Raw genomic sequence first — 123851 nt, 5'->3', positions numbered from 1 at the left:
ACACAGCAAAGTGTTCCTGGTGGGAAGGACAGAAATAGGGCAGGGCAGCAGCTGGAAGGCAGATGAGAAAGAAGAAAGAAAGCACACAGGGAGGATAAGAAAGAAAAGCAGAAAGGCAGAAGCCGCAAGGCTCAGAACTAAAGTTGGGAAGTCTTGGCCAGAGGCTGGGTTGTGCCCTGCAGTTACGAGTGGCTGCAGGCCCACCCTTGCTCATGGTGGCCCAGGGGTGATGTTTGCCACTGGCACAGCAAGCACCTTTACACAGACTACCTGACTTGTGTCTACTGAGCCTGACAGCAAACCTTTCAGCAAAGAGTGGATATATATTTGGTATTCATGCAGTGACACTAAGGCGCAAAGAAGTTTTGTGCTGTTTCATCCCCCATGCTGATTGTACAGACAAAAGGAAGGCACCATCCCTGCCAACCCTTCTTCAGAAGGTTAGTTCAGCTCTGCAGGTGACAGAGGTTAAGATGATTCTAGGGAAGGGTAGGACGTTTTGTCCCTCTGAAGCTCCCTAACCTTTTAGACAAAGCCACTGAAAAGGACCCTTCACCTCCTGGTGACACCTCTGCAACCTGGCCTGCAGCCGGAGAGAGGAGATGTAGCTGAAAGCAGCTAGAACAGGGTTGGGATGTTAGAGAACATGAGAAGGAGCAGATGGAGTCCAACCTCACTTGGAGCCTCACCTTTACTTCCTCCTCCAGGGTAAGGTTCCTCTCCAGACTGCATTCTACCATATCCATAGTCACTGGCAACTTCTTGGGTATCTCTGTGCATCTCCGGATCAGCACAGGATTGCACCCATTCAGGAACTGGTAGCCAAACATAAAATCTTCCTTCCAGTGCTGCATCACATATTCTAAAGGAAAATGAGTCTGCAGCATCAATATCAGTGCATTTTGGATTTCTCCCTTCCTCCCCACCTTTTGTTATACTCCACTGCAACTTTGACTAAAGAAAGTTGCAAGAAAGGAATTCCAAAAGTGGATTTTTTTTAAAATCACTTAAACGGACAATGCAATCTTTGCTTTTCTCTTTGAGAAGAACGGAATTGATAATAATTTGTTTCTTCATATACAGCAGCTATGAAGAGTAAAATATTCCATTCCAAGGAAAAATACTCTCTCCATCTGCAGACCACCTTTTCAGGTCTTCCACAGCATTTTTAAATCTCACTCTTCAAATTCTCAGGGTATGCTGTACAGACAGATAAGCCCCAAAATGACGGCACTGGCAGGGGAAGGGAAATATTCAACATGGGAAGGGAAAGAACAACAGCAGATGGAGCAGTTCACTTGGCTGGAGCTGGGTGGGTGCTTCCTGGGGAAGGGTTTTGGCTGTGGGCTTCTCACTAAGGGTCCTCATTGGCTGTTTTAATGTTTTTTTTTTCCTGTTTATTTTTCAATTGTTAATATAAACCTAGATTAACAACTCTTCTGAATAAAATGGTAGTTTTAGGTACTCCATCTTCTTACTATTACATGTGTAGTAATACTGCATGTTTCCAAACTTGCAGTTCTCAGTTTCCTAATATATTGCCACTTCAGCCTACAACTTCAAAGTCAGAAAAAACATGATTAATATAAAAAATTCCATCGGTATCTTCAAGGGAAAAACAAACGACTTAACCAAGTAACATTTCCCACTATGGCCTATTTTCAGGAAAAAAAAAATCATTTTTCATTCAAAAAAATTTTAAGAAAAAAAATCAGAAAACCTTTTTCTGAACTCAATTTGTTTTTCCAGGAAAGGTGAAAGGATTAAAAAGAGAGACCTGGAGGAATGCAGTGATAATTAAAAAAAAAAAAAAAAACAACTCACATTTTTTTCTAACAGAGGAGGAAAAGTTGAGTTTACTTAAAGTTTATATTTACATCATCTCTGTCAACTGCACAGTGAGTTTGGAGCTGTATCTGAAGTCTATAGGGAGTAAAAAATGACTCATCTCCTTGGACAGAAACAGCATGACTGAAAAACATCTTGAACCTGTTTCTGCCGGGGTAGGGCTTGCAAATAATCATATTTGGTTACATTAAGAATCAGTCTCAATTATATTAAAAATTTAAAACTCGCAAAGTTGGAGTATTCCTCACGGACATGGAAATATTATCAATTAAATTAAATGTAAATTATATCTAAGCCTTGTGTTAAAAGTAGGAAGCAATCTTATTAAATGTAACAAATTGCTGTAATTAGCTTTTAATAGCTCTGGACTCCTTGTGTGCTTTATTTTATACCTGAGACTGTAGAAATTCCTCCTATTTTTGTTAACTGGTCCTTAGCCAGCCTGAAGAGAGGAAATACTTCAGAGCAGGAGGGAAAAGTATATTCTTTTACAGAGTCAGAACAGGCCATTTACATGCACTTGAGGAGCCACACAGTAACTACTGAATAGTATCTATGTATCTATTATAGCCAGTAACACAGTAAAATAAAACCAAGTAATATAACTGCCAGCCATAGTATCAGGTTGGGTTTGGCTCACAAATCAAAGGCTTCCAAGCCCTGCTTTGCAGAAGTGACACCACCAGCTCATTCTGTCTGCAATACCTTTACTCAGCTTTCAAATAACTAAGATTTCATACTGAGAAAGATTAAAGAAAAGAAGAATTTTCTCTTTGTATCTGAATACTGCATCAGTGGACGTTTTAGCAGTACCAAAGATACTCCAGAAACCAAATAAGCATGAACACAAAAGTGAAACTCAGGCTCTTACAGTGTTATTTTTTTTTTCTAGTAAGAAGATGCGAACATGAAATTGTAAATGCAGCACCACATTTAATGCAGTATGCACCAGTAATTCTGACACATTTTTGAAAAGAGGTAACATTTTGGGTAGATGCCGCAAGCCTTTTTAAGCACTAACTTGCACTAATTTCCAGTCAGAATTATGGTTCCTCTGGTTGTGGTCTGATGGCCTATTTTGTCTGCAGCAGAACCAGGTAAAGAAGCTACAGCTCCCAGGTCATTCTCAGCTCTGTGCAACCTCTCCCCTGACCTGCTGGACTGATGGCATGCATTTTCATGCTTGAAACAAGTTCTGTCAAAATGACCCCTGTTAGGAACAAATTACCACCAAAAGCATTTGAGTTGCACCTCACAATTGGCACAGATGGCCCACAAGAACTGACAGAGGGGAGCTACAGCAGAATTGAGGCACGGTTACCTCCCCATGTTGGCACAGGAATGAGGAGCCGGGAGCTTTAGCAGCAGTGTAACCAGGACCAGGCACATGGCTGGGATGTTAGGCAACAGACTTTAATTTGGACTATGCAAGAGGCCAGAGGGCTGATCCTAGCACTAACTTTTAGTGGAGAACATTTCCAAACAGAGCTCTTAGCAGATTGTTCATGTATTTAGATGACTGAAGCGGGAGATATGTGAGCAAACTTTCAAAAAGGCCTTAACAGTTAATATGCTCTGAAAACCCCACTGAACTATCTTTAGGTTTAAATGGTAAACACAACTGAAAATTAGTTCAATGGTACTTGCACATATCTGAAAAATAGGTTTCTAAAAGCCAAAAGAGATTATGATGCCCAACTGGCTTGATGTCCAGTATAACTCAGGACAGAGAACATCACTGAGCAATCCCCAGCAGTTTTAGCTTGTATGACATTGTAAATTAGAGAAGTTGTGGATGCCCCATCCCTGGAAGTGTTCAAGGCCAGGTTGGATGGGGCTTTGGGCAACCTGATCTAGCAGGAGGTGTCTCTGCCCATGGCGGGGGGGGGCGGGGGTGAAACTGGATGACCTTTAAGGTCCCTTCCAATCCAAACAGTTCCATGATTCTATGATAACTTCATCTTTTGGTCTTGCGGGCTGTTACTATGATCAGCAGTCTAACATTAGAGGCTGTTTACGATAAATAATGTGAGAGCAGAAGTGTAGATCAGCCACTTCCATCCTAATCAGATATATTCACAACAACAAATTAGTCATTTGACAACGCAAACACAAGCAAATGCTGATAAACCCACCAGAGATTGTGTTGCTGATTCTCACGAAGATCTTCTCAAAATCCGCGAAGTCACTCCAGGAGGACTGGAACATGTGCATAAACCGGTTGATATAAAGATTCTCCATTCTAAAACCAAAACAAAGTCCTGAACTGTTACATAAATGCTAAACTTGTTGTTATTAAATGCAAAGGACTTATTTTGATTAGATGACAGTGGATATAGAATAAGGTTGGCTTTCCACTAACACTTCAAATGTGCAAAGAAAAGAACATTCACTGCACAAAGATGGGTGGGGAACATAACAGAGCAAAGGAAGACCACAGTGTCACAGGAAATCCTCCCAAACAGAATTTGAGGGATGAACAACTCCAGAAGTCTGGAGTTATAAACAGCAAACTAAGACTGAAGGACATTAAAATGAACTGCATTAGAAATGGCCGAAGAGGGCAAAAAGCCTGGGTGAGGGTTTCTGCTTGCTGATAGTGTAGGTCACATAAGCACCTGAAGTCTTCAGGATTATCCCCACCTACACATGATTAATCCTGCAAATCTAAGGAATTATACATTGCCAACAGCATCTTAAGATCCAGCGCTGCAACAGACAAAGGAATCTCCCAGCCATATCTTCTTTCTAAGTTCAGTTTTGCATGTCTCAAGAAACAGAACTTTCCCTCCTTTCTTCCACTATTCCCAAGTCCCATATAACTCTCACAACTCTCATATTTTTCCTTAAGTTTGTACCCTGTCCACTGTTACACTGTGCCTGCCTTTGGGTTTTCAAACACGCCTCAGGTGTCTTCCTTCCTATTGCATCCAACCTAAAGGAAGACCTCATACCTTCACCTCAGTTGTGCAGATAGCTATCCCAAGTTCCCAGAACACAACAGGGTAGCTAGATAGGAGCTATCAAACTAATTCCCCAGAGCTTTTCAGTCTAACCAGCCAAAAATGTAAGCGTAGATTTTCAACCCAACATGCCAGGCAAGTACATTGCTGTTCCTTGGGACAATGTCTTTTGTGTCACACCAGTGCTCCAGAACAGCTGGCTATCTGCAATAAAGCTTCAGTTTCCTATTTCACAGCGATGTGCCCTTACAGCCAAAGACAACAACAACAAAAGTCCCTGCACTCTGTTAAACATTTTGCAAGTTTTACTTGGCTGTGAGTCAGGATCTCTGACAATATATTGCAGACTGGTAGGAAAGGATGGCTAGATGGGCTGCTAAGCTCCCTACTTCTCTTATCGAACTACGCTTGATGACAAAACCTCCATCTGATCTCCTGGGAGGCACATCTTTCCAAAATATGGAGGGACCAGCATGTTATCAGAATCACAGATGTAGAAATAGTGGGTGATCTTAGAGCAGCCTGTTCCCATCTCAGACTACCTCACCATTTGATACAGCACGATGCAGCTTGGCCTTGTGAGACAGCTCTGAAGTGGACTCACAGGCCAGAGGGTTCCTATTTTCCTCATTAACCCTGTATTATTTCAAAGAACTCAGCAGGATTTTTCAGGCTCACCCAACAGCTCGGACTCTGTTTTTTCAATGACATGAGAAGTGCAAGTGGGTTGGCAGTGACTTTATTGCCACAGACAGAACGCACTCCAATGTGGCTAACCACACCTATCATCACTTCAGTGAGGAGCTGCTGGGAACAGCTTTTCTTCAGCAGGGTGTCAAGGGCACCCTGATACCATCTTTTGCTATCTGACTGAAAGGCCTAATTTTTCCAAATAGCCAGAGGAGAGAGTATCTTCAGTGGGTGACACTGAGGACTAAGTCAGATGCCTAAGGTAGCACATGACAATAATTCTCCTTCCTGTGCCTTTCATCAGAGCCTCCTGTCTACAGCCAAAACAGTCTAGCAAGGATGCAGAGGCGTAGCCAGTTTAAGTGTGAAAAGCTTAAAATATTGATTTAAAACAAGAAATTTTTTCTTCATTTTTTTCCTATTTTGTTTGACTGCAGGTCCAGCTGGGAGAAAAGAATAAAATTTTGAGATTCAATGAAACATAAAAGGTGAACACGTCCTTACCCTGCACTAAAAAAAAAATTTTTTTGCAAAATTCCACAAACACTTACGCTTTAGAGTAGTTCAGGACGAAGTCAATTCCTTTCTCATTGTCAAACTGGATGTCACGGGGCAGTTCACTGTGAGAATGGGCATCAATGCTCAGTGGAAAGCCAGGATGCCACTCCTTCCAGCTGAGAAAACAAGAGAGATTGAATTAACTACTTAACGTTACCAGCACAAGAGCTGTATCATTCATTCACCTGCACTGCTTCTGTGACTCAACTATAAAGAAAACTTGCAGCAGACTCATTTGGGACAAAAATAGTGACTTACACTATATTAATACCTACCAGTAACCTACAGAAACCTACTAGTAACCTACAGAAACCTGAAGTACAATAGAAGCCATCTACTTGGCCACCTACCTTCACAAAACCTGAAGTATCTTATTATCTGTGATATTTCCAAACACCTGTCACATTTGGTTGAAATTGGCAGTAGCTACAAATTTACTGGGAGGGGAGGGGGTAGAGAGAAAGATGGCTGTGTAATGCCCACCGTTTGATCACATTATCCTAATCCTTGGTGCTACAGTTTTGCAGAACTGAAATACAGCTGGAACAGGGTGAAACAACCTGAGATTTGGAGTAAGCAGTGACTTGATAATGTTTTGTTAATTGTATCTGCATAGTGGAAAGACACAGAAAGACAGACACAGAAACACACAGGAGTTGTAACTAACTTGCGCCACAAGTCTCCCGTGACCAAATGCATGCTCAGACAGCTACCTCCATAAGATAAAAATAATGCTTTACCCAACTGGCATTGCAGAAGTCACTGAGCAGGAATATTATCTGCCCTAAATTTGCAAAAAATACTGTGAAATGACTAGCAGCTAAAAGTACTCAGACATGTATTTAGTTTCCTCCAAAAGGCAACTGTGCCAGAGACACACAGTCTTGTCTCAACTCCTCAGAAGAGCCTCACCTTCACAGCACTCATTTTCTGCAATGTAGGATCTTGCACTGTGCCCCATTTTTACTTCAAAAGAAAGTGGGCAATTTGTAAAGGTTTCAATGGTATTTCCAAATTTCCTGCTGCACATAGATTGCTTTGGGCACTGTCAGTTAATGCACATGAACTGCAAATTGCTATTTTCCTGGAACTAAAAGTGGTTTTGCCTTCCTTTTTGCATATATAAATAAATTTTTGTGCCCCTCATCTTTTGATCTAGCTTTTCCTCTGCTCTGTTTCCCATCATTTGTGTTCAAGATCTTTTCTTAGTCAAATGATATCAACAACACATATGCCAAACCTCAATCCAGCAGTTCTGAATGGACCCACTGTTATTCTTCTCTACTGATAAGGAGGGGCAAGTGAGAGAAACTTTTGTTCTTTTAACAGAGAGTATGTTTCTACAGAAAGGAAATGCATGTCTTCTGGAATTACCCACTGATAAAAGACAGCATTTTCCTGTTGTGACCTTCTCTTGATTAGGAACAAAGGTCCATGACAGTATAGAGGTGGATCATACAACTGTGTTTTGATAGCACATTCCAGACCACTCAAACAGGGCCAGATCTTCCACTGCACCATGTGCAAGAAGCAATTAAAACTAATTTGCTAGAGCAGCCAAGGAAGTTCTGCTAAGAGATGACAGGCTTAGATGACGTTCCAAAACTGGAGTACTGCTTGCAAAATGCAAATTAAATCTGTCTTTGACCATTCTTGAAAGAACAACTGTGGGTCAGAGGCTGTACACATGCAGAGACTGTACCTCCGAATTCCACCTTAAATCTTCCAGACAGGCTTATCTGGGATTCAAGTATCTCGTAATGCCACTTGCAGCAGCACGGCCATCATTTACATGAATTCCATCTAAAGTAAGAGCATAAATGGCCAACATGCAAACTTACTTTTTTTTTTTTTTTTTTTACCCAGCAATTCAGTATTTAGAGGAATATGATGATCTGAATATATTCTGCCAACCCCTGGCACCTGATGAGAACAGGCCCTGGACTTTCTGGGGAGCTATGAGAGACTCACCGATATGTTTTTTGACGGTTCTCGAGCTCTTTGCGTCTGTGCTGCTTGAGAATCTGGGTCTTGTCATCCCGGGGGAGCTTTGCTGTGAACCAGGGAAAAAAGACAGGGTTATGAGGTTTCTCTATCCCCACACAGGTCTTGAGGAGGACAGCAATGTTTCCAAACCTTCAAACTTCTGACCTATACCTTTACAAAGTTTCTGTGGGAAATGCTCACATGATCCAATTGAGTACCTCAAGTAGAAATGCAGGTCCCTAGACAGTCTGTGGAAGGAGATAATCTCCTAACTTGGTGCCTCCCATAGGCAGGAAATTTGGATAAGCTAAGAACATCTGTCTTAACTCTGTATAAAACCTAGATTCCTAACATAGACACTTGCTGCACTTATCTGGTGTTAAATGGTCTGAATAGGATCATGGGAATTAATTTTATATTTCAGCATCTAAGGGTGTTTTCGCTGATCAAAGAAATCACAACCACAATTATTCTAGCAAATCTTCTAAGTTAAAATACAACACTGGGAAACATGTCCTACCCTCTCTCCTTACACTGCACTCTCCTTGCGCAATGAGCACATTTTTGTATCATGAAAACAGAAAGAAAACCAGGGAGGCTTCATTCCTTGACAGCTTGCTCTTCTGGCCACATATTCACTATACCACTAAACAACACAGAGACTTCCTTAGTGATCAGGAGAAAGGGCAAGGTATATGGCTTACTTTACATATGCAAATGGAAAGGCAGATAAAGCCCATAGGAGTTCCATGGAAATACCTATTTGGGGTTGGACACTTCAAAGGTAATACAACTGTTAACATATATGGCTAACAATTTCCAGCTGGTTGTGTTTAAGTTACCAACAGGGTTTCACTTGATTTTGTCCTCTACCTCACCATACTCTGAATTCCATGAAAAGCTGCTTTTTTATGGAATGGTTGCAGTTGTTACAAATCAAACTATGAAGTATGAAAAGTCCCCTCTGAAGACCAAAACTAAGGAAACTGACACATAGTTGTCATGACATGACAAAAGGCTTTAAACACACAGTTCTTCAGCATGCAGCATGTCTAACCAGGCAGCCAACACATTAATGGGGAGACAAGCATCTATTTCCATCATTTCGTATATTGTCATCTGTTTTCAGGCGTTCATGCTGCAGACCTCTACAACAACCAATACTAGGAAAACACAGAGGGGAACAAGGAAACACTGGTGAAAAACACCTGCCCCAACCCTGATCACAGTAAGTGGGTAATTGAAGACTGTTAAAACACAAATTTTGGGACCAGTAGGCTACTTTGAACAGAGCGCAGAAGTGCCGTAATGCTTCTCTCAGTTGGTCTCTGCTACTCACAGCAGCCATATCTATCTCACCCTGCTTTCTCCTGGACTTGATAACATGCAAAGAGAAGGGGCCAAAAGTGGAGCTGTTGTTTCATGTTGTTTCACCTGCTGAGGTTAACCTACTTTGGGATTTTATTTTACTCTCAAGAAAATGAGGCAATTTCCAATCAATTAATCATGGGCCATTTACGGGCTTAGCATGAAACAAAGATGGGACATTAATTATATTAGCTCAAGAGGGCTATGGAGATGTGGAACAGACAAAAATTTGGCATTAGGGTCAGCCTTCAATTTCAAGACCAGCATACTGAGCAAGGGAAAGAGCACTCCCTTGCATGTGTTTCCCAAAACATCCAACTCAACCGCCAGTGTCCAGCCTGACAAAGAAAGTGGTCCTAGTCAGCAGGGACAGCCCATTCCCTTGGATACAGAAGGGTTCTGGCAATGGTTCTCCACATGATAGAGAAGACTGGGATGTACATCAGGAAAAAGGAAGGAGAGGTGGGAGAATTCTGGGAACTCCACAGGAAATCTGGTTTCTTAAGGTGCTCACCTCTTCCATCTCGAAGGACAATCTCTTTTTCATCTGTAATCCAACGGTAACATGGAAATTCCAGATAATCACCCACTGGTGTTTTTACAGTGACATACTTAAGGTACCAATCATCTTGGTACCAATATTTTCGTTTCTCAATTTTTATTAGCTGAATTTCTCCAAGGTCTTCTTCCACTGTCACATCATAGGAGTCAACCTACAGAGCAGAAATACAGTCAATGGTCCGCTGCATACACAGGGAGCACAACCAGCACTACACCAGCATACCTGGCCTTCCTGGTGGCCTGGTATGGCATGGGTACAGCAAAACTTTCTCGCTTCCACTGGTTGAGAAAAGGAAGGGCCATTATGGGATTGCAATGCAATAGAAAGATGAATAAAAGAACAAATAAGAACATGCAGAGCACTTGAGAAATGAAGAAACATTTTGTATGCAAAGCAAAAATGGTATTACTCCTTGAAATGTTTGCAAGTCTGAGAAAAATCTACAGACCATGAAAGCTTTTGCTACTGCCCTAGCAATAGCCAAAAGAGAGATTGGTTGGGCAAGTCTATTCACGCAACTGGACTGGAAAGATGACCATGAGATCAACACACTGGATTAAGAATCAAAAGATCAGTGTGTATTATTCAGATAGTCTTCAGACTCAGGACAGCATCCAGATCACCTGAATTCCCCTTGCCTCATGCTTCTTGTGGCTGATCTGCTTCAGTTCTCCATTTTAAAAATGAGGACAATGATGCATTTTTTGTCTTTATCACTCAGATTCACAAAGGAATGTAAGCAGCTAACTGAAAGCAAGGTTCACAAGAACCCCATCTAGCTCTGTAGGTACTTCAGCATCTTCAGGCACTCAGCCTTTCACAGAAAACAAGTCAGCATGTGGAAACATGGCTTAGTTCCTTCCTTAGTTTAGAGTTAGCTCAAAGGCTCAACTCCCACAATGAGGAGAGACCTCAGAGTGGCACAGTAGCTAGTCTGGTTAGTCCTTTCCCATGCTAAGGGTCACAGGAGCTTTCCACCGAGCGGGTACTGATGGCTTGGGCCACACACACCTCCCCCTTCAGCTGTGTCCTCACCAGCCGCCTACGGGGACAGGCCCCAGAAACCTTGGGCCTGTCCCTGTAGGCCTTGCCAGGAAAGGCAAGAAACCTTGCTCGGCCTTGCTAGGAAGTGTGTATTTCTGGCCATGTGCAATAGCAAACCTAAGCAGCCAAGTGCTCTAGCTACTGAGGTGTGATGAGTGGCTGAACTGAGGACCACGTAGAAGTAGTCACCCAGACAGAACAAGATACCTCTGGCCACCAAGGTCAGGCACCGGTTTACTGTGAAAATCCTCTTTCCCACAACGCTGCTTTCAGTGCTGCAGCATGGCCAGGCCTGGGAGAAAGCTGGCTGTGAACATGCTGCTCCCCTCAGCACTTCTTGCCCGTGCTAAGCACCACCAACCCAGAGCAATGGCTGTGATGAATGAGGATTAAGCACCTCACTAAATGGGCTAGTGTATTTAGGATGGTGAACTCTTATCCCAAAGACAGCTGCTTCAGTCCACTCATGAGATGCATGCAGTCTCTTACTGCATGCCAGCACAGCACCGAGCAAACTGTAGTTTTGGTGGCACTTGAACTACCAGAACAGAAAGAAATGAGTAATCATTTCCAGTATGACCAGTAAGGAACCACATGGTGCTAGGCAGTTCTGGAGAATGAAAACTCACTTTCCAACAGCATAAACAGCTCAGGGCAAATAGGAGCAGCCAAGTGCTCACTGTAGCAAAGCTGAATTGGCTACAGCAGTCAGGACAGCAGCAGCCAAACCCCGCTCTGAGCAGATCATCTGCTAAGCACAATGTGGTTACAAGTAGAGACTGCATTCTGTCATGTTTTTTCTAAATGCGGACAATAATCTTAGAAACAAATCAGTTGCTGATATTGAAAGGGTGAAGCACTCTTCCTCTATAAGCTGCAGGGTCTGTAGGCACTCACCTCCTTGCATGTGCTTTGTCATTTGGCTCCTTGCCTAGACACCATGCTCTGCTTGTTCCTTTCAGGAGGACTTTCTAAGCCCTCTCCAGGCAGGCATTTGATATATACCCACTATTACTTTCTTATTTGCTTAAAAAAAAAAAAAAAAAGGCAGCTATTTCACATAAGGACCAAAACTGAAATGTGAAGCAAGATTAAATTCCAGACAGGGAAAAAAAAATGTAATTTATAAATGTCTCCGGCACCTGTTATTTCAACTCTTACAAAAATAAGATTCATAGCACCCATACAGTTAGAAGAACACACATGCTAAGAAGGACCCCTCAGTATCCTTCTCTTTCTCATTTTAACCCAAGTTTCCCACATTACTGATGCCAAATACCCTTTTCTGTGAGCTGTGCATGAATTACTATCTGTGATAATCACTTCAGGATGAAGACATCTACCTATCCGCCAAAAATTTGGGATGACAGACTTTAGTTCTCTCACAACTTGCTACATGAAACTACCAGCTTTCATAAAGTTCATCACATCTAATTGACTCACAAAAGTGAGAGAAAAATAAACAACCAAACCCTTTAGGCTTTGAAGTCCAAGCTGCAGACAATGAAAGATTGTCTGTCTGTCTTCCCCAAAAGATGTTCTTCAATAAGCTTCGAAACTGTTCAAGCCAGATTGCTACACTACAACTCTTACGAAGTTGTTTCACACCAACAAAGATATTGGAGTTTCTTCTAACAAGCAGCCTAATTTCACTTTAAACTCCAATATTTAAAATCAGTATTGGCATCACGTATTTTGATATGCTGAGACTTAACAGACTAATATCAGTTTGAGCTATATTCCCCCTTTCCTACTAAAGCTAAAGACATCAAACAGTTTCTTTTAAAAGCAGGCTTATCATGTCTTACATCAGAATTTGCAATGTTTTTGTTAACAGCCCACCCATACAAACAAGGTGATAGCAAATGGGGGAACTGTGCTTCACAAACAGCATGGCAGTCCTTGGCAAGCTTGGAATGACAGCATCTGCCTGTCAGAACTGGAGCTGAGAGATGAAAATCACAGAGCTAAGATTTCAGCGGGCATATTAAAATGATGCCTCTCTTTCTTCGTGCATATCCAAGCAGAACAGAAACAGTTCTTTTGGTAGAGCTAATAAATACACTAGTTGTAAACATTTTGAAAGCTTACGTTGCTGGATCTTGAGCCCTTTCACCCCTCTCACACACACTGTCCCAGACCAGCTAGAAGCACAATGTGTACAGGTAAATCCGTTCCCTTGATGATTCAAGATTTTGAACCAGATGTGGAGACTGAAAAAAGTTAAGCAGCTTTTCTCAGAAATCACCATAACAGTGATTTGAGCCACCACTATGGTGATCTGTGACTGCAGGACCTGTGCTCCTGACTAAATGGATGGATATGCCTTCCTCCCACAAATGCAGATTGCAAATACCACCCTGATCTTTGCCTATCCCCCCCGTCCAACATCCTCAGCTTCACTTGTCAATCAGCACAAGCAATTCTGGATGATGCCTAGAAAACATAGGTAATAGGCTCAGATTATTTCCCATTCTTCAAATCTTCTTTCCAGAATGCAGTACTCAAACTGTTTCTAATTCAGGTTAATTTCCCTGCAACTTCTCATTTTCTCAATAAGAGGAGTGACCGTAAGCTTGTAACAACAAACTCTTCACCAGGCTCAGGTTTCGCATTGAGTCAGTATTTCTGCAATTCCGTATGTCTTTTCTAAGACCAGACAGCACCTTGCAAAAGAGCCGCTAGTCTCAGGCTATCATACCATTTATCTCAAACTTGGTCACTTCCTGCTCATGTACCTCTTTACGCAATTACAACACAATTAATTCTCTTTTCAATTTCAACATGATCTTGTTGCATTTTGCAGTCCAGAGCTGGAAGTAACCACCTTTCAGAGACACAGACCCAATGAAACCACAAAGCTATGTGAATAGCTTGTGTTCATCACTGCAAAAGGAATTTAAACACATCAAGACTAATGCAATAACCTATAGAGCAATAGTAAACTACATCTGGATCAGAATTGCTTTGTATTTTGCTATTTGGGATTTTTTTTCTCCAACTTTTCACTCATTTCCAGTTCCAGAGCTAGTCATGTACAGAGGAAACACAGGCTGAACAAAGACAGTGTCTGGACAGGGGAAACATACTGGACTATTTTTAGCTCAAGTCCTCATGAAAACCTCTTGCTGTCGAGTGTTTAGTATAGCACAGAAAGTCTGAATGTTTCCCCAAATCCTTGTTGCTCAAGGCTCAGCTACTCTTTTTAAAATTTCTCTTCTTTAAATGTTTAGCTAACTTACATTAATAAAGAATCCTCATATATTTATGACTATAGTTCCTATAATTTCACACTTATATAAATACATCTAGGATTAAAAATGAAACAACGTGAACCAGACCCAATCTGTTGATAGAAATGTCAATTTGACAGCCAAGACTTTGGCATAAACCCATTCCTCTGGTAAAAATTTCTTTGAGAATATTACAAGAGCCCTAAAATAGTTGCATAAGTCATTGTCAGTGTAATGCAGAAAGGACATTCAATTAGCCTAAATGTTGCTGAGGGTTTTTAGCCATCTTATGACCATCATGGTTCTATGTCAATGGCAATTCTGGAAGCAACGATTCCCTCCTCGCACAGCTTCCTCTACCTCCGAGCCAGGGAGGCTAAGGAATAACTGAGATTAACTAATGCAATTTTGCTAACGTAGTAAAAGTACATCAGGCGACAGAAATGGTGCAAGGCCCTGATAAATGCTGAAGGTTAGTTGTTCAAGGTTTTTATTGTATCCATTACATGGGGTCTCCTGGTAAACACATGGTGCCCTTGATGTCTGTGCAGTGAGCCAGTGGTAACTGGAGCTTTTATACAGCTGACCTCAGAGTGAAAGAACAGAATTAGTGACGGCTGCTGGACTCTCCAAACTGCCGTAGCATCCTGTCCAGCAATTTACTCTCTGTAAAACCTGAGCTCTTTCTGATTAAGGGGAGCCTCCTGCTGACCAGCCTAATACTGCAGCAGGGATGACACAGACCAGCACCCTTTCTGTAAGCTCAAAGCGGACAGAGCTGTATTTCCCTTCTGGAAATAGTTGAGTTTCAGCAAAAAGCAGATGAAGGGGTAACAGGAAGAAAACAGAACTGAGGGACACGATGACATGCTGAAATTGCTCTGCACCAACAGGAACTTACTCAAAAAACAGTGAGTGAAGAAGAGCAGCTATGGCTTTCTAAATTGCCCGCGTCCAGCACTTGGAATAAGTCAGACTAAAACTAAAACTGAGCTGCCTTTGTGCAAGCCCCCTCAGTTTTCTCCTCACCCCTCTCCCTCTATCAACATTTGGCACACAAATCTTCTGTTCAGGAGTGGTTGGAGCCCCTCATCCACTGTATCTAGTAAAACTCACAATTTGCATTAATTTAAATGAAGCCATTACCAGAATAACGGAACTACTGAGACTGGCCCAACATTTAGCAATGAAACTGTAAAGTGGACAAAGCCTTACAAGATAGTACTGTAGAACTGTGGTTATCCACAGGAAAAGTGCCTTTTCTTTTTTTTTTTTGTGATCACATTTAAATTGCTTGCCAGAAAAAGAAAGTTATAGGGATACTAGTGAAACACCAAGCCGGGACTGGTTTCAATTGCTGCATTTTACAAACCAATCAACATGAAACTTTTTTTGCCTTGTGTTTTTGTTTGTTTGTTTGGTGGTGGTGGTTGTTTTGTGTTTTTTTTTGGGGGGGGAGGGGTTTTCTGTTGTTGTGTATCTGTATTTTTTCTTTTCTTCTTTCTTTGCACAATGTATTAGTAAGACTCACAGTGTTTTGGGCACAACGTTACCTGAACAGGTGCCTGGAGAACTCCACAGTGCTTTCCAAGAAAATGCCTGCAGCAACAAAACTTAGCAAACATCCTGCAAACATCCCATAAGCCAGGCATATTACAGATCACATTAAGAAAGGACTGCATATTTCTCATATCAGACAAACATATAACAATGAACGGAAATAATTAATTTGGATACTAGGAAAAGTAAAGGTTTCTGTCAAGGACCTTTGCAAGTTGGAAACAAGTTCAGAAAAACAAAAGATGGACCCTGTCTCAGAAAGCTTACTTAGCTAACAAAATATTTTGTATAAAATGCTAGGTAAACACTTTACCCAGACAAAACCTTTCAAATCTACCTAAAAGCTACATTCCTGAGGTGAATGTAAGTGCTTCTTCTAGGTGCACACATCTGCTCTAGAGCTACCAAACTCCACCAACCTCCGCTCCTCGCCCTGCAGATCCCAGTGCTCACACATCTCTGCCCCTGCCGGACCTGGTCCCAAAGCAGTTCCCAGGCAGCTGCCAGGCAGACACTTGATGCTCACATCATGGCATTTTCTCCCTGTGACAGGATCCAGTCCCCCCTAGATGTTCAAAGCACTGTCAGCCACTTCTCAAAGATCCTGAAGCCCTCCTTTGGAGCCTAGGGATAAGAGCAGACTGCCTGGTGGCAGGAGTCCCTCAGTGCTCATCTCCTCAGCCAGGAAGGTCTCACTCCTGGGCAAAGCACACTAACCCTGAGTCTGCAGGATACTCTGAGGTCTTCTTCAACCTCTCTCACTAATGCTAAGCTTTGCTTAACGTTACTTACTTTGTTAAGTACGTGACTATTCACTGGATAAAGGAAGAAGAATGAGAGGATACCCATTTGGGAGATTAAGATAACAGGACCTCTATGCAAATGAATGTTTAATCATCAAGGAAATTAATTGAAAGAGCAGCAGCTGGTAAGTGCCCACACCTCTGAACCTTCTAGACCACTTACCTCAGAACTTTTAACTAAAAACATTCGGGGACCGTATCTACATACACCATCAACCCTTCCTCAAAATGCTGATTTCTGTTAACCATATCTGAGGTGTCTAACGCAGAAGAGGCCGGATAGCTGACTTAGGCTGTGAACCTCATGGGTAGAAATAAGCCTCAATGCAAGGCAGCACCGTGACAGCAAAGTCCCACTTGTATATGCATCTGTAGCTCTCATTTCCAAAGTGAGTTATGCTAAAACTTTCAAAGCCACTTAAATCTTGTTAGATCTTTTGGAAGCTGTGAGTTAGGTTTACAAATAAAAGACACGTTAAAAAAAAAAAGGAAAAGAGACGTCTATTATTTTGACAGCAGACAATAAACAAATAGATAGCATGCTAAAACGGTGAGGATAAACTAAAGCATATGAGGTTGCAGACGGATAGCTGGGACGCTGTGACAAGGTGCCAAGACCCCTGAGAGGACAGGACACACACTGCAGTAGCCAAGGGCAGCAAGAGCAGCCCAGCCACCCATCCAGCCCCAGCCCACCTCACACCTGCACGTCCTCGCTGTTTTCCAGCTTTCCCTGGAGTCGGGGGGACATGTCTCCTGGCAGGCATCCTGCCTCCCCCCAGAAGCTCCCGCCAGGAGGTACCTCGGAGGCAGCACTGCCCTGACTGCCGCCCCGGAGCATCACCCGCTAGCAGGCAGCGTGAAAGCAGCTTTCACAAGGAAGCACCGGAGCCCCCCGACAAGCCACCCCCGAGGGGCTCCACCTGCCCCGGGCAGCGTGTCCGGGGCCGCGCACCCACCGCGCCGCGCTCGAAGTCGTTGTAGAAGGGCTTGTCCAGGAGGTGCCTCTCGCTGCAGCCCGCCGTGCCCTCCAGGCTCAGGTACACGTAGTCGTCCGTGCCCGCGAACCACTGGCTGCCCGTGGCCACCGTGACGGTGTAGGACGGCATGGTCCCGCCGAGCCCCGCCGAGCCCCGCCGAGCCGAGCCGAGCCGCCTCCTGCCCGCTCCCCGCTCAGCGCCGCCTCCTCCCCGCAGCCCGGCCCGGCTCTGCCCTGCCCGCCCCCCCGGCCCCGCTCCGGGAGGGGACACGGGGACATGTTCCTCGCCCTCTCGCCGCTCCGGGTACAGCCGCCCCGCGCTGCGCCCTCGCTCTGCGCACCCAAAAGCCGCAGGTCCCCGCAGGGCACCCTGCTCTCGGCTCCTGCTGGTAGGCGTTGTGCAAGGAACTCCTCTGTCTTGTCAAAAATCCCTCTTGTCCCGGCACAGCTGCCTGTCAGCGCATCAGAGCTGTACATACACGCACCCCCACACCACTTCCACGGTAAAAATCCCATAATTCCACAGTCTGCACCCTGCCTATAGCACGCACCGAATTTCTGCTACAATTAAGATGCTAACATTAGGACAAGTGGAGCTGGCTGATGCTGTACACTTGGCCCTTAGGCACCAAAACCTTCGAAGCTATTCTCCTGTATTTTCACCCAAAGCCGCATGCTGTAACCCAGCCGCCCGATGCCCTGCTGAAAGGAGCCAGGCTGGGCTTTGCAAATCCCAGTGTCCTGCCTCCGTTGCTCTGCGGCCAAACCAAGCACCTTGTTTCATCGCTGCCAGCCAGGTTTCTCTGCTGCTGTGAATTTCTGTGGCAGGCAAGCAGAGCAAGATCAATTAAAATCAGCTGAGGAGTGATAAATTAAAATCAGCTTTGCTCATGGCACACTTGCACCTCAGCTGCTGTGCTCACACGCATTAACCCACTCCTCACAGCCTGAGGCTCTCATTATCAGCCCCCAGCCGTCACATACAGATGACGGAAGTGACAGACATCAGCAGTTTGAAGTTAGCCCTGGCTCTGCCTGCTTCTGGTCTGGCAAGTCTGGCTGCAAAGTGCCTCGTGCCCCCCTCCAGCAAGGACAGGGAGCTGCAGCAGCTTGGGCTGCTGGGCACCACTGCAGATACACTTACTGAGACTCTGCTTCAGCTTCTAAAATTGGAGCTATCCACGTGGGTCGTGGCTTGCTTGCTTGCTTACCCACTGTAGTCAGTGGTGGCCACACAGCATTGTGGACAGCCTGCAATGCCCTGTTCTTCCATCTAGAAGGTGTGACGGCACTGGGCTAAGCTCCAAACAAGTTGGAGGTCTCCTACATCTCTTCTGTACAGAGAGACTCAGCCACTTGCTATACTGTGACGCCATCAGATATCAAGGCTCTCCCACACTGAGAGTGTGTATTTACATGTAGGCACAAAAAAAATCACTGTGCCTTCCTTGGCTATATGGAATTGCTCAGCGTGAGTCTCTCGTCTGCTGCTGCTTTTTAAATAGCACCCAGAAGTGCAACATTGGCAATGGTCACATCGCACACCCAAGGTAGTTGCAGAACCCCAGCCCAGAGCTCTGATCTCTCCTCCTGAGGTTTAATCAGCAAGGGATCCTTCCCGCTACACCGTGATCCCTTCCAAGGACACTGTGACCCCATGAAAGTGCACCACAAACTCCTAAGTCTTTCCTTGCTTTTGATTTTCCCTTTATAACAGATTTCAAAGAAATCACACATCATTTTTTGCACAGGTGCTAACAGTACTGAAGTTCTTAAATTTAGGCTGACAGTCAGCTTTCACTCACAGTTACCTGAAAATCTTCTCACACGTCGGTGCCTCAGAACCCGCTTTTGTCAGACACGAGGCCACCTTCTGGGCACCTTTGGTTTTGCTGCAAATACGGAGCAAAGCGTTGTCCAAACCTTGTTTGGTGGGTTTCCACGTTTCTTTGCATTTCAGTTCCCAAGCGGCGTTTGAACCCATCCCATTCCCCTGGGTGTTAGGTTTTGTTTTCAGACTGTTCTGGCTTCTTCTGCACAGATATGCCTGGGGAGTCTCCCTACAGTGCTGCAACTTCCCTTATCAACACAGTAAAGAAAATATTTGATAAGCTTGGTCCTGTACCTGAAATCCATAGGAGCGCGTTGTTCTCTCCCTCCAGCCCCTTCACAACTCTTTTTGGTCTGTTCTTTTAGAACCTTTCAATTTTATCTCGATTTCTACCTGCAATGATTTCTTGATGATAGTGTTTACTATTGGTAGAATTGCACATGCTTCATATCAAGATCCTGCCAAACAAACTAGATCATTATTCTGTGTGCAAAAAGCAAACCAGCCCTTTTATCAAGAGGCTACCTTATTTCACCCCTGAGGAGACCACACCATATGAGACCCCTGCATGGTTCTCTTTTGCGTTTTATCTGATGGTTGCTTGACATTGGACAAGGAAACCATACTTGGAAAAGGCAGTTGGATCACCTGGCTGCATCCAAGGCGAGTGTCCTAAAGACGAGGACAAGGGACGAGCAAGCCTGCTGCTCAGGCACGCAGACAGAGGCAGCCTGCTTTCCTCCGGCCAGGCCTGGGAAGGATGCGCTGCCTCTGCCTGGTAGCCTTGTTCCTGCAGTAGGGGAAAACACCCAGAATGGTGAAATAAAACTCCCTGCCCCTTTTTGGAAGCAGGGCACGAGCCCGCTGCAGGGACAGGAGGGTTATTCATGGGTCCTGTTCCTCTAAGTACTGCTCAGATTCACTGTGTCAAACTTTCCAGCAGAAGGCAGTTGCTGTCCCTCTCAATCTCCTTGCAATGCCAATGAGAAACAGGGTTGTACTGTGAAGATGTCACATCTCTTATAGCTCCCCTGAGGCTACAGATAATTTGGATCAGCAGATGGCTCCTGAAGTATGCTAATAAAGGACTGGGGATGGGGAGGAATGATGCAACATGGTAATTACCAAATGATGGAGGTGATCAGCAGAGCCTGCAGAAATTTACAAGCTACGTAAGTAATCTAGGGGGCATTGGCTTAGCAGCTGAGAACACACGGGTGCTAAATCTGCACTGCTCCACCAGACCAGAAAGCAGCAGCTCCTTGTTCACAGGCCTGCTTCTGTCCCAGCTCAGAGGGGCCAGAAATCAACTCTAAGAGAGCAAGGCTCAGCACAGGGTGTCCTTGCTCTGCTATCCAGGTGGTGGCGACGCTGACACCAGCTGAGCCCATCACAAACCCGAAGCAGGGTTGCTATACCAACGCTTACCACAATATCCTTAAACAGTCTGTGTATCCTTAAACACTTACCCAAAATCTGCAAATCCTCTCGCTGCCCCTGCAGATGTAGCCGTGCTGCTCTGGCATTTTGCAAGAAGAGAGAGGAAAGGAGGCAGACAGACAAGGAATGCAGCAGCATTTGGGGCCACCCTTTTGGGATCTGAGAATCACAAAACTGGAATAGCAGTGGGGGACTGAAGTCTGGTGCAAATGTCCCAAGCCCTGGCGACAGTCCCAATAGAGGCACGTGCAATATCAGCTCTAATTTGAAGGCAGGCAGGCCCAAATTCATCCCTCAAATAATACCTTTGACTTCTGCCTCCACTTACTTTGGCCCAGTGCTACCAGAAAGCTCAACAGTTGGATTTAATTTTCATGAGAAAGTGCTCTGTTGGGATAAAATTAACCATCATCTTGCTGGCAGGAGAATGACTTAGGTAATTCTGTGGTCCTGGAAAAAAAATCAATCCTCCTGTAACAGCACTTTCAAGACGAAGAAGTAAAGCATGAGAACAAGACAAGTGGCAAGACAGACTCCAGAAAGACCTCTGTTCATCCTCAGGAAGGGAGCAATGGTACTTCATGAGTTAATTTAGGATGCAGAGGGGTAAAAAGCCCATATGAAGTACTACATATGTTGCCTAAGACAGCTGTTTTCTTAGTTGGAATCAAGTCTTCAGTCAGAGACATTTCCTATTCTCTCCAAACCACAAGGATAACCATTTCTCTCGACAAAGGAACACACTGTCCCCAGTACCAGACCCTACAGCTCTAATAGTGATGAATTCTCCTAAGATGGCATGGTCTGCCCTATTTGCAGGTGGCCTTTGAGGAAGAGAGCATCAGAGCAAACCAGCACGCCAACAGGCTCCCAGCAAAAATGGTTGGGAGGTTAATTTTAGTGAAGTCTTAAAATGTCAGGAATTGCAAGCCAGATTCCTTGAAGTTTGGGGATTTAACAAGCACACCCTCAGTGGTGATCTCCCTCCTCTGCTCTGTGCAGCCTCGGGGTTGTTTTATTCAGTTACTTCAAACCCTCCTCTGATGTTAAAGCCTTTGAGACAACTTCATTCAGCCTCTTAACACTGCCAGCCAAGGTCTCCTCTCTATTTTCAGCTACCAATTCCTCTGTCACCAATCTTGCCTTTTCTCTAGAACACACTTTAAAAGAGTATTCTTAAAGTTTGCCATCACTTGACCCTTTCTGAGCAATATTACTTTTTCAATTATTCTATCCTGAGTAATACACTGAACCTGCTCCCTATTTCCTTTACTCAGGGCTCTATGATTTTATATATATATATATATTTTTTTTTTAATTTTTAAAACCTTCCCTGCCTCCCTTCTGAATTACTTTCTCCTCTCTGTGTGGCCAGGATGATTTTTTTTAAAACCTCTGTTTCTTATTCTATGAGATATTTTTGCCTGATTTTCTGATATCATTCATCCATCCTAAGGCTGTGAAAAAGCATCCTCTTCTCACTGTCTGGATTGTGGTAACACCATACCCCATCAATCCCAAAACATCAGAGAGCATCCTACACATCAGAGAAAGGAGCCAAATACATGATTTACAGGAAAAACTGGGAAGGCAGGCTGACATTGAGCTTCATATGCACAGTGCCAGTTTTGAGTACTTCCACAGTCATCTTTATGAATCACATGCTGATGTAATTTGGCTCTTCCTGACACAACCCTCTCTGCCCTACTTCGCCAAGAGGTGAGCTGAAGACTGAGAAAATAATGACAGCAGTGAAAGAGGAAGGGCTGGAGGGAAGACAAAGGAAATTTGGGTTGCATGAATAGAATGAATGGGAAGGGCAAACACACTATGATATGGGTAAACAGGCTGAGGATGGAGAAATCTGGACAGTGGCCCACATGGCAGCTGTGTGGAGACACGCTGGAGGACGTACAGCCCCTGCATGTTGGGCAGAACAGCAGTGCATGGCCCTTCTCCTGCTACTGGCTATATGTGTCCTGTGCCTGCAGCAGGCCTCAGCTCAGCCTCCCAGCCTGCTCTGCTGTGTTACCAGCCTCTCCAAGAGCCCACCTGCTTCCTCCTCAGACATTGTGGGCCCAAAACTCCTGGCCACGGCCACCACAGCTGTTTTCCCTCCCCTAGCTTCCTGACAAAACCCTTGCAGAGAGGTGACCTCCTCTCCAGCCAGGGCGTCCTGTGAACCTCATTTCTGCACCTCATCCCTCTGCTTCCCCCAGCCCTCTTTCCAAGGGGTCCCACCAGAGCAGGTTAGCAGGCACAAGTCTGGCTCTCAAGGTCCTTGGGACTTCTTTTTTTTGAGGAGCTGGGAGACAGCAGCTGCAGTCTCCATTTGACACCTCCACAGCCTCCAGAAGACACTCAGGTGGATCTTCCCAACCCCTGCTGCTGCCCTCCTGCCTCACATGGCCTCGCTCTGTCCTGGTGCAAGAGGCAGGTCACACCGATACTGCCCACCAGCTGACAGTAACTACTCACCACATGGCTTCAGCTCCCGAGGTCAGCTGAAAAATTCAGTACCTGGAGTCACAGCTGTGCCACTGCTCTGCTCTGCCTTGGAGATGGGCACGCTTCACACAGTGACAGCAAGAATCTCAGATCAAAGCAAGGTTTGCAAGAGGGAAGAAGTCATTTTGTAATTAATTTGAGATGTCTGACCCCAAGATGAAGAACACTTTTAAACCAGAGTCCAAACAGCTCTACAGGCTCTGCTCCTTAAAAAAGCCCATCAGTTTTTCAGCCCAGAGACTGTCAATCAAATGGCAGGCCCTGTGTCTTACTTACCATCTCTCCAGCAAGGTATTTTTGTATATAAGACTTGCTGGTGCATTTTAGTAAGCTTTATACAAATAGTTTCATGTACCATAACCCGACTTGCTTCACTAAGGAATACAGGACATAGACACTTTTGCTTTGCATGGAGAAAAAAAAACCAACAAAAAAACTCCTCTGCAGTATTAAGATGCCCTCCCATTTCTTACCTTAAATAAAATTCAAAATTTATCTTTCTTTTTAAGGGGTAATTAACTAAGAGTCTCTTTGAGACCCCCATGTCTGTTACTGACAATTTTCCAGATCTTATTTCCTCTTTGGCATTTACGCTTTTGTTACAAGCTGTCTCACAGTGGCACAGATAGCAGTTTTCCTTGATCTACCAGTGCTAGAAACCTATTCTAGAAAAACTGCTGAAGACTTTGTGTCTGAGGCATGGTCTTGCAATGAAAGGACATACAGCACTGCAGTTGTGCTTCATGCAATGAAAGGCTATTGCAGTTGTCCACCACTCCATGCTTATGCAAACTTATTTTCTTCTTAGACATGAATCAGTGTAATGAGCATCATCTGTTCAGCACCAATGCACGTGAGAATGCCGACATCAGACATCAAGCACTCATAGCAACACTCAGCGTTGACTCAAGAAGCTCCACAGATTTTACTGCCCACAGGAATCCTCTCTCCACCTCCTGCATGGCACAAGCCAGAAAACTCTTTCCACAATTCCTGCGCCTGACCCCAAAGCACCTATACAAAGTTTTATCTTCTCACTACAATGAAGGGGTCACCCACTTACTCTGACGATTAACTAACCTTTTATGATCCACAACATCATACAGTATATTGTCATGGATCCTAGTGCGTGTTGGCCTCCTACTCTGAAGAGCTATGAGGTCCTGGGTTCACTCTGGTGAAATTAACTCACTTTTTTTGATCATCTCACTACTGGGAAGCTCAACTTTTCTCCAGGCTGGGCCGCTAATGCTGTTTGAAACAAAACGGATACTACGCTGATTGTTTTGTTCTGTTTCTTTTTTTTTTATAGAAACACTTTATTGTTGCAGTCAATAACCCTGTGTATCACACAACAATAACCAATTACAGTTTAAGAAACTAAAAATAATTCTGCAAGTGTCAATACTGAGAAAATGAACATACATGAAAGGATACAAAACTATACATTTAAGTTACTAGAAATTTACTAACTAAAAAATTCTGCTGAACTGTGAAGTGTCTTGTATAAACTATACAACACATGCCAGTGTAAAGTTGTTTAATGTTATACTATTACCTATCTACAAATGTTTTACCTAAGTACAAGATCAGCTGCAATTTTTAAACAGTTATCTTCTATACAAAGACAAGTGCTTTCAGTACTTCATTGGAATATACAGACACTGCAATATCTCAAAACTAGAAAATAATCACAAAAAAGGTCCTGTTTAGAAGTTTTCTTTGCATATCTAATATAATGCTGTGAAAATCCAGCCAGCAATATCCTTGCTTTTGTATTTGCCCTGTTTCACCCATATTTGAGAGGGACCCAACCATAAACACAGACCTCCCTTTCATTGCTGGCCACAACCTCCACAGCAGACTACACTGGAAATCTGTATCTTAACACGCTTCAGCTTTAGGTGATCCGAGTCCCAGTTTGTAATAGATACTTACCCAGCCAAACACAGGGCAGAAGGAATCTGCTCCTGATACAGCACCAGCACAAGTAGGCTGGATGCCCTGATCAGTACAGGGGACACAGTAGAAGGGCTGGACAGGGAGTTACTATTGACTCCCAGGACTTCTCAGGCAGTGGGACAAAGGCCCAGCACTTGTCTAGCTCCTTGCAGGCTTGGTGTAACCTTTGTTGAATCCCTCCTGCTGAAGCAAAGCCAACCTCAATGACATTCACCAGGTAATGGTGGCAGGACTGGCCACATCTTCAGAGCCCAGGGAAACATTTTAAACACTGACCCCCTCCCCAAAATACTGGATTACGATTGAAGAAACTCCTGAGAAATCATAGGAATGAATTTAACATCTCATGATCTCACAAAGTGAAGCAACCTTCTGCAGCATATGCCTGTATTTCTAACATAATGCATGTTCATGACCTGGCAGATGCACCGAACACGATGTAGCAGGGAGATTTCCTTGGCATAGCCAGTGATTTTTTGGACAGGACTTAAGAGTCAATAGCATGGGAGTCTGGTCAGATGTCTAAGCCATATCAGTAAAGGCTCTGGCAATTTAGTGAAGGGGCTGTGGTAGATGGTATTAAACCTTTATTCCCTCCTATTTAAATCTCATCTCAGGGAAGTCACAGGTAATCTGAACTAATGTTGGAGAAAGGACAAGGACCAGAAAAGACTTTATTTGTCATTTCAAAAGCTGCCAAAAGGAAGTTTTGGAATGCCTGGTGTGATGGGGGTGTGATTGTTTCCCTTACCAACATCCGGGCAGAAAGGACGGTGCTCACCTGAGCTAGCATCAGTGCCTCACAGCTAGAAGCTGAAAACAAGTCAACAGAATCTCCTTAAGGAGAAAGAAAGAAAAAGCACCATTCAGCCTTCTTATACCACTTGATAGCACCATGCAGAAGCAGAGAACTGCAGCTCCAGAAGCCCCCTGTTAACATCAGGCAAGAATTAGCACAAGTGTGATTGGCATAAACAAAAAATCCTGACAGATGGATCTCTTCTGGTTCAAACCAGCTCAAACCAGCCCCTGCTGGTTTAAGCAATCCTCAGTAGCATAGAGAATTAAATACTATGCCTTTCTTTCAGAAAAAAGCTACTGTGGAAAGGGAACGGTAAGCAGCAACACTGGCTAAAACAATTTTATCTGCAATTATTTTTCTCCAGATGATTTTACTGGGGATGGTTTTTCTTCCCTAGTTGAAGATACATAGGGTTACAGCAAAAACAAACAAACAAAACAAAACAAAACTTCAGCATCCTGAATACACTGAACACCAACTGGCATATGTTGCATGGAGCTTCCAAAAAGCCAAATGAGATTTCACAATGCTTCACCAAGAATCATTTATGACAGTGATTGAAACAGGACCAGCATTTTACAGTATGCCATACTGGTGCTTGTCAGAACATCAGTCAGACACTTTTACCTCAGATGTGAGCTGGAGCACACACAGGTTTCATACCAGAACTTGTCCATTTTCATTTCCCCTACTGGCCACAGATCAGATGAGAACACACACAGCATCAGTCTGCAGCTGATTCTGTGCATCTTGCAGACATGAAAGCCATGTGCACTTGGGCATTTCAGAAGAAAATGATGAAGGTGTGTAAGACGTTATTAACCCACCTGAGTTTATCCAGTAAACCTTTTCACAGAACAAAAAACAAACCAAACCAAGACTGAATGTTATCTATCTGGGTTCTCAGAGCAGGATCATCCACAGCAGAGTTCGGGAAAGGGTCCAAGTAATTGCACTTTAAAATATGGCAGGTGTAGGCAACAAACTCTACATGCACATGGCCATGAAGATTGCTCCCCAGGTACTTGCAGGGCTTGTCTGCCTTTATCACATAAGCATGGGACATCCTGACACCTCGCACAGTATGCAAACCCATGCCAGTGCAGCTTTGCTAGAACTGTCTAGAAGTCTGTATATTTTAAAACATCAAGAACAAAGAACCGTGTTGTTCATGAAGATCACAGCCAGTAAGCTTCAAGCATGAGATCATACAGAGGTGCGCACACACACACACACACTTTTCTTCTAACAGCTCTTAGTGTGTGTTCTCTTACCATAGACCCCTCTCAGGCATTATTTTTTTAAAGATTAATTTAGAAATAAATTAATATTACATTTTAAGAAAAAAAAAATCACTGATCTCTTATTCTTTGGGATATGTTAATGCAACTAATTTTAATATGAAAAGATTATGCCCAATGAAAGTTGTACTTGAAAAGGACAAAGTAAAACCTGAACTGGACCTCAGGATTTAATTCAGTATCTCAATAAGTAAACAGAAGCTTTTACCTAACTGAGAAGTCCAGGCAACTCCTAATAATACCAGTCAGAAAATCATCATTGACTTTACAGAGATTTAGACTGGGCTCTGGTAGAGAAAGCTTTCAGATGTAGAAGCCTCATGTGCTGAGTTTTAGAGGGGCTTCGGGCCTGCCCCAGTCACACTGATGCGAGACTTCGGTTAAATGACTTGAAGATGGACAGTGGTTCAGTGAAGCAGAATGGTCAAGTAAGTGGGTAAGTCTGTCTAAAGCTCTGCAAACAGATTTTAACATTGTCCCTCTTTTCATTAAAGCTGACTGATTAAGAAGAAGTCCCAAATTCAAAGCAATAGCCAAAGCAATTCTCTGACCATGTAATTTATCACATCAGGACTAAAACCATTTTTAAACTCATACACTTAATGCAATATTTACTTCCTCAACTTTGAACTTAGTACCTCCTCTCACAATGCCAAATTCTCGGGTAATTCACACATGACACAGCACTAAAGAAGGAAAACCAATTTCAGCTGTATTGACTAAGTATCTTTTTTCCATAACAGCTCACATTTTTACCAATACACTAACAAAACCTTAACCAATGGTTTGGAATGAAAGTTACATCAGGTATATAAGTGCAGGTCCGTTGATGACCTGACCTGTTTAAAAAAAAAAAAAAAAAGCAAAACCAATCCCCAGAGCACTGAAACCATTACGCATTGAAAACAAACACTGTACACATCCACTACTCCCCAAACACAAGTCACAAGTGCAACATCCTTTGAAAAAAAAAAATTGTTCCTCAAAGGAAACCCAAAGAGGCAGTTTTTTAGTGTTATGTTTAGTAAGATAATGTGTGCATGTGTTGGAAATCACAGGTTGGAATTTTAATTTTTTTTTTTTAAATAAGGCAAGAGGTTTACGTTTCAGTAGAATGAGTGGGGTAGAGAATGAAGAAATGTTCTGAAAATGACACATTCTTTCAAGTTTCATTCTCATTGGACATACATATTACAAAATAAAGATTTTTAAAAGTGCTATATGCTTTATGAGTCTCATCACAATATGCAAAGCATAATTTTACACCTGCTGCCTAAGACAAAATGTTAGTGGCAGTGTTAGCAGTAGATTAGACTCTAGCTTTCTCATTTCCCTCAGTGTCTGGGACAGCCTCCTTCATCCTGCTGAGAAAAAAACCACAAGACAGGAAAAAAAAGACAACAACCAACACTCTACACATCTTCCAGAATCATTTAGAGTCATCTTCTAAAGTAACATACTCCATGAAGTTGATGACAGTTCACTAGTGGCTTGCTTAATACCACAACCAAGGCTCATTCTACTCAGTAACCTGTGGCTCTTTGATCAGCCCAGTACGTGAGACGAAATGTTGAGAGGTATGCAACCATGATAACATTGACGGATACGCCAAAGGGATTTTAAAAAATTCCCACAAAACGCAAATGTAAAAAACTTCATCTGCCAGCCCTCGGCTGTTAGCCAATTTTAAAAAGGTAGAGCAGTTTGCAGTAAACAATGATATTTTAAATCTTCAAGGACATACAGAAACACCCCTCCCACCCAGCAGTCAGACGTGAAGGATTTCTGCAGCACAGTCTTCTGGCTCTGTGTAATGTGAAGAGTTTGTATCTGAATGGTGAACCCCAAGCATTTCTTTACTTTCAAAGTTTGGCTCCATTAGTGCAGGTTTTTCAAAAATATTCTTTTTGCTAGTTTCTGGACAGTTTTGTACATATATTACTCGGTTATAAGCTTTAAGTCTCTTCCATAACTGTACGTACACTTTGCATTGTACATACATGAACAGAAGTCCTCCAGTGAAACCAATAGCCACAACCACCAACTTAGTCCAAAATGGCCATTCTAGAATCCCTGGAAGAAAGGAAAAAAAAAAAAAGGAATAAATAAAAAGGACCAGGTCAATATTGGGTAGACTACATTGCATCTCTCAAAAACATTCCTTAAGGAGACTGTCACAGAGTTCCTATTTTGCCTTTTTTGTTGTTGTTTTGTTTTGCCTTTTTTCTCCCTTTAAGTTAAAGGCATGCAGGCTTCTAAGCTTGTTGAGTTCACATAACATGTTTATTCTCACCCACCAGAGGAAAAAAAGAAAAACAACAACAGAACAATTGATCCTCTGTGACTGAGCTCTTGTACAGCACTATCAGGGCAACAGCCAGTAATAACTTCAGGTCCTTTTACACCTGTTTTTACAAGAAAATTGGAACAGATTATGAAAAGAATTCTATGACATGCTTTCCTCTTGATAGCAAGATACTCAGTGACTTAAGAAGTCTGTTCCACTGTCATCACATAGTATACAGAGTCATAGTTTTTGAACTCAAAATGGAACCACTGATACCATTTAGCTTGACGTGTTCTTTATGCAGAGCAGACAATTTTATCCTCATCAGACCCAGTAACTTCTAGTTGAACTAAAGCATCTCTTCTGGTGCAAAATGGGAAGTGTTGAAGATACTGAAGCGTTCTAGCAAGCTTATCTGCCATATTAAGAACAACCACCTGCACTTTTGCTGAATCTGTCTGGCTTGAACACTCAGCCATTGGATCTTGTTACATCTCCATCACCTACTTTTAAATAACAGATTACTTATTTTATACATCTTCTGCTTTTACAGGTCCTGCATCCACTCAGTCTCTCTCCTCTTGAAAGATAAGCAACACAAGATGGATATGAAACCATACTGAATCGCACACTTCCAGGTTTCTCACAGAATTAGCAGCAGCATAGCAAAATCACAGCCAAGCCTTCAAAGTTTTTAACTGAAATACAGGCCACTGTTCTTCTGGAAATGCATGGTAGTGTGGGAAGAAAGAAAATATTTTAGTCCCCAAACCCAAAGGGCACTGCAACATGACTACTGATGAAATCCCACCAGTGATTAATATCTGAACCTCTGACTCACAGGTGAGCTATCTGATGCTATCTGTGGGCAGCAATAGCCTACACCTGCCACTGTGCAGACATGAATTCATAAATGTATGCACACTCTCCACACGCACCCCAGCTCCTCTGAGCACTCCCCAGATTTAGAATCCAAATGAAGGGAGCAAAGAAAGCACTGTAACAAGTACTAAATACTCCACTATTCTTCCTAGTCATGTTCATCTAATATATTTTTTTTACTAAAATAACCTGGAGACTATAAATCTTTGACGGCGTATGCTTTTCATTATTATATGGAAACCTTACATTGAAAGAACAACAATTTTCACCATACACAGAAAAGAGTGTTGGATAGAACAAAATCTACAAGCTTTCATTCAAAGCAGCTTCCTGACTGAAGCTATGAACAATCAAACTACAGCTAAAATGAAAAATTACTGCAAAACAGTTCTGTTTGAAGTGTGATTCTGCTCTGAAGAGAATAACGGCTCTGTGGATTTGCAGGTTTATTGACGCTCAGCTACCTCCACAGGTGATGTTCTTCAACCACAAGCTAAACATTCTCCAGCTGCTTATCAAGTTGGCATCCAATGCTCTGCAAGCCAGTACAGCTTACTTCGAAACAGCCACAATGGCTCCCAGCCTTGTTACACACCCTGTCCCTCCTATCCCCGCCTTCAGGGGGAGCTCAGCTGCCTGAGAAACCGTTCTACAACAGATGGAAATCATAGCCCAGCACACCAAAGTAAATAGATTTCAATTTGGTAAGTTTACAGCTGGCATTCTGAAGAAAACCTTCTATTCAAGAAGTTAAGACATCCTTGCAGTGGGGTGGCAACCTCTAGATGAATTGCAGTGTGTCTCATCTCAGTTGCATGAATTGGAGTCCTAAGAATCAACCTGAATTTCTTCTGCTTCACGTACAACCACTAATTACAATTTCTCCAGCTGAACATGTCTCTCACAGGAAACCTGTGCTAACCCATCTCACAGATGGCTGAACAGAAAGAATAATCCTGTTAGTTTGGCTCAAAGATTTGGATTTAGGTTCCTCTTTCTTCTTCTCTTTTTTAAACTGTTCTCATTTTGCTCAGCTAAAGGTAGCCATAGCAGCAAACAAATGTTTACATCCCTATCTGCTCAGTAAGTGTTGCAGTTGAAAACTAAATCAGCTAAGCCAATGCAATTTTGTGTCTGCCACAGTGGATTGGTTCCCTTATCTGTGCATTTCATAAGTGCAAAATAAATTGCTATGAAATAGACTTAAAAGCACCCACAGACAAATTTACACCAATTTAACTAAATCATTTAAAAACTGCTTTTAACCCAACCCAACCTCAGGCTAAAGCTGCCTGGTCTAAGTAAAAGCAGTACCTGCACACTCATGTTCTGCACCCTCTCTGCATTCAGGATCAATAATTATTCCAAGGGAATAAGTGGGAAGATAATCAGGTAACATACCAGTAGTCTGTCCCTGTTTAATCTCTTCAGCAGTCCTGTCTATGAGGACATACAGAGACCACACAACGCAGGTGATGGCAATGATATGGAATGTTACAGAGCACATGATCTTCCTCCTCTCGCTGGCTGTCATCTGTAACTTCTCCCACTGTCAAGAAATCCAGAAGCAGAGCAAAAGATTAAGTGTTTATCACAGTTAACAGAGAGTATAAAAACCAAACACTGATAAGAACAAAAACCAGACAGCAGACCAGTTTTAGAAGTCACACAACGACTGCCCTGACCACAACACGCGCGTGATGCCTGGCAGCTTGCTCTGCTGTGACATGAACAATCGGTTCAGTACGGGAACATCAGGGCTCAGCTCTCACCTCGAGCCTCAGCACAAAGTCGTCGCACCCTGCTTACCCACACAGGCTCCAGCACAGAGGGATCCACAAGTAAGGCTGCTTCTTAGTGCGTTCATAACTGAGCAGCTGGCACCCACACTCAGAAATGAACATCTTGAAGGACAAAAGGGCTGCCTTGCTCAGGCAGGCATTCAATAACACACTGCAGTAAGAGTAGTACATGATCCAATCGTCCAGTACGTGTAAGATATCTCACTTTGTGCTGTTAGAGTCCCCCGGTGCACAGTCAAGGCTGTTTAGCTCTCAGCTCGAGGCTGTTTAGTTCTCACCTCCTACCTCTGGAGGCTTCATTCAATCTTCACATATATTTAACGCTACTTACAGTAGCAACACCCATATTTTATTTTCAGTGTTTCAAGTGCACTTAAACACGTGCCCTAAGAATATACAGCAGAACTGGGATAACAGCTTTAGAAAGTGAGATTATGTATTAAGTTAAACCCCCAGACCTGCATCTTTCAGCAATGTCTTTACAGCCACAATAGAAACCACAAAGTCAGGTCACTGACACTGAGGAAGGATAGAAAGAATGTAGACAATTATTATAGATGCTTCTAACATAAAATATACCGAAATTTTCAAAAACAGCTTTTATTTATTTATTAACCAATGGCACCTGGAAGTTTTTGTTTGTTTGTTTGTTTTTGTTTTTAAATGCATTTTCTCTATATGATGAAAGCTTTTGCAGGTTTATTATGCATCCGTCAGTGTATTTGCTTGGAACAAAGTGTTAAGGTGTTTTGGTTTTTTTCCCCTCACACTTCCATAAAATATATACCAGGGCACTTAAGCTTCTCATACATACCCATGTGTTATAGAGAGCTGCATTTGATGTGTCCTGAAATAACTCATAGAAAAAGTTGACTTTGAAAAAGAGGGAAAGTGTGGAAGATAATGAGGATGACCTTACTGGCATGACTGAAATGACCCATCATGTTGAATTATTGTTACCACTGCTTCAAATACAAGAATGGTTGAACCACAAAACAGAGACTTTGTGATCCTTTGTCTTACCAATAAATAATGTCTTTGGCCAGTTCAAGCCATATTTCTAGATCAGTGGGCATCCAAGTCTCATCGTGGCACAAGAACTGAAGACTTCTAGCAATGACATTAAAGATTTGGGTCATGCTAGGAAATTATATTCTTTCAACTTCCTTGAAAAAGACTAGAGAAAACATTCCCTTTGGATGCTATGTTTTAAATAAGAACTGGATTTTGTATCTAAACAAAGATGTTTAGTTTCTACAGACTCTTACAGAGTCACAAGGTCTTGCGTTTTGACTAGCTAATGCTCCTCTTTTCAGTTCTGCAGCTAGAGCTCCTCTGCTGGACTATATCTCCTGTGAACTGCTGCCATCAGAGCCACCAAACCAACCCACATCACTTCATCTCTTCCATCGATACAAGTCCACATCAGAGAAGCTGTTCTGCAAATTATTTATTCTGCCCCATCCCCAACTGAAAACTAGAATCTGGAGGCCCCTGGTGCACTGTTCTGATGACAGAGCAAATGGCATTTCACAATTACAACACTCAACATTTCTGACTTTTTTTTTTTTTTTTAAGTGTTGCTGGAACAAACAAACAAAAAATCCACAGAAAAATTAAGTCTAGTTGTCTTCTTTTTTCTTCATTTAAATTTAAAAATGAAGCTTCCCTCTCTCTCCCCTCACTTTCACTTGTACCATGACGTGGTTTGTTCCTCATTCTCTTCCCTTTGTAACTTGCTGTTTGAACACGTCACAGGTCAATATACAGTGATGCAATACAGCCTTAAGATGGTGAGGATGTTAGATTCCATTTCTACCCTACAAATAAGCACAAGCCCTATTATTTGTCCCATCCTGTTCATAATCACCTGTTCCAGACTGTTTTCTCCCCACTGATAGAATACCACAGAGGGTGAGTTGAAGATACAGAGGCAGCTTGTCTTCTGGCTGCAGCTGAACCTCTAAAGGACTCTTTAGACATATTTGAAAGGTAAATTCCTTCTTATCCTTCTACTTATCCTTCTGGCATCTGGTCTCCCTTCCATGGATGACCTGTTCAGATATAATTAATGATGCCAAATGACTCATTTCTGAAGGTGCCCAACAGATTTTTCTCACAAATACGCAGAAAATGCTTCCCCTGCCCACTCCAGGCAGAGTGAGCGTAGAAGAATGAGCAGCTAATTGGCACCTATAGCACCTCTTTTTACTTGGGCTTCTCTAGAATAATTTCTTTCACGTCCTATGAATGGGCAGCGCAAATAATCGTCTGTTGAAATAACAGAACCTATGGCAGCCAGTAGTGGCAGCTCAGAGCTACAATGCTCTGTGCTAAGGGGCTACCAAGGAAAAAGCTACAGTTCTTCAAAGGCAATGATTTGCTGCAGTCATAAGGAGAGGTTGTCCTATCAACAGGAGATGCTATGCTATATATATTGCAAACTGCACATCTCCATTTAAAAAACAACAAAGTGTTTGAATTATGCTCCATTTTCTGTTAGGAGTTAGTTGTGGAAACCAGACAAGTTCTCACAGTAGCTTTCAGTTGGCTGCAGTCTAGACTGCAGACCCTACATGATTTAAGATCATCATATTTGATTGTGATGTTTCTCATTTATTTGAGCTCCAGACTAAGGTTATTTCTATTAACCTCTTTCACTTTGGTAGATGTGGCAAGATTTGTCTGTGCTAATAATACCAGTGACTTCCACCTCAAAATCCCGATGGTAAGGATTAACTGAATTTGAAAGCTTGGCGGATGTGGGAGAACAAAAAGAATTCAAGCATAAAACTGGTCTTACAATACAAGTAGTGTTTAAGTACCTATACTTTAAATCACCGGATTTATTAAAGGTATTCCTATTTTATAAAACAAAAACAGAGGTTCTAGCAACCTGAAGTACTAAAACTTAGTCACACACAAAGAAAAGATAAAACATTTATCAGTGAACCTTCTTCTACTTACACTAAAATAGGTTTTCTTGATAAAAAATGCTACAAATTTCAACCGAATTATATTCGGATCTTACGATTTAAAACAAGTTTAAACTGAGATCTTCATATTTTCAAAAGAATTTAAAAGCCATGTAGACCTCAGTACAGCAAACCAAAGCAGGTAACAGTAATATAAAGCTCAGTCTTTTCATAAAAAAAAAAAAAAAAAAGCCACCAAAACCCAATACGGATAACTGCAAAGCAAATGCCTTTGTGCATTAGCTCAGAAATGCAAATGTGAAGTGAAAAAACAGGTTGCTGCATGCACATATGCATGAGCAAGCATGTATGTATGTACACTTACACAGAGAGAGCTGCAGGGCTATAATAAATCTCAACTATTTTTTCCTGTTAGACGTGGAGCAATGCAACGAGAGAAAGGACTGGAACTCATCTTCAGGTTTGGCAGTTGAACAGGATTCCCACCTTGAACTCTCAAAGCAGAATTATTACGACAAAGGTTAAAGCAGAAAAATGCTGCCTCTCAGAGCTGGATTCCATCAATGTTGAATTTGCGAGGCTGAGTGTTAAGCAATTTAAATTCTTCTGCAACTATACACAACTGACCGGACTTACTAAGGAGCCATAGCCATAAATACGTTGGTTCTGTGAGACTGTGGGCAAGGACAGCTTTCAGCATGGATGCATGTGTAACAAAGCCTACCTTTCGCAAAGGCTTCAGTTTTGTCTCCATGATGAACTCGTACTTGCACAGTTCACAGCATCGCGTATCTGAGCTCTTGATCCATTGCTGCAGGCAGGCTTGGTGCACAAAATGAAGACTTCCCGTGCAGTGACAGGGGGTAATCAAAGGGCTCTCGTCATCTCCTTCACAGTGACATATCCTGAATCAGAAGCAAAGCTGCTCATTAGAAGAGGAACCAGAAAGGATGTGAAAGAGGCATGTAATATCTATGATCACACACGGCTGTCCGTTGAGGATCCGAAGACATACATATCAAAGGAATGTCTTTCATAAAGGAGCTAAAACTAGAGAACTCCCTTGCTGCACAAGCACACACATACACGCAAAATAATTGAGTGCAGACACTGCTAACTAATAGATGAGGCGGACACACAGAGCCTAACAGAAATTTGGTATCCTAAAGAAAAAAAAAAAAGTGTACAAAACGACAACCTTTCATCTACTAGAACAATAGCACTTAACTGAAAATAGCATTTAAACAAATCAGACAGCACTGCCCAAGACAAAATATGCAGAGGTACAGCTACTCACGGATTATGATCTAACACAGAGGATAAAACAAAATTCCCAAACGGATTATGAAACAGCCCACACCAGTAACGTGAAGAGTTAATTTAGCCTGGATTTTGCACAAGGGAAATGATTATTTCTGGTGCCAATTGCTAAGAAACAGAACCATGCTGCAAAGCTATAGCATCGATTTTCCTCAAATACACCTACTCTAAAAGGACTAATGGCTTTGCTCTTCAATTCCTACCTTGCAAGAGCTGCTAAGGAACAGCTCTGCAAAATTCCCAGTTTCCCTTACTGCCTAACTGTGCAGACAGAAGGGGCACCTGATACAGTGCTACTGCCAGGTGATGGCATTTGATTTCCAGCTTTAATTTATACACAGCACTTGGGCTGCATCAAACACCACTAACTCCTTCTAGCCATGTGGAAGAGGTCATGAATTGAAAGGGGGATGGTAAGAAGCTCGCTCAGGGAATGAAAATAAGTTACTACGCATATGCGAAGTACATCCTGGCATGCTGCCATCCCTGTCTATTACTGAAATCTCTTACTGATGCGTAGCATCTTGCATCTCACGACCTTGCTGATAGCTAGCAAGTGGGACTGAAGGAGTGGGTGGATTACAAGAGCATCTTGTTGATGACAAGCCAGTAAGGAACTAGATATTGCTGGTAACGGGGTGTAGTGGGGGAGAACCAAAAACTGGCAGGTAGTAACACAGCCAGCTCCAGAAAGTGATGTCAGGGAGGAGAAAGATTAGGACAGTAAAATACTAGGTAGAAGGACCTGACAGTTACTCCTGTACCTGGTGTCTCCTGCTCCTCAGACACATCTTGGAACTGAGATGGGGCAGACCTGCAGACAATTCACCATGAAGACAGTCCAGAGCAGCATGCTCCTACCACCTGTGTATATGACTAATCCTTTGTAGCTGGAACAAGGACACCCCATCCTTTTTGGACCCCATATTACAGACATCACATGGACTCATCACTAACACCCAGTGCTTAGGTCTCCCCTTCAACTAAGGCAACCAGAAAGCTCTTCACGAATGAAACAGCATGGTGGGATAACAAACTGGGATGTAAAGGTTAAAAAACAATCCTAAGATATATGGACCAGATCTCAGAACCAATGTTCAAGCAGCCTCTTTTCCTCCTTATTCCTCACCCTCTGACACAAACCAGCAGTGGCTGTCAGGAAAACACATTGCTCATTAAAAGCCAACGAATTTTCAGCTTGGCTTTTAGTATGTGTAGCTGATTCTCTCATGATATTCCCAGTTTGGGCACTGATGAGAGAAAAATACAGCCTCAGAACCCTGAACCTGAAACAAATTGAAGACAATTTATTTGACTCCCAAGGAAATTCTTTTGTTTAGTAGACTTGTTAAGTGCATCAGAGGGGTTGAGGGAAGCAGAGAGAAGGTTGCATGCTTCAAAATGCACAAATTAAAGCAAGGTGACAGGGTGAAGGAAGAGACAAACAACACAAAGGCAGGGAAAGCAGAATGGTCACCACCGCACACAGTAGGGCTCGAAGGTAGGCGGTTCTCCAATAAACCAACCTGCAGGTATCCCCCGATGTAGACACAGGGGAGAGAGGGGGGAATTTTTCTGAGAGAGGGGAAGGGCAGTCAAGGTCACTGTCCTTCTCAACCGAACAGAGCGGCGCCCGCTGCTCTTTTGTTTTCAATTTCACTGAGGTGCTGTCCTCAAAGACGTCATCATCTCCCATATCATCAGAGCAGAAGTCCGTGCTTTCCACCAGCATGCTGGAGGATTTCTCAGCTTGAAAGTGACTGGAATAGCTCTCCAGTTCATGGAACTTATGCAGGCTGCTGGTGCTGGAGTTGTGGGAGAAGGAAAAAAGGTAACGCAACAGTTTTTTGCTTCTTGAAGTGTCATGGTCCACTTTGTCCTCCAGCAAGGGGATGTGTACAGTGCTGCGGTTCTCTGCTCCTCCCGATGCACTCGAATAGTTGGAAAGGGAAGGGATGTAGGAGTGCTTATAATTGCTAAAAGAAAGAGGCCTGAGATTCAGCGATTTCCTCTCTTTAAGATGAAATTTGTTAATCCTCAAATACTGCTCTTGAGTCGGGGTCAATTTGCCTTCTGAGCATGTTCGCTCCACATAGTCAAAGCACTCGCTGGTGCTCTGTGCCTTCTGGTCCACGTCATTGAGGGACTTGGAGAATTTCAGAGTGCAGGTGGGCTTTACATTCTTAGCAGACCTGAGTGCCTGGTCCCGATCCTGCCCACGGGAGTTTCTCTTTGCTGCATGTAACGTGTCCTGACAGATTACTGTCACAGTGACCCCTTGTGTCAGAGAGCTCTGGCAGTGAGGATTTTTCAAGACAACAGCAGACTGCACTGGACTGTGATGACAACATTCAGAAAACACTGCACTGGAACTGCATGCAGAACAGTGGAATAAAAGCACAGAAAGTAAAACACAATTACATAAGAGAACATGTAATTAAAAGTGAAGAAATGAGAATTACAGCTAGGGTGGGAATGTCATACACAGCGGGCCAAACAGTCAGTGGGATTCAATGAAGCAGTGTTAGAAAGCAGCTGAGTCAAACAAATGGGACGCTTCAGATCAGAACCCCGTGTTGCTTACTTCCCCATACACATGCTTTTTCAGTTTTGTTTTTTCTCAACTTGAATCTTGCACGAGCCTCACTGTAGCCATGCAAATATCACACTTTACCTGCAGATGTCCTGATTGGATGGTGTAACAGAAGTCCGAGAGAAGCTATGAGGAGCAGAGATAGAGGTTGGACTTCCAGCCTGCAGTGAAATAAATCAAAGGGAAAAGAAAAAAAAAGTCAGAAACTGGAAGAGTTTGGTAGGCACAGCAGTCGCCTTCAGGGTTAAACACAGCATATAGAGCCAGATATCACTCTACATCCCATTCAAGGGCGAGCTGCAAGAAAGTGAGGCTTCATTGTCAAGTGCTAAGAAGGGAGGTCACACAGCCTCATCCTTGGGAGAACAGAAATCAGAACAGAAACATTTCTCCCCAAGGTCAAATTCAGCCATCTCTGGAGCAGAACCTGCCAGCTGTCAGACATTGCACAGAACAATAGCTCAGGAAATGAGCAATGCTACAGTAATTAGCATAATTAGACGGAGGTGTGTATATAGACTAGTCGTAATTGAGCTACCACATAATAGCTAATCCTTCCACTCACAATGAATACAAGAGATTAGTGACTTGTTATTTTTTTTTCTCCCCACAAGACGTCACCATCAGTAATTCAACAACCCAGGCACTATTTGGGGACGTATTTTCAGTACTAGCATATGTACACGAGCACCATCTGCCAAAACGGACCATTCCCTGAAGTACTCTTTGTACTTCACGAGGCCTTTCATCCTGCTCCTACTCTGACAGGGTCTTCCACCTACTTGCAGAAAAAAGGTGTGTCAGCAGCCACGCTCAGGGGACCTGACAAGATCACAGTGTGAAACAGAATAAGCAAAGAATTCAGAGTAAGAAGCATCCTGTCTCAGAGTTGGAACTTGATGGCCTCTTATTACAGGCCTTTTTTGCTGCTATATGCTGTGGGTCACTAGCTGAAAATTCAGGACACTTCCCAAAGGTTTTGGTGAGAACGAGACCAGTGTTGATAGCTCCCTTAATGGGCAGAGAATCTCTGAAGCAGTTTTTCCCATGTTCCACAGCTGCTGGATATGCTGTGCAGCTTACCCACTGCTGCAAAACTGTGCTCTCATATCCCAATTCAAACAACGGTTTATAGCTCTCTTGATCTGCCCAAGCAAAGTCTGAAAACCACGACAGAGGAATGCATTCAGCACAACAAAACTGTTTAGACCACACCACTGCATTGCATCTGTTCTTGGTACACAAGCATACACTATCACCTCTCTCGGGTCTCTTCAATTCTGTATTTAACTCATTAAAAGACCCCATGGTGTATTTAAACAGGACCACTGCGCGCTTCTACAATATACAAAGCTTGTCGAACAATATTTTCTTCTTTCTTTCTGTGAGAAGGTGGGTATGCTGGGAGACTTATGCTACTTTATAAATACAAACACAACCATCATCTTCCGTGTTACATGACTCATCTGTTAAAGTTTTGTTTCTCTAGCCCACAGCAGTGAAGAGAGCAATGTGCCTGGCATCGCATCAGGATGTCTCAGGTGCACAAGGCCTGAAAAAACGGGTATCCATTTAGAGCTGGGTCTGCAAGAATCAGGAGCGAGGCTCAAACACACATCTCTTGATCTGTAGCGAGACACCTCAACTTGTTTCCCATCCTACCCAGATAGGTATGTATAGAGAAAAATAATTAAAAAGGGGATAACCTTGTTCTAGAAGGCAAACTGAACAATGTCATGACTTTGACAAAACAAATTAAACATGTTAAGATCAGTCTGCGCTTTAACCTGGAAACTATGGTTCTTATATTTTACACCACTTGCACATGCTAATGATATAGGATGTTGATCATACAGGGAAGTGAATTCAGCTATTATTTGGAATTTTTCTAGTTAGTGTCTAACCTATTCTACAAATAGTCAACTCCTACCTCTTAAAAAGAGTGCAGTAATTACTTTTTTTTTTTTTTTATGAAAGACGAGTTAGCAAAAGAGCCGACACTCTATAATCCGGTGCGATAATTATGCAAATGAAAATTAATATGACTTAAGTAATGAATTATTTAAAAAGACATATTTAGCAATCTTCTAAAAACAAAATATTGAACCAGTAAAACAGCACATTGCATTCTGCCATGGAAACAGAGTCATATATTGCTGGAACTGCAGTGACAAATCAATTAATAAATCTGTCTGTTTTTTTGTTATGAATGTATCATGGAAGGTAACCTGCTTATAAAGAATCCACTCTCTTTACTCCTTCATTTTAGAAATGAAGCATTAAAAAAACCAACAAACTCAACAGGTGTGTATGCAATGTGACAGTCTAATGGCAGATGACTAGACTGAGTGATCCAAAATTTCACTTCTGAACCCATCTTATCAGTTTCTTGATCCAAACGCCTGGCACCAAGATAGAGTGTCAAAGTCACATTGCTTGGGAAATCAAAAGGTTGGGACAAGCAAGAAATTATGAAATTTTGTTTGCATTTCAAGATCATTATTCTGTGTCTAGATGCCAGCACTGCTCACAATAGCTTGCAAATAAACAAAAGCTAAAACCACAAATCCACACCAAAACAACAACAAACATACCAGAAAACCACCCATACACACACACACACGTGTGAAGCAACTTTCCTTTTCCTGTTATCTTCCTGCTTCTCTTATACAGGAGGTCTTTTACTCCATCTTCAGACAAAATGCAAATGCAACCAAAAAACAAACGTAAGATAACACTCATGGAAAGGCACCACAAATTGGAACAAAATACTGGAGGAAGTTATACCCCACCCTCAGCTGAAGCTGATCTAAGCTGTGGCTACCGCTAACAGCCACGGTTCAGTGCACCTCCAGTCTCTCATACCTCCCACCCTCCTTTCCTCCCATACTTTTTGCTTGTGAAACTATTTACACAGCTGCACTGCAGATCAGATTAGGATACTGAGGTAAGGCCAAACTAACCACTTATTTTGCTGAGCTTGTTTAACATCAGTGACTTCCCCAGCTTCATTTGCCAGAGGAACATTAGTTGGTTACAGCAATGAGTCTCTAACGGTGAGAAGAACACAGAAATATACAAGCTGCTGCCCAAGAAGTAAGAAAGCCACAGCAAAGAATAAAGGAAGAAATACCAGCAGCCCTGGATCAGAACAGGACAAAGAAGAGGTGATGTTATGGGAGAATGCAGCAGAGGTGGATCCAGCTAGCTTGTAGTACTGACAGTTCTCCCATGCAAGGCTTAGCTCTAAAGAGGTTGAGAAAATAAGCAATCAAAGCCTTTACCATCATCCTTTATGCATCAGAAGCATCCTCCCAAGTGGTAGCACCTTTGGGTAAACTAGCTACTTATGATGTGGACAGCAGTAATAGGTTTTAAAGCACTCCTTATGATAGGGGGTTTCTGCCACGCTCATTATCTGACAGGTATCCTAAGCCTGAATTCCACCCGTCTAACCCCAGAATCACTTGCTGAATCACTGTGGACTTTCATGCCCTTCACTCTGGGTGAATATCACCTCCAACAACAAGCCCTAGGAGCTATGTGCTAGAGAGTTATCCGGTACAGCCAGACTGGTGGCCTAAAATAGCTCAGAAATAAAGGTCAATAGATAGTTAATTGTGTATATTGACATTCCCATCTAATGCAATTCAGTGAGGTCACAGTGTGGTCCTCTGCACTGGTATTTGGATAACCACAATAATTCTGAAGGCAGCAATCCCTGGAAGGCAACAGCTCTCTATACTGTTGCCATCAAGAAGATATATACATGCATCTTACGTATCTTATATAAATATTTATATCTTACATGTATAAGATACATAATATATGTGTGTATATACATATATATATATACATATATATATAAATACATATGCATGTGTGTGTGTGCAGCCATAGCTGGTTGTTCTCATTCTCACCCTATGCCACAAACTGTGATTTCTTGGTGAAATAACTTGGTCTTTTCTGATTACCTACTTGTGACCCCATGCAGCACACCAAAAACAAGAAACACACCCCACCCTGCCTCAGAAAAATTGTCATCTTTGAAGTGAGCCACAGTGAAGATGTCAAGGGCTTGGGTACATTCCCAAACAACCTGCTTACCTAAGATGCCACTTCTGGGTATAGTTGCTGTCATCTCACTCTGAGCTGTGCTTTGTACTAGTAGTTATACCTCATTTTAAAGAGCAGGGTCTGACACAATTTAACAACATAATTACATTATTTATTGATGATAGAAAGTTAAAAAACAACTTCAGTCCATTTTTCTCCACTGAGGGGAAATCTGAAGGAAGCAAAGAAAGGGTTTCCCCCATACCTGCAAATCTTATCATTTCTTGCTGCTACATGAATAGGAATAACATTGTGCCCCTAGTATTTGTGCTACAAAATCATCTAGAAGGCTTAGCTAAGGACCTGGCAATTAACATACTAAGCACTACACACATTTTAAAATGGATCATACCTCTCCTGCGGTGTACGGATGATGTTAAGGCAGACAAAGAGTTAGAGAAAAGCAGCACAATCTTAAATCTTTTGCTCACGAGGAACTGCAGCACAAGAAGCTTCAGAAAAATATAAATGTAACAATAGAGCAAGCAGCCCAACACTCCGCAACCCAAATCTCAACCTGGCGTTTTGATTATAGGTTTGCCTTTATTTTACACTGCGATTAACCCATTTCTAAACTACTCTCTTTTGCCGAGTTAAAAAAAAAAAAAAAAAAAAGGGAATAAAAAGCTTAAAAAGGTAGCTTGCACCTGCTGTCAAAAAGACTGATGCTACAAGATGTGTCAAGTGCCACCAGACCATTGCAGCTGTTTCTGTCTGCCTCTTCCCTGTAAAAAACCAGGAGCACAGCAATAGTTATCTCCACTGATACAACTCCCATGACCACCAGGTTCTCTGGGGGCTTAAGGAGACACAGATAATCAGGGTAGGTGCTGGCTAAGGGGAGACATGACCACTGCATTGGAGTTGTCAGTGCCCCAGGTACAACAGAGACCTAGCCCCACCATATTACTCCCCACCACACACAGCCTCTGCACTGTGATGCTTTTTCAGCCCGGACATCACAGTGCTGCAGTGAACCACCAGGACTGTTGTTTGAATCAGATTCATCTCTGCTGGCATTAACACATCACAGTGATCAATGTGGTAGAAACACACAAGAAAGACAGAATCAGAGGGATGGTCATCATGCGCTGTATTTTAGAAGAACTCATTACCGAAGAGCTGTTTTATCTCTCTTGCACAGATCCCATTTAAACATGTATTAAAAAGGCAAGGCTGCTGCTAGACATGGACATGGCAGACATTTATCTCGCATTGTACATATCCAGAGGCAGTGAAAACCCCAGGCTCTGCTGCCTCCTTAACTTTGACCATGGAAACCAGAAAAAACCACCCCATCTCTGTTCCCTGGCAGGATCTAGGTACAGTCAGTACACAGTGATGGGGACCTTGTGAAAAGAGGCCCCAAGCGCCACTGCAACACACTTCATAGCTAACACTTCATAGCTAACCTGGCTATTCTTCAGGTACTTGAAGGACATCTATGAAAAGACGCAGGGACAAGACTGTTGTTCTTCAGGAAGGGGACACCAGTTTGTACATTACACAACTGTACCATATGCCAAGAAAGACTGTAGCTACCTATGATCTAGACTCTGCAATACAGCCATTGCTCAAACACCCAGCTCTCACCTCTGCATTAACCTGTCAGCTACGTTTCTTTTGTTTTTTGTTTTTTTTTTCCTGTGTTAACAGGGAAACAGCAGGAGCAACCAGTCTAACCTTTCCTCCACCACACCCTCCCAATCCTCCATGTTTGTGGGCCACTTCTGTACCATTCTCTGCTTGTTCCTTTGCCCCAGCCCCATCTCAACCAAAGCGGCAAAATTCAGCTTTGCCTGAGAAGTCCTGAGTGTGGGCTGAGGGCAGGCAGGAAGGTCTCAATTAAACCCAAAGGATGCATCCACTGTTACATCAGAGTCACTGCAGAAATAATTGCTTTGCTGGAGCCATTCGCCTTCACAAGGATGCAATACATTTGTGTTTGTACATTTTCAGCAAGTGCTGCATTCCCTGTACACACTGGCTGAGGGCTCCTGCAGAAGTGCACTGCAGCTGTAGTCTCCGACATGTATTTGTGGAACAGATGTGGCAGCTTTGCTGCACGTGTGATAAAGGAGGCCTCCAGCTGAACCAGCACACCCATGCAGCAGTGCAACAGGGCAGAGACAACTAGTTGTGCAACCAACCTGGCACTTGAGGTGGCCAGAACAGGCCACCTACATGCAGGCTGGGCATTGTGGAGGGTGGGCAGCCCTAGATGGCATGTTGTTTTTGAAAGCTTTTTCTAAATACCAGCATGTCAGGACCAAACATCAGTAACTTCTGGTCTACACAAGCTAAAATTATATCTAGAAACTAGGAGTAAAAGGTGCAGTCAGCTTCTCCTCACATTTCCCCAAGAACTCTAAAGGTGAATTCTGGCAGGAACTTTTCCTAGAGATATCAGAGCTGTAGGAAACACAAAGCAGGCTATTTATCCTTTCAAAATCTCCCCAGGCATAATTCACCCTGCCTATAGCACAGGATTAAAGTTGACTGAAAACAGTAACAACTACACAGATTCTGCAGAGAGAAAAAAAAATAGCCCATCAATTATAAAATCTTCCTCAAAATACCTTGAATAGACTGGGGAAAGAAATCTCCTGCAGGTTTCTCCTTCACAGGGTTCCCTCCACACCTATATGAAGTAAGAACCCGGATTCAGGACGGGCATCACAGCAGAGGGAGACTGTTACATCCCTACCAACACTACTGCACTGTGCCCCTGCACAAGCTTACTTCTCTTCTGAGTGGGGAAAAGAGCATACATACCTTTACCTTCACATCAGGCATTTTTTCCTCTCTTATCCTATCTCTAGTAGCTCAGAAGAATCAGGATTTCTTTTGTTTAAGCAACTTCTTTTTTCCCTATTCCTCCTTCCCCCCAAATTGACATACCTGAACAAAACACCTCTGGAGCAGCAGACCTTTCAGCTAGCCCTGGTCATCTGATAGACTACAGGACAGCTAAGCCCAGTTACTGAAAAACCTGGACTGCTTTTCTACGGGCAAACGCTCACTGAATCCATCTACGCTGCAGGCAACGGTGGACGTGTGTATTCATATGCTTTCCTAAATCTGTTCCAAGCTGATGAACAGCCTAAATGGATTTTAAATTTCATAGCAAGCTTAGGCTACCACTTTGCATCTGCACTGGCTGCCATTCAGCCCAAGAATAATTTAATACTTTACAGCATGCTTCTGCTCAAAAGATAAAGCTGTGCAGGCCTTCAGAAAAGACAAAATCATTTACATTTTTTAAGGAGTGTACTTTTGATTCCTTTGCTGTGATCCCAGTATTAGTATTTTCAAAGTTTACCTCTCAGAGGGCTATGAAAATAAGACTACAAAGTGCTTCCCCACTATGCTAAAATCAGTCCTCCACAGCAATCAGGTGACAGGAACAGTACGCAGATGACCTAAAGACATTTCCCTATATCACGTCATCAGTTTCGGGGTCTATCAGACACTTTAAAGGTAAACAATATCACTAATATCAGGATAACTGTTTGCAGACCAGCTTTGTTATTGACCCCAGTTGTGCTCGTTAGCACAGTTTCTTTATTTAAGAGCAGAGGATGTGAATTACCAATGCTGTGCAAATCCTTTTTTTAGCTACTCTGTGACTAGCTGTCTTTTACGGTCAATTTTATCTATATTTAGAGGATGAAGCTTCTATTACACTTAATTATTTCTGTGTGGCTTGTGTGATGAAGGTACTTCCTAATGAATGGTGGCTTCTCGACAAAAATGCTGGCTTAGGGTACGCAGCTGAGATTTGAACCTGGCCTGTGTAGTTGCGTGCCAACCAGCAATGTTTCAATCAGTCACTGCTCCTGAACAGGGCAAGTTTGGAATTGCGTCTTGCCTGAGTCCCATGACTGAACCAATTCAACCTCCCTCCAACACTTTTTTTTTTTTTAATTTCAAAACAAACATAGAAGAGATTCCACAAATTCAAACGTTTCTTATGGAGCAGATTTAAAAAGAATGTTTGAAATATACACACCAGAAAAGCAAAGAAGGGCCTGGAGGAACGCCACATCCCCCAGCGTGCAACAGACTGCATAAAACCTAATAGCACCATATGAAGATCCTCCTACATCTTATCTCCTACTTCTTTTTCTGCTGCTTCTGGCCTCCATCCCCAGCCAAACGTTCAGGTTCTTCTTTTCTCTTGGCCTGGACACATGTACCAGTGTCTCTTCAGCCTCTCTTTGCATCTGCCCCTTGGAGGACTGCCCTTTGCCTCTTCCTCCCAAGGGAGGGCTCCACCTGGCCCCAACACTAGAGGTCTATCTTCAGAGAGGTCCTGCTACCTTCACCAGCTGATCTTATTTTCAGTGGCACCATCTGTCTGCCTCCCTCCTTGATCACTTTTAGCCCAAGGGCACTGACTCCTTTCCTTGGTCACACTGAGTAACACAGCATCCTCTCTTGGCTAGAGGCTGAGTTCTGACTCAATCCTTTCCACTCAGGTTGTACTGTGCAACTGAGAACAGTGGAAAGACACACAGTAATAATCACAGCAGGTTCATAATGACATTGCAGCACCAGAAAGGGCTTTGAATCAAGTGCCAGCACCAAGCATTTGTAGCAGCTCTGCTATACTGTATGCTAGATTTGGATGGAAGAAATAACAGCTGAAACAGTCATTTGCAGAAAGTGTGATCATTATTTCTGTACACACACAAATACACACACACATACACCCCAACGTATCTGGTAAAGCAGCATATAATTGATGAAACTCAACTTTAGTTAAATAGCTCTTCTTAAAATAGTGCAGTGTCAGCAAGCTCAGAGGATTCTAGAAAGGGCTATATAGGCAGCCAAGCATTGCCTGATGTTTTCCTCTACATGTATTCAACCTGCATTACTAGCTAGGTTGTTACACTACTCTAAACAAAAATAAAAGGCGCTTTCATATTAAACCTTGGAACTAATGAAAAATGTTTCATGCACTCAAGATTCCCCATAGCATCCCGCTACTATAATCCTTCCTGGTTTGCCCCACAAATTGCTTGTGACAGCCATCCCAGTGGTGAGCTGCAAAATAAATTACTGCAGCTTAGCACTGAATTGTCTGGATGCACAAGGCAGCATTCAGATGAAAGAGGCAAATCAGGTGACTGATTTCAGCAGCGGGACTTCCAACTCTTGCCCTTGCTAGGAGCTACCTCCAGAGTGAAGTGGTTGTGGATCAGACACAGGCAACAGAGGGTCAGTAAGAATGTTTGTACCTCTGGGAAACTCATGTTTGGAAACAAAAATTCTCACAAGTTGAACTGGCAAAGCTGACTTTAGATCCCCTTGAGAACTTTAGCTTTTGCGACACGCAGCAATCACTTTGAACGTTTTAGTGTTCCAAGAAGAATGCAAACATTGGTGTCTCATTCGCCAGGGAGAGCTTTGCCAGAGTGCAAGGTCCTTCCCATCGCACTACCACACCATCAGCTCTTGATGAATTAAGAACGAACTGTGCAGCCAGCTTTGCGTATGCTGCTTCTGCTGGGACTGGCCTCCTCTGTGAGAACAACTTAATGGGAATGAAACTGCTGCTGCCAAAAGGCCTGTTGTGCTGAATTTCACACACACCAAGAAAAGTATAGTGATACTTGATAAAAACTGCCATTTCTGATGAAAAATGCCTGGAAAAAAAAAATGAACAGTAAGGATCCCTAACAAGAGAACAGCAAGGGCAAGGAGGAATAGCAACAGTGCCGTTTCAGAAAAGTACAAATCAAAAGTTATACTCACCTGATATTTACTTCAAAATCCTGTGAATATACATTTTCTGAAGTTGAATGCAAAACACAGTCCTACATCACTCCACAATAACAACACCTTCGGCTTGGTCAATGTTATGCACTTGGCCAGTTGCCCTGCTTGTTATTTAAGACATCCAGTAATCCTGCCTTTCTATTCCAAAGTGAAAGTTGTCTGTGCCCATATTAAACATAAATTAAGTACAGCCACTGTTTCCTTTGCTGCAGATAGGCAAGAACAGCTTCATATATCCCAAAGTACCCAAAATGGCATAAAGTGACTTGAGTCTGTCATTAGAAGTCACTACTACCAGCAACAACAATGGTGAAGCAGAGGGGTTAAGGTTTATGCACCCTGTGAAAAATACTGGTCAGCCAGGACAATGTTGCTTGCACGAAGGCTTTAAACAATTGTATTCATGCAAGCAAAAAGGTAAACTGAAAGCAAATTAGATTTCAGCTAATTAAAAATCCTCTTATTTGTAAAGCAGAAGTGGGAATAGGGTGTGTTATTGCTGTAGGTTGTCTTGGACAGAAGATTTTTTTTTTCCTGATGAAAACACAAAACAACTGTGCTTTTGAGGCCTCCATTTGTTATATTGAAGCTTGACTACAAGGGGTAGCGCATCATGTTTCCCTCACAAGATCAAGGTTGTAATAGCAAACAATTTAAAATACTTACATAGCCATGACCTGATAGCAATGCACATCATGACAATAGCAATATAATTCAATGTTGAAGTGACAATAAAATAATTCTTAAGAATGTATCCAATACATATTATGGGGTATACGGCTATGTGCATCTTACACTGGACAGCTTATGGAAAAAAAAGAGAACATACTCGAGTGATGGTTTGGGAGCATTTTTTCCCCAAGATAAAGTCTCAGGCATGTGTCATCTATCTCGCTCCTGCTGAGCTAAGCAGGCTGACAGTGTGAAAGAGAAAACCTACTGTAGCTTCCATTTCATTTGACCTGTAAAGACAATCTGCACAACACCAGAGAATTCTAATGTTTCAAGAGAGTGACTGTCAACTACAGATAGTCATGAGCAACATTTTCTACTGGTCACACTCTAAAATATACCACCCCAATTTTGAAATGAAAGAAAACCCAGTATCCCCAAATTTATCAAAGACAGTTACATCGAGGAACATACCTTAGAGATGTTACTGGAACGGCTCACAGAATGGCCCAAAGCTTTCTCATTCTGAAAGAGGAAGAAGAAGATCATTACAGGAACAAATTACAGTTATGAGGATATTTTAAAACTGGTATTAGAAACCAAGTATCATGGAGAAAGTCTTACAGCTGTGACTTTTAAGGATGTTGCTTCTATTGACATCAGCCTGATTTGCTGCATTTACTAAGCTGTTTTGTTTGCTTAACAAGCTACTATGCTGCTGAAAATCAAATAGGCAAGACAAATACAAACTGAGAAACACTAGAACAATGACCTCTTCTATCTGTACTGCAGAGCCCCTTCCCCAGATGCCACCTGATTTGGAAAGGATATTTTTCAGCCCTGCCTCATCGAGATCTAAAGGCAAACATCCAACCACTAAAACTGAAAGCTCTTGCTTAAAGAAAACATTCCAGTGATGTAAACAGAAGTATCCCAGTGGTGCCTGGAAACAATTCTGAATAACCACATGCATGTCATTTCAGGAGACGAAGCAGAATTACTGAGGAACTTATCTACCACAGAACTCAGAATTAAACTGGAAACGTTATACAAGATGGAAATCAAAAGCCGCAATTCTTAAAACTGAAGTCGGTGACGAATGTATCTGTTACTTTTCAGCATGTAAGCCCTGACGGATATGGATGACAAACATCTCCTACCAAAATAAACTGCAGGTTTCATCAAGATATTTCATCCTTTACGGCTTCCTGCTTTCTGAACATCAATTTACCATCGGTGTAAATGGATGTGATTGTTCCACAGGTACGAACCTAGAAACTGATCTGCAAAGGCTTGTTGCTTGATTTTCTGAATAAAATCCAACAACAAAAGCATTCTCCTAAAAATATTACAAACAGAGCCAGTCATAACATTTCATTACTGATCTGTATCAATGCTTCTCTAATTCTGGGAAGCTGGGAGGCAAAGCTGTTTAAGACTTAAACCTCCCAAAACAGGGCATATTTACTACTTTCTCCTATGGGCTCTGTGCTGGCTAAGAGCTTCTAGAAGTGCACCCTTCCATCTGGTATTTCAGGAACCTAACAGAGATGCTTTGACAGCACCCTCTTCCAGTTCTCTCTGGCACCAACTGATCAGACAGAGACTGAGAACAGAAGTCCTGCATACATAACAAATGGGGGCATTAAAAAAAAAAAAAAAGCAGCCAACCACACTTGCTTCTAGGTCAGCTCAGATATAATGCACTTGGTTTCAGATCTTATGCCTGTCATTTGTCACAATTCAAGTGACCTTCAGTGACTAAAGCCTGCATCAAGCCCACCTGGGTGGCTGGGCACCCAGATGCTACCCCCACGCTTTGGGATCTTTGCACTCCCAGACATTTCTCCTAACAGCGCACTCCCTGAGCAGCTTGAGAGCTCTGCGCTGAGAAACAAGAAAGCAAAGCAAAAATTTCAGCATATGCTTACAAAAGCAGGAAGGCTCCATCTTACAACACTGGTTGCCTCTCCACACGGTCATGGGCACTGTCTTGGTTGACAGATATAAATTGCACTTCCTCCTTTAAAAATTTGAGGAAGCAGACAAGGTGTTCTGAAATCCTCTATCTGTAGGAGTTTGAGTACCTAAAGGACAGTGAAATGGTCTTTCAGAAGAACAGAGAAGTGACAAATTTTGACTGATAGCCAAATCAAAAATCAGCAAGGACCAATGTAAGGTCTGGAGTAGCTGTGGCCTAAATTACCATCAACCTGAATGCCAGATCTGCATCCTGCAAGGCTGAACTTGATTTGAGAGATGACTATGAGCTTATATTATGTGGATATCAGTATCCCTGGAACAGAAACAAACAGCTAAAGACCCCCAAAGAATACAGACATGATGCTTCTGTGATGACTAACGCTGGACTGGGCTCCTGCCAGAAGAAGCATGGCTAGGAACTGACTCCAACTGTAAGGGAAGGACCCAGCTAATTTCATCAAAGACATTGTAACTATAGCAACAGAAAAAAGTTCATTGAAGCTACAGAATGCAGGAGAAAGAAAGGGGGCAGGGACATCTTTTCAAGCTATGACGATGAGAGAGCAACGCAAGTTGGCAAGCACGGAGATTTGTCACTGCCTGCGTGTGAGGTGCGGAGGGAAGCAGGCCGTGCTTGGCCTTGCAGGGATGTGTGGGAGGTAAACAAAGCTCAGCTATGTGGGACAAGACGAAATGGTAATGAAGAGTGAGACCTGCGGCCAAGAAGTCTCTGCCTGAAGCAACGCACAGAGCCCTACGCAGATGACAGTCTCAAATCCAGCCCTAGACATCAAAGACTTGCAGGTGAAATTCCTGGAGACAAAATCAAACAGAGCCGAGCTCTTCGCATTAACTCAACACTCCCCAAATACTGCTGTCTAGCTGAAGAAAATGCCTGCAAGGGAGCACGGCTGAGCTTACACAGGCACCTGTGTTGAAAAGGATGTGCTAAAACTCAATAACTCTGAAGAGGCTGGAGGACAAGAGCTGTATTTGCACAACACATTGAGTGATGCAGAGCAAACATACTCTTAGCCGTGCCACAGAAACTAGTCTTTCTGCTCTGCTCCCAGGACTGTGATTTTATCTGATGGATGGCAGCAGTGTGAGAGAGAGATGCTCCTATCATCTTTATTGATCTACTGTTGGAAATGTGCCTATCAGAGGTTCCAGTCAGTACATGATTGTGAACAGCTGGTATTGTTATTGCATGCGTAATCATTTCTAAACAAAAAGTGGGCTTATAAAATATTCCTCTATAGAGAGAGTACACATACACATATTTAAGTATCTGTGATATTTCTAAAGGACTCAGCTACATAAATGCTTTTTTATGGTTCTGTTCCTTTACCACATAAAACTGGTATGTCCATAAAGTCAACAGGAAATTCACTGAATCTTAGCCCAGATTGGCCAAATTCTGTCCTCTTAAAGGCTGCTTGTACTGACAAACAGGAGGAGCACCAACTCAGGCATATGCTCAAGAAGTGACAACTGACACGACAGCCACTACCACATCCAACACGGATTTGCAAATACCCACACGCAATTTTTTCCGTTAGGTTGGCCTATCAATGACCAAGCAACTCCCTCACCTGGTTAAAATTGCTTCAGCCTTCGGTCACCAATTAACCCTGCTTTCTTCCACCTTCTAATCAGAGACATTTTTTTGAAACAGCTGCTCCAACTCTCCCAGTTTACATGCACACAGACTTTAAAATGTGGTGAGCTGAAAACAGATAAATATCTGAGTTTCATTGTGTAACAGCAATTTCCAGTTTACTATGACCACTCAAATAGCATCTCCACTGAATGCACTGTTTTTTTTCCAACTTCTGCAAAGAACCAAAAAGATTATTTTTTAATAAAAAAACAGCAACAGAAACACCTCTAAGTAATATGTTTCATGAGGTCTAGCTATACCATTTAATTCTCTTTTACAAATAAAATAATAAAAATCTATCCTTAAGGAAAAAAAAAATGCTGTGGAAGACATTACATAGAGACAGCACTTGATGATGTTTTTCAGGCTGCAATACATTAAGGATAAAGTATGCGCTTTCCAGTCATTAAGCTAGAAAAGAGCTGAAAAGCCATGGAAGGAGCTTTTGGAATAGATGGATTTTAATGGCAGGCACAACGCAAACAAACAAAAGCTCACTTTTCACACTATAACCATCACCAGTACATTCATCCTGGGATCTTTTAGATTATTCACAAATTAACATTGACTTAGGAATGGAAAAGGCAAAGCCTCCATGACATTACTCCTCTCACTATCCAACAAATAAAGGTGCTCAGAGGCTATTTCTAGTATGTTCTCATTGCACAGTAAGACACATTCTAGTCCAGTAATTACAGCTCCAAACAGGCTCTCCTTCCCTCTTGCAGAAACACTAGTCTTTGCACTTGAATGGAAAGGTCAGGACCAATGCAACATCTGCCAGCATGGACCACACAATTATCACCACTTAAAGCAAGTGTGGTTCTCCTTTAGCAGATCAGTCTTTCTGCATGGGATAATGGGAAACCTGCCTTTCAAAATCCATCCTACTCAAATAGAATTACCTGGCTGGCACTTAAAAAAAATCATCATCCAGATAGTGCAGCAAGGACTTAACTTCTTACAAGTCACTCACTGCCCACTGCTGCGCTGAGGTCCCCATCACAGCCAGGCTTTAGGGAAACAAAGAAGAAGGCAGGAGGGGAGGACAAGACTTAAAAACAGGAAAACTGCTACCAGTTCCTACCATGGCACATGATTTTCTAAATTCTGGATAGAGTTGCTTGCCATTGCTTGAATTCCCCTCCCAACTTTCCTTTCTTTCTCTCCTCCTTGAATCTACTCCCTACTGTGGCGGCAGAGCTGTCTCCTTCCTCCCGCAGCTGCTTCAGCTCACATCTGTCCCCCTGTAGGACTCTTCACCTTGCCTTCTCCACCTGGATGGCTCCTTTTCCCTTCTGCCACCACTCCTCAGTTACTCTTGCATAAATGGCTCGCCTCTCTTCAGAGATCTCAAAGCCGCCACTCCCCTCCTATCCACCTGTCTCCCATACTTGTCACTTTAAGTTATTTTACCCTTGCTTCCCAACTATAATGCACCCATTTTCCAATAAGAGCAACAGCTATGTAACTCACACAGCCATGTGAACCCCAAAGCACTCGTTCCTATTGCCTGAGCCAGGAGGGTTGTCCACTCCTTCACAGCAGTTCAAGCACCCAGAGGTGTTCTCGTGCACTCACAACACCCACGTTACACCATCCTTTCTCCAAACTCAGCTGTAGACTCAACGCAGCCTTAGCAAGTGGGTACCCTGAAGAAAAATGCTTTGGATGTCCCTTGCCAGGACAGAAGGAGAAAATGCTGAAATGGTTTGGATTTTGTGTTCCAAAACTACTCAGGACTGGGCTGCTGAATGACCCTTCCACAGTCAAGCTGCAAATCAGCCAGGAGTGAAACTCAGTTCTTCTATCAAGCCCCGTGATGAGAGCATGAATACTCAGCTGTCCTGGAAGCACACAGCTATACACACCCAGGTATTGTTTCAGGTTTCATAACTGTGACCAGATTTCTAAGCAACCTCTTCCAGTGTTTATACAATCTTGCACTGCAATCCTATACCTGGGATATAGGAAGTACAAAGAACATGTGCTTTTAGTTCATGCAGGGGGGTGTTATTGTTGTCGACTGTATCAGCACATGCACTTAATTGTCCGAAGTGCCTATGATGAGAGGAAAGAAATGGGAGATGGCTTTATGAATTACTTTCTTCGTTTGTCAGAGCTGATGGATTGTTAAATGACAAAAGATCTGTCAGCACTAGATCTTGTGACTGACAGAATCTAACATTTAATTATTTCTGCAGGAAATGGTATTTTGCATCATATCAAATGAATGTGGCTTTTATTTCTTTGGCAGTCACCAGGCCAACATGGAAAAGCAATAAACTTAATAACAGTTTATATAAAGCCAGTGTTTGGCAAACTTCTTAGGCCTTGCTCCTTTCAATTTTTTTTTATCTATAAAATACAGTCAGATATCATCAAGGTTCATCAATGATTTTGCATACAGCTATTAAAATAATGGCACCTGAGCCTTGCATCTCTGCTCCTGTGTAGTGTTTACCTCTGGACATTACCTCTGCTGAGCTGAGGCTGTCTGGCCTGGAAGCACAAATTTTCATTTCTGCACGAGACCATCAGCCTGGTACGTTTCACTAACATCGCATCCATTTGCGCATTCATATGCCATGTGCCCCATTTGTAACAAAAAGTAAACTGCAAAGTGTTTGGCATCCAAGATGTTTATGGATGTTCTTATCTTGCTGTTGCCAGACAACCTGTCTAAAATGGATGCATGTCTATGGGATACAAAGCATAAAAATGAATCCTTCCCTCAGGGAACAAGTTATATGAACTACAAAAGACCTGACCCAAAAATATATACTTTTTGTGGTAATGGAAACAATACGCATTAAACTTACCTGTGTGAAAATGCCATTTCAAACAATTTCATGTATTTAACAGCAGAAAGAGGGATACAAACACAAGAAGCCAGCAATTACGAACAGATTAAAAGGGATAACATACTGTCTTTTGTAGAGTAAATGCACTTAATGCAACTACTGGAATTCTCATGGTACACTAAACATGTCAATATGCCAAAGCAATCGACAATTTTAAACATTCACAAATTAAAAAACCCTCTAGGCAACTGATAATTTGTAATTTCTTAAGCTGCCAACAGACATAAGAAGACTGCAGCCCACATCAACTCTCAGAAGAGCTGGACTTTCTTAGTGTCTATTTAACTTTGCACGTTCAGTTGTTTACGTGTGTGATACCATACGTTCCCCATGCTCGGTTGCACAGTTTGCTAATCCTGTGGAACCTCCCAAATATGACATTGAGAAAGCATTTACGATATTTTTGGTAACATTTAACATGATATGGCCAAAAACATGCAACAAAAAGCTCTTGAAAGAGAACTTGTAGGTATCAGCCCTATTTAGTAATACCTACTCATTACATACCAGCTTGGTTTTGCCTGAAATTTCATCTTCCCATTTTTATCAGTGCAGTTTGCAAAATATTTTGAACCACAGCATTTCAAACTCAGCATTAAACAACCACACAAATTTAGCTAAATGAGGAACTAGGCCCTACAGAGCCCACTAAAGTTATTTAGCCAAACACTGGTACAGCGAGATCCTTGTAAAAATCTGACCTGTGATGTTTTGGAGAGTTTTAAGCAAATTTTTTTTAACAGTAGTTTGTAAGGTGAAAGAGTACACGTATATCTAAGAGAAAACAAACAAACAAACACATTTAACCATCCTTATATAAATAAATCACAACTAGTTAAGGAAAACGACTCTCTGGAAGGAAAGATGTCTAGACTAAGCTGAGAGAAAAGGTATGCTCATCATTGAAATGGTAGCACATTCAAACTGCAGAACAATAACCTCAAAACAAAATTGTGCTAATAAAAGTTGTATCGAGTGACCAGTATGGAGCTCCTAGCTAATCACGCCAGAAATTGAGGTGCAACTGATTATTTACCCACAATCATTTTAAGAACATACACATGCACCTGTGAATGCACACACACATTACGGTTTTCATGTTAAAACTTAATAATAACTAAAAAGACCTACACCAAGCACACACGCACAGCCAACTACCCTCTCCTTCCTGAAAGCACAGCCCCTGTATACAAGGAACAAAGCAAAGAACTCTTTAGGTGCAGCAGACTACTTCAGCCAGTTACCCAAGAGCACTTCATACCCATCACATTGTCAGGCAATCACAGTTGGTCTCGCTTGGGACTAGCCTGATGCTTTGGGATGCAGGCAAGCAGTACATGCCCAGAGAAAGCTACACAGCAGCCTCTCCCTAAACCCAGAAGATATAACATGCTGTAAATTTACTTACTCCTTCTGTAGCCTAAAAATCTGTACTCATTTACTTCAGAACAACAGTCAGGGTGCTGCACTTGAAAGATCAACATATTTAGCAACATTAAGGGAATTCAGAGTGCTGAGTTCCCAGGAGTCACAAATAAACAAGCTTCAGAAACTGGTAAATGTGGGTTGCGCTGAGAAATACTTCATTGTTCATCTGCAAGCAGATATTCTGGCATTTTGTCATGCAAAGGATGCTCAGGACCTGTTATTCATAGGAGAAAATCCAGCCGATTCTGGTTACCTTCCAATCATACAGCAGGGATAGGCAAAGTACATCACCACACATCCAAGATATCAAGGGGAAAAATAACAAAAACGAAGGGAAAGAAAAGGACAGAAGCAGAATTTTGATGTGTTCTGTTTTTCTTTCCTATATATAACACTCATTAAACTGGTCCCTGATATAGGAGCAGGACAAGAATTCAGCATCTATCTGCAGATCAGTTAACATCACCTAGATCCGTGCCTACCTAACAGCCGATGCTATCCAGTTTCCTGGTATTGATCACTGGGATATGCATACGTCATGTTCCCACTTTTTCTCCTACGTCTGTCTCAATAGCTTATGCCCACAAATGAAAATTGATTACAGAAGTCTTTTGGGAGGAAGACAAGCACTCAGGAGATTTGGATTCTCTAAATTCTTGATACTTTGCCTCCGAGTTATGCTTATCATTTCTGAGTAGGAAAACAGGATGAAAAAAATCCTACAGAAGACTTATGTTTGCTTAGGAAGGTCACCTTTTTATTTAAAGATGTTACTGAAGAAAAAAGAGATGGTATTGCCATACAGAATAAAATGATATTCTTCCATGAAGGCATGGAAAGCAAAATGATCAGCCCCATTCTGTCAGGGGCATTTTTTTTTCGTTCTGTATTCAGCAGTAGTGCTTCTTGAAAAAGGAGACCTTACCAGATCATTCCTCTCTTCAAAATGTAGCAGCAGTCAACACAGCCAACAAAATGCCAGCACAGAGAAAGAATGAGTGGAAATGAATATTAAAACCAGTATAAAAAACAAGGCAAGCCAACTTGTGTATGGTCACTAGAGATTAAATCATGGCTTTATGGAAGTTGATGGAAATTCCACCAATAATGCGATCAGGTCTGGAGATCAGCCTCTGTTGATATGAGCAGATATCAACAGAGATACATTATGGCAGAAACGCAGAATTCATAGCAACAAACAATTGGGGTGAACAACAATATAGACAAGCCTTTATATGAGGACAACTGAAGCAATATATTATTGAAAGAGAAAGTAAATAAATAAGATGAAGAAAATACATGCCGCTAAGTAACTAGACATCACAGCTGTGTCCCACACCTTCAGAAGAACACGAGAAAGCAGGTGATGCAAGCCAGTTATTGCAGACTAAGACACATACACTTGTTGTGGCTTATCAAGCACTATTTCCTGGAAGATGCAACAAACCAACTCTCCATGTAGATGAAGTGGTCCCACTGAAGCCAGCAAGAAATCCCGCTGGTTTCAGGGAGACTTGGACTGAGCCATGACCAACATCCTGATCCGAAACAAAGTATTTCAGAAACTGCAACTGGCCTTAGGCACACCCTAGCACATAGGGACCTAGAGTACTTTATAAATACTGACTCGCCTTACAGCATGAGAAACAGAGAAAGAAACTGCAGCGGGAGCTAGCTAGAAAAACATGTGTTTACCTTGCACATGGAAATCTACATTTGCTTGACGTTCAGCTGGTAGAAACAGGAACCCCACACAGGAACGTACGCCTGTGCACTGCTAACACTGAGTAGTGCTGCAGCCAACGGAGCTAAATAAAGCAGGGACAAGCCCAGTGACCCAGCACAGCAGAGCAGATAACCTAAGGGCCAGCAAACAGGAAGCAAAGGAATGAAGTTTTATGAGCAGGTGGTGTGAACAGGCAGCGTGGTGCTCAGAGCATCTCTAAGTACCACTCCTGTGCAGGGCTGTCGTAACTGAGAAAGGGACGCTCCGTGTAGGCGTCCTCGTTTCCCATCACTGTCATCCTAAAATCATCGTGTCAGATTACAGCGGAAGACTGTCTGAGGCAATCAGACGAGAGATGAACAAAACTTGCCGGCTGCAGAGGAAGCCCTCCAAAAGAGCACTGCTCTTCACCCAGTTGGGAAACTTCAGAGCCGTCACAGACTAATGAGGAGGGCTGAGGTTTTTGTGTGCCTGCTGAATGAGCTGAATGCCAGCAGCTGCGTAAGAACTAAATTTATCACCGCAGTCCCAGGAACGCCTGCATTTTCTGCTAAAATAAAATCTCAGGGCCATTAGCCTATTGAAATAGAAGCTTTTCCACTTAACTGAAGACATTTACTCATTCTTATTCCTCAGCTCTCATGCTCCAGTTCCAGTAAAATCCTGCTTGGTTTCAAAATTTATTTTATGGAAACACATGTGCATCAGCTCAAAAATCCTGATGTTATGTGAGCAGTATTAAACAATTCACTTCACTGGGCTCCTCTGCCTCTCACATTTATTCACATGAAACAGAAAATGAGCTGCAGCTGTCAGAGTGCTGCCTGACCTATCGGGGACCGTACTGCATTCTTGCACACACGCTGACAGAGCGTTTTCTAAAGTTTATTTCCTAAGGGGAAAGGGTTATAAATAAGTCTCATATTCATAGTAAATCTCCTGTCCTTCATTCCTGAGAGCTTTGAGCTAGGGCAGTTTTTGTCACAGGAAATTGCAGCAAAGTTTTCAGAAAAAGCGTATTAGCTTATACGATTTGCTTTTGTCAAGCTGCCTTTAAATTTACCCCCACCAAAGCTAGGTTTTAAAAACTAGTTTCAATCTCTCTTTGTTCACTGCTGTACACATTCGTTATCTGTGGAAATCATGTTGTACATCTATGAAATCTGCAGTTGCTGTAGAAGATAATAGATTTTATTAAAATACATTTTGTAGTTTTTAGAAGTAACTTCTTTGTAAGGGTACAAAGAACTGCTAAATGGCTAAAGGCATTTCTGTATGCCTTCTGAAAATACATGAAGTCCAACTGCTAAGGATGTAAAGTTTTCTGTTAGGCTCTACGCTTGTAATTGAGCTAATGAGAAACTGAAACAATAAAAGAAGGGGCTCACCATGGGCTCTAGGATCCAACAGAGAGGATTCACACTTGGGGTAGGATCCTCAGATTGTAAGCTTTTATGCCCCAGGGATCACATTGACAGTGTTTGCTGACTCCATTACAACAAAGTTGTGATTGAAAACTTTTATATATATATATATATATATATGTATAAACATCTCTTTTTGATTCCTCTTACTTTTAAAGATAAAAAAGATAAAATCCCAGAATGAGAATACTATCCTTCCAGTTTGCAATGAAGTATTTTCCAGGAGGTCGAAGAATAAGTAACTGCTGATTTGGAAATTTATGTTCCTTAAAGGCCAAAACACAGACAAACAATATTGCCTATCTAGACATCAACAAGATGTCAAAATTCTTCCTGAGATTTTAGTTTTAAATGGGTCTTTCAGCAGACACACAGTGAAAAAGAGAAATTAGATCATGTACAGTCATTCTTTAAAAGATGAAATAGACGATTTGGCCAGATTACCACCTCAGGGAGAGGCGAAAGAGCAGGGGGAAGTATTAGATGCTGCTGAGCTGCATCTTGCAGTGCAGGCAGTTAGACTGATGAAACAGCAGCATGGGATGTGGATGCAACCTGCAAGAACAACTGGACTTTGTTCCAAAATACAAAGACCTAAAAGCATGAAGACTCAAGAACATCCTGATCCAAATTCAGGCTTCCATACTGGAGATTCCCAGTTCTGTGTTTCCAAACACAGACAGTTAGAAAAGGTGAACAAGACTGATCTAAATTTACATGGAAAGACTAAGGGTTAGATACTGTTTATGCTGGGTCCTTTGCATTTTAACCCTCTACTTCTCTATCACAATCCTATATATAAGCATTTGTTTTGAAGAAATTGTTTTCTCACAGGCATCCAGGAGGAAATTCATTAATTAAATTAAATTATTTGTTAGGTCAGGCAAGGCCTGAGACTAGCGAGCAGGGATTCCAGGAACAAAACAAGCAGCACAAACAACTGAAACCTACTCTGAGACAAAGGCAGGAAGGATGGGCACCTTGAAAGGGAACCCACTGAAAAACAGATCAGAGGAAGGTCACAAGGTACAGCTTAGCCTTGTAGTTATGACATCTATCTGCAAAACTTAACCGATTAATTTTTAATAAGCCTCAAATTAGGGAGATGGGGATATATAAATACAAGGTCTGGAAAAAGCCTGTGGCTCCTTTGAAATGCTCCCTGTAGGCTCTAAATAAGCCTCCCGTGTGAGCTCTCATTCAGCACATGGAAGGGAAGAAAACAGCTGGACAAAACTCAAAGCTCCTAAAAGCAGCGAAACAGGCAGTGTTGTCCTTCAGCTAAGAACGAAGTAGTAGAGCAGAACGGTAAATTACAAAAGCAAGAGTTCAAAGGGACAAATGGCTTTTTCTTTAAGAACAGGATCAGGAAAAAACAAACAACTTAATACTTTTCTTGTGGGGTTTGTCAATAACAGCTGCTGCTAGCACCATGGAGGACAAAATGGATGATACCAAGAAGAGGATGTAAAATTGGAAGAACCTCTCATAATACAAGTACGCATTGAAGTAACACACCCAAATCCTCAACAAAAATCAGGCTGGACCACCGGGCTGAAACTTCAGCACAGAATGAATGTGCTTCTTGTTTACAGAATCACAGAATCATCTAGGTTGGAAGAGACCTCCAAGATCACCTAGTCCAACCTCTGACCTAACACTAACAACTCCTCCACTAAACTGTATGTTTAACACCTTTCTTACGAAATACTATTGTCCAAAGTGAAATACTGCAGTTGGTTAGTGCTGAACAGCAGTAGGGAGCAGCTCAAAATAAGAACTGAACAACTTGATAAACTGTAAGAGGGAAATTGAAGCCAGTTTGCAATTTACAGCCCCTTGCACTCTACACGACTATCTTGAAGAAGGCAAATGTGATGGTCACTTGGCAGATGAGAAACCTGAGACACAGGGAAATTTTGCTGCCCTCTGAAATTTGCCCTTCCTTGTCCTATGCCTACACACAATGATTCTTAGTATCACAGGCAGCAGCTGTATCCTGTCATAGGTGTGGGGCTCAACACTGCATGTATTTTGCATAGTACTTTTGCACGGGGTGAGTTTTACGTATACTGAAACTGTGCCAAAGCAAGAAGACTGTCACTGAGATTTCTCTTTCATTTTTCTCAGTAGCAGAACACAAGTCTCCAACCTGGAACTCGTCAGGGCATTGATTTTCACATGGAGTATCAGACTTCGGGATTTACCCAAAGAGCTGCCACCTGGTAAAGAACAACTACACTTTATTAAGCTCTTCCTTGAAGTCAGAAGAATGGTCTCGATCATCCCACCAGTCTTTCTCCATGAAACTTTACACTGCTTGTCCCATTCACTTGTAAATGTGATCCCAAATTCTCCTTGCACTTCCCTTGCCGAACAATGGCCTTCGGATCTCTAAGCGTGGTAGCTCTTGAGAATGCAGGTGGTGGTACTCCATGCCCTCATTCCCATGCATAGAAGCAAGCAAACTGAGGTTAATACAGATAGATAATAAACTAACATTCGAAAGATGCCTTCTTTTTGTTAAAGGTGTAAAACTATCATGGCACCACAACACAAGGTATCTACAGGCTTTTCCAAAAAAAGATGGAATTTGGGATCTTGGGATTCAAGACAGTACGTTGGACAACAGCTCTATTGGAAATCCTCATCTAGGTATACTGATATTTTGGTTTTTTTCAGCCTTCGGCAAACAGAAGCCTTGCTGCCCACACTCCCACGCACGCATGCATAACCAGTGTAACTGTGGAACTGAAGTAAGAGGATTACATTCCAGGGGGGACATGTTTTGGTGAGAGACTAGAGACTTAAGGGGATTAAAAGATAGGAGCTGCTTCTGAGAGTGACAGCAAAGCCCACACAAACACTGCCTGAAAGTAAGCATTGCTTTGTATTCTTCAGCAGCAATGAGATATACCAAGCAGAAAAGCAAATGAACCTGTGACCACATAAGTTGCATCTTCAGCCACCTCCACTGGCCCCAGCACCATCTTAGCTCATATCACACTTGAATTTTCTCTGTTTCTTTGTGCCTTTTATTACCCTTATTTCTGCTTAGCTGCAGCTCCAACCACATGAACCAGACATTTTCTCCTATCTCTGTATTACCTACATTGGTTTATCCTGTGTCATTTCCTGTCACCACTGGTAAACAAATTGGAAATACTTTTCAATCCCACGCAAGAAAAGGGTATAGGAATACTATATAAAGGAGTGCAACTTTTATAACAAGTAATGGACAGAAATGTAGCTGTCTTCATAAGATGTAATCCTGGGTACAAGGGAACTCCTGTAAGCTTTAGCAAAAAGGACTATAATCATTTTTAAATCCAAGAGGATTTTATTTTTATGCTAGCTAACACTCCTCAAAGGTGAAGCATTAGAATTGGCTTCCAGTTAAATATGCTTTTCTAACAAATACTTACAGAAGCAGGAGTTTTGCTCTCTGAATGATATGGAATTAAAATCACTAACAAGAGTTACAAATGCCAGAGGGCCTAGCAGGACTGGAACACCCTATCTGAATGCAATTTAGAAATCAGAAGACAGTGCCAAATTCAACTGATGCTTTCAAGAAAGAACAGAATTCAAGAGCAGAACTCTGTGGTGCTAGGTATTATAAAACATGGCAAAAGGTTCAATTGCTTCAGAAAGCTTATAAGCCAATACAAGAAAATATAAAGATGACTACAACACCCAGACAACAAACATTAAGAGGGATGGACACTGGTGTATTAGGTATGAGGAAAAGCAGCCAGGCATATTTAATGTCAAGTACATTAAAATAAATACATATATATGAATATACACATGTACATGTATTTGTTTATATGTATATTGCATGTATAAACTTACAAACTACATTTTTGTTTCATTTAATGGAAAAAAATGCTCTAAACCAGGCCAAATCCCAATGGATACAGTAAAATATAAGTCAAAGAAACTATCTCAAAAGAGAAGTTCTGAATTGTCTGCTGATTTACAATGACAGGGCAGTTGATCCCATTTGATCGCATCCCAGACAGCATCCTAGAATAAGAGCAAGGCTTAGTATGACCACTGAGCAAGCCACAGGCTTTGGAACCAGGAGATGCACTTTCTGTGGTCAGACCTTTATGACCTTGGATACTAAACCTTCCTGAATCTCAGTTTTGCCATTTGAAAAGAATGGCACAGAACATTCGGACCTCACCTCAGAAAAGTGCTGACAGTAAAACTAGTTATTGCCTATAAATGGTAAAGAAGCCTCTCTTATGGAGGACAACCTGCAAAAATGCTAGCGCTACAATAAGTGTACTTAAATTCTCTTTCCACTGCTGTTCATGACCTCACAATTTCCTCCTTGTTAAATTCACACTTCTTGATATTGCAGATGTTCTGTTTTCATTTCAAATAATCTGTGTTCACCTTTCTTTTCCTCTCAGTGAAAAGTATGTTAACATCTTCCCTGCAGTCAGACATGTGAGAAGGTTTCCGCTTGTGCTTCCACAAATCAAAAGCAGCTGCTACATGGCACGGCATGGCAAAAGTGAAATCTCTTAAATGAAAAAAAGAAAAGCAAAAGGTGAAAGGAGGATGCAGCAAGCAATATAGCCTACAATACAATTGAGGAGTAGTAAAACAAACAAAAAGAAACAATCTCCTTCTCTCTTTTTTTTTTTTTTAAATGGCAAGGTAACTCTTACATTTATTTGTTGAATTCAGGATGAGAAATGGACATCTTCTGATGAAAGTCAAGTTGCAGAAACTTAATGGTTTGAAGCATCAAGAAAAAGTAGACTGAAGGGCATGCTTCATACTATTCTTCATGGCATAGGGGGAAATATCTAATAAAGATCAATGAGGATTTCCCTTTCCAGCTGTTCCCATCCAAGAAATGGCCTTATCCCTGTTGTACCTTGCCTACTTTCAAGTTAATGGGCTACAGAAATGAGAACATTAACATCCATCCTACAGCTGCTGCTTCTCAGGAATACTTTGGGAAACCAACACCAGCTCCCACCACTCTTCCAGGTTGAGTTTGCAGAATACGCAAAGTTCCTCAAAATGCCTTTAAAATGCCTTTTGGGGAAGGATGGACAGAGGGAGAGAAAGAGGCAGGTCTGCTTTTGGGTTAGAATATCACTGCATGTACTTAGCTTGATTTTTCTATGGCATTATATGAACTTGGTCTTTGTTCAATTTGTTTTGTATAAATGCAGGTATGCCAGGAAAAAAACGTGGTGCAACAGGAACTTACACCCACACAAAACTCCCTGTCCTGTGCAGCCTGTGTTAGTTCTCCAATCAAAATAAGGTTTATGGACAGACTTTTTATTTCTTGCCATTTTTCTTGTGTATTTGCCACTTGTCTGCAGGTATTGTGCTAAATTGTGAACCTTAGAAGTACAAATTTTTCTCTCTGTTACCCTTGCAGCTATAAGAAAAAATTGATAATAAGCCTTTTCATTGCAAAAAATGCTTCCAGTTGAAATACACAGGCAGCCTGAACCAGCTAGTCAAATGGGAGCAAGCCCCCTTTTGCTAAATGCTTATGTAGCAAGGACAGGGTATAGTAACAATTGCACATCCATCACCAAAAGTTCATACTTCAGGGTTGATGAATATCAACAGGCACAGTTGCAAACTGTTTCACCATTGAGGCCAGTGGCTTCCAAGCTTTTCCATTCAATAAGTCATTTCAGGGATGATGACTGCAGTTAGGCTCACCATTTCTATATTTAAGAGCTTCTGTCCAACTGTGATACCTACATCAGGCTACAAGACAGACAATCAGCTAGTCAACTCCTACTATGGACTCTGACCATAACCCTGGAAACGGGGATTCAACAGAAGTCAGGATATTAACTTGACTTCAAACAAATGATATTTTTAGGAAGAACAATGCATAGTCAGTGCTCTCATGGAGACTAGAGCGGGTGCAGGGCCACAATTACATGAGGAGAAAGTATTACAAAAAAAAATTAGCAGAAACATTAGTTCCTTGACAAAGCAGACAGAGAAAATACATGGATTATTACCCTAACCACAACGGCCCAGCCTGGATTTGAAAGCAGAGCTGGTGCCTCAAATAGCCTAAGGTATTACATCTGGTTCTTCAAACTAGTCTGACCCCTCTGAGACAGACAAACGCTTCCTTGGGGAAGAGCATCGTTCTTTCAAAGTCATAATGCTAACCAGTGAATGGCAATCAAGATAAAACAAGCACCCCAATGAGTCATAAAACATTAATTTTCCATTAGACAGCAAGAGAGAATCTGATGACAAGAAACAACAACAAAATTAGCTATTAACAGAAACCAGATGGAATGGCAAAAACTATTCAAAGAAAACTATTAACCTAATATCAAGAGAAAGAAGTAACAGGGTGTAGTAACCACAAAACGTCTCAATACAAAGACCAACCAACCATCAAGGTCAACATAAGGGAGCTTAAATTGGTTGGTTCTGAGATAGCTTCCTGTTACGCTAGGTTAAGCTGACATTAAATTATCCAGAGGGAAAACAAAGAAAACACTCAAACAAGAGAAACGCAAAACCCCATGTTGACAGCAACCTAGCTGCCCAACAGAAAGTACAGGAATCAGGCCCTGGAAGAACATTTTAATGACATTTCTTCCTCTTCCCAGCAATTCCCTGCTACCTCAGTGCCTTCTCTTTTGAACTACAAATCTATCACTGACAAGCTTCAGATTCACTAAAATAAAGTGAAAGATTATGGCATCTTCACCGTCCAGACTAGGACCTAGGATAAGGTTGGTCTAGTAATATGCCAATTCAAGCCACCCAAGTGCCTTTGAAGCACTACTGGATGTATTACTCAGAAGCTAAACTGTTCCCCACTTTTTTTTTAAACAACTACAATTCAACGTTGTCAACCTCTGATACACACAAAACATGACTCAAGTTTCAAAATGATGAGATTAGCTCTAAACTCATAAAAACCAAGTATGAGTGTGCACATCCCCAATTACAGAGACCGAGTACACCAAAATACACATGATAAAAATAAGTCTGCAACACTGCCTAGTAACTGCAAAAGACATGAAAAAATGGAAGTTTTAAGCATCTGATGGAAAAAAAAAAAGAATTTGAATAAGGTTAAAAAAAATGTACTTTTAGCTTCAGCGCCTTTCTTTCAGTTACAGGCAGGACAGATACATAGCTATGGTGTTTCCATGCTCCTGAAATATTTTATTTTTTTAATATTTCAGTAACCCTGTTTAGGCTATACTTTCAAAAGTGTTGAATCTCAGAAGCAAGAATATATATGGTTTTTGGTTTTAGGCAAATATCACCATTTTCTTTTCTAGGACTCAAATTCTGGATTTTTTTTTTTTTTTTTTTGCCAAATAAGGCTGCCATTCACAGAGGCAAGGCTGTCTGTTTAAAGTTACTACATAGCAAATGGGTTCAAGTCATTATGTCCTTTGCATGCAGTCCCTCAACAATGGGATATGGAGAGATGAGGGATAAGACAGAGGAAAAAAAAATGAACAAACCTGTGTAGTCTTTCAGTCCTGAACTGCTTAACTGAAGAAATGGAAAAATCACCCTCTTGGAAAACTCTTCTTCATTATCTCACCTTCACTGAGACAATAAGCTCATTGGAGTGCATCCTATGTCTTTAGGCCCATCTGTACAGCACCCTTCTGCTGTCTGCAGACAATAACAAAAAAGAAAACTTGGAAGAAACATCTGGGGATATGCATGTCTGGCTGTATGACAAAAGGCTTGAGCTGGGCTCTTCCGATTTCCTCACAGGTATCCTCACAAAAAAAGCACCGTGAAGCCATACTGGGAGAGACAAGTGCTACTTCTTTCAAGCCCATTGTGGAACCGGTCCTGTATGAAACTAAATGACTAAAACGAGAGTAAAAGGTGATACGAATCTCACAGGTTTTGCTCCTAAGGGCAGTAGAGGAACTTCAGAACAAATGTCTTTAGACTGCTACTTGAGCTCCTCTGACTCATTAAATCCTAGTTTCTAAGAACACTGGCGAGACGTTGATGGCTTCGCTGTTCTTGATTATCCGTGTTTAAGGCATGTAAGGTTTCTACACACCCGTAAGTCACCAAGCATATTTATCTAGCAACATTAGTTAACTGGTGAGATTGTAATCAAGGTAATAAAGCAGAAGCAGAAAAGCCCCTAATCATAATCTTTGTCCTTCATCCATATATAGCAGACAGATGAGAAAGGGATGTTGCTAACTAAGAAATGCATGGATTCTAAGAAACATTACAAAAGACTAGTTTTAGCAAATGCAACTGTAGGAAAGAAGTGTATAGTTTAGCAACAAGTGAAAAAAATCCATAAGTGAAAACAACATATCTAGAAGAAGTGATGCTTAACAAAAATTCAATGCTGATGTCAAAAGCATATCAATAAAAGACATGAAAGGGAAGGAGAGCAAGCCACAAAAAGACATCAAAAAGGAGAGGTGGCAGCAAGAACAACATAATCTGAAATTCTCTGTTCCTTACAGATTTATGATTGTTAAAGACCAGAAAGAAGTTGTTTTTCTTTCCCCTGGTCTTGTTTTTCTCAGCAAATCAACACTATAGTAACTTTGCAAAGTTTAGGCCTGTTCTGTAGCTTCAACTGAATAGTTTTGACTATCTTTGTTCTTCTCCAAATGCTCTTCTAACTTTGTCAAGTAGGGTTTCCCCACTGGGGCTGACTGATTTCTATTGTAGTTGATAGGATTTCTACTCTTCTAAAACCTCTGTAGTCCTTTTGATACATCTCAGAAGGAAAGATTCAATGCGGCCCTCAAAGCATTATCAACAAGCACAAAAGATATGGCTTGGTAGTTACAAAACTTATGGTCATGATGTGTATGAGAGAGAAAGACAACTCTGTCACACCACACATATCGCAAAAGCTCTATTATCTTTAAAAAAGGATATTGCTAGACACCCTTCTTTCAAACCAGGGAGACAAATCTAACTCTTGAAAAAAAAGTGTTGCCAGAAGGCAGTATAGCTGAGTAATCGTCATGAAGAGACGACAATTTACACTAATCGGAATCACCAATACTAGTTAGTGCCAGGCTGCCTTTACCAGGTGCAGTTAAAATCCACTGATGCCACTAAGAAATCAACATACTGCCTGTACGTAAGCTTTGAGAATTATAGTAATCACATATGACCATTTAACAGAAAGCTTTTAACAGAAGAACAAAAACAAACCCGGAGATAAGCCTTTCCCTCCATTTCCAGGTACTCCTAGCATCTCCTCTGCTGAAAGAGTTTAGGCCTCAGAAGGAAATGGCCCAACTGAAAACATTCTGAAGTTTCCGTGAAAGAAGCAGTCACAGATAGATTGCTGATTTTTGAGTTGGGAGATGCACTTTCACTTCATGGTTTCGTCACTGTTTTTGTATGCTCCTTGGGTAAGCCATTTCAACTTATAATTTAGTTCCTTAAATGTAAAATGGAGCAAGCAAAACTTTCTTCTCTTGCCCTGTGGACTCACTTTTTTAGATCGAACATTTTGAGAACAAAGGTGGTCTTTACCTACATATCTACAATACCTAGTAAAACAAGACATGTGAGTGATCTTCAGTGCCAATATCACACCACAGTACCAAAAAATAATGCTTTAAGAGTGAAAGTACATGTTCCCAAAAGCTACTTTAACTGAAGTCTTGCTGTAAACACCATAGGGACTCTAAATGCCACCAGAAACTGGAGGTGACACGAGCAAGGACCATACTGACAGCCAAGTTCAGCTCTCAGAAGTCCAAAGGAATATCTGGAAAAGTTAAAAACATATAGGGTAAAAAAAAATATTTCTTGATAAATCAACAGCAATATGAATTACCTTGCCACAACTGATGCCAAGGTTTAATATTTATAAAGAAGCACAGTATTAGGTAGCTCTACAGTGCTACCCCAACAAAAACAACCTTAGTATAAGAAGGAAAGGCACTTGTACAGAAAAGACAAGTTTTGTACCAAGTCAGAATATTCCTCAAGCCTCCTGACTAAAACTGTTTTAGCCATACTAGTTTCTAACAAAGGTCCCAGGAGGTACTGGAGTACAGAGTAGGAAGGCCAACCTCTATACTGCACAAGATCAGTGAATAAAGCACCAGCAACCTAGCGAATAAATCTTATACATTACTGCTTTTGTAAAAGAAAGTTATTTTCACAGATTAAATAGTTTGGGATCCTTCCCCACTTCCTTTGAAAGCACCTCAATAAACACATAGACTTCAAGATATTTAGGGTTGAAATTTTGTCAAATTCTTTCTATAATCCAGGTAACGTAGGTTGACTAGTTCTGGGTTTTCTATGCTACCACAGGGAAGAGGAAAGGCTTTTACATGGCAAATAATGGACTAAAGTAAAAGGAGAGGTGTTGGTTGTTGTGGTTGTTGTTGTTTTACTACAAATAAAGTAAACAAAGTTTTCACAGCAAAAGGGGGTCACCAAGTAGAGTGTCACAGGTATCCATGCCAGGGCCCGTGCTACTTAATACAAAACAGTCTGAAAAGCAAGATACTGGGGTTGCAAAGTTGTCTTCCTGTGGAGCTTCCTGACTTTAACAAAGACAAGGTGCAGAAAAAAACAATTTTACCAGTTGCTAAAACAGCAGATGAAATGCAGGATGGATAAATGTGAAGTGACAATTTGAATTTTACATATTCAAGGCTGAGGTCCAGGAACTTAGGAATACGATTTTCAGGTTCTAGAATAAATTTTAGAGAAACATCAGCTGAGTGCTTAGTAGTGGACAAATCAACAACAACAGCAAAAAAACAAATAACCAAAAAAAACTCCACAAGTATTTGTAATTATTAAGGAAAGGATGGAAAATAAAACAGGGAATCCCCACGTTCTTCAGAAATATCACCTTAAATACCACGTGCCGTTCTAATCCCACAGAAATCAAACAAGAGTTAGTAAGACTGAAAAGGATACGAAATGGGTAATGGGGTGACTAAATGTCTGCGTGAATGTTTTCCACTGAAGAAATGACTAGAGAGGTTGGGGCTCTTCAACGTGGAAAAGTGATAACTGAAAGGCTGTATGTGATAGAGCACACAGAGAATCATGACAGTCATGGAGAAAACAACTAGGAAACTACCACGCCTTTCTCCCATAAAAGAACCAGGAGGCAGCCAATGAAATGAGCTATTCAGAACAAAAGAGAGAATTTTTTGCACAATCCATATTTAATGGTGGGACCCTTTGCCCCATGTGGCTGTGGATGCTCAGCATTTTATTTGGGTTCAAAAACCTGTTGGAGAGATTAGTGGAAGAGGAATCAAGTAAGAACTATTAAATACGAATACAGAAAAGTCCTTGAGCTATAAATCAGTGGAGGCCGGGAGAACTTTCTGGGGAAAAGCATATGCTTTATGATATAACTACTTTTAGACATATTACATAATTATATGCCTGTTTTTATTCTAGTCCCCAAGCACCTACTTTGCATACTGACAAAAAGTGCTTTGGTCCAACCTGGTACAGCAGTTACGTTCTCAATTCTATCTGTGATTTCAACTTTGTTGACAACTTCAGGATTCCTGATATTGTGAACGTAAGGCACAATTTTGTTCTTTGTGTTGGTTCTCTGGAATAATCATCATTCATGAGATATGCATTGAGTCCTGAAGGATTCAAGAGAACACTACTCTCTACTCCCATATGGGAGACAAATCTGACCAGCAATGGAATTTAGGACCTTAGGAGAAAAAACAAAACAAACAAACAAAAAAAAAACAATACAGAAATCAGAAAACCAACAATGCATAACAGGAAGCAAGTAGGAAAATAAATGCCACCAGCAGTGACTTAGATACATGTGGTCCAGGTACCCCCTTAGATAAAAATACCCTGGGACAATCCTATAAAGAGGACTGTGCTCTCCACTGCAGGAAGATAAAACAAAAATGGATTCCCCAAATCCCAAACCTCAATAGCTGCTGTCAGTTCCTTCCTGACCTCCATTTTCTCAGTGCCTTTCAAGCCAGCGTTCACTAGCTTCACACAAACTCCTCCAGAAACACAGGAAAGGCACAATGGCCAAAGCTCCCAAAGTTCGACATGGAGGTGGTCCAATTTGGAGAGGTTTACAGCTCCAACTGGCCTGCCTTCATGATTTTGGATCTAAACCCAAGGTCGTAAACATCCCTATACCAACATTTGCCAACCGTGTTGCAACGTCTTTCTGTTAGCTTTCAGCATAGATGCTGTGCTGGTATACAGCCACCTCACCACAAGATTGGTCTCCTAACTTCACTGAGAGGCGTATGCAAGACTGGTGAGCTCCAAAGCACAACTGCAATGCCACATTACCATTTATTGTACACAAAACCTTGCAAAGCATCAAAACGCTACTTTACCTCCAACCTCTTAATTCTGCCTTACTTTAATAGGAATGCACAAATACGTCAGACCAAACCAGAGCTGTGCAGCCAAGATAGCATATCACTGTGCACTGTGCCCAGGACTTGCTCAGAGAGACTACGTGGCTAAGCAAAGCTCTGCACTGATATGCTTCCACAGCTTTTGGATTGGAGTTTGCTTGCATCAGCAGTCAAGCCCTGACTTGCCTGACTTGCAGTCAGTCCACAGAGGTGCACGTGGTTGTCTCACCACACCTTACACATGGTCAGTATCCTACTGTAACCTCTGTATTTGTGCCCACATTGCAGTCATTCCCATCCTGCTGTGGCAATCAATGACATCTTGCTCTACTGTTCACCACGTTCTTCTACCACTGTATGCTACCATTAGATCACAAGCAAATGGTGTATTTACTATAAAAATCTTCTCCACCCAGGACCTCTAGTCCCATCACTGTCATGCCACATGCCCACCTTTCCCTCAGCTGATATCGATTCTTCCTGAGAACACTGAGTAATATTTTGCTGTTATTGAAACCAGTCCTCCTCACAACAGTAACCATATTAAGACATCAGCATCCTTCTACTGATGTCTTAGACTAAATCCATTGCACCAGTAACAAGAGGAGAGCTGGTCTGGGTTGAGTATGATTTATTTTCCTAGCGGTCATGGGGATGGCCAGACCACAACACCCTTTGGCCTTAGGACAAAACCTGCTACTCTGAACCAGAAACATACACTCATGTCGTTCACAAATGAGAAACACAGATTCACAGTTCCTAACAAATCTCCAAGGCTTTCAGGGTTGGAAAGGAGTAAAAGGATTGACAACATGGTTTCATTCCTTACTGCTCCGTTTTCATGGTATCAGCACATCCTGTGGTTGTAGTAAGCATTTAGGACAATGAGACACAGAGGTCTGGGGAAGTGTTGTTTGGGACAAACAGCCTCTGTCCCTACTCTTACTAACCCTCTGCAAATGAGCCTCCCTTCTGCAGCCCCCCTGAGGAGCAGCTCCAGCACTTCAGAGGGAAGAAGCTGTTTTATTCTGCGCTACTGAAAACTTGATTTTCAATCTAAGCTTATCTTTCATGTCTTTTAAAATTAAGAAACAATGAAACAACAACAAAACAAATGTACATCTGTTCATCTACCTTTAAGATTCCTTGTCAGCTGAGAAATATAAAACCAAAGTTTCTCCACTGCTTGGTAGGTCCAACAAAGAGGCCACTCCACACTTGGCCTGATCTTTTTTCCCTCTTTTCCCAAGGACATCATAGTTGCAACTGTTTCATTTAGGTGCTGTTACAATAAGATGTTGCCCTTGTATGACAGAATTGGTTAATAACACCTCTTACAGTCACTACTTTACTACCCACATAAGCATACTGTTCATTTTAGTTTGTGTTGTTTCTTGCTGCTGCCAAATTTTGTATATTTTCACTGTATTTCTTACTGTAGCATTAGGAATTGTTATATTCTATTACAGAGATAGTGCTGAGGTTGGAGATAAAACTGGTAAGGAGTTTTATCAAGTAAATATTAGTCTCCTCACCTCAGTCTGAACACAGAGTATCGTGTTTCCCTTTCTGGTTTGATTCCAACTCTTTACTCTGATCCATGAAAGAATTAGCAAAAACTGGAGTCGTACCCTTTTTCCCCCTTATTAGTTGACTTTTTTGTTCAGTGCAAGCTCTCACTTTCCTGGATTGTAAGTAATGCCTGAAGTACTCTTCCTCAGTCTGAATATTTTCCTCATTCTTAGATGATGGAGCAAATCTTTGTGAACTTTTGCAGATATTTTGATCCAGACATGGGAAAATTCCTTTTTTTTTTTTTTGTTATTACTGATAACAAGTGAATTACAAGCACCTAAATAAAGCAACCTCCTCTCCCCAGGAGTGAGATTTTATGATCTGCAGTGTCATAGTCCGCCCAGATTCCTTATGCCTCAGCTGCACAAGGATTTTGAGAAATTTCTGCAGCACAGGCATAAGCCTGAGCACCTTCAGATGGCACGTCAAAGACGACTCTCCTGTCTGGGCCCAAACTGGTTTACACCAGAAATGGGCATGCTTGACTCCTCTCTGTACCGGTAAGTCTGTAATTGCCGTTTTGTTCTACAGTGACGGTATTAAATCAGTATCTGATTATTAAAAAAATAAAAAATACGCAAAACCTGGATGTTGATAGTTGAAAAAGAACAACACAGAGATGCTTTTAGAAACTATCAACAAACACATCAACACAGTGCATTAAGTATGAAAGTGCAGAAATAACTTCCTTCTCTATCCCCTGATGACAGACAACAGGGCTCTAGACTACAGGTGTAACCAAGTAGTGCAGCAGAAAAATATGCTAGTAACGTAAAAACAAAACAAAACCTTGAAGTTTAAATAACAGAATCCCACACCTACCTCTTCATTCCACTGACTTCAATCAAGTAATTGAATGCCTGGAACCTCCTAAGTCTCAGGAAATCAGAAAAAGAGCCCTGGTAGTGAGTTTCCATGAAACAAGGACCTTACACATTGAAAGTTTTCACAGTCTATTTTCAAAAGAGCATTAGACTGTCCTCTCCTTACCTTACAAAAATAATGAAACATCTGCATAATTCAAGTGACAGATCAATTCTTACTGTATGTACAGCATATAATTTAAGGAACTTTAACATACTAAGTGCAAAGGAGCTGAAAGTTTTTAAAAAGTAAAGATTTCAAGTTATTTAGGACTCCCAAAAGTACTGATGTGCCCCACCCCACAAAACCACAGGTGGTAGTGTGTGACAAAATACAGTCACTCCTAGTTGCTAGCAAAAGGAAAACAGAAAAATCACTAAATATCATGCTCTTGTGTACATGCAAGTTCTATTTAGGTGATCAAGTAATCTTGAAAGAAAACATACTGCCAGGCAGTGTACATTTAAGCTTCACCAAAAGCATGTGATCATTAATCTCCTCCTGGGGGATTTCACTTAAAGCTGACAATTTCTGCTTCCACTAGTAATGCTTATTTACTAAACACTGAATCAGACTTAAAGCTACCATTTTTAAAAGAAAGCAACTTGTCTGCACTGCACAGCACAGCACACCATTTCACTCTAGTTGTCCAGCAAGGACTCGATCTTTGCACTCTCAAGTTTGGACTTTTCAGCAGCCCACCCCTCTCTCTCTCAAAAAACAAAACAAAACAAAAACCAAAACAACATGAACAACAAAAACAATGAAAAGCCCCTCCGCAAAGCAAACCACCCCCCCTAAACAGGGAAGGCAGGCAGGCAGGACACACACATGCACCCGTGCAGTTAGCAGCCAGAAGCAGCATCCATACTTAAGACACACAAAACAAAAAACATTTGAACATTCTTGCCAAATGACATTACGCGTTTGCATTCTTCCCTTTCTCACACATGCACAAACCCACACGTTACAGAGCAAATAATGCTCACAGAACCGAACAAAGACCCTTTGTTATTGTTCCATAAGGTTTTGCAAAATCCCCCTCTTTGTCTAAACTGAACTAGTGGTGTTGCTTGAGCCATGATGATCTAAATACACAAAGCATGTACGGAAAAGGAATATAGACTACTTTTAGAACTGATATCATTAGAAAATATACACAAGCTTTTGAGAACGCAAGCCCAAATCTCCGAGCATCTTTATTCAGGAAAATTAAAAAAAAAATAGTAGTAAATACTGCAGCCATTCAAATGCACACACTCTGAAAGGACACAATTGAAGCTTAAGGCTTATCACACCCAGCTGTGTTTTAGCAGAACCTCTTATGCTTACCTCCCCCCAAACAAAAGTGCTAATACCAGTACAATTAGAAAGCGAGTTTAAAAGAAAATTAAAAAAAAAAAAAAAGACCAAAACCAGCAAGAGAAAAAAACAACAAAACCCAGCAAGCTACCTCTCTACTTTTAATAACCAGCACCTTCAGAAGAATGTTAGTGTGCATGAAAGAAAGGTGCTTAATAACAACAACAAAATGCAGCTTTACAATTAGGACTGAACAAAGTACCACACAACAAGGGATCGCTCATGTAGCACCCTAATGAGGAGCCTCTACGGCAGTCTCTCCACCGGCTGCCCTAACATACATATTTATTCTGCAAGGTTTAACAGCATCCCTACAACAAACTGCAAGCCACAATACTCTGCTGACAAGGCATTCGCCTACCTGAAGCTTCATTTTGCAGCACGAATGCATGTGTGCATCCTCAGTGTTGCATCCCCTGATTGCATGACTCCTGTTAGGCAGACTAAAGAGATGGAGCTGTGTAAGCAAAGCTGCTGACTGCCCTACATTTGCCTGCAGATGAAGAGAAAGAGTTGGTACTGTACTTGCCCGGGCTTGTTTAAGCCCCCTAAATATAATACTAGTGGAGCTCAAACTAGACTAACTACATCCTCCAGCTGATCAAGTGAAAGGAGCTTGTGATGAATAATGCATGAGAGCTCCCATGAACACGCTCCATTCCTTGCTGCAGCTGATGTCCACCTCTTCCCCCTTCCCAAAAGCAATCCCTAACATTTTTGTGCTATGAAGCACAGCAGTTTTCCCTGTGTTCAAAGAGCAAGGAGGACGCCCCTCCCAGCTCCAGTTTCTTTCCTTTACTTAGTGAAACCAATAAATCTGGTGATTTCTTTTCTTTTTAAATATTACATGTCCACGCAGGTAGAAGTGAAAGAAAGAATGATAAGCACAGGGCCATATCTCTGGACTGTACAATATCAGCAAGTTCAGTCAGTTCCTTTGAAATTATTTTTTCCTTATTCCTAAGGGAATAAGAGAAGCCATATAAAGATGAACATTGAAGACAGAAAGAGTACGACAAGTCAGAAAACAATACAACAAAAAGAAGGTGGAAAATAAATACTTGCTCTAGCTGGCGAGTTCAGTTGACTGTTTACAGAGAAGAGAGATTAGGGGAATTTAGTGGGTGGAAGAATATGAGGTATAAATTCACATGGTTCTTCTCCTGAGCAATCAATTCCACTATCTACTACAACTTTGCAAACTGACTACAAAAATAACTTACTTTTGGATATTCTTCCAAAGAGTGAACAAATACAGGACTAATTTGCAAGTACTTTATTCGCGAGTGCAGTTACTGCAACAGACAAATATCAATAAATGCCACTTGCAGGTTCTGTACTATTTCTCAGAACTGTTTTGTTTTGATTTCTGTTAGATACACAATTTATCTGGCATCTGTTTATCAGTTACCTGCTGCAATCCAAACGACAGAGCCATCCAAACACAACCGTCAAGGCTCTCACAAATGTTTAGCTTCCTGGAAAGGAAATGCAGCTTTAATGCATTATTTACAGCGAGAGAGTACTTGCAACTTCCTAACCCCTGCACCATGGCTCTTCATCTGGGACGTAACTCACAGGTCACAGACATCTCTCAGGTCATACTAAAACTCAAGGCAGTCCTTGCTTTCTCTCAGTGCCCCAGGAACAAGTTAGGCAGAAAGTGAGAGACCAAAGTTGAAGACAACTGAGAAGGACCAAAGAGAAAATGATACTCAACGCATTCAAGAGTCACCTAGTGCTCAGTTGTGACTCGTTATTCACTTTAAAGGGACTCTTCTTTCACCTCCTCTAACAGCGAGGTGAGGATTTTTCCCTTTAACTCTCTCTTTCTTCCTCCCCCCAGGTAGAGGAAGCTGAAGCATCTCTTCAGCTTTTCCTTTTTAAAAAGGAAAAGTCCAATGCAAAATCAAACCCACGTAAAAATTTACCAAATCCATAACAAAGGTTATGAAAATACTTATCAAAATTCTACACATAAACCTCAAGGAGGCTAAGGTTTTAAACACTTAAAAACTGGGGCCATAACCGTCTCCTCCAGGTCCTCCGTCACTATTTTAAAAAAGGGAACCAAGACGTTTCCAGAGAATTAGCAGGGCTGCCCAAGCCAGAAGGCAGTGCCTGTGCATGAGTCCAGACCTGTACATTATGTCCTACCAGGTAAACAATTGTGCTGAATATGACAGGTACAGGAAAAGTACTTTATAGAGAGATCTTCTGTTCCTGCAAAGGAAGCCAACAAGAATACACCTTGCTAGGGAAAACACAATCATATGGCATTCTCAGAGCCCGCGCTACAAACAAACAGTGAAATTAATCAAGACAAACAAACAGCGAAACAAACAACTGAAATTAATCATTCTGAGTGCAATACGCTTCCTAGTTTTGAAACAGGGTATGTTATGTTTGTTTCTATATATCTGACTTGATTTCATATACTTCAGCAAGCAGTAAACATAAACTGCAAGACTGCTCTATCAATGGCAGGGTTCAAAACCCATCTATTTTCATACCACATTTCAGTTAAACAACAGAAACCTCCTCCCACTCAGGGCCAGCCTTGCAGACTCCTGCGTGCATGCAGAGCAATACCTGGATTTGGTCCTCGCAGCACCAGTGCTAACAAGAACTTTGCAAACAAAATTTCTGCCTTGGCTAAGCCTGGACATCTGCACTGTCATCATTTCACTCTCTAGATGTTTTCTTTAATATCTGTGCTTACGACATGGAAACTAGAGTTGAGCTCTGAGATTGTTTTCCATTGAGTTCTGAGATTGTTTTTCAGAGGCTTTGACTTACTGGGGCTAATGGGATTACTGGAGGGGAGGGAAAAAAATCTGTCATAAACATACAGTTGTCAGGCTTTGTATAGAGGGAAGTATACATCATCCAGGCTTAGTTAAGAATTTGCCATTTTTTTTCCGCATAATCCATTGGATATTTGCCCTCTTCCTCTAAGTACTCCAGGGGATAAGGTCAAAGGTTATGAAGGTCAGTTTCTAAACTTAATTGGTATCTTACTACCATTACGAAGAATTGTGCAAACATGGCAAGCTGGAAGAGAAATGCAGTTTAATCACCCAATGCACCAGCGTTATGCCAAAGGACTATCCCAGAGCTGTCTGCACGTGTCCCACAGGGCTGCTCCCACGGCACTGGCTGCTAGGAGTACAGTTCTGGGAGAGATAAACCAGAACGCAGACAGATGAACGTAAGAGTAATTAAATGCTGTTTATTATTCCAGACAGTTCTCTCAGTTGGGTATTTCAATTTAAAATGTAGCATGAGAGAATTCTACCCTATCTTCCTGCTCAAAAGGGTACTTCATCACAGAGATTTAAATTAAAAAAATATAATTTTCCTAACCTTCTAAAGAATAATGAACACTTTTTTTTTTTCCTGAACCCATCATTTCATTTAACTAAAAATCTCATCTTCCATTTAAGAACACACACCCATACACAAAACCCCTAATTTCTATATGTCACCCATGTACCACAGCACTGGGGGGAGAATAAAAAAAACTGGAAACATGAACACTGAAAGTCTAAGGCCACATGGCAAGCAACTTCAAAGTGACAGGAGCTCATGGATTTTTGAAGTGACTTGCGATTTCCGACTGGTTAGAGTTCACATATTCTTGAGTCATGCCCCCAAAATAAAGCAATTTATTTTTTAATCAGGTATTACTAGGCTTCAAATTGGAACTTAACCAGTATATTCATTCTTATGTTTATGAGAAAGGGCAGTTTAGAAAGTAAATGGGTTCAGTTGAGCAGTTTTACATTTCATTTAAACTGAGGAGCATTTTGTAGCATTCTCCTGCATGCCTGAACAGTGATGTTGCCACCGTGAGAAGAAGAGATGCAGGAGAGGCCTCACCCCAACAAGAGCTGTGCAGAGCACAATCATCCCTCATTCATGCGCACTTAGTAGGTGAAACTTGAAATAACGTGTGCAGTGTCAGCTCAGAGACACATCACTTCATTATATGCTTATGCTAGGGGCCAAGTTGAATCATTTCGGTTAAGTACTTAGCTACTGGCTGGACAGTTAATTTTACAGTCAAATTTTGTACAGTCTATTTAGTTTCTCCCATTTTTAAATAACTGCAACCTCCTGGGGAAATTCTGTCGTAGACCATCTGCTCGTTTCCTATAAATCTCCTTTTCAGACCTTACGCAAATTTCCAAGCTGCCAATCAGAACTTCTTTGATGTTTCAGTGGTAGTGAGGAAATAAGAAAAAAATTAAAAGTACTGTGAACTGAAGCCTGCAGTACAAAAAGTTATCATCTGATCAGTAAAATAACGACAGCAAGTCCAGTCATTTCTCTGCAGCAGATACGTCCTCAGTAAGACAAACATTTCTGGTCCTTCCCGGCCACAGGCTAGGAGAGGACAGTCATGATCCAGGGGCAACATACCTTGCATCTTTATCTGAGTATATTTTTACCTGAGAGTCTGCACAGCCTTGCAGGGCAGTGCAGGGGTTGCCCACAAGCATCTCTTCAGCTTTTTGGCTGCTGCCACACATGATCTGACCCCAGACTACCCCAGTGCAGTGGGAGAGGGGCTTACAGCTGACGGATGTAATGTTACCTACATCCAAACCCAAAGGAGGGTAGAGGGAAGGAAGAAACGATTTGGATGGCACAAGGGTAAGGAAGGAAAGAGGAGAAAAGGAGACAGCAAATATCACAGTTTCTTATCTGTGAATTTGCATGACCATGCTTGTGCAAGGCCGCCTGCTTCCCTGCTTCGTGCGGCGCTGCAGGCCGGGGCAGGGGCCATGCTACCTGAGACCATTTCCAAACAAACACGGCAGGAGGGAGCTGCAGCAGCCACTGAAGGAGCTAACACACTTTGATCCAGCAGATGTTTCTCCCAGCCTGTGTGTGTTTCACAGTGTTAAAAAGTGAGGGGTTTGTATCTATTTTTAATGAAATTAGCACCAGTGTTCAAACTCTCTACCGAGCATTAACACACACCACATAAAACCCCACACTTCCATGCAGCAGGCAGAAAGATAGCAGCACCTGCGGGTAGGAGCTAACTTTTGGCTGCTGCCTGTGCCCAGTTCAAGTGCTTGTCACTGCCACAGCAAAATTACACTTCTGCAGAGCAATTTAATGCTGCTTTCCAAGGGCTGTGGGTGTCACTAATGCACCTACCAAACAAGAGTGGGATGCAACAATACAGTCTGCAGATTTTTTTTCCCCAAAAAGTGTTAGAAGATTGAAGGAAAAAAAAATACACACACAAAAAGCACTTCACACTAGAGAAAAGCTGGTGATTGAACATGAAATGAAAAGGCCAAACAACTAAAGGGCATATTGAGCTTCCTGAATGGTTTTATTTCCCCTCACATCTACAGTTTTGGCTCCTTGTTCTGCTTTTTGGCCTCAGAAAACTGTGCTGAGTTCAGAATAACGGATTGCACACAAGTTCTGCCCAACGTAACTACACATGCAGGAACTAGTTAAGACACTTTCACAAACATTTGAGAAATCTAAGGAAAAAGTAAAAAACAGAACTTTATTATAAAGAGGAACTGTAAGAGCTTCCTCAGAACTTCTTCCAAAAATAAATAAATAAATGAGATCAGATTCAAACCTAGCAACAGCTGAAACCCACCTAAATGTTGCACAAGATTTTAACGGAGAAGATGCAACAGACTTGGGGTCAGGGCTCTGCACTGAACACCTCTTAAAGTTCTGGTTATAAACCAGAACTTCAGACTTCAAGTTATTTGTCTTAATAACTGAACTGAAAAACAGCAGGGCCCTGAAATCAGTTGATCTCATCTGCTTTCCTTCACCCTGTAATCCATGGAGACTTGTGTGCATGCCTCAGCCAGGTTTACTGCAGGCAGCAAGACTGAAGCAAGTCTTCAGGCCCTTCAGCGATCGACTTTTTGTGTTCCAGTTGGTTACCCCACAGCATCCTGGTGGGCTTTGCAGGGGCACCAGAGCCTGCAGCCGACTCATCGGTGGTGGACACGAGTAGAAAGGCACGGCAAGACCTTTGCTGGAAGAAGATGAACAGTAAGAGTGCATTTCAGAGGCAGGCAGAGAAAACACATCTGGGTTTGGCTGGGTTAGGGCTTGGGGAACGGCACTTTTAAAGCAATTCCTTTAAAGTAGCAGCTGTAGCACTAGAGTTAGGGAGAGGTCAAAGGGAAGTCTTTAAGGGCTTTTCCGAATGGATAGCTATCTTCTATCTGTTTTTACAGATGGGCTTATATTGCAAGGGTCACACTGAAACCAACAAAGTTGCCAAAACACTCAGACCCAGATATCGGAGCTCTTGAAAGCAAATATTTGGATCTGGAGAGCACGCCTAGCACATTCAATACATACTTCTGCTCTCTCCACATTAGTCAGTGACCCAAAACAGATCAGACCAGAGCCAAGAAAAACACCGGGCACTTTGATGATGGCACAGCACGCTTTGAGCCCCTTCCCCAGCAGCTGACTGCATCTGTGCTGCTCCCAGAGGGTGCTGGGGCCACGGTTTGGTCCTCATCTTGCAATGCCAGACAACTTGCCTGAGCATTTCACTCTCACCAGTTCTACTCACCTCACAGCAGGACAAGCTTCCAGTGGCTTCACTACATTTTTATTTTATTTATTTAAGTATTTAATGTCATGGTAGCCTCAGGGTCTCAGTGAACTCAGGGTTACACCACGCAAACACAAGCAAGAGTTATAGTCATGCAGTAACTTGGAGACACATATGAGGAAAGCTTCCCTGGCATCCTGAAAGCCCGAATAATGCCAGAGACCTAAATACAGCTCTGGCAGGAGGGTGGGGACAGCAGGAGGACTGCTGGCAGTTCAGGGGCAGAACTGAGGACTACAACAAGGAATGCCTTCTGCCAATAAACAGCCGATACCAATCCTGACACAGAGGGGGCTGTGAAAATGTTCATAAGCCCAGGAGCAACAGCACTGATTCATGATCTTTGCTGTATCTGCATTCAGAAGGAAACAGGTTTATAGATAAAGGGTTAAAAAAAAAGAACAAAACAGCAGGGCATGGACATGAAAGAGTGGGAACCAAAACCTGGAGTGGGACAACACAGCCCAACCACACAGGACATGTAGCAATTTCCCATGGAAACTCCGTGGACACTTTAAGGGAGGGAGGGCTGTCTTGATGGAAACGTGCTCTCCCCATCTGTTTTTTTTTGCTAACCTATCATCTCCTATTAATATTTCCCTGGTAGCATACTTTAGTCCACCGAAACTCCCACCTTTACTATGCCTGTAACGATAGAGTGCTCCCTCTCCATCACACTCCACAAGTTACAGCAGTCTAAGATCAGATGCTGCCCAGTGTACAGCAAAGCATCATTTTTTTGCAGTCTTTGCATTAACGAGTTGCTATCCCTAGAAACATGCAAATATTAGGAGATAGGAACAGAACAGTGCCTTTTCCAATTACCAGCATGAACTAACAAGATTCCATTTGACAAAAGCTGTAAGGAAGCCATATGTTATTAGAAGTATTTTCCATGGTAGATTAATAGAAACAATGAGGATTTGATTTGCTGTGTTCAACAGAAAAAATATCTCCTTAAGAAGAGGAGCAATTCTGTCCAAGGTGTTTATGAAACCATTAACTTACCTGTAAGTCTGCCTGGATTTGTATTCATTAAAACTGTTCAGTCCAGATCAGGATTTTGTGAGAGACTTTGACTTGATTTCCTAGAAGCCTTCTGTGGTGCCCGATGACCCTTTGTAAAGGGCACAAGACAGCAAAGCTCTGACTTAGCATAAGATGTCATTCTGCATCTGAGTGACAGAAAGGGACACTCGCTATTCACAGGCTTATCTGTTGTCAGAGAAGGAACGTGACGGGAAATATGCTAAATGGTTAAGAGATGGCTGCTGGCAAATCTGAAGTTGGCCTTGGTAATATACAATAATAAAGATATTCCTACTGGCTCCACAAGATCAGTGCCAAGCCAGACATCAGTCAATATTTTCAATAATCATGTGGAAATTAATAAAAAATGTAGAAAAGTCACTGCCAACTACATTTACAGGTGACACAAACCTTTGCAGGATGGTAAAAATGATGAGGATGAGTCTGCCTGCCACTTCAGAGACACTGACCAACTGAAATTGATTTGGGGAGGGAAGAAAAGAACTCAAAACTGTGTTTTACTTTCAGCAAGTCAGTGACACCAAACTGCAACTGCAACTACACAGGCTTCAACCCATAAAGCTCCTGTACAGTGAAGGATTTAGGAAGTTGCAGTGAAGTAAGAACTGGAGATGAGAACCGGAATTGAGTTTAAGGACAATGCGATTCGCCACTGCGTTAGAGCAAGGAGGGATCAGTTTTCCCTCTGAAATACAGCACTGCCAAAGAAAGGTGCTCAAGAACAAAGGGAGGACAGCAGCAGCAACAAAGCACTAACAGCAAAGAAGTGTGGCTTGCCTTGTAGTTGAGACTCTTGCATATACAACTCCAGCATCCCAATCTTTCCTTTCAAATAGGAGAGGGGACAAGAAAAGGATTTCTTTTCCTGCCCCCAAGCATTTTCAAGGCTGTAGGAAACACCCAACTATGAGAGATTTAAGAACTTTATGTGTAAGTTTCTCTAAAAAGAGGATGACCTAACTTGTTTGCAACAACCAATAGGTCCAAGAGCACAATTTAAAGCCTGTTTCAATTAATGGAGAAAGAGGCACCAACAACTAGCTAGAGCTAGAGACAGATAAAACCAGAATTAAAAACATAGAAAATACAAGTCAGGTATGGTTTCTGTAAACTGTGATGGTGGTTGGCATGGAAACTACCAACTAAACTAGATCTACCACTTGTCTTCAACTCAAGGCTGGAGGCTTGGCTAAAGTGCATCTTCTCACCAAGAGTTAAGGGCTTAATGTACATTGCATCTGGTTAGTGCTGTAACAGAGGTCATTGCAAGTCAGATGTGACCACCCCTGCTGGCCTTCAACATCAAAAACTTCAAAGAAGTCATTAAAATAAAACAAGGCATTCTCAACCTGACTATGGGAAAGGGTTTGGTGGTGGAAGGTGCTGCTTTTGTGCTGCAGACTTCAGTTTAGAGGACAATCAGTCCTTTATTACCAATGCCTACAAGGACATAAATATATTTTTATATTCTACTTTACACCATAAAAAATTCACCTAAAATAGATTTTAAAATAAAAATCTGTACTCCAGCACGCCTCTCCCTTCTGTGTAAGTCAGCATCTATTATTATTGTGTGATAATAAAGATTTTTTACTTGGTGACTTGACACAACGTAAGCCCAATAAACAAGGTTTTCATATTAATCACAGAAGAGAACCGGTTCTGTTCTGTTCCCAACTGTAATGGGAGAGGGTACCTTGTATTAGTTTAAGCACAACATAACACTGCAAGTACCCAGTGGCCCTAATTTGCAAATGTTTCTGTGATGTACCCTAATGCTCCCCTTTTAAGTGCTTAACTTAAAACAGCTTTGGTTTAAAGCTTACAGGTACTCGGTAGCTGTGCTTCTCTTTTCCCAAGTATCCTAACCTGGGTATCTGAAAACAGAGCATCCTATTTAGGGGGTCACTTCAACATTTCTGCCTGTGGATGTTTCAGTAACTCCAGTGGCTCTACAGTACCTGACGCTCGTCTGCAGCCAAAAGGGAAGTTGCACAGGATTTCATGTGTTATGATGTCTCAGGATTTCATGTGTTATTTCATGTGTTATCTATTTAACTGCTGTTATATTCATCAGCTCATAGAAATTAAGATGCAAAAATTAGTGAACATTTCACTTGGTTGACTACAAGCCTGCCTTGCAATCTTTACCCAAATAATGTGCTTTCTGCCATCCGTATTACAGTAAACACAGCTAAAGAGGACTGGAAACTGGGAGGGAGGGGGGAGCCCCCGTATTTCCTATTCTCTGGAGTCAGTCAAATGTTTCCACTGTTGTGCATAAAAACTGAAACCAAAAACCATCAATGTAGCTACTTGCTGAGGAAAAATGTAGTGATTTTTCAAACTGATCAATCCAGAAACCTATTGCTCTGGCATCTACTGGTTGGGAATAGTTATCAGAAATAGGCAGGTAGACAATTGCCAGTAAAAAACTTTACAACTGGTGTGGGTTTTGTGCATCCAGTCAGAACTGACTAATAAGTTTCCTGCTCTGAAACTTTCCATTATGGAAAAGCTATCAATCTATGTTAAAAGGCTGCTCCCTCGAGCACTTTAACGGGAAAAATAATAATAATAATCAATTGACTTTTTGGGGGGCTCCTGTCTCCAGTTCCTAGGAAAAGGATGATCTTGCATTTCCTTTAAGAATTCAGTGCCAATCCCTAATTCTGAACAACGAGGTTGTGGGATTTAAACTATAATTTAGGAAGAAGAAAGAAAAGCTAAACAAAACATTGCAGACTGATAATTTCCATGGGCTGTATAGTCAAATCTGATATCAACATTCCCGTGGGGCCTCGGAGGACATACAGACATGCCTGCTTACATCTGCCCTGGAAAGACAGCACTGAACTGTGGGAATTACAACTTTTTATTCTATACAACCTCTCCTCAAATGCTAGAAGATACACTTAAGATATGTATCTGCCTCTGGTTTCTGGCAAGCATCTTTGTCTCTCTTTAAGAGAGGTCAACATCCCCCACAGGGAAGCGAAAGTCAAACTTGGTGGCCACCTCTGAAAGGAGTCCTGGTACTGGCTGAAAAGCTATCCTGAAATAGCATGAAAATAAAAAGGGACAGCATGGCACGTCATTCATTTAAGTCACTTCTTATTTTCCTAGTAACTAAGTACAGAAGAAACTGAGGCCTAGTGCTCAAGGCCAGGCTGGATGGGGCTTGGAGCAGCCTGGCCTGGTGGGAGGTGTCCCTGCCCATGGCAGGGGGTTGGAACCAGATGGTCTTTAAGGTCCCTTCCAGCCCAAACCATTCTGTGATTCTATGAAAGACTAATACATTGGCTCAGAAAACTGCTGTTCAAAAAAAATAACCAGCTTCTACACAGATTTGTGGTATAATGTGGGGCAAGCTCTTAATGTCCACATTTGCCAGCTCTACAGAAACTTATCTATTAATATAATAGCTCATATAAAGCTCCACCAGCAGAAAGGTCAATTACTTCGTTGCAAAAAGATTTCCATGACTAACAGAAGGTCAAGGAAAAAACATCCACACCTGCCTGCCAGTGAGTGTACATCGTTCTACCGCACACGACCTCTCCTTCCCAGACTCGTTTCCTCACCCGCCTCATGAATCAGGTCAGCTTTAACCATGCTCACGGGGATCAGCATCCCCAGAAGCCGTGATCTCAGGTATGCGGAGGTGTTTCTGATGTTCATCCTGCATTCTCACTTCCCCTTATGATCAAGCCTGCTACTTCTGTTGCTGAAATGCCTCCTGGACTGGCCTTGACACTTGAGATCACCTCTCTCCTGAGCTAGCCTTGAGGCTGTGCGGCACTCAGAACTCAGCCCTCAGCATCTGCTCAGTTCAATACTGTGACTCCAAAACTATACAATAAAAAGTGCACCTGAGCTAAGAATAGCATCTCAAGGATTTTTTCCCAATATCACCCGTTCTGCAAGCTTCCTGTCTACTGGCTGTCACCCACCTCTGTTTGCATCCTCAGGCAGGCCAGAAATCTGGTACATCCCAGAGCAGCAGAAAATCCTGGGGATAAATTAAGTGCGTGTGTGAGGGGGAGGTATTTAATTATGTGTTGCCTGGCTTCCTGGCTGTACAGAAGCTTATCCAAGAAGGTTGCAATGAAGGATAAACACAGCACTGCTACAAACAAACCCAGAGAAATATGGTTAAGATAACTGTAATTAGCTAACATGCCAAGTGATGCACATTTTCCTTCTGGGTAGCTGGGCACACTGGAAATCTGCATCTCCAAACCCACCTTTGATATATACTCAAGTAAGTTATACAAAAATTAAGATGTATGTCACATTTCTTTGCTACAAGCTCCCTGAAAAACCTGAAACATAAGATAGAAACTTAATACTGAAAATGTTCTAACGTTAACGCTATACCCAAACCTGCTTCCAGATGCTCTCAGAATCTAAGGACGTGAATATCTAAGCTAAATGCACACACTTGTGGTTACACTGACAGGTGCATAACGTGTGTGCAGTGTGTTTAGTCACACAGTCTCCAACTATTGCCTCCAGGAACACCACGCACATGCTGCACCCTTGAAGAACGTGCCAGGAGCACACAGCATGCACGTAGCACAAAGGCTATGCCAAATTCTGCAGGCATGAGGACAATCCCCTCCCTGATCCACAAAGCCACCTGTCGTCAGGTCCATGAGGAAACTGATACATCCTACATTCAAGAAGATGAAAAAAATATAAAAGGGCTACTTCCACTCATTTGCATTAACATCAAAGTAGTGCTCATTTCCAAAAAGAGAGAACTGGATTGTAAATTAATTTAAACCTCCACAAGTACATGATCCCATTCTTCCCTTGTCTCTGAAGAAATCAGAATTCAGTTCTCAACTGACAGAGAATGAAATTCTGAATTTCAGCCACTAACCTCATAAAAATACATTTGGGATTGCTCAGTAATAATAATTAAAAAAATTCCATTGACTTGTGGCTGTCATGAAAAAATCTCCTTAGGTGACTTCCTAAAACAGCAGCAAGGTAAACTAGCAAAGAGAAACGTGGTTTTAGTGGCAGATGAGAGACCATCACTTCTGGGACATGAGAAGCTGAATGGATCCCAAAGGTGGATTTTGTTTCCAGGTGTGAGGACTACTGACTCAGAAGACTGTAGTCCTCACAGGTTAGATTTCTGCAAAGAGCAGAGCAGCAATTTCTATAGAATGAAGTGGATTTTTTTGTCCCTCCCTCCCCTGCCAGCAAGAATTCTTCATAAATAGCATAAAGGCTATGCAGAATTACTTAAATTCAGAAGTGCAAATCTAAGGCCACATATAACTTTTCAGAAAACTGGGGTGAGGAGTTTAAAGGAAAATCAGCAACTTGAATGCCAAATGCAGCTTTGAAAACTCCGAAATACAAATACTTTAAGGATACTCTACCACTTTATGCCTCCCTGGCACAATTTTTAGGCTTTGTTCTCTCTCAAAAAAAGCTTAAAACACAAAACCCAACCTGCTTTAAGTACTTCACCAAGTAAAGAAACAGACCTGTCTGAAAAAGCAAAACCAAAGACACTCATTACCTATCAATGCATGAGGCAAAACATGTTACGGGGAAAAAAAGAAGTCCCTGCATTTCTGGTTCTCTCATTTACAGAAATTACCTATAATAAACAAAGAGCTTTAAAAATCATTTTGCAGGAAGCTTGCTTGACAGCATCGCTTTCAATAAACAGTATAGCCCCTGGATAATAAAAAATCACTGTAAAGTATGTTTAGGGCCTTGACCCATGCCTTTGTGGAACTGCAATGTTTTCAGTAGTACTCTGCCTCGACACAGACATTTATATGCAGATACAGCTCAGTGTGGCATCATGGCTGACACACATTTCATGGAAAGCGAAAACGCAAGCATGCTTTTTTGCCAGGGAAGAAGAAAAACTCCAGGATCATGAAACAGCAACACACCTACAAACCACCGACAAAATGCACCAGACTATCGCACAATTAAACATCCCTTCTATCAAATTTTCTTTTTCTAAAATGACGCTCAGCTTGTTGACATGATCTGCTAATGAAAACTAGACAGAGATTGTGTTAATATCAGAGAGCTGGTTTAAGGATTCAGGTTAATGCAACAGCTACAGATGATAACAATTAACTATAAGTTTCTGGTCCTGAGACACCAAAGCAAGGAGTTCATCTGCAACAAGCAGACAAAAAATCAAAACTGAAGCTGTGGATAAATGAATCTAATTACAAGCAAACAGTGAAACCTGAAACTTCGAGTTTCTTCTCTGAAGTATCACTACATAAAACTCTGCTGTATCAACTGCTTCTAGTTTCTGTAATGTCTACTGAATTTTTAAAATAGTTTTCTCCTCTTCTCCCAAATCCCTTTCAGAAACCACTTCCCACAGTTCGACTTTCATAATTCAGCTCCACTCAGAAGCCATCTGCTCCTTTCCTCACACACACGCTACGCACACTCCAAGACAAACACAATACAGAATCAAACTGTGTGATCTCACTTTTTTTTGTTACGACTGCTCGAGTGAGAGCAGCTCCCTCCCACTTCCCGCTTCCTCTCTTCCTTCTCTGCTGTCAAGTTTTCTGGGAAGCCGCGTGCTCCTGCATTGGGCTCCTGAGGGCAGGCCTGCAAAGACAAGCTGCTCATCCTGCACTCAGCACAACGAGAGCAGAGGGCACTTACAGGGATTTCAGAAGGTCACAGTCAACCGACTGCAAAGTGTCTCTCTTGCAACACAGCCATCTCAGAGGACAATTACTTCTGGCTCCTCAGCTTTTATCTGTAAACCTGACGCCCTTTCCTAGGCTTCAGTCAGCAGCGCCAGCCCTCCTTCACAGATGGCAGGAAGGATAGCGTCAGCACCAAAGGGACTTGCCCAGTTCCACCTAGCAGGGTGGGAAGAGACTAATTAAATCCCAAATTCCAGAACAGTGGTTTAATCCAGGCCTGGCTGCACTCAGTGCACTTCCTGCCAGCTTTCCAGGTACCATGCTGAAGGGGGAGGTCAGCAGTGCTCCTGCCAGCAACACAGGGGTGAGAAGGAAGCCCTGAAGCTGGCAAAGGATAGGAACAGTGGCAAGCGCCCATGGGGAGAAGGAAGGCAGGCGAGGGCAGAAGCACCACCTCCAGACACCAAGATGCTTGTAGCAGTAAAGAAATACCCTACGGCCCAATGTCTTCAGGTTTAATGCAAAAACGGGTTTGATGCAAGCAATGGCTCAGCTGTCGTGATGAGCACAAGGACTCTCCTAACGGCTGAAGAGAGATCTCAGGCAGTGGGGTGTTGAAGTATTTACCAGTGCTCCCATGGAGAAAAGAGACGTGTTTGGTGTCAAGCAGTCTCTCAAACAATTTTTCTACAGTGCTCCTCAGTAGAGTGTTTACCTGCTGAGTGGGAGTACATTCAGCACGTGCTTCTATGCAAACAGGTACTAAGATGTCAGAAGAAGTCAGTCTGTGTTAGCACAGAAATCAGCCATGGAAATCCCACTCTTGGCACAACAGCATCACTGCAGGGGTACAATTCAGACGGCTGCCTGAACAACTGCCTCCGTCATCTGATGTGCTCTCAAAGCACGAGATCTGGAAAGTGTTCCTACCTGCTCACAGACTGCAGGAAAAAAAAAGTATTTTCACTGCAGCTCCTCAGGTATGCTTCCATCACAGGTTGACTGTTATGCCAGCTAAAATGTGTTTAACTGCAACTTTTTAAAAAGGAAGTGTGATAGGAAGTGTGATATTAGCTTTTTCCAAGAAAAGCTTTATGATCCACTGAAAAACATGCTAAGTAAGAGCCAAGGCTTGTATTGCCAGGAAAGGATTTTGCAATTCCCTCTTTGAGGCTAAGTTTATAAGCCTGTCTACAGCAAGAGAGACGTTTTGCTTCCCACAGAAGAGTTAAAAGATACTTGAACAAAAAAATCTTCTGTAGTTAACTGGTTTCTACACAAAGTGAATTTAATAAAAGAAAAATGCCAGAGACAATGTTAATATAGTACACAGCTATACATAAACACACAGATCTCGGTATAAGAATAATGAGGGGGGAAATTCTCAAAGGATTCACAGCCTGGCTGATTAATAACTGGTTTGATTCAATGGAGAAGCAAAACTAAACACACACTGCCTTACAAATGGAGAAGTATTTGAATTAAGTTCAAGCAGTCAGAGCCCACATACACAAAGTCCAAAGAGTGCCTCTGTATCTTGAGAACAATGTAAGAGCTCACAAAGCATCACACTAGACTCAACAACACAAAGCATTCACCTTTTATTACACTACTGATCTACAACTAAAAATTCTTGCAAATGCATCTATTGCCTTTTTTTTTTTTTTTTTTTAAAGTCCTTCTTTTCCAGTAAGACATGGCTTATGTGAGTTATTAGGCTATAGTGCTTTTCCTGTTATAGGATGCAAGAGATCATTAAGAAGACAGAACAAATTTAGCAAGACACAGCACAATGCACTTCTTTCATTATAATTTCAGCCAGACAAATTGGGTAGTCATAGTACCTGCGAGACAGCAGCTTTGAGAAGCACCTGGAGATATTTGAGATTGTCAGAAAATCTCTGCTGAGCACATAGCAGCCAATAATTATTTCACAGCACTCAAAGACAAGAAGGTAGCTCCTCTAAGAACAGAGGACAGAAGGGAGTTTCAGTCATTCAACTGGAATTAGTAAGTTTAAATTTGACTAGAATATTTATCCGCTTTTGTGCTCTATCTTTGCTACATGACCTTTGAGAGCAATTCAGTATTGCTTCACAAGTCCAGGCCATTGTGCACCCAAAGTGATTTGCACCAACATCTTCCACTTGGACACTGACCCAGTCCACCCCAATCTGCTTATGAGATCTGTGGAGATCACAGCACACAAGGTCACTGTTGTGAAGTTACTCACACATTTTTAGAAGAGCCATATAAAAGCTATTGCTCAAGGAGCTTCATTCACCACAGTAACTTTTACCAACAACTTGTGTTGTACAAAACTCTCAAACAGGCAATGCTCCATCACAAGACAATACAAGAGCAACACCTTAATCACATGCCAGCATCAGTGCCTCGTTTTCATTCCAAATGCTGAGGGCTGCTGGCTTTGGGTTAGGCAAATCGATGCCAGCACAATACTCACCAAATGGGCAGGGTCTGTTGCACCTCACAAACAATAGAGCAACTCTCCCTTAAATCAGGTAGGTATGAAGCTATTCCCAGTGAAGGATAAGTAAGAAGCTAATGGTTGTTATTAATAGCTCTTAAAGCAAACAGTTCATCTGAGTTAAATGCAAGAATAATAATCCCCTAATGACCTTCTTCATTTTTACTACAAAAATGGACGAAGTTTCATCCAAGATTGTTGTTAACCACAGTTTTCAACTATTCTAAACCTTGAAAATTACTCTAATTGGAATAAGATTCTACGAGGCTCCACTATTAATAAATATCCCTGACTTCTGAGGTCTTAACGCAGAAATAGTAGGCAGGTGCTTTGCATTTTACCACATCTTCAAATACAATAGGATTTTTGCCACAGACTTTCACAGGTATTGAACATATAGGAGACATGCCCAGCGACTGCAGATTATCCAGTTTAAAAACTGTTGTGTAATAACGGTGGTGAGGATTTCTTGGTTTTCTTCACTGTTAGTCCCAAATCATTAGTCCAGAAAACTTGTCCTCGTAGCAAGGAAAACTATTACTAAAACCAGTCAAGCCTTAACCTGAAATATCAAAGCTATATCTTGACCAGAAGCAAGAGAGAGAGAAGAAACACTAAAAGATCTGAACTATTCAGCTTGAGAAAGTTTCCTCTGCACTTCTGTTACAAATGTAATATGGAAAATTAAACATCCATATTCACAAAAAATAGAAGAATAGGATATAAAGCATCTTCCTTCTGGAAGTCTAACACTCTAACACTAAGTCTAACACTGATTTTTCTAATACCGGCAAATTTTCCTCTCTAGACACATTGGTGCTTCATTTTCTGCTGTTGTACTTCTTCAGCCTTTTTTCTGACAGGCTCACTACAATGCAGGTACAGACAAGCTAATGGTCTGGTTTGATATATCAAGTTCCCTAAGGAAAAGTAAACCAAAACAAGAATAAAAGCAAGAAAAACTTTGATCTGCTACCTGACATTATACCTTTATACACTTCGGTTTTAGCCAGAGCTTGGTAATAGACAAGGCAGATATGTACAGAGTCTGCTCAGACTACAGAGCACATTACCTGGAAATGCACTTGGTATAAGAACCTGGTATAATAAAGCAAACCTCCATATTATCTGCGAAAAAGTAATATTGGTTTTGATTGTGATTTGAGGTTTGTTTGATTTTGCTCAGATTGGCAAGTGGCTTTGTACAACTCACAACTTATTAAGACCACAGTGTACACAATGTGTACACAATGGTTTGAGGTGCTCACTGCTATTCCTACATCGAGAGGTATTTCTATTACATAGAAAAGGTAAGGTAAGAAAGTTATGGTACTGGAAAACAAACTGTTAAATGTTTTACTCAGTCCCCAAAAAAACATGATATATTTTCATAGAAATTCAAGTGAAAACTGTGTCTAGGCCAGCCACAACATGGAGAAATAGTTGTAAGTTGTGTTACATAATAAAAAGTTGCAAAACTGAAGTCGGAGAGTATTGATGTTACACTGCATTTGCACTAAACTTACAAAACTGAAGTGAAAATGCCTTCTTTCTCAGTTTTACCTAGTGTCTTTTCTCTTGCATCAACTCTCTGCACCAACTGCAGATGTTATCCAGGGCACAAAAAATCATCTACAACTGCTCAGTACAGGATCATGCTCTTTATCTTGCAGTGGTTTCTTCCTCAAACGCAGGCATTTTGAAGTGCTTTTTAAAAAATATGTCAGCAATGATCTACAATTTCTTTTTCTTGCACCCTATCTCCCCTTTACCTTAAATATAAGCAAAACTCACAGTCATGGCCAGCAGGTCCTGATAGCATCCAAGAGTTGACAGCGACTCTGCCTAGCAAGTGGCCTTGGATGTGCTAACTGATGCAATATCAAAATTTAACTGGATTGGTCAAAGTCAACACATTAACAACCTGACTGCCCTCCAGCTCATTCATTAGATCCAATGTTAAAGGTTAACACCAGAAGCAAGGCAGTTTTGCAGGAGAGAGGAAGAATGGAGAGGGGACATAGCATGTTGCCTGCAGTGCCTGTTGTGTGCCGAGGGCGGCGGGCTGCTCACCCTCAGCTCCTGCAGTGGGTCTGGCAGAAGAATGGACACTTGGGGGATGAACGAATACGCTGATGGAGACAGGAAGGACAAGATTTGGGAAACACAAAATGTTTCCAGGTTAGTCTCATTTATTGCTTGTATAGTCTCAATCCCTATTATCGTCTCCACAATATTTCACATATTTAAAGCAGCAGCTTTTTCCAGTCCTGACTGTAATACTCTGTTCTGTTTTAGATGTCACAGGTGAAAGTACAATGGTGGCCTGGTGAGGAAAACAACAATCAACCCTTCAATGAGTTACCTCCAAGAAAACATATGGAAGGTTTATTAACACTGAGGTTGCTGTGTCAGAAACGAACGGGTTTAGAAAGAGACTTGGGACTCTCACTTCTGGGCTCGGGGCATGGTGAAATAGTCAACACGAGTTGTTCTCATCCGATTGGCCTCTCAGTTCGCATGACCCTGCTGGAGGGAAGCCAGTTCACAGAACTGCTGTGTATTTGCAGAGGGCCTGTTTCACGCTCTCTCAGCACGCAGCGTTTCCATATGGGAGGGAACAAAAACGAACAAACAAAAAAAACCCTCTTACCCAGAGAGCTTCCCAGCACAGTCACAGACTGCCACTAGTGCTCTAAGTTGAAAGTGAGAGATCCAGCAGACACCTGAGAAAAGATGCCTCACTGAGTTAAAGCACCTCTGCTGTGAAGACAACTTCTTCAAAAGCAGCACTGCACCAGCCTACCTGGATTCAGGTGTCCAGGTAATTAATTACTCGTCTAAGAATCTGAAGGGCTAGAATCCATTTTAAGTTGTTACTAAAATGACAACTCCAAAAAACAACCATGCAATAATTTATTTTTTTACTGACCCACCACAGACTTTGGTAGGTGAAATTTGGACAATTGACAAGTGAAGGTGGTAGTCAGAATAGATGACCTTAACACATCAGAAAGCAACTTTTTAAAAAATTCTATCTGAAGTTAGTCTTAATTAATCCCTTTCTGTAACGTGACTTTCCAGTCCCTTATACTTCAGCTATGCCAAATCTGTACGAGTGTTGGTCTAGGTCTCCTCAGAATCTGACCACTGCTGAAACGTGTTCCTACACCACAGAACAAGTCCAGTCCCTGCAGTTCTTCCATAACATGAATATTCTCTTGGCCTGTTTTTATGCTAGAATAGAGCTATAAAAACATAAAAAAGTTTATATGGAACTGACAGATAATGTAAAATTCAATGTATCTTCAGTGTAAACTAAAGCATGATGCACACCAAGATCTTTGGGCTTGACCAAAGACACAGCCCAGGGGTAAAATAAGGTTAACACAGAAAGATCAGACACAATATGCCATCATTATTTTTTTAAGTAGCCTATTAATTAAATTCCAGTAGACTTCAGATATTCTTGCATTCAGTTTCTCTCTAGCACCACAAGACCTCAAAATGATTTCACTCACATATGCTCCCAAGTTAAGAATACAAATCATATCTTCAGGAAACAGCACAGCAAATATACATAGAGGTGTATATTTCCTTCCTTGTAATAGTCTAGTCAATACAAACCACGACATGCCTACTACATGCTGCAAAGAAAAACAGAATGCATGGCTGCATGTAGGGGCTCATACCCCATACTATTTTTCTCTTTGAAAGGTAAAATACACCTGTTACAGCTTTCATGACAACCTTACTAGACCTGTTATACAGAATTCCTGTGTGCCTGAACTGTTATGCAAAACCAAAAGTCAGTTTCTGTTTTGCTGAAGTTATTCAGCAACGAGTTCTAGTTTTTTGCAGCCAGCTGCTTTGAAATGGCAAATATTAGAATGAAGAGATAATTAGGTAACATTCGTTTTCACTAAGAACAGTAACCATGCAAGGAGTTGGATCTTTGGATCAGAATCAGGTCTGATTTCCTAACTCCTAGCATTTTATGTTCAGATGTATACAACTTTTACAGGAAGTCATCTGACATTACCTGTTCTTCTTTTTCTTTGGTCTTGCTCCTGGAGACTCTGGAAGAGGTAACATCCTGAGCTGGAATGACAGAGATTTGATGCAGTGGCATGTTCATCACACCGCCTTGTTTGGTCCAATCATTTACAGGAAGGAGGCTTGAAGTCAGCACTCATTCAGTGCCATTGTCAGGCATGGCACCTAAAACAACAACCAAAAAACATGATGTTAAAGTAGCTTGAAATGCAATTATTTCTAAACCAAAGCTAACCCATCAATTAAACCAGGGTGCACCTCTTTCCCTCTGGTTTCTGAACAGGAAATAGTTTGGTGCACTGGCTGGGTGAGAAAAGACACAGGACTTTTCAGGAGCCAGTACCTGACAGGTCAGAGCACGGTTTATGCAAATAAATAAGTAAGTTATCAACAGTTCTGGAAGCGGTCCTAGAGCAGGACAGAGGGCAAGGCTCAAGCTTGAGCATGCGTAGATAGAGAGGAGGAGAACGAGCAACTCTCCCTGCTGAGCAGCCGGAGCATGCTACCTGGAGGTACAGAAAGCAAAGCTGGCGTGGGCAGTTTCTTGGGCTGCCAGCTTCACCACACCAGATCAAAGTCCCTCAGAAACAGTCCTGAATGAGGCTGAGTGCCATGGTTTTATTTAAAAACACTCTGGTCTGCATTTGGCTCCTGACATTCATTCAAATATGTACCAACAACAGGAAGACACATTATGTGAGCTTGTGCTTTCTTAGGGTCATTGGAGAATATTATAATCCAAATCCCTTGCTAGGAATCAGAATCCACTGGATTACACATTTTTCCTTCCCTCACTAATACAACTGTACACAGACGAGCATTACACACAGGAAAGACAGTAATAGACATAAATTAGCCAAATTTGGCAGCTGTAATCTGAAAGGCATGCATAATTAGCCATACCTTTTATTAAATTAGCAAAGTTGCATTAAATAAAAAGCCTTCTGAAACATGTAGGATCATAGGGTGTTTAATTGTAACCTAACCTGTTGCAAATTAGAAACAATCAATTGTGTTTAAGGAAAGGATTAGAGAGGAATTAATGCAGCAGGGACTATATAAGTGGGGCAAAAGGATGATGCATTGTTCTTCTGCTTCCATAACATATCAACTTTTTGTTTGTTCATGAATCTGTCCCAGCAGAAAACAAGGACTAGATAGATAGTCTATATATTACGCTGCTAAACAATTTGGAAGAGGTATAACTCAGCACTTAATGTATACCCTTAGCATATAGTGCACACATTTCTTATTGAATATTTACTTAGCTGTAAGTTTTAAAGATAGGCCAAACTTCCTAGGTTTTTGATTCTGTGAAAGATGCTGGTCTGGTCCAGTCCTAGTACCATTAGGCTCCACAGGAGTCCTGTAGGATCTTTGACTGCTTTTGATTAAATAGGGGGAAAAAAACACAACTACATATCGCAAGACACTTTATGCAGAGAATGATAGTTCAGCATCCTCTTTCCACTGAGGGGGAAAAGAGTAACCAGAGTTCATACAGGACGTCACCAGCAAAAACAAAGGCAATGCCTGCTGCTTCCCAATCACACACTCCATTTGCCCATTAGAGCGCCCAGCCAAATTCCAGAGCATTCCTGACACCTGGTCAGAATTTTTATTACTTTCAATGCCAAGACAGCACATCATAACGCATTCATGGAAGCTTTGAAGGCAACGCCTCCATAACTTCTAGACACCACTGATCTTAACAATAAAACACATCTATATGCATGAATAGGCAACAGCAAGGACACTTCCTTATTGGAGGACAGAGGGAAACATGGGACTTATCAGCACTGCTGTAAATCAGCTCTAGAAAAAAGAGAAAAACCCTGAACCTCACTGGGTCCTCCACAACTGTTTAGTTTCATCCTCTAAAGGAGTCAATCCATAAGTGCCAGGAAGAGAGATAATCATGGGCTGAATCAGGAATAGCAAACTGCAGTAAACAAAGCAGGAATGGAAGGTATTTTCCCAAGAAAACACAAGGAAATGAAATCCAGAGAGCGTCATGCTCCAACAAAAACATGTCAGGTAATGTGTTCTGTACTACTGCCAGCAATGGCTGAACCAAGGGGGAGGAGGGCAAGGAGACAGACCCTGCTCTGTGCCCCCCCCAGAAGGGTTCTGGGCTTGCAGGCAAGGGCATTTTATTACCATAAAGAGAATAAGGAAAATTATTAGAAAACACAGCTAAACCCCTCTGATTATGACAAACACATCAGACCAGTTTTTCTGCAGGTACTTCGAGGATGGCGCATGTTAGAATTCTTTGCCAGAACCCAACCAGCAGATATAATCCAATCAGATATTCAAAGACGATGTGAAACAGCCCTCCTCTGGTAAAGTAGCCTGGCAGACACTCAATAAAGCCTGCCTTTGTTCAAGTGCAGCTTAGAAAAAGCTCTAAACTTACCCCAGATGCCACACAGTAACATCTCCAGCCAGGAAGGTCTCTAACACCACACACACTCAAAGCCTGTTGGTCTCAACCCGAAGCACCTTAGCTCCGTGGTGCTAATTAAAGGATAAAGTTACACGAGTCAAGAGACCATCTGCAGTAACCAAGTGCAAACAGACCAGGTGCCAGAAAAGCAATGCCACTCAAAAAACACAACCAACTGAGGCAAGCTCCGCGGGACCTTTTCCCCTGGCTAAATTAACACCATGGGCTCCCTGACCCAGGGGGGCGAGGAGCTGGGCACCTGGGAACAAGGATTTAAGCTTCAGGCACGTCAAATGGGGGACCTGCCAGAAAGGTTCCCCAAGCAGGCAATGCTAAGGCTAGGGGACTGCTCCTAGTTGCTCCCTTCTATTCACGATTTGCAGCTGTAAGTAGTACTGTGCAGATAGCTGTGTAAGCCCTCCCTCGTACAGCCTGAGCAATCCTTTATTGCTGCAGCACCTCTCCCCAGCTACTGAACAGCTAAGCACATGCACCCAGGGGGTGGCAGATAATGGCTCCACTTCCTCCTCCTTGTGCAGGATCCAGCTCACAAACCCCACACACGAGGGAAGCCCCATGACCACTGGTGTAGGTGTTGTCCTGTTTGTTGCAGAAGCTCTGTCACAGCTCCATCTTGCCTGGAAAGCTGAATTAATCATGGAATGGCAGGAAAGGGAGAGAGAGGGCACATGCACGAGCCAGGTCCCGTAACCAGCGCAGTCATTTGCCTACAAAGGATGAGGGATCGTGTTCTCCTGCCTCCAGGGCTGATAACATATCATTCACTCTACGAAAATACTTAAAGAACACCTCTAAGGAGTTTGGGCATTCAGCAAACAATAATGAGCTAATCCTGTTTTCACAGCTGTAGCCACGAGAGATTTCCTTACTGATGCTGCCAACAGCCTGTAAGCCACAGACTGCTGCTCGTGCCCCAGGCTTCCCACCAACCTGTCCGGGACACATGGGAAGCCCTACTGTCCCCCCATCTACAGCCACACTGGTTCCTGCAAAATGGATTCCAGCAATGCTGCCAACTGCAGACAGCCTTCAGAAACCAGAATCATTTCGGCAGAGAAAATCCTGGCCTCAGAGCCCACAGGAGAGCCCTCAATGGAGCAAAGATTTCACTCAGGTAGCCCAGTTCTGCTCTCTGCAGGGCACGCAGACAATAACTAAAAATGCCAGCAAACACCTGGAACCACTTCAGTTGTAACGCTTGGACCCTCCTTACCTTGCTAGAACCATGGCAAGATCAGTAAGATGCAAAGGGAATGAGACAAAGTCTTTTAAGGTACTCAAGAAGAAGAAAGGAAGGAAAGGCATGCGTGTGAGGAGGGCCTGGTGGCTGGGCACACCCCAGGGCAGTTCAGTCTCCTGATAGCAACAGAACATTACATTCCCTTGGGTCATCAGCATTAAGTACATGAGAGGGGACAACTGACAGCAACAGGTAACTTCACCATGGCAAAAGCAGCTGGGAGACCATTTAAAACCCCACTTCCATTATCCACCCCATCAGGACCTTGCTGACAAGACAAGAACACATTGGCCATGAGGTGAGCCTAATGCTCTGCAAATTGTTGGCCTGCTATGGCCAGAAGTGCCATTGGAAGAACCAAGGCAGAGGAAGATGTTCTGCTGTCCCCCAGCCACCAACAACTGCAGGTTTTCTGTCCATTACATGTTCCGAAATAAAGGCTCAACAGCTCCTTGCCAAAGATTCCCAGCTAGACTGGGGCAAGTGAACACAAATGCTGGTTTCCTGTTTGTGGTTTAGTATCTAGCAGAATCTAAAAATCTGCAGTATGAACAGATGCAGGTTTTATTAGGTCATTTAAACTTCAAAGCCCACCACGTTCCCTTGTTACACAGCCTACGTCGGAGAACTCCAACAGAAACTCTCGAGCCACAGGCCATACCAAAATGAAAGCATCCTGTGGATGTATGTAGGTGTGCGCACGTGCTTTACATTGACCACAGGAGGAGAAAAAGACCCTCACATTTCTGTTGTTTTACTATTTAAAGTATAATAGACGCTCAGCATTACAAAAAAAAAAATACACCTACTTCCTGTGCATGAAAGATAAACCCTGTAATCTGCAGTATAAGCAAGATAATAGTTGCTAGAAGAGGGAACTAGAAGGAATTTCACCTGTGAGTTGTTCCTGGCTGCCTGCTCCAAGGCTTCTGACACTTTTCTTCAATTCCCTTAGCCCCTGTTGACGGTTGTGAGTTGTATCACATAGGTCAGTGGTCTGATAATCTTTGGGAGGATGGGCAAGTTAAAAATAAAGAAACAGACCACTGCTGTCCAGATAATCCAGACACTGCGCAGCACTGTGCAATGCCACGAATACCCTGCCTCAAAGCTGCTGAAGTCCATAGAGTTCAAGGGATGCACTGACTGCAGGGTGGAAAGTGCTGCCCTGAGGCTTGGTGGAACACCGATGTGAACTGTGATCTTCTAAAACTTCCCCTCTACACAGCACGAAAACCAACCAACTCAAACAGGAATGGAAACCCTCTGAAAAACACCCTCTGACTACTGCAAGATGGTATAATGCTTACTTTAAGTGAGACTGGAAATAATCTATTAATGCAGCTTTGGAATCTGTTTTTCTACTGAAGGTCTTGATGAAGTCCCATAAGCATAAAATTTTATTTTTTTCCCCCAGAAGTTAGCAGAAGCACTCATCCAGTGAATTTAGCAAATTCCTGTGTGCATCTTACTTTGCTTACCTACCTTGACATTTGAACTGGATATGGCTTATATCTACCTTCTGTACACTGTATATTCCATATTTACAAATACTTCCAATCCTATTAGCTTCTGTTGGCTCTAGTTTGAAGCTTTTATTTATTTTATTTTGAGCTTGTCAGGACTCCTCCCCTACTAATGTGGCTTACATAATTCTTTTCCAGAGATGACAGATGTGCATTTTCAAAAAGAGGATCCTGCATCTGCGTTTCATTTTGTTTTACTGTAGTTCAATCAGTACTTTGTTAACAGCATCATTTAAGAGATGTCATCATGGTTTATGCACTTCACATGCTTTTGTTAACTTGACAAACAAATCTAATGAAGAGAGCTTAAGCTGAGAGGGAAGAAAAACTGGCACTTCTTCCCTACAGTACCTTTCACATTTTAGGGTTCATTCAATGCTGTACATGAAAAGAGCTGCCAGAGTCGGACCTTGCTCTATGCAGAGGTAATTCTGAATTATTGCTATTTACAGCTATGCCTCTATATACATTATCTTGCATTGTTTACTAACTCAGCTGCAACTTCTCACTTTGTTATCTCAGTTCCTCCTTTCTTCCACCTGCAAGTGTACTAAAAATAATCAACTTCAAGACTTAAAAATATTTTTCTTTTAATATTTTTGAATTACATTATGTAGTTGAAATGAAAGTTAGAAAGGGGACAAGAGATCCTTCTGCACATTCTCCATGTTCCCTTTAAAAGCTTCCCAGGATACAGGAACATACAGCTGCAGACTACACACGCCTCATAGAAAAACAGAGGTATCTGCCAGCTCTGGCTGACTCCTCTCTAAATACAAAAATGATTGGTTTTACAAACATTTCTACATAATGGAACTAGACAAGCAAGCTGCTAAACTACAGGGTCAGTAAATTATGGTCCCAGAGCTCTTAGAAATCCCCTCCCTTGACTTCAATGGAAGCCGAGCATGGTCTGCACCTCATAAACAGATTCCTTCAGCTGTCCCCTTCAAATCCAATCAGTTGCTACGTGCAATTACGAACTAGCTTGGCAGCACTGAGACGAAAACGTCACTTCTCCCTGTTCCTGTAACAAAATAACATAGCCGTTATGTTCCCTTGAGAAAAAAAAAAAAAAAGAACACAGAAATTACTATTTTCCGCTTATCCTAGTAGTGACTTACCTGCATCACAAGCATCATCACGCCCTGTGGAACCATCCAAGCACCCAGTGCATGTGCAGGGAGCAGCTCCTGCTACAGAGGCCCAACTTCACTGACTACATCCATGGTCTGCTAGGTAGAACATATTTTTAAGAATTCCCCTTGCATATGTGTTGATGAAACTGCCTGTAACATCACCAATAATCCCTGGGACAGTCTCTAACTATCACAAGCCAAAAGAAACAGAGGCAAAGCCTCAGTTTCATTCTCCACACTGGGAACCCCTGAGGATGGAGGGGGGAGAGGTCAAGAGCCAGAGGGATGCTGTTTTCTAAGCCAGCATGCAGAGGTCTCTAACCGCACCACTGAATTTCCACACCCATTTGCATTAGGGAGTACCACCCATTTTTGTGCCTAGACCATCACCATTTCACTTCATCCCTTCACATCAAACACCTTCCTGCTCCAACGTGCTTTCGAATAGAGCAAGTCTAGCACACAGATCGTGCAGCAACCTCTCTTCATGGCTTTGCTCCGAGCAGGATGTAATATCGCAGCATTCGTGGGGTGTGCCTTGTTATCACTCTTAGCCACGATCCCATCAACTCCCACAATAAGTAGAGGTCAGCTTTCTGAGAAATTAATGCCCTCCTCCAGGGAAGACAGTCCTCCCTCTGATCTGGCACTGAATGCACACTTGAGAGCAAGAATTCGCCTGTTTTGATCACATGGCTCAAATTAATATTTTCTTAAAGACAGGGATGATGACTTGCTTCTTTACCATATTCAGTCAGATAACAACATGCAACAGCACCACAACTGTTCCTGCAGTTTTTAAGAAAAGCTTTTACATCTTCATTGTGGGTCCAAAATCACTGCACAGCATTAATCTACACCATGCCACACGGGTGGCTGCTTGCTCTTGCTGGTGATGGCCAATGCATCTTTTCCTTACTAACCCACAGGAATGGCTAGAGAGTGCAGTGGTGAGGTTTCATACCATTTGAACTTCTTAAATGAAGTGGGGGGAAAAAAAAAGATTACTGCAAACATAGTTTGGGAATGGCAAAGAGCACCACAGTCAGTCCTCTGCAATCGTCCATCACCCTGCGATCAGCACAGAAGGGTCCACAGCACATCTGTTGGATACAACAAATGCATCCTTTCCCCTACTACTGGGCAAAAGCTAAAGCCCACAGAACTATGACATGCAGGCAAAGACAGCAAGTGATATCAAGTGCAGCGCAGTAACGCAGGCCCCTAGAGTAACAGGCAATCTCTTAGGCAAAACATCCACATGATCTGCATGATTAGGCAAAGCATTCCCTATGATGATTGATGATTTTTGAAAGAAAATTTTGTTGAAGGTTGCAGTCAAATGGAAAGAGGGACACACTAACACATGTACAGACCAGTGAGAGAAGTCTGCATCAAAATATATTTGTAGGCAAGCTTCTAGTCTAGGATAGAAGTCCACATGATATAAAGCAACCCCTATAATTTATGATCACCTCCCATTCTCTGCCGCAATCATTTTGAGGTTCATGAAACTTAATCAGTTCTGAAATCCAAAGAAAAATTGCTTTATATTTTTATCTTCAAAATTAATAAAGACTATTAAAAATAAATACATAAATTTATATCGAAGATAATGAAAGTCTGTTTTTCTCAAACAATGTAAATATTTACAGCACAAGATAGCGAAGAAACAAAACAATCTCATTATTGTTCGGTCAGGACATTGCTCACATTCTGTATTATGCATGGATAACAATGATGCATTTTTAGGGTAATCCTGTACTACATCACTTATTTTCCAGTACATCAGAAGATAACGTTTGTGAAAGCTATTTAAGAACAACAGGCGCCTAAGCAACGTTTTGCACCATTGTTTAATTGCTACCAGGCAAACTGTTCATCCTAAGCCAGAGTAAAAAGAATATAGTATTGACTAAACGATTCTGCATTTTGGAGAAGTATGAAATCATTGTTTCTTTGTTGCTGGGTGAATAAGAAGCTACCAAACTGGTGCACATCAGAATGCATTTCTTTTGAATGATTCATGAGTTAAATCTCAGATCACTATTTATAGGCGTAAGTTACAACATATCTTTTCTCTGGAAATCTTTAGAACAAACAAGCAAACAAATCTAGATTTCTGCATCATTATGCCTAACCATTAGGCTCTTTCCAAGGAAATAGATATAAAAGTTCCTTAGAACCTGCACTGTGCAGGAATTGGAGAGCCCCAAACCAGTTTCTTCAAAAGCTCAAGCATGAAACAAGACTGTCAATGTACCTAGCATTTCGTACCTGATTATTCCACAAACTTGCATGACATAGCATCATTTTCAACCATACTTCCCCATGCTTTAGAATAAAGTGACCTTCTGATACAAAACTAGCTACATGAAGTCATTTGCTATGCCCTGAAGTTAAGATTGTTAAATTTTAAATACATTTTAAATCTAAGGGAATGCTACAGGTCACTACTTTTTATTACAGATATATTCAGGGATAGCACGTCTACTTTATGGCTGGATAATGATACTTCCAACTTCCCTACCCCCTGGCTGCTTCATCCACACAAAAAACTTATAGAACTGGCACTGCTCCTTACTGTGGCAATACACAGTATCTGGCATAACCAAATCCCAGACACTATGGTAAGACCCGCATTAACAGCAGGATGCGTGTTAATCACTCCTGCAAGGTTCACACCTGCCCAGTCACAATTGCGATTCTTGATTTGACACAGTTGCTATTGAGGCAAATATGGTATTTCTCATCAATTTCAACATGGAAATTGCGCTATGAAGAGTTTAAGAACCTCTGTGTAACAGCATTATCATTAAATAGCAAAACTGCATAAAGCCTACAGACAGGGTCCAGGTCTGAACAGAATTAATTCCCCTCCAGTGCCAGAACAAGACGGTCTCTCCTAGCTGCAAGCTCGTCACAGTGCACGCAGCGAGATTAAAACCCTGCACCTTCTCTTCTTATCTCAAGCATCCATACTGTAGCTTAAAGCCCAGGCAAGTGATTTCAGAGGGCTGACAGACAGCCGGGCTCCCCGCATCCCAGCTCCCTACACGACACATTGCTGACACCAACGAGCACTGGCAGCAGAGAAGTGTCAGCAAAAACAATTTCCTTTCACTAGCGAGCTGGTTCATGCAAGCGTGCTGGAAGGCGTATGTCAGGTCTGCGTGTCCTCCCCCCTCAACCGTGCTCTGTGCCACCAGAAAAGAAGGAACTGGCGTTACTGAGCCCCCCAGACAAGGCACTCCTCACCACGGTCTATAAAAGGCCATTCATCCCCACTGTACCTAAAATAGCCGCTAGATGCAGTCACAAGATGAATACACGACTGTGGATTCCTTTCTTACATTTACAACAAACCTAGTGTCCACTGCTTACTTCCTCACCCTCTATCCTTGTTCTTTGTTCTGCAACTGAGCGTTCACCCTTTCTGTCCCACCCCGAATTTGTCCCTTCATTTCTACAAATATTTAGGTGCTTGGAGAAACGGTTTACAAGAAGTTTAGAGAAACACTACAAAACTCCATCAATCCATTCCTATGCACATACAAGCTCTATATAAAATCTTACAAAAAAATCTATTGCAGCTATCTACCAGGACTAAAACAGGATTTCTAAGCCCATCTGTCAACCACGGGCAGATGTAGAAGGCTGCTAAAACAGCAAGCGTGCAGGTCAACGGAAACTGTGCCTGTTCATGAGAAACCATGAGAATTGCACAGGTCTGTTTCTTGCTGCTTGGGAAGAGGCTGACTCACAGTGCCAAAATGACTTCTGTTTTTTCACCCAGGAGATGCTCCAACCAATCTTCAGGTATCTAGTAAATGTAGGGAGAAACCCAGGCCGTTAGAGAGCAACAAATTGTCAGACAAAACATGTTTTAGACGAAGCTGGTAGTAGCCAGGGCAACGCAGTGGAATGGATTCTGGGATGCAGTTGCATATCCGCAGGGCAAGCAAAGGAAGTCAATATGGGAAGCTGTCCATACAGGGAAAGGCTTAAAATAAAATTCAGGATCATGACCACAGCACTGATACCAATTGGTCACACTTTTCAACTCTATCACATTTATAAGTGGTTTTTCTGACTTCTTTCCTAATAGATGTGCTTTCCTTTAAATTAGTTTAGACAGGAGCCATCGAGATAAGCCAAGTGCGCTGAATAGAGCCCATGCAATTCTGGTGCACGTGCGCACTATTACAAAACCCGAAACATTTATGAGGACAAAAACTGTAATGAACAGCAGTTTCCATCAGGCATCTACCGAAATTGAAGGCAAGAAGAAAAAGGTCTTTTTTTTTTTTTTTTTTTAACTGAAATTTCATCAGTCCTGGAAGAAAACATCCTGTTGGAAAGAGGGAAGCATTGAACCTGTTGAGGTTGCATCAGAATTTTACATCAGCTGCATCCAAAGCTGCAGTTAAGAAGAAAAAGAGCCCATCCTGCTTTCCTTCATATTTTCCAGGACCTACACCTGGTGCTCATGTGGTTTCCTTCTCTAAGTAGTCAGAATTAAAACAGTATCCAGGCATATCCGCTCTTCCAAAAATTAGATAAAAAATTACTACCAACAAATAACATGAACGTCTGCTGAACTGGCCTAATAGAGCAATAAGGACATATTTCTTTATTAAGCAGCTTTAAATGACAAATGTAAGATTCTTTTTTTTTCTGTAATTGAAAAAAAAGAAAACTACTCTCTATTCCAAGTGCAACAGATGATGTCAGAGAACCAAGACAAAATCCCCTCAGTTTTCTGCTCACTCAGGCCAGCTGGCTTGTTCCACCCCAGAGACAGCCCCAGCTTCGGTACAGGCTCACATCGGCACCAAGGCAGCCATAAAGTACTTCATGCTGAAGGGTATGGATTCTGTTAGTTCTCCAGTGGCAGGAACCCGCAAGTGACCAAAACACTTTCGATTTCTCCTCAGAAAACCCAATCATTTTCCTTCAGCGCCTGGGTGCAGGAGGAAACACCTCCGGCATTGAGGCCTCAGTGTCACAAGCCACCCAGCGCCTCACACACTTCTGCATTGGCTGTGCTCTCTGAACAAGGCACTAAACCTTGGTCTCACGGAAGTCACACTTCTGTTTCACAGGGACACAAGGTATTTGCTGAAGAGTATCAGCTGACAATGGCAAAAGCTCCTCTTTTGCAAGCTCCCTTTACCATCCTCTGTCGAAGAAGTAATTTGGCGCAATCCCACATTCCCTGCATTTTCTGCAAAGTTAACAGAAGTTTCACAATTTGGTGAGGTCAGCTCAACTCTCACAGCACCCTTATAGAGGACAGGGACTATCTAACTTCGAAACTAAACAAAAAAGAGGCTAGCAAGCATTCAAAGCCCAATCTTATGAGATGTTAAATAGCCCAGTGGAAAAGGCTCCTTTTTCCCTTGTTGCCAAAACATGCTGGTTCTGCAGCAAAACCAGGCCGCTTTCTTGTTAACGCTAAACCAATGTTATGTAACAGTTTGAAGCGGGAAACAAAAAGGATACCATGGACACACAACGTGGAAAGGTTTGTTTGCGTGCTCAGTGTTTTGGGGGAAACAAAGAATTTTCTCGAGAACAGCACACCAAGGAGGGCATCTCCTCTGCCTGAATAAAGGCACTGCTGACAAAACAGCACCCTACAGCATCTAGCTGGGGACAAGATTCAGCAGGAGCTCAGTGCAAAATCAGCACCATCACCCTTAGCTGGTGTCCCCTCAAAATTCCCTCTCCGTGCACTGATTCTGCCCTGACTTTCTTCCTGACTGACAAATGCGAGATTTCACTTCAGTCTCCGATCTTGTTCCATCTGAAGGCTGTAAATTAGAATACCTCTTCAATTAGAGATCAATGATGGGATTAGAAGGTGGATTATTTTTAGCAGCCCTCTGATTGAGCCAGTATCACAGTCAGTTATGAGTCACTGCCCTTCCTAGAACTACGTTTTATGCCCCAACTTCCAATGCAACATTTAGTAGCTCTTCAAAAGCCATCATCTATCAGTCGTCTTTGCTGGGAACAGAGAAAAGAGAAAGCAGCTATCATTCAGCCCAGAAGAGACTTCTTAAGATCCTCAGGATTCTCATTCAAAACCTAGAAAGAAGCGCAAGGGGAGATAAAGAGCTCTGCAAAGGCACAGTCGTCTTCACAGCTGTGCTGAAGACAGTTACAAGCTCGAGTAACCTATCCCTGACAGCTGTCGTGCTGGAGTGGCCTCTTCTACACAAGGGGTCTTATGAGGCCCAGTGACAGCACACTGCACTGTGTTCTTGTTCGTTGGGTTAAAGCATGACTTGGTTTGCCAGTGATTTTCTCTCCCCACACCACCACCTTTTTGTTGGCGCATTCCAGCAGAGGAAAGGCTCAGCACAGAAACTTGCCAGCTCTCCCTTGACTCACGGGGGTTGCTGGAGACTGAGGACAAACAGCACCCAGGAAAAGCAGGCCTGTGCTCTAGCACGTCCATGCCACTGGCCTTGGTGGGACGTGCTACGCGCGGCCATGCTGCCTTCCACCCCATCCTCTGCTGGCAAGAGCTGCTTCCAGACTTGAAACCCAACAGTTTCTTCATCTCACTAAATTCCCTATTCTGGCTAAGATGTCTCTCATATGCATTAGTTAGATTACATCAGTCACAAAGAGCTGTCCATGAGGCTCATATGACACAGCTCAAAGGAGGCCAGTCAGAGTCCGGACAATCAACCTGCAGTTTCTCCTTCCCTTACTCGCACAAGAAATAATGCCAGTTACAACTGTGTGACAAGGGATGAGTATATGGTTTGTGGGGTCTCATGGAAAGCACAGCAATACTGAAGTATGAGGGTACAACCCATAAGCACACCTTCCCCAAGCTAGGCATGCACCCTGGAGCAGAGCCATCCCTGCAGCTTCCTCCCACAACCCCCGCACAGGCTCAGCCGGTTAAGACAGGCTCAGCCAAACCCATGCAGGATTTGCAAAGCTGAGAGCCTAAATACAGCAGCTAGGGAGGACCTGAAAAGAGATCTGACAGCAGCCAGCCAGCAGCCTAACCAGCAGGATGCCCTGATGGCAGCACGGGCTCATTGCCAAGTCTGAGCACAGCACCTGTAATACTGCACAGGTATACTTCCCAGGGGGCATTCAGAAATGGAGCACATGTCCCAGCTGACAAACAGAGCTCAAGTACACAGAGAAAGCAAGCAACCATAACAAATGTCTAATGCACACACAATGGAAGATCACAGCCAAGAGTCAAATGCATGATGTATTTAATTCCCTTTCTATGTAAGGAACTGATCCTGACTCAGCTTCCTTGCGCTCAGGATCTCTGTCAGCTGAACCACACAATGCTGCGCTTGCTTCTTGCCAGGGTATCATTGAATGAAGGAAAATGAGTGAGAAAACTGATATCAACACCAGCAGTGAATAAAAGCCTGGGCTTGGTGCAGATATGAGTGTCTCAGGGCTCCCCACATACCAGATGTTGACCAGGGGAGACTCAGATCCTGGGAAGAATAAAACCACCAAGAGACTGCAAAGCATACATCAGATTAACCAACTGCATGTGGCATGTAGGTAAGTAGAGGAGATGCTTCCACTCTTCACTACAATCATCTGCGGTGAGGAGACACAAAATGCAAGAAGCACTTAGACAATGCTGGTACAAGCCACAGGGCTCTGGCAGGGCTGTCTCCTGCTGCTTTGAACACAGAACCTTGAAGCTGAAGTTCTCATCTTTCACTTGCACAATGTCCAGCTAGAAACAAAGCCATACACTTCGTTTAAAAAAAAAAAAGTAATTAGATCAGGAAAGCTCAAAGAGGAATAATTTTGAAACCCTAGATATTTAGAAAATACAACAGGACCTTGCAAACCTCACCTTCTCAGCAATTCACCTGGAAAACACCACGCTGCAGTTTTCCTACACTCCCAGGAAGGTATATAAAAAGAACCTCATCTCTAAAATGCCTTGGAGCTGCAGAGCTCTTCAGGTGTACCCGAGTATGGCTCTTTCTCACCCACCTGCCAAAACATGTAGCAGCTTGTATAGAACAACACAGAGACCTTTCAAGCCTTGCAATTTTACAACGAAAACAACTCAGTGAATATTTTCTACAACATTTGAAAGATTTAACTCCAGGGGTCTCACTTGGAGGTTATCATCTCCTTTCAGGTCTGACCCCAGGGCAAAGGGTACAAAATAGCTGAACACTACTGTCACTGAAATCACAGAAACAAAGTACACTTCTCATGCAAAGTAACTGCTAAACAGCAATTATAGAGTTTTCATACCTAAAAGCAGAGATATTTCAACAATACAGTGTTAACACACTGCATAAGAACACAAACACTTTTAGAAGGCTGAAATCTTATCTCATTTTTACTGGCTTCTGCTTTGTCATGTCAAGTGCTAAGTTAAAATCCCCTTCTATCTTTTAATCAAACGTGCTACTTTTTTTTTTTTTTTGTAACTCCCCAGATCAAGCCAGTCTGACAAGACTCCTGTAATTTTACAACTAAATCTCTCCTCCCTCCACCCCCTTATGTTATCAAACATTAATTTTATGAAGAGTCTGATGCACAGTGCCAATTCTAATTTAGTAACAATTCTTAACCTTTTCCCTCCCTTACACTCTCAAAACATCTTGCAAAGCAAGAAGGGTATCCAATGGACAAAAGGACCAGCACAGCAAGAGCATACATTTTGGTATCTTGTGGTTGCAGTGTTCCTAAGTGTCATCCACCCATGTGAAATATCTTGTGTCTAAAAAAGTGCTATCTCCATGAGCTTCAGCGCAGGGTGAGGCTACAGCTCTAGGTCATGACATTGCAGTTTACATTCCCTTCCTCCTGTTACATCTACAGTTCCAGCAAATATCTGACATTTGGCCGACAGGTTCAGAAGTTACTTGCAGTGCAATTGCATAAGCACACTTCCCATTGGAAAGCAGACTAAAAAACAATCCAAGAACATTACAAAACACATGGGACAGATGACAAATGAGCTGCAGAAAGTGAACGTATGCATAGGTGAGGTAGCTTACACCAGAAAAATACAGGGCAGAAGCAGAACAAGACTCAGATTTCCTGTCTTTCACAACAAACCATTAGCTGCAAATGAACTTCCTCTTTTTTATAGAGCTAAGCAGACTTTTTTTCTTCTATGCAACAAGACAGTATTTATTTCTTTACACATTTATGCTGTGTGGAATAAGAAAACTCTCTCACCTAGAGATCACTTTCAATGTCAAAGAGCTGCAGCTCCTCTGGAAGCTTTCAGTCTCCTTGGTTTTTATCTATTATGTGTACATATTTATGAATATACACATACACTTCACAGAAGCAGCTGCAATGTAAATGACTTGTTATGGACTAAGCTAGAGAAAAAACAACTGATGATAACTGTCCTTCATTGTTCTGGCACCTCCAGTTCAGATCTGACAGGCAGATTGTATATGAAAATGACCCTGAAAGCTACGATGATGATAATCGCATTTAAAAGGACAACTTTTTGGATGCAAAACTAAAAGGGAAATTCTCTTCATTTACCAGAAAGGAAGGAAAAACTGAATTCTACTGATAACCCCCCACACTGTTCCCATGTGTATTTTGCACTCTGTTGTCACCTACGGTAAACTATTACCTAGTGCTCTTCACATTGCTCTGATATGTCAGACTTTACCGGGCCCATTAAGAACAGCAAAGCCACTGTGAGCTTTCACTTTCTCTCTGTTGTAGCAGAGTTTGTCCGGCCGTTCAGCGCAAGTCCCTTAAGAACAGCCTGCTGAAGGCAGCCACGGGAAACAGGCGAGGAGGAGACAAAACCACAAACAAGGCAAGACGAGGCATCTGCAGGAATTTTATGCTGTAACATGGCCCATGGTATGAAAGCATGGCAGAGCCTGCATCGCATGACTCTGAGTTTCAAACCATCCATCTTCCCACACACAAATATAGTCTACACAGAAGTATGCCACATTTTTCCATTAGCCTTCCTGTTCTGACTGATGCGTTCATAGTTACAATAGATTATAACAAGGATTGGCTTAGTAGTGAATCACCCTCAACAACACACTGCACTTTTACAACTAGAAATAGAGGGATCAGAGAGATTAATCCTCTGTCCCGGCTGACATGAGGTGCAGGGACAGGGAAAGCAAATAGAAATAGTCAAAGAAGGTTCTTCGCCTTGCTACAGCCCCCCCCAGTTGGTTCTGAAGGAGGCTCTGTCTGCATGACATGCTTTAAGAGGCCATTAAGAATTAAAATAAATGAAGGAATCCCTGCAGTAATCGGGAGAGGAGGCACTCCCATTAATAACCTGCATAACATCTCCTTCCTCCTCACAGGAAGGTAGAGGCCCATGTGTGCTGCCACGTGAAGCACTTACCATAGTAAGATTTGCCTGAACGTTTCCTCAATGTTTAATTGGTGCTGCAGGGTGGATCATACACAGGGAGGCTGCTGCTTCCTCTTCAGCTGACATTACTCAAATGACCCTCTACATGCAAAAATCACCTATTGAAAAATTCACCTGTGAAGAAGGAACAGCCTTCGGTACTAGGAGTCATGACAATGCCTGGACCCCCACGGTTGCACCCCCAAAAATTCTTGGATAACAAGAGACTAGAAGTTACAAGCAAACTGCTGATAAGAACAGAAGCACGTTTCCCATCCTCAAGCTACACCCATGGCACAGAGTTATTAGCGGTAAGTCAGAGTGACAGATTATTCTGGTCATCGGAACCAGCTGATCAGACCCAAGGGAAGCCTGACTGTTTATTACGAAATGCCTTCCCCTCCCACCCCACTCCCTCCAGATATTCTTCCTTGCAGGAGCAGCACACACGATAGAGAGGAACCAAAAGGCTTTTTAAAAACAAAGTATGTTTGAGAGGAAGGGATTGGTTTGCTTTTCTAAAAAGTAGCAACCGTGTGTGTGAGCTTCTATCCATATATAGGTATTTTTGGCCTGGCACCCTAGTTCCTTCTTTTGTTCTCCTCTGTTCGATTCAGCTGCCCCTCCTGGTTCAGAGGGTCAGTTTCTCATTGCACGTCCAGAGTATGACAGAAGTCAAGATACCTGCTCAGGGAGGGAAGAACAGATGGGAATATTTTTGGTTCTTTGTAATGAATCTCTTACCCTTCATGGTGTGTAAAAGCAGGATCTTGTTGAAGCTGGGGCCAAAGTAGGGGCCAAAGTTGCCCTTGAATACACTGAAATATATTCTGTAGTCCTTAAGGACAGAAACTTTTAGGGGCAGGTATCAATGTATGCCTAACTAAAACATAGGATTTACCCACCCTTACATATATGATATTCGTGTTCTGTATTGATTCTGGCCACTTGCTCTGCAAGGTTTAAAACTGGGACCCTTACATGAGCCTCAAGGAGCAAAGTGCTCACCTACTAGTTGACTAAGCGTCTCATTTCATCCAACACTGGAAGATCTCAACCACAGTTTCCAGGATCCGTTAATATTTTGTAACCTATGAGAGATATACCTGGCGTCAAAAATCCCAGCACTGTTTTCAGTTGAGTTCAATCAACTATGACTTTCTGTCAGGTCTCTGTTAAACGCGAGATGTGCTGCCAAGATCCCCTACTCGCCTGGAGGTCTCCCAGGTGAACTCCAGACAGGCACCTACTTTAAATGACATAGAAACTGAACAGTCATTTACATGCACCTTTTATTTACACCAGCCCAAACCTGATAACCAGCTGGGCACAGAATAAAGGCCGGTTTTCCCCCTGGTCCCTGGGGAAAGAAATTGCAAGCACTAGAAACCGTTGATGGTTGAGATAGACCTCTGCTGCTGTTTGTGAGCTGTCTGGTGATGAGTTACATTTAAGAATAACAGTTTTTAAAGCATACTGTTAATTGCATTGAACAGGTGGGAAAAAAAAAAAAAACAAAAAAACAAAACAGTGCTTACAAAGACTGCGCAAAGGCATCTTGTCCATTTACCTAACCCAGAATCAATAAACACAATGCAATCTGTTAAATGCTTGTTTAGTGCTTCGCAGCAATGTGGTTAGATTCCTTGATAAAAGACCCACAAAAACACTGTGGTAAGCAGTGAAAGAGAATCTGCTTTGGAAATTACAAGTTCTTTAACCAGCTGGTGTTTTCAGGAAAGGCCACACAACAGAAATAGTAACACTGGCCCCAGCTTTGTGAAGATGGTTTCAAGGACCTGGAGCTGTGGAACTTCACTACTAACAAAACCCATCCAGCAAGCTGAATGCAGCTCTGCAATGCCGAAATAAGCTGCCACCAGATCTTTACAGCCAATGCACAAGTTAGCGAAACAGAAGTCACAGCAAACGCTGCACAAGTTCCATGAATACTGCTATTTCCGTATCTTGCTGTAAGAATTCATACAGTGAATTAGACGTGTGGTTTATGTGGTTCCCTGGTGCTGTTCCTGCATCAGCCAGCCTAGATCCTTCAGAGAAGGAAGCACTAGAGTAGGCAGTAACAACATTGCTTGTTCTCTAGGAAAATTGCCCCTTTAATCTGTCCTAGATTTGAAGTTTTCCCAGACTTTTAATTTTCCGTTCTTTAGAGCCTTCTACAGCTTTGCTATTCACTATTTGTATGCATAAATAAGATGTATTAAATTAATTCAGCATATTCTAAAGCGAATAAAATGCCATTTCCATAGAAGTGACAGTCTTTGACCTCTCAAGCTCAATGCACATTGTTTCTAAAAATTTTGCATGACCAAGTCTTACTCAGAAAAACCTTATGTTGCTCAGCCCATGCTACCCAAAGTGACAAACGAGCCTCCCATTGGTTTTAGAAACAGGGGAGGAAGCAGTGGATGCAAAACCTAGACAAGAGCAACTGCTTAGAATTACAAGTGTTCTTATTCTCCGGTATGCAAACCCACGAGAGCACCCAGGAAAGGCAGCTATCCATGAACAACAAACATCTTTGGGTCCTATGAACCAATCAAATCAAATGCAAGACCAGAGATGACCTACTTTCCTAAGCAGTGTTTCAAAAGAGGATGAGCAGTTCAAGGGTCTCAGAGGCCAGAACAACCATAATTAAGAAAACAGGACAGCATTCCCACAAGGGGATTTGACTGGATTGCTGAATGTCTTAAATTCTGCTTTGCTGCTTACACAAGTTCTGGATATCCAAACCTTTATACATAAACAGATAATGCAATTAAAGTTTTGGGGTAGATTTCCAGGGACATGGATGACATTAACTTGCCTTGACATCTAATGGAAGTCAGGCACTTGAACTATTTCCTATGCATTTCTTCAGAACACACTGTATAAACATACTGTTCATTTGAGAACATACAGTAAAATTCAGACAAAAAAAAAAAGGCAGAAAAGACTTTTTCCAAGAAGTGCCATGATGAAAATACAGTGCCCTTGAAATAACAGCTCTCTGGTTACAAATAAAAAGTGAAAGTTCTGCCTCTACTCCACCTCTTTCTACAGCAAACAGAGTGGAAGCACCTCCCCATCTTTCTGACCGCATCCAAAGCACTGCAGAGCTTTGAACTCTTACACAATACTCATTAGACACTTCCAAGGCTCAAGAGTTCCTTATATCTAACTGGGGACAAGGAGGGTACAGACACAATAGCAAAAGAAAATATAAAGCAAAATTTAAAAAGAATAAAGAAAAGGACACTTAATTCCTGTTTGCATTTTTCCTGGCAAATGACCCTTGTCGCTCTAGTCTTCTGTAATTATTTATGAGGTTGGCTATCACTCTGTCACCTTAGGGCTGACTGCTTCTGACAGGTCCGACGGGAAAGACCCAGAGCAGGAAACTCTTTTTTTCTCAGGATGCGGAATCAATTTAGGACTTGTTACAAGAACCTACCGCTCCTTCCTCAAGTGGCATTGCTACTAGGAGCCGCAGTGATCTGCTTCCTCCACTAATAACAGTGCTTGGAAGAGCAATAAGGAAACCAGGCTGGCAGAGAAGAGACTTTGGCATGTGTTGACAGCTCCAGCAGCTGGGAAGATTGAGTCCTTTCACCCTTGAACATGGGAGGGTTGTTTGTCCAAAGGGTTAGGGCTATAAGAGCAGAAAAACTTTCTGAAAATATAGGAAGTTCAGCCAGCCTGCTGAATTAATACATCCTCGTGACACTTAAGACTAGGCAAAACCAGCCAGAGAAGAGGTGGATTTCCTGGTGCTAGAATAATAACTGCTTCATTTGGACACCTCCGCCAGCTCTGACTATATATCCCCACACCGAGTTATGAAAAAGGTTATAGCTTTTCTTCCAACCCAACACCCCAAGACAGAAAATGGCTTCTTTTCAACTAGTTTACCTCTGTAAGCAAGAATGCTGACTAGTGCTAGCAGAAAGCCAAATCAAAGAAAAATCCACAAACATCACCACAACATCAAATAGTCAGTGAATTCTGGATTTGTCAGGTTCACATCAGACAGTAACCAAAGTTACGCGAAGCCCCCAGCAAAGAGACAGTTGTTGGGTCTCCAGCAGCAGTGTCAGCAGTTGCAGAAGCACTAAATGCTGGGGAAGGTCTCACCCTTGCAGTGCGGCTACAGGGTTGCTCCAGGGAGACTTGCACCAACAGCGTGGGTCACAGCAGCTTGCAGCACACCTCAGCAGGTATTGTTATCCTGGGCACATCTCTGAGCCAGGACACTTGATGCTTCCAGCAATCCTGGTCCAGAGACAAACTTAGCTGAACTCTACGTCAGCAGAAATTCATCGGCATTGACAGGTTTCAAAAAAAAAAATATCTTGGGCTTGATAAACAAGCATTTTCCAAAGAAAACTTCTTTCCTCTGAAAATTTTCTGGCTATTTTAGGGCTCTTACTGGTTCAAGCCCAGCCTGACCTGACACTGCTCCAGAACTGAAGTCAGCAGCCAAAGCTCTTAAAGACTGCTGCTGCTTCAAGTGAAGTGCTACTGTCAGACCAGGGCTCCTCTGCCAGCCCCACCTTCCTTCCACGATCTCTTTGCACACCCACCGGGCCCTACCCTGAGTGTCCCCGGCCGTTTACGCCACCGGTAACTCCGCAGGTTTGCTTTGCTCAAGACCACGCACTGACTGTGCCAGTTCCAGAGCCAGAGGTGTGCCCTCTCACACTGCTGCGTGGAAGATGGGCATCTTACACGTCTGGCTTTGCTCGCGCTTCCAGCACGCTGGAGTTAGCGTTACACTTGGGAGACAACCGGAGGATGACACCCACCAGCCAGCTCCTGCAGCCGCCAAAGAATCCCATTTCTCTGCCTGCCGGCTCGTTACGGTCACGCCACGACCAGCGCACCTCGCACAAAGTTTTCTCCCCGACCGCCTCCGTTCCCCACCGCCAGCCGGATGGGAACTGGGGTCCTCCTCGGAACCAAGCACGCAGCCCAAAGCCAGCGCCTCTCCCCCTCGGCTGCCGGGCTCCCAGCTCCCCCTGAGCAGCGCTAACACCCCCGGCGCCCTCCCTCGCCGCAGGACGAGGTCAGGTTGCGCAGACAAAGCCGGCGGCAGCGGGCAAAGCCTCTTAGCGCTGCACCTGGCGCCCGCTCCCCGGGCTCGGCGCAGCCCCCGGCCCGGCCGCCTGTTGCTCGCCGCCTCCCCGGGGCCGGCAGGGACGAGCGGCGGCCGGGGGGCAGCCCCACAGCGCCCGGCCCGGCCTCCCCGAGCCCTAAGGGGGCGGCGGGGCTCGCTGGGCCCCCGCGGAGGAAGCGGCGGCGGCGGCTCCCCACGGCCGGGGCGGCGGCCGAGCCTACCTCGGTGCCCCGCGCAGGGCCCGGCCCGGCGGCTCCTCCTCCGGCTGCGGCTGCTGCCCGTGCCCGCGCCCATGCCCCTGGGAGGCGGCCGAGCCGCGGCGTTGCCGACGGGCCGGGGGGGGCTGCGAGGCTCCGGCTGGGCTGGGCTGGGGCAGCCCCAGCTCCCTCGCCCGGCTGCTGTTTACGGCGGGCGGCCGGGCTGCCTGTCAGCGCGCCGCCCCGCCCCCGCCGCCATGGCCCGGGGGAGGACGGGGAAGCGAGGCCGGGCAGGGGCGGCGAGCAGCCCTCCCCGGGGAGGAGCTCTCGGTATTCGGCTTCCCTCTGCCCCCTCGCCCCGGCCCGCAGAAAGCTTCACCGCCGGGCGCGGGGCGGAGCAGGAGCGGCGGGGAGGCCGAGGGCAGGCGGGGGAAGCCTCACCTGGAGCCGCGAGGTGGGCGCGGGGGGCCTCGCCTGCCCCGGCCACCAACGGAGGTGCTGAGGGCGTTTCCTCAGGGCAGCGCGGCTCGGCCGGGGCTCCGGCAGGGCTCCAAGTCGTTACGCCACCTTCACGAGCTGCCGTATAACTTTATTTTTTATTTTTCGTATGCTATAAGCCTGACGACGGCTTATAGCCACCTTGACGGCGTTGCTAATTATTAACAGGGACTTACTAATTTATCTTGTAAATTTATCGTTTACAAGATTATGTAAATGAAAAGGTTCAAGTACTAATGAAACTTGCCCCAGAGCTCTTTCTGGGTGCCAGACGCTGTAGCTATTTTACACTTCCATGCTGCAAGTTTAGTCGTTTTCTCCCAAAGACAGAAACTGGGTATAAACATCTGCTTGTTATATGCAGGAGCAGGTGAACTGTATATGCTACAGAGGTGAGCTATGCAGAGAAAAAAAAATGAGAGTTTTATGAGAAAATGCCAAGGGAGAGGCTTCCTCTGTCCAGGCATAGTACGTATCACACTCGGGAATAAGTGAAAAAGAACAGGAATAGGGGCAGCGCTGCTAAACTGTTCCCGTCAGTGCAGCCCAGACAGGAAAGCATGCGGTAAGAGACAAACCAGACAGAAAACAAGGAGAACTCCTGACTTGACGTGCAAGTTCATTCACTGAATCTGGTCAAAGTTTTTCATCTCCCGAGTCTGCACTTTTTCACGTCAATAATTTACAGGGCTCCTGGGAGATTACATTTACCCTTAGAGTACAGTGAGAAAGAATAAGCTGAGTAAGGCAACCCCGTTTGATGCAGAGCACAACCACCCCCTACATAAAAATGCGCCACAATAGGTTTTCAGAGACCAATGATGCCAGGCTGAAATTCTGTCATTACGCTTCAGAGCTAGGACCCAGCACACCCATGTAGTGAAGGAGTGAGAAGCACCACCTATAAGTACACAGTGCATCTTCCTGGGAGGAGGAGAGCTTGTCTACAGCTCCCATTTAGTCCTACATAGACTGAAATCAAAAAAACAGACTTAGTTTATATCCCTTTAGGAGATAGGGGTAATGATGTCTGTGTGATGATAACCATGTCCTGTTAGTAGACAGTGTAGTATGACACCGGCTTGTAAAGAGAACCAGTTTCTGTTCTCAGATGTGCTGCTGGCTTACCTTGAGGCCACAGGGAAATCTCAAAGGAGGCTGTTTTCTTCCTTCATACTTTCAGTCCTTTTGTTTTTTAATTACTTTTCAGGGTAGGATTGTATCTCACTATGGGTTCAGCACAGCTCACCACCCAGTACTCAGTGTGCCAGACTAGGAAGGGTAAGCATTGACACAGCTAAATAGAAATTACACAGAAACCCAGTGCATAGAGGGCAGATTTTCCAGATAACTGGATAAAGAAAAACAAAAGTTAAGCCCTGAATTGAAAGAAGCCACCATAAACCACCAGTACAACACCCTTAATTCCAAAGAAGAGCAAGGTGCCTAAATTCCTTTGCGGATCTAAGCCTTCCTAGTGTTTTGCAACTATTACACCATAGTCTTTTTGTTTCCCCAGAATGCTTGTCTAGTATTTTAAATGCGTTGTTGTTCTGGAGTTAAAAGTCCCTGCAGCACCCCACGTGCAGTACTGCAGAGCCAGGACCAAAGCCTTGGTGCTGAGGAGCACTATTTGGAACATCCTCCCTCAATGCCTGACAGACCCTCAGTAGAAAATGCAAACCCGAGCCCTTGCAAATGTTTTCCCTCAAAATTTGCAACTAATTTAAAAAATAAGGAAGAAACTATAAACTTAAGGCCATTAGTCAAGTGGAAAACTTAAATTCTTCCAGCTAGCATTGCTGTTGACGATCCCACATTTTAAACAGCACCGCACAACAAAAGACGGTAACAGAACATCTCTCCACCTTGTTAATTGGATACCACTAGCTCAAAGTTTAGGGGAAACTGTAGCTGGGCAACATATTCCTAGAAATGCATGTCAGGCTTAGCTGAAGATTGTGATGGGTCTGGAGAAAAGGGCTGTCCTGATGCCCTGCAGATGGGATGTGGACTGTGAGCATACTGATGTGGCCTTTATATACTTGCCATTAACAATAAATACAATTTGTTTAAAGTCACAATAACAGAATTATCCCTGTGCCTGAGACTCCAATTCTCTGCAGGTGCAGCACAGACTTAACATAGTTGTTAAGACTATGCTTTCCAGAAATACTTTTGTTCCTTTCAGTGGGAAGGCCTGATAAGTCTTGTGGGGCACAAACACTGAATTCTAAAAAATATGCATTGGAGAACTGTGCGCTCCTCTTTGTCTTCAGTTATGACAACACATACAGTAGTTCTTATGTGGAAAAGAATCATTCTTCCCAGATAATTACAACTGATCATTTTATTCCACAAACTCAGCCTGAGCACCTGCAGGTTTCCATAGCAACTGCACAAGACTTTAGGGGATTACTTCAGAATTCCACTGTGGTTTGGGTCTCCAAAGTTATTCAGATTTTCCGGGTAAAATCTGTTTCCTGATATAAATTGAAATCATTGCTACCACATATTTAATGAGCTATACCAGTCTATGTTATCTTAAGAAACTGAAACATTTTCTTGCAGCTTTCTACACAAAAACATGCAATATGGTAATACTGTAATTAATTAGTGTTACAGCCATTAGGAGCTCAGGACTGGAAGCAGCCCCAGACGTCTTGGAGGGGATCACACAAATGCAAGGGGCAGATGGGGGACTAATTCCCATAAATCCTTCTGGTCACCTCATCCCCAAAAGACCCCTTGGAAAAGAATAGGCAGGTGTAAGTACTTTCATGCACTCCAGTACACACATGCTCATTCATTTCACATGCATGTGCGTCACCTCTCCCGTCTGTGGGTATTAACGAAAAATGTAAAGCAGCAGATCTATTAGACTGGATAATAACAACTAAAAGAAAAGAATGTGTGCCCTGGAAGCCTTAAATTTAGACAGTGCCCTGTCAGGCTGCTAGAAACATGCAAGCCTCCCTCTGTGTATGTGCTTGTATGTACAAATGCAAGCATGCAGATGAGACAGGATGTCCTCCCAAACCTTCTTTGCTAGCTTTTCTCCAAGTCAGCTCAGTTCCTCTACTTCCTTCCACCTGCATATCCTGTGCTGTGTTCCCCCATTTGTTTGCTCTCGCCTATGTACACTACTCGCAGAGAAAAGAGGAATTTCTTCAGTTCTCTGAAGGCCCTTGGTGCAGATGAACCCAGGATTGACTCCTTCCTGCACTGCTGTCTCTGCATTATCTGCCTGTGCTAGGTGAATAAAACAGATTCTAGTACAAGAAGGAAAAAGTATGAAGGT

The 123851-nt window shown here is 42.5% G+C and overlaps 2 protein-coding genes across 8 annotated transcripts in view; both read right to left on the bottom strand.

The window, feature by feature from the left end:
• ALOX5 (arachidonate 5-lipoxygenase) overlaps positions 1-17819 on the bottom strand; it is a 30572-nt gene extending 12753 nt beyond the window's left edge. The window contains exons 1-6 of the mRNA XM_035561192.2: positions 17575-17819; positions 9928-10126; positions 8031-8112; positions 6053-6175; positions 3984-4090; positions 690-862 (exon numbers count right to left, since the gene is read on the bottom strand). Coding sequence (XP_035417085.1) covers positions 690-862; positions 3984-4090; positions 6053-6175; positions 8031-8112; positions 9928-10126; positions 17575-17724 — 834 coding nt within the window. The 5' untranslated portion in view covers positions 17725-17819. The remainder of the gene's footprint in view (positions 1-689; positions 863-3983; positions 4091-6052; positions 6176-8030; positions 8113-9927; positions 10127-17574) is intronic.
• A 10161-nt stretch (positions 17820-27980) lies between these two features.
• Positions 27981-120295, bottom strand: MARCHF8 (membrane associated ring-CH-type finger 8). Of its 7 annotated transcripts, XM_035563183.1 has the most exons (9): positions 104341-104448; positions 104136-104243; positions 97967-98145; positions 50308-50358; positions 39340-39419; positions 38192-39037; positions 36070-36250; positions 32009-32156; positions 27981-29511 (listed from the first exon to the last, which is right to left on the bottom strand). In XM_035563183.1, the coding sequence occupies exons 3-9, from the start codon at positions 98060-98062 to the stop codon at positions 29207-29209; spliced, it is 1707 nt and encodes a 568-aa protein (XP_035419076.1). In that variant the 5' UTR covers positions 98063-98145; positions 104136-104243; positions 104341-104448; the 3' UTR covers positions 27981-29206. The 7 variants fall into 7 exon arrangements, with proteins under 7 accessions (XP_035419076.1, XP_035418300.1, XP_035419877.1 ...); XM_035562407.2 differs by lacking the exons at positions 104136-104243; positions 104341-104448 and adding an exon at positions 120077-120295; XM_035563984.2 differs by lacking the exons at positions 104136-104243; positions 104341-104448 and adding an exon at positions 118874-119500.
• Between the last annotated feature and the right edge of the window lie 3556 nt (positions 120296-123851).

The sequence above is a fragment of the Cygnus atratus genome, chromosome 7 (genome assembly GCF_013377495.2).
Source record: "Cygnus atratus isolate AKBS03 ecotype Queensland, Australia chromosome 7, CAtr_DNAZoo_HiC_assembly, whole genome shotgun sequence".
Classification (NCBI taxonomy): domain Eukaryota; kingdom Metazoa; phylum Chordata; class Aves; order Anseriformes; family Anatidae; genus Cygnus; species Cygnus atratus.
The sequence above is the reverse complement of the archived record's forward strand: the minus strand, read 5'-3'. Positions and strand labels throughout refer to the sequence as shown.

What these genes read in the sequence shown, in the direction of transcription:
- MARCHF8 (XM_035562407.2), bottom strand. Translation starts at nt 98,062, where the DNA reads ATGAACATGCCACTGCATCAAATCTCTGTCATTCCAGCTCAGGATGTT. An exon ending in CCAAAGAAAAAGAAGAACAG is followed by an intron (nt 50,359 to 97,966) that starts GTAATGTCAGAT and finishes TTCCTCTTTCAG; the next exon opens with AATGAGAAAGCTTTGGGCCA. An exon ending in GTTCCAGTAACATCTCTAAG is followed by an intron (nt 39,420 to 50,307) that starts GTATGTTCCTCG and finishes ATTTCACTGCAG; the next exon opens with GCTGGAAGTCCAACCTCTAT.